A 144,179-nucleotide genomic window follows, 5' to 3' on the forward strand; every position below is an offset into this window, starting at 1 on the left:
TAAAACTAATAAATTAAAAAAAATAATTAAAGCCATCTTATTAACATAACAAAAGATACTTTAACACTCCCTTACTTAGGAAATTTCAAGGGTTTTAAGGAGCTGGGAGTCAGGAACTGTGACTAAGAATTAAATATATATTTCTTATAAGTCACAGATGCCAAATGATTTGAACTGTTTTGAGTAGAATTAAGGTCTAGACAACTAAATATAGTGGAGATAACATAGATTTAGGAATTGTGTTAGACAGACAGTACTTAGCAGTCCATATCCACCACTTATTGATTATATTCCTTTGGGACAGTTACTTAACTTCTAGTTTTCTCATTTGTAAAATGGAGATAATATTATATATCCATTTATCCTAAGATTAACAACATGGAAATTATTTAGCACAGTCCTTGGCACATAGTGCTAGTTATTATTCTAAAAAGCAATTGTGTTCCCGCACTATTCACGTTTATGGTTCCAGGTAAATAAGCACTCACACTTACTGTTCACTGCAATGCTTTGTTGCTTAAAGCCTTCAAAGTATTGTTTTTATATGCCAGGACATGGAAATCTGCATTTAAATGAGATTCAATGAGGCATAAGGTTTACCCTGAGAGATGAAGGTCATGAATTTTTCTTTTCACACAGGTTCAGGGGAAACATCTCTAAGCCAGATAGGACTGCCTTGCTTTCCCTTATGAGTTTGAGGAAGGCAGGCCTGTAACACAAAAGTATGTGCACCCCAGGGTTGATTTGGCAGGCAAGCCCTTTGTTATTTCTGAAGCATATATGTGGCTTTTTATTTCTAACATGCCAGAGGCTTTTCTCATTGCCAAAATTTCTCCTTTGTCATGCTCCATAGAAAACTGATGTAGTCCATGCACAAAAGACATCTGATACAAAGCTATGAAGCTGCCATTGACTTTATAGCTCCACTGGAGAAAAAAAAAACAGTTATAGGATGTCAGGCTAATCTTAAAAAGTTATGCTTATGTTATTACAAAGGGCTAAGAATTCAGCTTTTATATATTCCTCTAGGGATGGTAGCTATGAGAGAATGGAAGGTACTATTGAAGAAAGGCTACTAGCTTTTTCCTGTTTTTCTAAGCTCTTTATACTTTCCTTAAAATGTAATATCATGCTGTTTTGAGATCTGGCTGGGTGTGAATTTCATTCAGTGATTTCCCAACAACCATATAAGAAGAGATGGGCTTTCATTAAAAAGAAGAAAAACAAAACAATCCTGGCCGGGTTGCTCAGCTGGTTGAAACATGTCCCAATATGCCAGGGTTGCAGGTTCAATCACCCATCAGGGCACATGCAGGAATCAACCAATGAATGCATCAAGGAGTGGACCACAAATTGATGCTTCTCTTTCTTTCTTCCCTTCATTCTCTAAAATCAATTTAAAAAATAAAAACATTAATTTTGCCCCCCCACTATTAAAATTATTAAAAGAAACAGAAACTCTATGAAATTATTAGTGCTTTCCTATGAAAAACATTTAGTGCTCGTGAGACAAATCTTATGAAAGCAGTATGCAAAAGTTTATAATTTTTCTGTGATCTTTTCCCTCCAATGAACTGTACACTCTGCAACAGAGCTGCTACAGTAAAAAATATCCCCACAGTGTTGAATTTTATTTCTCTCTCGTAAAAGAGTCCGTGGGACAATAGGTATAGGAGGAAAGGGTTTGGAAAAGTAAGGTCATGCAGAAACCCACAGCTCCTCTATCTTCTTCCTCTACCTAGGTTATTATATGTGTCTGTGTAGTTAAAGCTGAAAGCTTCCAGGATTGTTAAATGAGATCTACCGAACTTCAGGTCAGCAAAGCACATTAAATGACTCTGAGCTCTTTTTAGAAACTGACCTACAGGTAAGAGATTAATACATCAACTAGATCATCTTAAAATTTGGAAGGACAAAATTGCTAGCTCATGGATGGTGATGACCATGCACAGGAACTACCTCTAAACTAATCTCCTGAACTCAAAAATGAAAGAAACAACAACAGGCCTATGAAAAGAAACTACAGAAAAGAGGACAACACCTTGATTACTTTGAAGCTATTCATGGCTTTATAAAAATTCTCTATAATGTGATTAGGGACCTATATAAAAAAAAAGACACCTTGAAATAAAAGCAGGGTTGGAAGGGTAGTCACTGGAAGAGAGGGAGGAAGGGAGGGAGGAAGGGACGGAGAAAAGGAGGGAAGAAAGGAGAGAAGGAGGGAGGAAGGAAAAGAAAGAGAAGGGAGAAATATAGATGAAATAGAAAAAGTTAAAATACAAAATAAACATTAAAACTTTTTGGAGGTAATAAAATTTGAGGTAAATCAAACTTTAATATTTTGGAAAATATACTACTAATTTTTTTTTAATAATTTTATTTTTTTAATGGGGTGACATCAATAAATCAGGATACATATATTCAAAGATAACAAGTCCAGGTTATCTTGTCGTTCAATTATGTTGCATACCCATCACCCAAAGTAAGATTGTCCTCTGTCACCTTCTATCTTGTTTTCTTTGTGCCCTTCCCCCTCCCCTTTTCCCTCTCCCATTCCCCCCTCCCCCCCCCCCCCGTAACCACCACACTCTTATCAATGTCTCTTAGTTTCACTTTTATGTCCCACCTACGTATGGAATAATGCAGTTCCTGTTTTTTTTCTGATTTACATATTTCACTTCGTATCATGTTATCAAGATCCCACCATTTTGCTGTAAATGTTCCGATGTCATCATTTCTTATGGCTGAGTAGTATTCCATAGTGTATATGTGCCACATCTTCTTTATCCAGTCATCTATTGATGGGATTTTTGGAGAACATACTCAAACAAATAATAGATGAGAACTTCCCAAGCCTGTGGAAAGAACTAAAGCCTCAAGTTCAAGAAGAAAACAGAACTCTGAGTTTTCTTAACCCCAACAAACCTACTCCAAGGCATATCATAATGAAATTGACACAAACCAACAGCAAAGAAAAAATTCTCAAGGCAGCCAGGGAAAAGAAGAATAATACAACATATAAAGGAAGGCTCATTAGATTATCATCAGATTTCTCAACAGAAACTCTACAAGCTAGAATAGAGTGGACCCCAATATTTAAAGTCCTGAAAGAGAGGAACTTTCAGCCATGAATACTATACCCATCAAAGCTATCCTTCAAATATGAAGGAGAAATAAAAACATTCACAGATACAGAAAAGATGAGGGAATTTATCATCAGAAAACCCCCACTCCAGGAATTACTAAAGGGGGTTCTCCAATCAGATACAAAGAACAAAAAAAAAAAACAGAGCCACAAGTAAAAGCTCCAAGAAGAACACAATAAAACCAAATTTAAACTGTGACAACAACAAAAAGAAAGAGGGGGAGAAGATGGAGATTAACAGTAGCAAAGGACGATGGAGTGCAAAAGTACTCACAAAATAGTTTGCTACAATGAACAGGGTAGGGACCCTTTTCATTACTCAAAGGTAACCACCATTGAAAAAACCACCACAGAAGCACATGAGAAAAGATAGCAACAGAGGAAAGATGTATCGAATACAACCAAATAAAAACAAAAGATAGAAAAACGAAAGAGAAGGATCAAACAAGATACAAAACTAACAGAAAGCAAGATACAAAATGGCAATAGGGAACTCACAAGTATCAATAATTACACTAAATGTAAATGGATTAAACTCACCAATAAAAAGGCACAGAGTAGCAGAATGGATTAAAAAAGAAAATCCAACTGTATGCTGCCTACAGGAAACTCATCTAAGTAACAAGGATAAAAACAAATTCAAAGTGAAAGGCTGGAAAACAATACTCCAAGCAAATAACATCCAAAAAAAAGCAGGTGTAGCAATACTCATATCGGATAATGCTGACTACAAGACAGCAAAAGTACTCAGAGACAAAAATGGCCATTTCATAATGGCTAAGGGGACACTGAATCAAGAAGACATAACAATTCTTAATATATATGCACCAAACCAAGGAGCACCAAAATATATAAGACAGCTACTTATTGATCTTAAAACAAAAACTGACAAAAATACAATCATACTTGGAGACCTCAATACACCGCTGACAGCTCTACATCGGTCATCCAAACAGAGAATCAACAAAGACATAGTGGCCTTAAACAAAACACTAGAGCACCTGGATATGATAGACATCTACAGGACATTTCATCCCAAAGTGACTGAGTATACATTTTTCTCCAGTGTACATGGATCATTCTCAAGAATTGACCATATGTTGGGCCACAAAAACAACATCAGCAAATTCAGAAAAATTGAAGTTGTACCAAGCATATTTTCTGATCATAAAGCCTTGAAACTAGAATTCAACTGCAAAAAAGAGGAAAAAAATCTCACAAAAATGTGGAAACTAAACAACATACTTTTAAAAAATGAATGGGTCAAAGAAGAAATAAGTGCAGAGATCAAAAGATATATACAGACTAATGAAAATGACAATACGACATATCAGAATCTATGGGATGCAGCAAAAGCAGTGATAAGAGGGAAGTTCATATCACTTCAGGCATATATGAACAAACAAGAGAGAGCCCAAGTAAACCACTTAACTTCCCACCTTAAGGAACTAGAAAAAGAAGAACAAAGACAACCCAAAACCAGCCGAAGAAAGGAGATAATAAAAATCAGAGCAGAAATAAATGAATTAGAGAACAGAAAAACTATAGAAAAAATTAATAGAACAAGGAGCTGGTTCTTTGAAAAGATTAACAAAATTGACAAACCCTTGGCAAGACTTACCAAGGAAAAAAGAGAAAGAACTCATATAAACAAAATCCAAAATGAAAGAGGAGAAATCACCATGGACACTGTAGATATACAAAGAATTATTGTAGAATACTATGAAAAACTTTATGCCACTAAATTCAACAACCTAGAAGAAATGGATAAATTCCTAGAACAATACAACCTTCCTAGACTGAGTCAAGAAGAAGCAGAAAGCCTAAACAGACCTATCAGTAGAGAAGAAATAGAAAAAACCATTAAAAACCTCCCCAAAAATAAAAGTCCAGGCCCTGATGGCTATACCAGCGAATTTTATCAAACATTCAAAGAAGACTTGGTTCCTATTCTACTCAAAGTCTTCCAAAAAATTGAAGAAGAAGCAATACTTCCAAACACATTTTATGAGGCCAACATAACCCTCATACCAAAACCAGGCAAGGATGGTACAAAAAAAGAAAACTACAGACCAATATCTCTAATGAATACAGATGCTAAAATACTAAACAAAATACTAGCAAATCAAATACAACAACATATTAAAAAAATAATACATCATGATCAAGTGGGATTCATCCCAGAATCTCAAGGATGGTTCAACATACGTAAAACAGTTAACGCAATACACCATATCAACAAAACAAAGAACAAAAACCACATGATCTTATCAATAGACGCAGAAAAAGCTTTTGATAAAATACAACACAATTTTATGTTTAAGACTCTCAACAAAATGGGTATAGAAGGAAAATATCTCAACATGATAAAGGCCATATATGATAAACCATCAGCTAACATCATATTAAATGGCACAAGACTGAAGGCTTTCCCCCTTAAATCAGGAACAAGACAGGGTTGTCCACTCTCTCCACTCTTATTTAATGTGGTACTAGTGGTTCTAGTCAGAGCAATCAGACAAGACAAAGAAATAAAAGGCATCCATATCGGAAAAGAAGAAGTAAAGGTACCACTTTTTGCAGATGATATGATCCTATACATCGAAAACCCCAAAAAATCCACAAAAAGACTACCAGAAACAATAAGCCAATACAGTAAGGTCGCAGGATACAAAATTAACATACAGAAGTCAATAGCCTTTCTATATGCCAACAATGAAACAATTGAGAACGAACTCAAAAGAATAATCCCCTTCACGATTGCAACAAAAAAAAAAATAAAATACTTAGGAATAAACATAACAGAGAATGTAAAGGACTTATATAATGAAAACTATAAACCATTGTTAAGGGAAATCAAAAAAAATATAATGAGATGGAAAAATATACCTTGTTCTTGGCTAGGAATAATAAATATAATCAAGATGGCTATATTACCCAAAGCAATATACAAATTTAATGCAATTCCCATCAAACTTCCAATGACGTTTTTTAAAGAAATAGAGCAAAAAATCATCAGATTTATATGGAACTATAAAAAACCCCGAATAGCCAAAGCAATCCTAAAGAAAAAGAATGAAGCTAGGGGCATTACAATACCTGACTTCAAACTATATTATAGGGCCACGACAATCAAAACAGCATGGTATTGGCAGAAAAATAGACACTCAGACCAATGGAACAGAATAGAAAGTCCAGAAATAAAACCACATATATATAGTCAAATAATTTTTGATAAAGGGGCCAACAACACATAATGGAGAAAAGAAAGCCTCTTCAATAAATGGTGCTGGGAAAACTGGAAAGCCACATGCAAAAGAATGAAACTGGACTACAGTCTCTCCCCCTGTACAAAAATTAACTCAAAATGGATCAAAGATCTAAACATAAGACCTGAAACAATTAAGTACATAGAAGAAGACATAGGTACTCAACTCATGGACCTGGGTTTTAAAGAGCATTTTTATGAATTTGACTCCACAGGCAAGAGAAGTGAAGGCAAAAATTAATGAATGGGACTACATCAGACTAAGAAGTTTTTGCTCAGCAAGAGAAACTGATAACAAAATAAACAGAAAGCCAACTAAATGGGAAATGATATTTTCAAACAACAGCTCAGATAAGGGCCTAATATCCAAAATATACAAAGAACTCATAAAACTCAACAACAAACAAACAAACAATCCAATAAAAAAATGGGAAGAGGATATGAACAGACACTTCTCCCAGAAAGAAATACAAATGGCCAACAGATATATGAAAAGATGCTCATCTTCTTTAGCTATTAGAGAAATGCAAATCAAAACGGCAATGAGATACCACCTCACACCTGTTCAATTAGCCATTATTAGCAAGACAGGTAATAGCAAATGTTGGAGAGGCTGTGGAGAAAAAGGAACCCTCATACACTGTTGGTGGGAATGTAAAGTAGTACAACCATTATGGAAGAAAGTATGGTGGTTCCTCAAAAAACTGAAAATGGAACTACCTTATGACCCAGCAATCCCTCTACTGGGTATATACCCCAAAAACTCAGAAACATTGATACGTAAAGACACATGCAGCCCCATGTTTATTGCAGCATTGTTCACAGTGGCCAGGACATGGAAATATACTACTAATTTCACTCATAAAGCACAGGAACATTCAAATAAGTAAATAATAAAGAAAGTAATAGACATTCTATCTAAGATGAAGATAGAAATTCTAAAACTTAAGACTCTTCAGTGGAAGAAACCATGAAAAGGAATAATGTTTATAATCACATGCATGAATAATTTATGATTTGCCTTTATCATTATGTCATTTAATCCCCACAAACATTCTATAAAATACATTCTTACATCTACTTAACAATTGATGCTTGTAGGAAAATTTAAATAAACTGCTACACAGTTAGTAAGGACCAGATTACTGCAAATCAAGGCCATCTACTTCTAGAGTTGACAAACTCTAAATCTCCTTTCAAGGAACTGGAGAAAAATCTGAGCATAAAACTGAAAGGATTTTGACTACAGAGTCAGAGTCTAAAACTGAAAGGGAAAAAAATTACAAAATAGTCCTGAAGAGGAAAACTATTTGAATTGTAACAAGTTAAAATATTCTGAAGGTATCTATAAAAAAAATAATATAGCAACAATAAAAAATTTTTTAAAAGGCTGGTTTCAGAATTCTATTTTTGACAAGGAACAAAGACAACTTTAGGGAAAAGTTTAGGCTCGAAGAGGTTCACGCTTGATAAATTGTCATTCACATGTAAAGATGTCACAGAAACCTGCTGTGTTTCACAAACACTCTAAAAATACTCTCGCCTTTGTAAGAAGATTATTTAGAGAATAATCTAACCAACAGAATGGCAGTGAAAAATATATCTGAGTAAAAAAGCTATTGTGATAAGTAGGCTTAAAACAATTGGTTGAATTCATAATTAATGTGAGTTGCCTCTCACAGTTTAAAGGGTAGTGACATGCAATTAACCTGCTTTGGCTATTAGGACATCTTTTATTCTCCCTGATTAGTATTTTTATGAATCTCTTCTGTTTTATTATGGTAGTTCAGCCATAAGCACAAAATAAGAGTTCAGTATGTATATATTTGATAGATTATTAAAAATGCAGTGTATTTCACTATCTGAGTATAAATAAGGCTTTCAAATACTATGAATACCTCTTTGCCTTTGAATACTTGTAAGGAAAACTCTAGCATTCCCGTATGGATGCATCATTTATTAACTATGTTTTCAAATCATCAGGATGCTTTCACTCAGATAGTGGTCTTTCAATGTTATTTGGTGATACATATCAGGGGCCCCTGAAATCAATGAATAAGACCTCTGAAACCTACTCTTCTTTTACATTTGACTTGAATTTGAAAGTTTTGGAAACTACAGGTATTTCCCACTGTCCTAATCATGTTCATCACACCTACTATGAGATTTATGTTGTTCAGTGAGGGTTTTATGTTGGTGGGAAAAGGTTAAATGGAGGAAGCCTGCCTGACCAGGCAGTGGCAGAGTGGATAGAGCATCAAACTGGGACACAGAGGACCCAGGTTCGAAATGCAGAGTTTGCCAGCTTGAGCACAGGGTTGCTGGCTTGTGCATGGGATTATACACATGACCCCAAGGTTGCTGGCTTGAGCACGGGGTCACTCGCTCTGCTGTAGCCCCCCAGTTAAGGCACAAATGAGAAAGCAATCAATTAACAACTAAGGAGACTAAGGAGCCGCAATGAAGAATTGATGTTTCTTATCTCTCTCCCTTCCTGTCTGTCTATCCCTATCTGTCCCTCTCTCTGTCTCTGTCACACACAAAAAATTGAAGATTTAGCAATGTGTATACAGTGTAAGGTAAAAATCAGTTTGAGTGTGTGTGTGGTTGTGCTCCTATGTATTAAGCATGAAAATATAATGGCCCCACTGATAGATACTATAAGAACTATAACAATTTCTAAGTTTATTTGGCCATATTGATCTCTACATGATTACTAGGATGCAGAAGAAATTATGTCATTAATGTAGTTCTGAATGGCTTGACACTGGGTGTGAGTGGAAAAAGGTCACAAAAGAGGAAGCAAATAGTTAAAAAAAAGACTGACAATGAGCACTGAAATTAAATATTAAAATAATTCTATAGTTATATGTTACATGGTATTATATATATTAATTATTAACTGAACAGAAAATCATTTCAAAAACTTCACATAGTAAATAAAATTTGAGTACAAATTGATAAATTTTTATAATTTAAGCCTATGATTGAATATTGCATTAACATAGAAATAAGAGAGATAACTAGCAGAAGAAAAATAAACTGAGTACATTATTTTGTTTTGTTTTAGATTTTATTTATTCATTTTAAAAAGGAGGGAGGCTGTGGAGGAGCAGGAAGCATCAACTCCCATATGTGCCTTGACCAGGCAAGCCCAGGGTTTCAAACTGGCAGCCTCGGCATTCCTGGTCAACACTTTATCCACTGTGCCATCACAGGTCAGGTCTAAGTATGTTATTTTGAAAGGAATAACCTCATATTGTCTCTAATTATTAGAGATAAATGCTTGTATTTAAAATATTGAAAGGATGCTACAGCTAGTTTTCAAAATAATGATTATAATTTCTACACCACCTACAAAAAAAAGATTACAAAACATAGTTTCTATAGTCAAGTCTGAAGAGAAGGAAGCATAAAAAAATAGGGTAAAATGATTAAGCACATTGCCAAACAATTGTTAAATATCAAACAATAAATAAATGTACTTAGGTTAGCAATGTTGAATTTAACCTCAGCCCTAAACTCCTGGAAAATAGCAACAGTTAAGAAATCCCTCACCATACTGTGCTCTGGAAAATAGTTTACAGAAAGTAAACAAAAAAACGCCACCTTTCTCATATGATAAAGGTGATATCTCTTTGATACTACTCATGTGTGACTCCTTGTTTATGTATGACAAGGTGAAGCCCAGACCCTTCAAATACCCTATTTGTTCTCTGCTCCCAACTAGCCAAAAACAAGAGATAAACATTTACTAGTTGATGAAGACTTTAATTACAAAACAATTGCAGCTGTAAATTCATCCCACCTTTAACTTTTCTCTGTCCCTAAAATGTGTAAAGTAAAACACCCTCTGAGACACTGTGATCTTCAGATCCGATGTTCTAATGTTATTGAAGAAGCTAGAATAGGATTAATTTCCCAAGCTGTTTGTTTTTGTCCTTGTTTGATGCCATAACATTTATGAGACTGGAAGCTCACCTGTGTACCCCTATCTTCTCCATGCAGGTACTGAGGCTTCTGGAGTCACTCGTGCTCCAAAATGTAGGCATCCCATAAGGAGTCCAGCTCCTAATCCCTGTGTTCCACACATCTGTCCATGGTAACACAATAAAGATTTAATTTTCTATCTTTTTTTTAGTGCACTTTTGACTTCGTTTTGCTTAACCTTGTTAGCCAGTTTTGGTTTAACCTTGTTGCTAAGAGAAATTCTACTTTTCAAAATCCCTGTGAATTATGTATTCCACTACTGTAGCAACAATTCAATCCATTACCTTCATTTGGCAGAATTTTACTCAGGATCACGTCTCTTACCACCATGGACTCCTCCTGTTGCTCCTTCACTTCCAGCAAACACGTATCCTCTCCTGACCCAAAACTCTCCATACATACCTCCCCCAGCTCTATTTCTTGCCAACTATTCATCCTTATTTTACAGTTTCCCTTGTTTACTTTCAGCTCTTGTTCCTCCTCATTACCCTTCCCTGGCTCCATTACATCCGCCTGCCTCCCAATTTGCCATCCTAGCACAAGTTATTGGCTTTTCCCCAACTGTGATGAAAGGTCAGTGACCTGAGCACCCTCCTGAACACTTTTTGTCTTGATTTTAATCAGGTTTGAGTGATATTGCTAAAGACTTTTTCCAGAACCATGTAAGAATAGGAGAGAATTTAGCAATCAATTCAGGCTGGTCCTCAGGATATTTTCCCTGAGGGCTCCCCAATTTATATCCATTTATGCAGCTGCTAATGGGCCGGGGAGATGGACCATCAAGAAATTAGAACACCCATGAAGTTTTACACACTGTCTAAAACCATGGTGGAAAGGAAAACTTTATTGGACAAAGATGAGGGATTTCAGACAATAAAGAAATGACTAACTTTAACAATAGACATAGATTAAAATATGTCTGAAAGAATTACTGTGGTTTTTGCTCTCAGTGACTGAAATCACTTCCACTATGGCATTAGTTTTACGGGCTTACAACAAAAATTAGAAATATTTAAAAAAATAAATAAATTGGTAGATATTTTTCTCTCTGAAATACACAGAGTAGCTTAACATCACAAGGACTCTATTGCAAAAACAAAACAAAACTAAAACTAAACCAACACAATGCAAATGTGTGGCTTTTCAGTATAAACAATTAGAAGGAAACAAGCCAGGAAAATCTGCTCTCTACAGAATATCTGTAGGTGGGGACATCTGCAGATGTTATGAAGAATAAGTCCTAGGACCTGATCTTGAAATGTGAAAGGGAGCAGGTTCAAACTCCATCTCCCCATTAATTTACCTTTGCACTATCACCCCCCTTGTTCTCATAACTAATTCTCATAGATCAAGGAGAAATAATCATTTCTATAAATTGATACCCACCTATCTTTTAGTGGATAAAAGATCAACATATTGCTTTTATTCTTACACCAACCTTTCTTGCGTAGGAAAACCATATTTGTGGTAGGACTTGACAATCTACTGCCCTTCATAGCTTTCTGCTTAAATCTAGTACTCCAGTAAACATTCTGGAAAAAAAAATCCAAAAAACATGTACTTTTCAAATGGAATATTGATATTCTTTATTTTCCTCAACTTCATATCTCTAACTTCACATCTATATACCTTTGCCTTTTAATGGCTCTCATTGACCATAGGAAAATTCTTGCTCTTTGGAAACCCCCTTCCCAATTTTTTTATGGAAATAAAGAAGGCTAATCATAGCTGCAGGAATAACCATCAAAAAGAAAAAAATAATGTCTATGCTCTTCTGAGTAGCATGAAGAAATCTCATGCCATCCTGCTCCTTCCCAACTGGGACCTGAATCATCCTTCTATTTAGTATTCCCATGCTGAATACACAGTACAGTAAGATATTCTGAATCATCCTTTTATTTAGTATACCCATGCTGAACACACAGTACAGTAAGATATTCTGAGGCACATCCATATAACTTTCATTATAGTATATTGCTATAATTATTCTATTTTATTGATTATTGTTGTTAATCTCTTATTGTACTGAACTTATACATTTTATCACAGGTATAGAAAAAAAAAATATATATATATAGGGTTCAGTCCACCTGGAGTCTTGGAACACTTCCCTCATCTATAAGGGGAAACTACTGTTCATTGCCCTTCTCTGTCATTCCAGATAGGTGTTTATTAATTTCATGAAGCTTTACAAGAGTTACTTTGGTTTCATTCATTTTTGCAAATAACTTTATTAGTTTTTACTTTTACATTGTTCTTTTAGAAACCTTTTTAAAGTGAAAGTACATAATTAATTTTAATTATTCTTTTCTAATATAAAACATTTAAAATTTCTAAGCACTGCTTTAGCTATATCCATAAATTACCTTTATTTTCATTATCAATGACTTTGAAATATTTTTAAATTTTCATTTTGATTTTGTCATCTTGTTATTTATGTGTATTGTTTAATTTCTAAATCTTTGAGGGTATTCCAGATAACTATTTAATTTCTAAATCTTTGAGGGTATTCCTGATAACTATTTGTTATTGATTTCTGATATAATTCCACTGTGGCCAGAGAAAATGGTCTTATGACTTTGTAATTTATTGAGACTTGGTTTGTGGTCTTGCACATGGTTTAAGCTGATCAAAATTTCAAACTGTTTGAAAAGACATAATTCTGTAGGATATTGTGTGATATTAATATTAGTGAGGTTGAGTGTTTAAATCTTCTGTTAGTAATAATTTCTGCCAAATAATAAAAAAAAGATTGTTAAAGCCTCTAACTCTAATAGTTGGTTTGTCTTCCTTCTCTCTTTAGATCTGGCAGTTTTTGCCTTATATATTTTAATATTGTTAATAGTTGTATGAACATTTAGGATTATTTTAAATTCTTCAACTAATTAATGCTTTCTCAGTAGAAAGTGACTGTAACTCTGATATTAATCTTTTTCTTGAAATCTACTTAATCTACTCTCTCTGGTGTTAGTATAGCTATTCTCACACTCTAATGCTGAATGCTTGTACATTTTTTCTCTTTTTTTACTATTATGTAGTAGTGTGTTTATATTGATAATACATTTCTTATGAACAGAGTATATTGGCATTTTGCTTCTTTAATCCGCCTAATAGAAAATGGTTTTTAATGGCATTATATTGTCATTTAATGTAACTATTGACATGCCTTTTTTTTTTTTTTTTTTTTTTTTTTTTGAGAGGAGGGGAGATAGACTCTGCTTACACCCTAACTTGGATCCACCTGGAAACCCCATCTGGGGCTGATGTTTGAATCAACTGAACTATCCTCAGTGCCTGGGGCCAATGCTGTAACCAAGCCAATGGCTGTGGGAGAGAAAGAGAGAGAGAGAAGAGCAGGGGCGGGGAAAGCTTTTCCTGTATTCCTTGACCAGAAATCAAACACCCGACATCCATATGTCAAGCCGATGCTCTATCACTGAGCCAATTGGCCAGGGCCTATGTTTTATTTCTTTCCAGAACTAGGGTCTCATGCTATTTATTATGAAAACAATTGATTTATGTCCATATTTCCAATTAAAAACCTCTTAAAGAATGTGGGTCCTTCTAAGATATATTATTTATTTTCTCATGATCAGGAAAAAGATCCCAAAGTGAGTTTTTCAACTAAGATAACAGTTTAGAACAAAAATGTTTATAAATATGGAGAAACCTTCTATATGATGTTCTGAGAATACTATATACAATTTAGCACAAACAAAAATAAAGAAAACACCAAGTTCTACAAATTAAAAACTCTACATATTATCTGATCATAATTAAGTAAAACCAAATAAACTGCCAAAACTTTTTAAATAAAAACATTCCTGATATTCAAAAATTCCTAGAAGTGAGCTTAGAAAGAAGGCAATCTAAATTAGTATAAAAACTGAGATGATTCCAAATGGAGTATTTCAAAAGAAGACTTAAATAGTCTGTTATTTTTGATATGATGAAGATGATCTTAGTAAGAAGTTAACAATTTAATATAATTTAAATTTTAACAAAGCTGTTTATAATTTTTTTCCTTTCCCATACTCCCTCTTCAAATTTTCATTATCTTTCTCTTTGGGAGGCAGAATTATAATGACATAGGTTTAGATAGTCATCTCTACGAGCCCAAATTTACTATTTCATTTCTGGAGTAAATAATATTTATAGTCCTAATGTTGGTTTTGGAAAATGGAGTCAGCCTATAAACATATCAAGGAAGATATAATTTTATTTACCAGAGTACAAATTTTATAAATTTTTCAGTATAGAAGAAAAAGTGAAATGGGTGGCAATAAAGACAGGGAGTTATCACTAGCACTTGTAAGTGGGTATCTGACTTCTTAATATTAAAAATAGAAAGCTGAAATACTGTTTAAACAGTTTGTAACAAGTATACAAAACTCAAGCTCTAAAAAGGATGACGAATGGAGACAAGGAAAGTGCCAGTGACATAAATTCTTCATAGTTCACAAAGGTAAATAAATTTTGTTTATAATCAACATATCAAGAACTAATATATAACTGCATTACTTAGAATTATGAAGAAAATCACCAACACTAATAGCAGATATTCCTTATTTTCACTACTACCCTAGGACCTACTTCCCAGAAGAAATAATAGATCGTATCTATAAAAATTTATACCTTTCTGAATACCAAAAAAAAAAAAAAAAAAAAAATTCAGGCCTGACCTGTGGTGGTGCAGTGGATAAAGCATCGACCTGGAAATGCTGAGGTCACCGGTTCAAAACCCTGGGCTTGCCTGGTCAAGGCACATATGGGAGTTGATGCTTCTAGCTCCTCCCCCCCTTCTCTCTCTCTGTCTCTCCTCTCTCTCTTTCCCTCTGTCTCTCCCTCTCCTCTCTAAAATGAATAAAAATAAAATAAAATAAAATAAAATTCATCCAGAGATACATCCTGATAAAATTTCAAAATCCTCAGAATAAAGAAAAAAATCTTATAAAAATCTATATGTAGAGAAAAGTAAGTATATTATTACTTTCCAAGAGTCAGGGTTATACCAGACTTCTAAGCACAAATTCTAAAGACTAAAAGACAATATAATGAGTAAAAATAATTTTCTTGTATTCTACAGTGTGAAATTTGAAAATTATGATATTTTATTGAGAATTATGTTGTTTTCTCTGTTAGTTTACTAAGAAAGGAAATGAAGTTTCATGTTGAAGAATATTTTTTCTAGTCAGTCAAAAGCAATTGTTGAATAATTACATTGTCAAAGAATAAAATTTAGGTTGAGTGAAAGGGAGCTGAAATATTTACAGTACAACCAAGAAATTGAGTAAGTCTTAAAAAAACAACCCAATAGCACTGTGCTATAACAAGCATGCCAAAAATGAACTGATATAGATTTATGCACATATAAGCATAAGAAACAGCATCCAGAAAACAGAAATTATAATATATTTAGATGTAGTTCTGAGCTCAGTGTTATTCACTAGTATTTCTCTAAATGCCAGGCTCCAGAAAAATCAAAAGAAAAATAACATTGATTCTATCAATATGTACTTGTATAAAAACTCCATTGAAATATAAACAACCATGGAGAATTGCCACAAAAGTGCACATTTAGCTATATATACTTTTAAATTTTAAATATATTTTCAAGAAATTTATGTTATACTCTATTGAACCCTAGGCATGGGTATCATATCCGTCTACCCATTACAATTTTTCTTTAGCAGTTAATGGCCTAGTTCAGAAGAATAAGTGAAAAGTAGTGAAATATACAATTTAATATGTTGGCAAATACCCATGTATTATTTCCAAATGTTTGTGACTATATTTAAGCTCTTTTCTTCTGAAATATGTTTAATACCAGAAGTAGGTACTTGTTATGTTATTTATAATTAAGTCTTCATAACTATAAATGCCAAGAAATGGTCTTAGACACCTAATCTAGTTTAACACATTTTTATTAGTGTTAACTAAAGCTAATTTCCATTAATATCAGTGAGGAAACTTAATGCAGAAGTAATGATCTTTCTTGGGAATATAGATGTATAATGGTGTTCACCATGGTCCTGAAGATTCAAGAGGAGAACCCTAGAAATGAAAATCTTTCATATACTTTTATAATAAATGTTAACAGATTACAGACTCGGTCAATCTCTTTGAAAAACTTTTAACGATATAGAAAACTGACATATTAGGATGAAAGTGCTCAATTTACAGAATATAGTGGAAATGTATTGCTGTGCCAAAAAATATGACATTTTACTGAATTCTAATTGCAAAACTGAAACTTCGGCTAACATTGTTAAAATAAGTAGAGTCTTGCTACCCATTTCTATTACTATAATTTGTTAAAGAATTAACAAAGAACTTACAACGGTACTGCTTTCTCTACATTTTAAAAGATGTTCCATGCATTGTTCTTTTATTTACTTTAACTGTGGTTACAGTACAATACATATAGCTCACACATTAAGAAATAGAAGAGCAAACCAAAAAGTCACTGAGCTTTAGCAATAGTTCCAGCAGTAAAAACATGTATTAGTACAATGAAGGAAAGGGAAAATATACATACAGAGGGCAATATTTTGTTGTTGTTGTTGACGTATGGGTACGTTTGCATTTCTATTGCAAAGTGACAACTGAGAAATTCTTTTCAACCAAGATAAAGATAACTATAACACCTCAGTTTGTCACTCTCTGATATTTTTACCTTTTACTCATCTTTTTCTCTGGGGCAGACAAGGAAACATAATTTGTTCACAGGAGACTACATAGAATGTTTATTTACAGACTCACGAGATAAAAGTGTCTATACCGTTGGGGCAGAGGTGGTCATATATTTTCTGAAGCCCTGTACTCTGTTCTTTCTGGGCATGCATCCAGATTGCATTTCCCATATCCCAGGTGAACAGAGAAGTCTGACTTATAATTAAAGTAGTGATACCATGTGAGTGGCCATGAAATTCATTTTTCTTTTCACTGCCTTGCCTGGACTATAAAATTTCCTTATAAAACATCCGACTTTCTCTATCCTCTCCTCTTTCTGAAAGCAATCTATGATAGCAAGGTGTAAGGGGATGGTGAAGCCTCAGAGGTCTCTAAATGGGCACTTAGAGAAACTGCCACCTAGAACTATTATCTGAGAAAATTATGAATTTAAATTGTATTAAGCCACTAAAATTTTGGGGTCTTTTGGTTAATGAAGTCTAGACTCTCTGCCAGACCTGTGGTGGCACAGTGGATAAAAGTATCGACCTGGAAGGCTGAAGTCGATGGTTCAAAATCACAGGCTTGCCCAGTCAGTACACCTATGAGAAGCAACTGCCACAAGCTGATGCTTCTCTCTCCTCCCTCCTCCTTCTCTCTCTCTAAAATAAATGTTCTAAAATTCTTTTAAACAATCTAGACTCCTAAGCAATACAACTGTAATATACAACCCAAAGTACTTAATCACACAGAATTGAACAAACCTATTTTCATAAATATCTAAGGCCTGACCTGTGGTGGCGCAGTGGATAAAGTGTCGACCTGGGAATGCTGAGGTCGCCGGTTCAAAACCCTGGGCTTGCCTGGTCAAGGCACATATGGGAGTTTATGCTTCTGGCTCCTCCCCCCCTCTCTGTCTCTCCTCTCTCTCTGTCTCTCCCTCTCCTCTCTAAAATGAATAAATAAATTAATTAAAAAAAATAAATATCTAAGAAAGATTGTAAGTCTGACCATTGAACAAATGTGAAAGACAAATTGTCTACATTAGCATTAGTCTATCTGACTACATACAGTTAAGTAAACATTGCAATGGTTGCTTACATGACCATATTATCAGCCTTCAGAAAACAAAATCCAGAAGATAAGTGACAATCCAGATGGTGAAGAAATGAGTACAATTAGGAAAAAGACATTTTTCATGAGCCATTTACCATTGAGAAGTCTGGATAAGAGTGTATATACTAAAGTACTAAATTGATAATTTTGTAAAGTGTGTAAGTTAAAATAGTGTTTACTTATTCCTTTAAGTAATACCTGCAGATACTTAAGAATCATAATTTAGAGTAACAGTGATCTAAATAATTTGGACCAACCTCCCTACTGAGAACGACTAAAAAGACAGGAAATGTTTTTAAACATCCAGTAGAGGGCAACAGGAAGCAAGCAAGGCAGTGAAGAATTATGGGGCCAAGATTCTAGATAATTAGGAATCAAAAGAAGGTAATGCAGATATTTTTAGCTGCTTTTCTCTTATAGCGTCTGTTAATTTCAACAGCAGCAGCGAGATATATTGATATAAAAGTTGAACAGAACTTTTGACAGCTTTATGAGGATGGGGGACAAAAAAAGAATGAAGTCTAGGAGTAGGCAATGTGAGGAAGCTTTTAAACCCTCTACGCTTTCTCTTGAGACAACAAAATGGCAATCTCTAGAGGTAAGAGTGAATCAGGAGTATACCGGCACTTAAGAACGTCAGCTCTGTTTCAAACATTCTAAATTCCTGTGAAGAGATGAAGGTTATCCGGCTATTGCCCTTAACACCCGACAAGAGTAAATAAAAATCCTCTTAAGAAGATATAAACAAATTCTAGTTCTTTAATTATTTCTAAAATTTTTTAGATTTTATTCATTTTTAGAAAAAAGAGTGGAGAGAGAGAGAGAGAGAGAGAGTGGGAAGGAGCAGAAAGCATCAACTTCCATATGTGCCTTGACCAGGCAAGCCCGGGGTTTGGAACCGGCGGCCTCAACATTCCAGATTGACGCTTTATCCACCGTGCCACCACAGGTCAGATGATTTCTACAATTTTTATATTTTATATTCAGTACTACTTTATCCACTAACTGATAAAAACAAAAACAAAAAACAGGATACAGTATTCATACAAAGCAAAAACACAATAAGGAATAAAAACAGACCCAGAAGAGATTCATATGATGTGACTATCCAGATAATATAACATGTTCCAGAGAATAAAATACAAATAGAAAATTTGGCTGAAAACTAGGTATAAAAATCAATAAAAAAATAAGTTTATCAAGAGAATAGACTGAATTGAAGAGAGAATAGGCATGTGCCTCTTAGTGATGGAGATAAATTCTGCAAAATGTATCATTAGATGATTTTATCATTGTGCCAAAATTTTAAAATGTACTTAAACAAATCTAGATGGTATAGCTTACTATAAACCTGGGCTGTCTGCTATAGCCTATTGCTCCTAGGCTACAAGTCTGCACAGCATGCACAAAATAAGATGAGATTAAAGCAAGCACAAGAGAAGGTGATGCAATCAAGAAATGTGATAAACATAAAATGTATAAGGCTGCTGCTGGTGTAGTATGGTAAATTGTTCCAGAGTAAACTTGTATTTGTAAATAGAGTCCACTCCAAAATACTGATAAAAAGTGTAGTAAATACATGAACCAGTAACACTGTCATTAATTACAATTATAAGTATTACGTACTATATACATAATTGTATATGCTATACACTATACACTTTTTGGTGACTGGCAGTGTAGTAGGACAATAAGTTTGTTTACACCAGCATCACCATAACACACATGAGTAATGTATTGTACATAATGCATCATGAATACTGCATATCTTTTTTGTGTGACAGAGAGAGGGACAGATAGAGACAGACAGACAGGAAGGGAGAGAGATAAGAAGCCTCAATTCTTCATTGTGGCACCATTGTTGTTCATTGATTGTTTTCTTATATGTGCCTTGACTGGGGGGGGGGGCTATAGCAGACTGAGTGACCCCTTGTTCAAGCCACTGACCTTGGGCTCAAGCTGGTGTGCCTTGCTCAAACCAAATGAGCCACGCCCAAGTTGGCGACATTGAGGTTGAGAACCTGGGTCCTCCACATCCCAGTCCAATGCTCTATTTACTGCACCACCGCCTGTTCAGGCCAATAATGCATATCTGACATTAGCGTGGCTGTGATTTCACTAGGAGGGAGGAATTTCCCATAATTTTATGGGACCACTGTTATATGTGTGGTCTGTTACTGACTGAAATATAGTTATGGCATCCTTGACTATAATGTGCTAGAAGACTCTTTAAAGGAGATATCCACAATGGAGGTGGGAAATAAAAACAATAGTAAATATGAGAGAGAAGATAACCTAGAGTTACAGTAAGGTAGTCTAATCTGGATTATAGGAGATAGGAGAGATATTTGAAGGAAAAAGTGTGTGAGAATTTTTCAAAATTGATGCAAGATATCTAGCTACAAATTGAAGAACTCAACTAAGAATGAGGAAGAAAAAACAAAGGAAGATTATTGCAATTAAGCTCCTAAATAAAGGCACAGAAGAACATAGAGGGCCATCAGGAAATAAAAGGCCAGGATATCAGAGAGAATAAAAAGTGATTGAAATATGCTCAGTCTTCTCTGAAGCATTCTTTTCCCAAGTTTGCATTAATTCTTAAGAGTGGACTGAGCAACCAAACACTAGTTAATGGTGAGACATGGGAAGAGGGAAAGAAAATTGAAGGTCAGGGCTACTAAGGTAGAAAAAGTTGAGGGGACAATATACACAGGGAAAAGAACAGTAGAAAAGTGATGCCAAATTTGTACCAGATTTTTTCCTCCTGAAAGGATTTTTCTGTTTTCTTAGATTGTACATGAGGCTTTTAGAACATAAGCAAAATGCACCAGCTAATAAGTAATGAAACCAAGAGTCTTTAATAATTCTGTCATGCTGGGAATGCAAACATTTGAGTTAAGAGACCACAAAGCTATTATTTAAGAGCTCATATGGAATTATAAGAAAAAGAAAAATGATACACCTTAAGAAAATCAAATGTAACCTTAAGTTATTGCTGGCCCTGATTGAAATAATGTGATAGAACTATATATATATACCCTCACTATAAAAAGATAATATCGCCTAACCAGGCAGTGGCACAGTGGATAGAGCATTGAACTGGGATGCTGAGGACCCAGGTTTGAGACCCCGAGGTAACCAACTTGAGCGCAGTCTCATCTGGTTTGAGCAAAGCTCATCAGCTTGGACCCAAGGTTGCTGGCTTACGCAAGGGGTTACTTGGTCTGCTGTAGCCCCATGGTCAAGGCACATATGAGATAGCAATCAATGAACAACTAAGGTGTCACAATAAAAAAATAATGATTGATGCTTCTCATTTCTCTCCATTCTTGTCTGTCTGTCCCTATCTCTCTCTCTCTCTCATTCTGTAAAAAAAAAAAAAAAAAAGATAATATCAACCAAATAATAGCACTTTCTGTTACTGTGGAAGCTGCCCAGTTCAGAAGTGTAGTCACAGGCCACAAGTGGCTACTGAACACAAGAAGGTGGATCCTGTGATGTAGAAACATAATTTTTTATTTTATTTCATTTAATTATTTTAAATTTAAGTAGCTATATGTAATTAGTAGATAATTTACTGAAGAGTTGTTTTTTTTTCAAATAATGTCCAGCATTCAATTATAAGCTAAGAGGTAAAAAAACCAGATAATAGAGTTTATCAGATGATGACACAACTTCTAGAGTTTTCAGGTATACATGCACTTGATTTATTCAGGAGGTCAGCCAAAGAGAAAGAGAAAAGAGTACAGAAGTAGGATAGAAAAGGGACAAGCGCTGAGCAAGGTTATCATTTTAAGTCGAATCCCCACCCCAGCCTGATGTCACAGGAAGCTCTGGCATGTAAGTTGCAGTGAGAGTTTGTCCTACCTCAAAGGAAGAGCTGTACTTTTATATACTTTTGCCAATAAGTCACTGGATACAGGATAATCTAGAGCAGTGGTAGTCAACCTGGTTCCTACCGCCCACTAGTGGGCATTTCAGCTTTCATGGTGGGAGGTAGCGGAGCAACCAAAGTATAAATAATAAATTTAACTATAGTAAGTTGTTTTATAAAGATTTATTATGCCAAACTTAGCAAAAATCCAACACAAAGTACTTGGTAAGTAATTATTATTATATGCTTTAACTTGCTGTAACTCTGCTTTATAAATTTTATAAAGTAAAGTTACTTCCCTACTTTATAAATCACCATTACTGTGGAACCAGAAGGCAGGTAAAAATTTTACTACTAACAGAGATACAAAAGTGGGCGGTAGGTATAAAAAGGTTGACTACCCCTGATCTAGAAGAACAAACATTATGGCTTTTTCTATGTCTGAGCAAAATCAAGCTTTCTGAAGATGTTGCAGTATGAATTATTAGGATTGATGTACAGAGGAGCTAGGGGTGGGCACATAGAGAACTAAATTAAATTTGTATCTAAGTGCTGACTGCATCATCTACAACAAATCCACATGCTGAGAACAATCACTAAAGTAGCAGTTCTCAAAATGCGATACCCAATTGTGTCAGCAACATCCAAGAACTTGCTAGAAATACAAACCCTCAGGTCAGCATCCTCAAGCTTATCTTTTATCTCATATACAATTAAATATTATTTAAAAATCTGTAATAGGAAATTCCATGATCTAAAACTCCCTCAAATCATTCTCTATGATCTTTTTTCCCTTGATTATTGTTTGCATCAATATGTTTCCTTATGGGCCAAGTTACTTTTAATTCAATGCTGGATTTATAAGCTCATATTACTTTGATCTTCCTTTTATTTCATTTATGCATGAGCCACTCGATATTTTTCAGCAAGAATTTGAAGCCTAAACTGCAGTAAGAAAAACTGAGAGAACAAAGGTTAGACAGGATGTACCTGTGTTTAAGAAAATTGGCAAGTTCAAGAATCTTAAGGGAGGCACCACAGGCGATGGCAGCTTCTGAAGCAACAAAGTGCATGATTCTTAGGGTGAGCCTTGAGCAGCCTGACAAAACCTTACATCTATCATATATACAAATGCCACATGCCTGCTTTAAGCTTCCACTGAGAATAATGGCTTTTTTTTATTATTATTCTACTTTTCATCTCATGCAAGTTCTTCTCATTATCTAACTCTAACTGAAACTCTGCTGGCAAAATAAGCTTGGAAATGTAATTTCCAGTCTCTCAAACCTTTTGACACAGAGGGAATTTTAGAGTGTTGGAATAAAACTGTGGATGAAATGAAGTATCTGAACACATATCATGATTATTTTTTTTTCTACTGGTTCCTTAAATACTTTCCTTTTCACCATCTATAGCTTAAGTGTTGGCTTAAAAATAAATGGTATATTTTGAAACTTCCCCTGACAAATATAAACCTTGGTTAAGGAGGATTATGAAGGAAGGGGGTGCTGCTAGTGTATAACATTGTGGTTAGAAATAAAGATTTTGGCCCTGGCCAGTTGACTCAGTGGATAGAGCATTGGCCCAACTAATGGACGTTCTGGGTTTGATTCCCAGTCAGGGTATACAAGAGAAGCAACCATCTGGTTCTCTCTTCCTCATTTTCCCCTTTCTTTTTTTCTCTCTTCCCCTCTCACAGCCAGTGTTTTGAGCATCAGCCTAGCCACTGAGGAAAGTTGAGCTGGTCCAAGCACATTAGCCTCAGGCACTGAGAATAGTTCTGCTGATTTGAGTATTGGCCCCAGACAGGGGTTGCTGGGTGGATCCCAGTTGGGGTGCATAAAGGAGTCTGTCTCTCTATATGCCCTCCTGTCACTTAAAAAGAAAGGAAGATGTTGACAAATAATACCAGCTCTGATTAGATTATTAGTTATTATTAGTCATATCACATAGGACAGATTTCTTTCTCTCCTTAGCATGCTGCCTTACACATAGATATACCTTTTTTAAAAACTGTTATTCTATGTCCATCATCATATTATCAAATACCCAGGTTTTCCTATTCTGAGAAACAGAATCTTAATTGTAACAGGCAGAGGGTGCCCATTGAGTTATAGCACATGAATTCTTTTTTAAGTCACAACTTTGTAAAGATAACATAGATTTGTTGAGAATAACTGAGCCAATACACTCTAAAAAGAGCAACCGATACTTTATTTTATGTGCCATTGGCCTTTAGATAATAGAAAGTACTGTTTATTTCTACACACATTTTTCCCCCTCACTCTTTCTCCAGCGACAAATCAGTAAAAATATTTTTCTCTTCTGTTCCAAGGAGTCCTGGTATGGTTCGTCAAACCAAGGACATTTCAGAAAGCAGGGATGTTCTGTATTTCCCTTACTATTCCAAATAATCTACTCCAGTGGACATAATTATGTTTCCATAAAGTTGGATTTATAGATGAAATTGTAACTCTCCCACATCCTCCCCTACTAAAATGTCTCTTTTCTACAAAGTATGTGAGGTGACCTGGAATTGTCTGGACCAAGTTTTATTTGCCATACCTTGTAAAATATGGCAATCGTTTATGAGCTCAGGGAAAGGATCTAGCTGTGAAAAACAACTGATGATTCCTAGTACAAAAAAAATAAATAAACTTGGGTAGAAATCAACATGCAATTGTCACAATAATAAAATTAAAAATCATTTGAGGGGATAAGTAATAGAATTAGCAAATACAAATAAAAGGAAATGTAACTCTATAAGAATGTAGTTAATACAATGTTCTGTAAAATCTGAAAAATAAGCAGTGAAAAATGCCTAAAAATATCAAAGAGAAAAATTAAACACATATTAAAATAATATACATTAAGAGATGACTCTAGAGAAAGATTGCCTGGGTTTAATTTACAATTCCACCATTCATTTGATATTAGACACTTTTCTTACCTGCTATGTTCTTCAATGTTCCCATCTAAAAAGTGGGGTTAATAATTATAGTATCTATCTCATTAGGTTGTTGTCAACAAACACCAAAGATCTCATAATGTGCATTCTATTTTTTCTGTCCATAAAGGAATAAGCTTAGAAATGAATAAAAAGAACAGAGCCAAAAATATTACATATGCTTTTTAAAATTACAAACTAGTCTATAATCTATAGGTAAAAAGCAATTACATTATATCCCCCACCTCCTATCTGCAGTTTCAATTTCTATGATTTGCTACTTACGTTCAACTGAGGTCTGAAAATAATAAATAAAAAAATTCAAAAATAGACAATTCCTAAGTTTTCATTGCACACCAGTTTGAGCAACATGATAAAATCTTATGCTTCCATGCTCTGTGCTCTGTCTTACCCAACATATAAATCATTCCTTTGTCCAGCTTATCCACAGTCTATATGCTACCTGACCATTAGTCACTTATATGCTACTGGCTCCTTAGTCAGTAGCTGTTTTGGTTATCAGATGCATTATCATGGGAATTGCCATGCTTGTGTTCAAGTAAACCTTATTTTAGTTAATAATGACCTCAACGTGCAAAAGTAGTGATGCTGTCAATTTAAATATGCCAAAGTTGTAAAGTGTATATTATATATAGAGAAAAACATAGTATGTATAGGGTTCAGTACTCTCTGAAGTTTTAGGCATTCACTAGAGGTCTAGAATATAGCTCCCATGGGTAAGGGGTGGGCTACCATATAACAGAAATCACAAAAAACTGTTTAGGCTTGAGAAAGAAGATAATTAAAGTATACCTAAATTTCAGGGATACAAATATATTGATAGCTACAATTAAAATTGTAGCTTTAGGTATTTCTACTGAAAAAAAATGAAAAATAATGAATTGGCTTCCAAATCTAGAAGCTGGAAAAATAAAAACAAATTAATCCCGAAGAAATTGGATGCAAGGAAGTAATAGAGTTAAAAGAAGACATTTGTAAACCAGAAAACAGAAGTGGTAGCAAACATCAAGAATAAAAGCTAGATCTTTGAAAGAAAAAGAGAAAGGGCATAAATTATCATTATTAAATATTAAAAAAGGGACAAAAATAAAGATGAATAAAGTAAAACAAACATTTTATAATCAAAAACTTTCCTAAGAAAATATAATTAAGCAAAATGAGTAAAAAAAAAAGTCTGATTTAAGTTATTACTGTTTAAGAAATTAAATTTATGGTGTAAAATCAAACTAAAAATATTAAAAACTAAGCTAGAATCAATCAGCTGAGTAAACGTCAAGATACAAAAACTAAATTAATTTAAAAAAAAATCCTTTTTTACATAAACTTCTAAAACCTTATAAAATTGGAAAGGACTTAAGTTAATTTAATAAAGATAATTTTATTTAGATAAAAACTGGCAAGAATAACACAAGACAAGAAAACAACATTTGTGGTTATATTTAAATAGAAATGTAAAAAATAATGTACAAAAACCAAAGGAGACAGCATCAAGCAATATGTTAAAAATACTTCCTAATCCATTATGGTGTTACTGAAGTAATTCAAGAATGGTTGCTATTTTTTTACAAGTTATTTCTTGAATATTAAAAAAGCTACTGTATGTAAAATTTTAATTAGACCCAAAATTATACATTTAACATAATTAAACATAAACTCATAATAAAAAAATAAACTCTCAACAACCTAGGGATACAGAGAAATTTCCAAAATCAAATAAAATAAATCTAAAAATACTCTAAAATAAACATAATACTTTAAAGTGAAGTATTAGAATATTCTCTTCTTTTTAGTTCCCTTCACCCAATTCTAATGTGCATGTGTTGGGGATGGGTGGGAGTAAGGAGCACAACTCAATTAGTTCTAGGACACCAGCAGGGTGTCTGAGAATTCAACTCAATTCTGACACTATCGACGTAGATATAGCATCAGATTTCACAGGCTGAGGACTCAATCTTACAAGACTGCCCTTACACCCCCACTTTTGACATCAGTCACAAGTGCCAGGTACCTGTACTTCTGACTGGCCAGCTACAACATCTCGGTTTCCAACAACACTCTCCAACTCAAGAAACCAACTGAAAGTCTAGATTGTTACTTGCATTTCTGAACAATTGCCTATAAATTAGAGATTCATAAGATCTCCTTCTTAGGTCCAATTAATTTGTTGAAACAGCTTACAGAACTCTGAGAAACATTTTACTTACTGGATTACTGGTTTATTACAAATAGATATAATTCTGGAACAGTAAAATGGAAGAAATGCACAGAACCTCCATACCCTCTTCAAGCATGCCACTCTTCCAATCTCCATGTGTTCACCAACCCAGAAACTCCAAATCTTGTCCTTTAAGATGGATACTCATGGGAGGGCTCATTACATAGGCATTATTGATTAAATTAATTCTTGCCCTTCTCGGTCCCCAAAGTTCAGGAGATGAAATTACAAGTTCCAACCCTCAAATCACATGGTTGGCTCCATTGACAACCAGCCCCATCCTTAGGTGCAGTCTAAAAGCTACCTTATTAACATAACAAAAGACATCTTAATCACTCTCAACACCTAGAAAATTACAAGGGTTTTGGGAGCTGTGAGCCAAGAACTGTGGAGAAAGACCAAATATATATGAGGCATATATTTTAATCATCTGAATGATGATCAAATGATATATATATATTTTATAAACCACAGTATTGTACCACTCTAAAACCATGATGCTATATGGCCATCTGACAATGAAATTTGTAATCAGTATATACTGGAGCACATATATACTAGAATAAAACAATAAAAAAATAAGTAGTACCTAAAAAAACATAAAGAGAAAAAAATTTGCAGGCAATATGACCATCAGTACAAAAATATATTGAAATATATGATGATGATATTAGAACTATTGAGAGATTTCAAAACAATTATTGGATACATCTATATACAAAGAGAGCATTTCTTTAGGTAATTTATGCTTTCATTAACATCAGGTTACATCAGTAGAAATAAAATACAAAGGTATTATTAGCCCTTGTGAGAATTAGAAATCAGAATATATATACAATCAGAAATCCCCAGAAACAGCATATAAATCTTTAATTATTTCAATTACTTCATAAATTATAGTCATTTTTTGCCTTTTTTGAGATACAGTTCTCCTATAACTCACCATAAAAGTACCTATTTTATTATTATTTTAAAAATTTTTATTCAGTGAGAGCAGGGGAGGCAGAGAGACAGACTCCGGCATGAACCCTGTCCAGGATCCACCCACAAGCCTACTAGGGGGCAATGCTGTGCCCATCTGGGGTTTTGCTCCTTTGATCAGCAACCAAGCTCTTCTTAGCCCCTGATGAGGAGGCCATGGAGCCATCCTTAGCTCCTGGGGGCAACTTGCTCCAATAGAGCCATGGCTGCAGGAGGAGCAGGAAAGAGAAAGAGGGAGAGGAGAGGAGAGGAGAGGAGAGGAGAGGAGAGGAGAGGAGAGGAGAGGAGAGGAGAGGAGAGGAGAGGAGAGGAGAGGAGAGGAGAGGAGAGGAGAGGAGAGGAGAGGAGAAGAGAAGAGAAGAGAAGAGAAGAGAAGAGAAGAGAAGAGAAGAGAAGAGAAGAGAAGAGAAGAGAAGAGAAGAGAAGAGAAGAGAAGAGAAGAGAAGAGAAAAGCAAGATAGGGAACAGTGGAGAAGTGAATGGGCACTTTTCCTATGTGCCCTGACCTGGAATCAAACCCAGGACATCCACATCAGGCCGACGTTCTACTGCTGAGCTAATAAGCCAGGGTCTAAAAATACCTCTTTTAAAGTATGCACTTCAGTGGTTTTTAGCAATATTTTCAAGATTGTACAACTATTATCCCTATATAATTCCAGAACATTTTTCTTATCCCAAAAAGAAATCGTATTTATTAACAATCATCCCAATCTCCTCTTCCCCGTTCCTGGTAGACATTAATTTACTTTCTGTCTCTATGAATTTCTTTTCAAGTTTCCATTTAAATGGAATCAAACAATATGTGATTTGATGTGTTGGACTTCTTTTCTCCTTTTCATTGAATTTTTGGGGGTGATACTTATTAACAGACTTACAGAATTTTCAGGTACACAGTTCCACAACTGACGTGTTAGTCTTCTTAATGTGTCAGAAAAATATAGAAGAATTTAAACCTTTTTACATTGCTTGTGAAAATGTAAAATGGTACAGCCATTTTGAAAACAGGTTAGTGGCCCCTCAAAAAGTTAAATGTAGAGTTACCATATGACTCTGTATTTTTGCCTTTGCATTATGTTTCCAAAAAGTTTACCTGACCATATCAACCAGGTACTCCCTCGCTCGCAGTTACTCTATAGAACTAAAGAAAACAGTGTGGTGTCTTCAAGTCTCAAATCACGAGTATATAGGTTTAAACTCTGTCTCATCAGTTTACTTGCCTTCTGTAAAATGTCAGTAATATTGCATCTTCACTAGGTTGTTGTGATAAATAAATGATTAATTTGTATAAATTGTCTGGAATCATGCTTGAAGGAGACAAGGACTTAATTTATTCTTTCAGCAAACACATCTGAGCTTCAATTGTGTATCTCACACTGTGTACCCTGAGTGCCAGCAATAAAACGATGAGAGAATAAGCAGAGAAAAACTCCCCACTCTCATGTAGCTTTTATTCTGTTGGATAAAGCATATGTTTTTATGTTACTATATTTTATTATAGCAAATATGAATATGTTAAATATATTACATTTACTTATATACACAATTATAATTAAACCAGATGCTGATGAAGTTCATAAAGAAGAATACTAGTGTAAAGCAACAGAGACAATGTGTGGTATATGCAAGTGTGTAGTCCTGAGCAGTACCTCTGTGAAGGTGACATTACTGCAGAGAAGTGACACAGGAGGTCAAAGAGATATCTACAGGCATAGCATTAAAGCATTGGAGACAAAGTAAAGAAAAAGTGCAAATATCCTGATAGTATTAGCTGCAGTGGTCCAGGAACAGCGTGAAGCCAGTGTGGTGTGAGCTGAGCTGAGCGATGGAGATGGAGGATGAAAGAAAATGAGGTCAGAGGGGTAGAGGCCAGAAAAGCAGTGGCCCACAATGCAGGGCAAGGAACAAGAGCGTGTGCCTCCTCAGATCAAGTAAAGAAACTCATCAGCAAGGAGTAAATAACCACTTGTTCTATTTTACTCAAAGCACTCCCGGTTTTACCACTAACACCGCATAGCCAGGTAAACAGTCCCACTGAAAATACATGTTAATCATATTTTTAAATAAATAAAAAATATTATGTACTATTAAAGTTAAAATTGCACATATGAAACTAAACTTGGTGTTATTAGAAAAAGGTGTAAAGTTGGGGTTTTGCCAGGCCCTTCAGAGGTTGGGGCCCAGGGCACGTGCTCAGTGTGCTCACCAATAAATCCGCCTCTGAAAATGCCACTAATATTTAATAATTTCATTCCAAAGTCCTTCTCTCTTCTAACAATTTGAATCCTACATTTCCCTCAAGTCCCACTTAAAATTTTATGTTTTCCATAATACAGATTTTAGCACACTTTTTAATTCATTTGTTTTTATGGTGCCTTTAATTGGCAATGGCATACATCACATTCCTGGACTCAGAGTAAACTGTAAACTTCTCAGTAATGACACATTTCTATTTCTTCTCTCTCATAGCTTGTGCTTAGTATATTTTATTTATATACACATTTGCTAAATGCTTGCCAGCTTGATTTAATTTGAGGATGCAATCTAGTAATCTGCAGTGGTTTACCATGAGTTTTCAGAAAACAAGGGCATCTCAGAGTTAAGAGTAATTTATGAAGATGTACTATGTTCCAGTGACTTCAAAATTTTACAACATAAAATCATCTAATGGACATGCCCCGGTTCTCCCTGCAGATTCCTCTGACTAGGTCCTGCCTACAGGCCCATGGCACTGCTTTAGCTGAAAGATGCCAACAGCCACATTGTTACTATTTATCTCAAAATAATAGAAATACATCCTTCTCTCCTTTCTGCAGTCACATCCAAATAGTCAAGTCATAATTGGTGCCCTCTTCTTCTTCTAGAGTGTAATTTAATTTATGAGATATTCAGAATGAGAAGTTAGAATGCCTTTGTTTCATTTATAAAACCTGACAACTTAATTCTAAATACTTTGTAGATTTAATTAATGAGGAGGAACTCAACCCTTCAACATTAAAAAGAAAATCTATAATTTGGCCTCTTCTATTGAGCAGAGTGAAATGTCAAATTATTTTAGGCCAACAGACAGAATTTTTTGTAACCTTTATGATGTAAATGTCTCATCATAATGTCAAAACTTCTGCTCCATTAAGCCTGCATGTAACTGATCCACTACAAATTGCCATGACACTAAATAGTATTGATGTCTCACCACAGAGATAAGCTTGACTATGTAAGGTGGGCCATGGTTCATCAGCAGCAATAGAAATATATTTGGAAAATCAAGAGAAAAAGCTACTTACCACTGCTGGTACTGCTTGCCTGCAGAGGTAGCTCTGAGGTGTCCCTGCTTAACCCTGAGTCACTGGAGTATAAGGATCTAAATCGGAATTGACAGTTGGGTTTTGTATGGTAATTCTGTTTGTTCCAGCTTCTCTTTTTACTCAGCTTTTAGGTATACAGAGTATTCACTAAACACATTCTAAGCCACAAAATCTGTAGGATCAAATGCCTGACCCAGACAGCAAATGAAAATGTTGACAAATGTGATTTCCACAGGATACTACATTCATTCTACTTTCCAGAGGATATGTATTTCCCCTCTCTTCAATTGACAGAACTGAGTAATATCTATAAATAATTTAATAATAGCTCATATTATAATACTTTTCATGTAGCTGCAATTATACACAATTTTGATAGATCTCAGGTAAGGCCAGTGGCCATGGCCATGCAGGTTCCCTTTGGATTCAGGCAGACAGTAAAGGAACTGTGGAGCCAGAGGATGGTGGGCCATTCCGTTTATTAAAGTCTCACAACAGTGGATGAGCAACCAGGCATGGAAAACTGCTTCCCTCTCTCTCTCCCTGCACTCTCTGGACTCTCCAGCAAAGCAGGCCAGGAGGAAAAAAACCTTCCCCAGCAAACTATAGCAAACAATTACCCCTCCCAAGCAGGCAGGTAATCTGCAATTTGCAATTTGCAGTCTGCTGCCCACAACCTTGCACAGACTATACACACATGGTGCTGCCCTGTGCTCAGGTACCAATTATGCAAAGTGCAAGAGAGCAAACCTAACACACTTGTCACACACTTGTTTGCCCAACATATTACAAGACTTTAACTTGTAACTTACAGTAACTTTTTCTATAATTATAAATTTATTGAATATAGAAAAGCAAGAAAAGTTAGGATTACAAGAGACTGAAATATTTTGTTCTTATAAATAGTCAGATGAAATACACAGAAACAGCCAAGGTAAGACAATGTTGAAAATAAGTTTTCAAATAAATTAAAATACTAAAATGGAGTAGAAAAATTAGGCGTATTGCGTCATGCTTAAAAAAAGCACCATAAGAAAAGAAATGATGGGAAACTATATCTCAGCTCAGCAAAAGGAGAATGCTCTTATGTTTATTTACAATTATTTCAACAATGAGTTGGTTGTTGGAAAGGTAATGAGCTTTTCATCTCTAGAAGTATCTAAGCAAAGAAATGTGATTCAAGTAGTGGTTTTCAATCCTGTCTCAACTATGCCTCCTGTTATGAAACACCTTTAACACTGTCATTAACAAAACTTGTGTGGCTTCATAAAACAATATTTATCATTAATACTTGTGATGTATTCTGATACTTATCTATACTAATCATATATAAAAAACTAGTGTGATGATCCTTAAATTGAGTTTTGCATGTTACTAATGTTTCATAACACACTCTTTGAAATATACTGAAATAAACATGCTCTTCAATCTCTGTCAATCTTATCATTCTGTCAAGATAAAATATTACTACATAATAATATGATACCAAAAAAAACCCCCTTCTTATCTCTATTGCTTTAATATGTTAAATTTGACTTATAACTGACTCAGAGCTGGCAAGAAATCCTTTCTCATATGGTAAGAGTCTTAATCCTTTCTACAATCATGTTGGGAATAGTGTCTTAGTTTGTTGAGGCTTATATTACAAAGTACCACAGACTAGGTAGCTTATAAACAACAGAAATTTATTGCTCACTGTTATAGAGGCTCGAAGTTCAAGATCAAGGCACCACCATCATGGTTGCGTTTCAGTAAGAGCCCTCTTCTTGTTTTATACCTAGCACCTTCTTGTGTATTCAGGCTATGGGTTCTTTTATAAGGCACTAATTTTTAGGGCTTATCCCTCATGACTTAAGCACGTCCTACAGGCCTCACCTCCTAGTACCATCATATTTGAAGGATAGGATTTCAATATATGAATTTTGGGAACACACAAACATTCAGACCATAGAATCCAGAAATTAAGGATAAGGTAAGGAAAGAATCAAAGTTACAAGTCTCTGGGTTACCATTAAAGTGCTCATTGCCCAAAACTGTGGATCCTCTTGAGAGAGGCTAAGCCCACTAATCCTAGGCTAAGAAGAGACAGGAAACCTTCAGTTTCAACATCATGGCCATAGTTCTGAGTGTCTAGTTTCCCTGACAAGATAGAAGATTTCAGTACTTTGTGGAATCATCAGCACTGACCCCCACAATATTTGATGCTAACTCTGATATGTATATTATGTTAAATATACAATCAAATTGTTTTAAAGTTATGAAAATGTAGTAACCCACTATTCTGTTTTTGCATACATCTTTACATTGTGACTTTTTGGAAGGTTAGGTGTAGTCCAATATTCCTTCATTGTACTAACTCTTAGTCAGTTTTGGTAAAATTATATAAATGAATATGACTGAAGTATAGTATAAAAAGAATTGATATTAAACTTGCATAGATCAGAGTTAAATTCCCATGGCTTCTTATTTAAAATGACTGAAAGTCATGATTTTCTCATCTGTAAAACAGTCCTCCAACCTGTAAGATTGTTGTGAATGTTATCCATAGAAGAGAGCCTAGAAACTACCAAAGCCAAGAGGAGCTTATGGGGACATGGCAATGAAATGTAATGTGATATACTACATGGAATACAGAAACAGGGCATTAGGTATAAAGTTAAAGAAATCTTAATAGAAGATGGACTTTAGTTAATAGTGATGTGTTAAGATTGGTTCAGAAACCATGGCTAATGTACCATATAATTTAAGATGATAAAAATAAAAGAAACAAGGTGTAGGGTATATGAAAACTTTCTAAACTATAAATATTTTTTGCAATGTTCTTGCAAATCTAAAAATATTCTAAAATTAAGTTTATTAAAAAGAATGCCTAGAATTCACATAATTATTTAATACATATAGTATATGTTTGTGTATGTATTTAATAGTATTTGTGTACATGTATACTCATGAGTATCTGACTAAATATATACATATATACATATATATACAATATGTACATATATTCAATATATACATACATATATTCAAATACTCATAAACTATACATAATAAATAATATATGCAATGAAAATATAAGTGACATGTATTTCTAAAAAGTTTCTCTCAACTTTTAAAAGTTCTCAAAATTTTTAAAAGTTACATGAAATAGAATAAAGACACAATAAATTTTTTCTTCAGTTTTAATTTTAAAATTTCATAAGATTTACTTAGGCTTTCTTTGACTGAATAACCCTTTACTAACAACACATATATGTATTACATAAATATATAAAAACAGTGACTAAATCATCTTCTAAAGATGATAAATAGTTTATCTTCAAATGAGAATACAGTGTTAATAATAGTAGAAAGCCTATATTCATAAGTCAGCTTATATAGGTATTTGTATTGAATAGGTTCACTGTGTTAATATTGTTTAGTTTAGAATTCTCCACTCTTATGTAACAGTTATTTACCATTTTACATTAAAGCTATTTTTATCTCACCTTTTTATTCTTAGGACTCAAAGTATTACTTTAAATTATTAGGTTTGCAATTACTGACAGTTAATATAGATAAATTCACAATATTGAAATAATTAAAAAATATCAGTTTAATAATATAGCCTGACATCTTTTTTTTAGATCAAAATACTAATATACAAAATAGTTTTCTCATTCACTCTGTCTCTCCCAACACATAGATCCAACAGATGCCACATTTTTAGGAAAATATATTTTGGAATTAGAATTGAGCTGAGATATTGGCCCTGCCATATTATTAGTAGTGTAGGCTTTGATTTCTTCACTTGAAATTAGCAATGATATGAAATCCAACATACCTTGAGAAGAGTAAATAACTATCTGCTATGACATGGTTATCAACTCAGGTGCCTCCCTAACCTTAATGAACACCTTCCTCTAACCATTCCATGCTGTTTTATACTATATGTTACTTTTTCTCCCAACTCTCAGCTTCATCTACAATTTCATCCAGAACTCAAAGACAACCTTATCTATTTTCTAGACTTTTGTAATCACCTCCACAGTCCTTCATTTTGTCTGACATTAAAGCTTATATTGGTTACATGAAAATTACCCTTCCTCACCACCAACTTTAATTGCTGATTAAATGTTTAGATTGCAAAATTTAGATTAATGTATTTGGCACATGTTTATATACTAATCATTAACTATGAGAACCTGTCTAATTTTTGAAAAAGGATAAATTTTTTAATTTCATCTTTTTTTCATCTTTTTGTGCTACCCTTCATTTTATCTTGTGGTGGGTTAAAGGGCTAAATTGCACTGATTGAGAGGCATTAGGATAGACAAGTGTATTTACACATTTATTATACACAAAAATTAACCTCATGACTATTTTATTTTAATACTTGTCTGTGTATTTTGAAGACAACTAGGTTTAACACTTGACTACCTAAAGTTAGGAGATTCACCACCTGAAGTAGTACTATGGCTTTCACTGAGTTTTTATGATGTCCAAAGTTATGTAATATTGTGTTGTCATTTAAAATTTTACCTACATAGCAAGAAGTATATTCTTTGTTACAGAAATAAGTATGTAAAGAACAACATATTTGAAAAGTTAATGTAGCAGAACTGTGTCATGAAATTAACTGTTTTCTCAGCTGTAGTCTAGTCATAGAAGAATATCAGATACCCCCTGAAGAGGGAAGACAGGATCATTTGTTCTGAATATAGACACTTAGTTTACATCTAGAAGAGAGTTAACAGAACTTTATTTCCCAAAACATAGGCCCTTGGAATGATTAAATGGACTTTGTGAGAAGGAGAGGAATAAAGGTACAAGCTCTGAGAAATAAAAGGACGGACTCTAACATTCTAGACAATTCTCTGAGAATGGGAATGGTAATAGAGTGGAAGTTTCTCAGTCGTAGAGAATGAAACTAAGCTTAAATATAATGCTCTGGAGACACTGAATGCCTTCAACAAAACAGATCCTTTCACAGCTTCCATGACCTTATTCTTGCTCTTTCTATGGTGGAATGAGACATGCCTGACTGAAGAGCAGTGACCATCACTCATTTTCTACCTTTGTGGTCCTTAATCACTCTTATTTTTGTTTTCATGTCTAACGCTTGATGTAGCTTTTACTGGTGTTGGGGCCAGGGCAAGTTGCCCAATTATACCGCAAAGACATACTGATTATTTGGAATTAAAAATAATTGAAAAGCAAGTAGGAGTGGGAGGAGCTCTCTCTGACTCTCTGTCTCTTTAAATGCACAAAGTAAATTTCCACATGATAGGTGCACTCCCTGCTCCTGAAAATGAGATACAACATTATCACAAGAGTTCTAAAAATCTAGTCAAAAATGCCTGTATAAACAAACCTGACAATGTCTTTTCTAATTTACTACCTAGGCCTAAACCTTGCATAGATGCTTTCCTAATGAGAACCTTCTGTGTCTTGTCAACTTCTCATGAATTGTTTTCTTAAGTGGAATAAAAAGGTGCCTAGTTGGACTACTTGTTGACTCTCATTATATGATATGAGCATCATATTGTGATTCTTCTGTGTATTAAATTGGCTTTACCTCAGTTTAACTAGTTTATTATTGGTCCAACTATAAGAACTAAAGCAGGGTAGAGGTAGAAAGTTCTCTCCTTCTCCTAAATTGGCCACATTAGCAATGGATTTTATACACTTATAGGCCATGAACAAAACAAAATTATATTAAATCAAGCACTGAAGAAAATAATGCCAACATACACGGTAAACAGGAGATAGGCTCTGGCCAGTTGGCTCAATGGTAGATCATCAGCCAGGCATGTGGATGTCTCGGGTTCAATTCCTGGTCAGGGCATACAGGAGAAGCAGATATTTGCTTCTCCACCCCTCCAACTCTCCTTTCTATCTGTCTCTTCTCCTGCAGCCAAAGCTCAGTTGGAGCAAGTTGGCCCCAGGTGCTAAGGATGGCTCCATGGCCTTACCTCAGGCGCTTAAATAACTCAGTTGCCGAGCAATGGCAATCAAGTTATTTTAGCGCCAGAGGTGAGGCCATGGAGCAGAGGCCAGCAGTCCAAATGAGCAGAGCATTGACCCATAGGGGGCTTGCCAGGTGGATCCAGGTCAGGGCACATGTGAGAGTCTGTTCCTCTGCCTTGCTGCTTCTCACTTAAGAAAAATAAATAAATAAGTATAAATAAAAAGAATAAAAAAGAAAACTGGAAATATATGACACTTCTGCTCACAAAACATGATATGCTGTTTTAGTAAAATTTTTCTTTTCAATAAAGAAAAAGAAGACACTCTAAAATAATGATAAAAATATAGCATAGAATATATAGTAAAAACATAAATCAGTAACATAGTCATTTAATTTAACTGAGAGGAGAGGAGATAGACTCCCACATGCACCTTGACCAGGATTCCCCTGGCAACTCGTGTCTGGGGCTGATGCACTGTCCATCTTGAGATGATGCTCACAACCAAGCTATTTTTAGCACCTGAGTCATAGGCTCCATAGAGCAATCCTCAGCCCCCTGGGGCCAATGTGCTTGAATCAGTTGAGCCATGATTGCCGAGGGAAAGAGAGAAGGAGAGAGAAAGGGGAGGGGGAGAGGTTGCTCCTCCTGAGCCCTTACTGGGAATTGAGTTCATGACTTCCACACACCAGTCAATGCTCTACCACTGAAACAACTGGCCAGGGCCTACCTAGTCATTTGTTATTGGCAAGTATTGTGTACTATACATTACCATATGTGTTATACTTTTATAGACTGGCAGCACAGGTTTATTTCTACCATCATCATCACCAAAATGTGAACAATGTACTGCACTGTGATTTTATGAAGTTACAATGTCACTAGTGACAGTAATTTTTTAACTCCATTATAGTCTTATGGGACCACCATTATATTCATTTTATTTCCATCTTTTTTTTTTACATTCTAAAGATCAGTTTAGAAAAACTTCAAAAAATTTAGATCAATATGCATTATATAAACATTAATTAAGCATCAAAAAAAGAAATCAAGGGGGTAGTGATAAATTAGAATACAAGAATTAAATAGTTAACACCAAATAGAAAACTAAAGAATATACTGTTGCAAAGGGTCAGGAAAGTGAGAGTACAATGAACAAAGAACATGTTAAAAAAAATAGAACATCAGTAGCAAGGCACTTACACCCAGCCATACTGATGATTACAGTAAATTTATATTGTTTCAAAAGGCAAAATAATAGACATAGATAATCAAAATTGATAAAAAACATGACTCAACAACCTTGCGTCTATATATATAATATCTAAAGATAGATATAGATTAAAGTAAAAAGATGAAAAAATATATGCATGCAAAAAATCAATAATGAGAAAGCTCATGTAACAGTATAACTAGATAAAATAAATTTTGGGATAAAGAACATAGTAACAAAAAGAAAAAAAGAAATGTATTACTAGTAAATGAGATTGAGATCCAATTACCAATGTGGAGAGAGGGATAGATTTCTACATACCACCAAGCAATTTTTTGGAACCACCTAGGTACCCTACAATTAAACTCAATTCTGACACTATCTACCTAGAAACAGCATCAGATCCCATAACTTAAGATAAAGAAATGTGGCACATATACACTATGGAATACTACTCAGCCATAAGAAATGATGACATCAGTTCATTTACAACAAAATGGTTGGATCTTGATAACATTATATGGAGTTAAATAAGTAAATCAGAAAAAAACTAAGAACTGCATGATTCCATACATAGGTGGGACATAAAAACGAGACTAAGAGACATTGGACAAGAGTGTGGTGGTTACGGGGGGGGGGGGGGAAGGGAAGGAGAGGAAAAGGGAGAGGGGAAGGGCACAAAGAAAACTAGATAGAAGGTGACGAAGGACAATCTGACTTTGGGTGATGGGTATGCAACATAAATGAATGACAAGATATCCTGGAGATGTTTTCCTTGAACACATGTACCATGATTTATTGATGTTGCCCCATTAAAATTAATAAAAATTAAAAAAAAAAGAGTTCAGTCCTCAAAATGGCCCCTGCCTACGTCAGATGCCAGTTGCACACCCAGGTTTATCACCTGTGCTCCTGGCCAGCCAGCTCTAGGTTGGAGGTTCCAACTGAAGAATAATAGAAGCCAGGAATATTCTCTTGGCAAGTGGAAAAGAAAAACTGAGACAGACAGCTAATTTAAACTGCTGCCATCCAGCACCCTGACTCATCTGACTCCTTTTTCCTTGTACCACCACTCCCTTAAGCATGAAGCCCTCAGGACAATGAGGTTCTATCCTGCATCAAATAATCTTAGAAACAAAGCCTTGGGTCTGTTGACAATAGAGACAAAATTTTTCTCAAATTAGAGATAACATTTAGGCCTCAGGTGTGTTTCAGCTCCAGACCCAGAAAAGCAGCAAAACTAGACTAAGTGATGCCATGGCTGACAACAGAATCAGCTGCTATGACTCATGACACCCTCCCCTGGTTCCGACCAATCAATAGAGACCACAACCCTGAAAGGACACACCTAGAAAGCTGATGAATATTCTATTGAGATCTCCCCATGACACCTGCCCTAAAATTCCCACCTTTAGAAAACAGATAAAAACCCTTAAGACAAAGAACCTAGTATGCACTCTCTCTCTCTGGAACATGCCTGACCTGCGCTCCCCCACCCTTTCTTCCCTCAGACACATACCTTTGCTTTCTTTCTCCTAAACTCCAAGACCCCTTCTTTTACCTCTGTTGTCCTTATCATCTAATAATGCCACTTTGAATCCCCCACAGCACTTTATCTCATCCTTAGCTCAAAATGCCATTATGTATTTCATCTTAACTTTTTGCCCCTACAATTTCATTCATGAAAGGTCTCTCTCTCTCATATATATGGGGCTTCCATACATATGTATTAAATTTGGTTATTTTCTCTTGCTAATTTGTCTCATATCTGATTATTAGACAAACCAAAAGACCCTTGAGGGTAGAGAAAACTTTCTTTCTCCTCATACTACTAAAATTTTGCTTAATTTCCCCCCAGCTTTATTGAGTTATAATTAACAAATAAGACTGCAAATATTTAAAGTGTATATGATGATTAGACGTACACATTATGAAATGATGACTGCAATTAAGTTAACATATCCATCATTTCACTATAGTTTATAATACTTTATGATGTACTTGAATTATGTAAGAGTATGTTATAAGAAATCTCATCACAAAACATTGCTAAATTTTTTTTTTAATTTTTTTTGTATTTTTCTGAAGCTGGAAATGGGGAGAGACAGTCAGACAGACTCCCGCATGCGCCCAACCGGGATCCACCCCGCACGCCCACCAGGGGTGATGCTCTGCCCACCAGGGGGCAATGCTCTGCCCCTCCGGGGCCACGCTCTGCCGCGACCAGAGCCACTCTAGCACCTGGGGCAGAGGCCAAGGAGCCATCCCCAGCGCCCGGGCTATTTTTGCTCCAATGGAGCCTTGGCTGCGGGAGGGGAAGAGAGAGACAGAGAGGAAGGAGGGGGGGTGGAGAAGCAAATGGGCGCTTCTCCTATGTGCCCTGGCTGGGAATCGAACCCGGGTCCCCCACACGCCAGGCCGACGCTCTACCACTGAGCCAACTGGCCAGGGCCAACATTGCTAAATTTTTAAAGAAAATTTAAATGTGCAAAAGTAGTTTCTTTCAAATTTCTTTTAAGAATAATGTGAGCTGACTTTTGAAAACCAATGTTGAAGCACTTGAGAAAAAAATCGTTAAAAATGCATATTTGCAATTCTACTACCAGAGATTCTAATTCCATGGACCTGTGCTTAGAGCTTAGAAATTTACCCCTTTAAGAAGCTCCAAAGAAATTCTAAAGTTAATGTGTGTGTTGTTGTTGTTTTTTAATAAAACTTTAAGAAATGCTGCTTCTCTAAGCCTCTGCATTGTCCTCTCAAACTATCTTTTGCAGCATGTAGGATATGAGCCTAGAAAACCACCCAACGTAGCAGGGTCCAGCCCAGATCTTTAAACCCAGGACCCATCACCAACCACTTAAAGGTCTATATGAGGATGCCAAAAATATAATTTTATTCCAGTTCTAACTTAATCCAATTATTCTACCTGTGCGTATAGTGAATGGATTAATAGTATAATATCTCTAAAAGATTTTTTTCCTAAATGGTTAATTCCTAGAGAAGTTTGACATGTGTTAATAGAAGTAATATAGAAGTATAGATTGTTTTCATTATTTTTATTACTATAAAATGAGCTTATCCCTATAAGTTTTTATAATGTACCAAAACATATATCATTAATCAAGTACTTATACATTAACACAGTATCTGGAAGCATAACATGTCTCTGACTTTGGTTTTGATTGAAAGTAAATAAGAAAAAATAAAAACATAATTGCATTCATAGCTCAAAAGATGTATTTTATATGGCATTTTTAGCTCAGTCAAAAAGTTCTATTTTATTTTATTTTTTTTAATTTAATTTAATTTAATTTAATTTTACTTATTTATTTTTAGAGAGGAGAGAGAGGGGGAGAGAGAGACAGAGAGAGAGAAGGGGGAGGAGCTGGAAGCATCAATTCTCATATGTGCCTTGACCAGGCAAGCCCAGGGTTTCGAACCGGCGATCTCAGCATTTTCAGGTTGACGCTTTATCCACTGCGCCACAACGGGTCAGGCTCTATTTTATTTTTTTAAACTCGTTTTATATGTGATCTAATTACTCATCCCATCTGTCTGAATGACAGTTTCAAACTTACAAAGGATGAAGACCATCATTTTTAATCTTTGCTAAGCCATCTACTTATTGATTAAAGAGTCAAAAGAACATGTCACTGTTTCATGCTCTATTGTCTCAGCTCTATAGCAGTGTTTTTCAACCACCAGTCTGACAGAAATTTTGTGCTGGTCCACAAAAGAGTCAACCACCTAATGTTGCTGAAGATCATAGACGTGGCCTGACCTGTGGCGGCGCAGTGGATAAAGCATTGACCTGGCATGGTTTGAAACCCCAGCTTTGCCAGGTCAAGACACATATGGGAGTTGATGCTTCCTGCTCTTCCCCCCATTTCTCTCTCTCCCTCCCTCTCTATCTCTATCTCTCTCTGTATCTTTCCCCACTCTAAGATAAATAAAAAAATATTTTAAAAAAATTATTACAGACCCAATGATCTTAGTTGAATTTGCTCAGGGTATTGCTACTTATCAGCCTGTATCCACCATGAAAATACTATTGAGGTTGTCTTAGATATTTTTGGAACTTGTAGTCTCATTGGAACAACCTTTTGCACCATGCAGAACATTTAGAAATCATACACAATTGACAAAAAGCATTAAAAAAACCTTATGTATTATTGAATTCATTGTACATGTTTAGTTTGGAAGTCAAGCACCAGCTTGTACTATATTGCACTGTTAAGCACAGTAAGATAAAACTTTATTTATTGTGTGTTTCTGCTTCTGGTCAGGTAGGTCACTGGTCCCCAAGTGCAAAATGTTAAAAAAACACTACTCTATAAAATTATAGGTCAGATCAGAAGGAGAGACTGATGTACTTATGAGAAGAAAGAGATCTAGAAAATAAACTGTAACTCATGGATTCTAATGGAGCAGCTTCTGTATTTGTAGAACTGGACACTAAATAGGGTAGGTAACATGAAGATGCATGCTTTTGCTTTCAAAAAAAAGATAAAAGGTTGATATTATAGATTGGATATAAATCACTTCAATTCCCAGTTGCTCATGTATTGCTTTTAATAACTTCTTCACTGTTCTTCCCATCTTTTTTTAAATTTTTTCACATTGATCGTATATATCAAGGACAAAGTAATCTTCTGAAAGTAATTTGTTAACGTTGCTATAATGAAAATTTCCAGCATGTTACCATTTAGCTGCTAATTGAAACCCAAATTGCTTTGATAACTAGAAAAACCCCTTATTATATGGGTCTTAACCAATTCATCAAAATTCCTCTGCATCACTTTTTAACTAAAGCTTTTGCTCTAGCCAAGTTGGGCTATATATTTCAAACCTCTATGGTTTACTTGGAATGTATGTCTTTTCATCTTCAGTCACTCAAAATCCAATTCAATGCAATGTTTTCTCTGATACTTTCTCAGGTCACGCCATCCTGGAAAGACAAGCATTTGATGATTTCTTAAGCTACTCATTGTACCACTGACACAGCACTTATCACATACTTTTTTTTTTTTTACTGGAGCTCTTTGTGTGTGAATGCACTGATACAATCCCATGGTATATCTGAGAAGAATTTATGACAATTAATCTTGTTCTCAAATGATAATCACTTAGCAGATGAATAAGATATGCAGGTTCAAGAAAGGATGTAGAGGCAGAAATGGCAAAGGCATGTATACACAGGAGTGTACAGGGCCCCTTGCTTTCACGAGGCAGCTGGAAGTAGAGAGAAAACGAAACCAAGTCAGAGATCATCTCTGAGTTTCAGTATTTTCAGCTGTCAAGCGAGGACAGCAATACTGTAATTATTAAACATGAGACTATATTATAAAAACAGATCATACTTACTAACACAGTAAATGCCCATTAGCTCCTAGTTTCCTGTTTTTCCTGCCTTAACTTCTTTTTTTTTTTTAAAGTATCTTCTCTTTTTTTTTTTAAGATTTTATTTATTCACTATAGGGGGGGGAGAGAGAGAGAGAGAGAGAGAGAAGGGGGGAGGAGCAGGAAGCATCAACTCCCATATGTGCCTTGACCAGGCAAGCCCAGGGTTTTGAACCGGCAACCTCAGCGTTTCCAGGTTGACGCTTTATCCACTGCGCCACCACAGGTCAGGCCTGCCTTACCTTCTTTACTACCTAAGTTTCCCTAACTGTATCAATAGTACTAAGAGTTTGGATAATTCTGAGTGTTATTTCTTTCAACACTAGAAAACCTATTACACTGAAATTAGGCAAAATCTACATTTTGGTCTTTTAGCTAGAATTATGATCTTAAACAGTTAGGTCACTTCTTTGTAACTAATTTTCTTCAACCCTAAAGTAAGAATATTAGATTAGATACCTTTAAAACCTAGCTGCTGCATTCCATAATATTCTCTCAGGTATTTCATAAGCGAGATAATTTCATTATAAAATACATATGACCTTTTGGAAGCCAAAGCTATTTTCAAAGTATTTATCATGCTTCTAGGCCCAGCCTATTTTATTCATGCCTGCAATTACATCACAGAAGATGATGAGTGGCCCTGGATGCAGGTTTGGGTTGATTTTCTGTAAATCAAGGAAGCTCACACTTTAACACCTATCTCTTGTGTGGATACCTACCAAGTTCCTAGGAGTTTTTGATGCGTAGCAATTAGCAGATTCTAAAATGTATAATTCATTGGGCATTTTTTCTGAACTCTTGTTAAATATTAGCATTTATACTTAATTTTTAATTTATAATTTCTTATTATTTTTCTAAAAAGAACCATCAAAATTTTTTAAGTTACAGGCCCACCATAACTTGGATCTGCCCCTCTGCTTAGGACCCTGTCAACTTGGCATTCTTTCTTGAAATGTACCATTAGAAATACAAATAAGTAGAGAAGATAAAAATCCCATGGCCTCCCAATACATATATAAATATTTAAATATATACCAAAATGTAAAGGAGTTAAAATAAAATAATAATTGACAACATAAAATAAAGCATTGTATATAGAATTGAGTAAAATATAGTTTTCTTGGGATAACCTTTATAAATAGTTGTTTATTTCTCTGATGAATTTGTAGTATAATCATTAAGTATTATTTTCAATTCCTAAATGAACAACAACAAAACCCTCTTAAATCTATTTACATGAATGAAATGTTTAGAATGTCTTATTACATTAATTCTAAGAGACATGTTTTTATACCCAATTTAATATTTCTTAATTGGCAGTCATGACATAGTTGTCTCTACATACACATGTGAAATTTACACTAGTCTCTCCCTGCCTCTCTATTTCATATAGTCTCTCAACTGCTGGCTATGTTTTGCATCTCTATGTTGCTTTACAGCTTTATTTCTTTCCCACAATTCTTTTTCACTCATTAACAATGTATTTTTTCTTCCTATGCTGGTAAAGGAAGGGCATTTAACCTCTTTGGGATCAGAGACATTTTTTCCTTTATATTCAGATGAAAACTAATTCCCCAATGTGCAATGTTATGAAAGTCCCACTGAAAATCCATTAAACATTTCCTTAGGTAGTAGGAAAGAGGTGAGTTTACTATTTAAATTATTGTATATTCATATTCCCTTGGGCTGTAATGTACTTGAATTTCTACTACTCTACTTTTTCTTTCAAATTTAAATAAAAATGAATACATTTTATAATTGAATTTTTTGGGGTTGACATTAGTTAATAAAATTCCATAGGTTTCAGGTGTACTAGTCCATAATATATCATCTGTATACTGCACTACATGTTGACTAGCTTAAGTCAAGTCTCCTTCCAACACCACTTATTTCTCTTTTACCATCTTCTCCCTCCCCCATCTCGCTTTCCCCTCTGTAATCAACACACCTTTGTTTGAGTTTATGAGCTTTTTTGTTGTTGTTGTATAAATATCTTCACTTTTTTCAACCTGTTCCCAACCCCCTTCACATCTGACAGCTGTCAGACTGTTCTTGGTATCTATGAGTCTCTTTCTTCTTCAGAGAGGACATACTGATGGCCAACAGACATAGTAAAAGATGATCAATGTAACTAATTATCAGATAGATTCAAATTAAAACTTCAATGAGATATCCTCTCATACCTGTAAGAATGGCTATCATTACTAAATCAACAAACCAGTGTTGGTGAAGATGTGGAGAAAAGGGAACCCTCGTGTATTACTGGTGGGTATGCAGGTTGGTGCAAACACTGTGAAAATCCATATGGAGTTAGCTCAAAAAATTAAAAGTGGAACTGCTTTATGACCCAGACATTCCTCTTATGAGAAACCTAAAACACTAATTTGAAAGAATATATCCACCCCTATGTTCATCACAGCATTATTTAAAATAGCCAAAATTTGGAAAAAGCCCAAGAGCCCATCAGCAAATGAGGGATGAAAAATACTGTGGCCTAACCAGGCAGTGGTGCAGTAGATAGAGCCTCAGACTGGTATGCAGAGGACGCAGATTTGAAACCCTGAGGTTGTCAGGTTCAGCGTGGGCTCATTCAGCTTAAGTACAGGCTCAGCAGTTTGAGAATAAAGCTGCTGGCTTGAGTGGGGGATTACAGATATGACCCCATGGTTGCTGGCTTGTACCCAATGGTCACTGGCTTGAAGCTCAAGGTTGTTGGTTTGAGCCAAAGGTTGTTGGCTTGAGCAAGGGGCCACTTACTCTGCTGTAGCCCCCTGGTCAAGGCACATATGAGAAAGCAACCAATGAACAAAAACTAAGGTGCCACAACAAAGAATTGATGCTTCTCATCTCTCTCCCTTCTTGTCTGTCTGCCCCTATCTGTCCCTCTCTCTGATTCTCTCTGTCTCTGAAAAACAAACAAACAAAGAAAAAAAAAACAAGCTATGGTACATTTACATGTGTGAGTGATAATAATGAAGCAATGCCACATGGGGAATGAGAAAAGAATTGAGGCATTGAGAACACTCTATTTTAAGGCATCTGCATTATTCATATATTGTTATTTGAAGATATACTTTTAATAGTTTAATATGTATACATTTTAACTCCAGGATAAGCATAACTGAAAACTGAAAAAACAAATTAAATCATAAAATTTCTATTAAAACCAAATATGGCAGAAAAAAGGGACAAAAACTATATCAGGAAAATAAATGCAAAAACTAGAGAACAGTTGCAGACATTATAAATAATAACCTAACTATATAAGTAATCACTTTAAATGTAAATAGTTTAAATACAACAAAAGCCATAGATTGTAAAATTAGATTTAAAAAAACACAACTTAGGTTAACTAAAATAAATCAATTTTATATATAAATACTCAAATAAATTAAAGAGATAAAAATAGATATATCATGCTAACTCTAATCAAAGAAAGCTTGAATGGCTATATTAAGTTCATAAAGTAGACTTTAGAACAAGAAAGATTATTGAGGATAAAAGAAGCATTAAGCAATAAAAGTGTGTCATTTGTCCAAGAAGATATAACAATTTTAAATGTGTATGTACCTAACTACAGAGCATCAAATTATGAGAGGTAGAATTGTTATAAATGCAAGGAGAAAAACTAAATTCACTATTATTCTTGAATATAGCAATACCTCTCTATAGGTAATTGAATATATATCAAACAGGGACAATATAAGTAAAGCTATAGATGACCTAAACAGCTCTATCAATAATATAATTGAACTGATATATACAGAATAATCTATCCAACAAAAGCAGAATACACAAACCTCCTATGTTCTATTGGAACACTTACTTAAGGTAAATCAGTTCTGGGCCACAGTTGGTATTAAGCTATATATCATGAACAGATATTTGGAAAATCCACCAATATTAAAAAAATAAATAAAAGAAAGAAGAAAAAACCCATGAGTCAGAGAAAACTCTCAAGAGTTTTTTTAAGTTTTGAATAAAAATGGAAATATAACTTATTAAAGTTTATGAAATGCAATAAAAACAATAATTAGAGGAAAATTCATAGCCTTTGAAGCATCTAAGCTAAATCTAATATAAATAGCCTAAACTTACGCCTTACAAAAACTAGAGGAAAATGAGCAATTTTAACCTAAAGTAAGGAAAAGAAACAAAATTAGAGAAGAAATCAATGAAATTGAAAACAATAGAAAAATATCTAAGAAGCCAAAAAGCTGTTTCATTATAAAAATCAATATGGTCTGATCTGTGGTGGCACAATGGATGAAACATTGACATAGAATGCTGCGTTTGCTGGTTTGGGACTCAGGCTTGCCTGGTCCAGGCACATACAAGAAGCAACTATATACGAATTGGTGCTTTCTGCTCCTCTCCCCCTGCCTTTTGCTTCTTTCCTTCCTTTCTCTACAATCAATTAAATAAAATAAAAATATAATAATTAAAAATATAATAGGCCCTGGCTGGTTGGCTCAGTGGTAGAGCATTGGCCTGGCGTGCAGGGGACCCAGGTTCGATTCCCGGCCAGGGCACATAGGAGAAGCACCCATTTGCTTCTCCACACCCCCCTCCTTCCTCTCTGTCTCTCTCTTCCCCTCCTGCAGCCAAGGCTCCATTGGAGCAAAGATGGCCCGGGCACTGGGGATGGCTCCTTGGCCTCTGCCCCAGGCGCTAGAGTGGCTCTGGCCGTGGCAGAGCGACGCCCTGGAGGGGCAGAGCATCGCCCCATGGTGGGCAGAGCGTCGCCCCTGGTGGGTGTGCCGGGTGGATCCCGGTCCGGCGCATGCGGGAGTCTGTCTGACTGTCTCTCCCCGTTTCCAGCTTCAGAAAAATACAAAATATATATATATATAAAATAGATAAACTTCTACCCAGGCTAAACAAAGAGAACAAAAAGATACAAGTGACTAATTATCAGAAAAGAAAGAGGGGTTATTACTAGTAATCCCATGAATACCAAAAGATATGAAAACTTAATGCTTACAAATTTAATAACTTATATGAAATGAACCAATTGCTAGAAATACTGAAAACTCTAACATATATAAATACTGTTTCCCCGAAAATAAGATCTAGTGCAATTTTTTTCAAGCTTAGAAATATAAGGCCTCCACTGCAAATAAGACCTAGCACATCTTTATGAGCAAAAATTAATATAAGACACTGTCTTAGTTTACACGAAGCTGATAAGATTATCAAGAATAAAAGGGCATTATAGGCCCTGGCCAGTTGGCTCAGCGGTAGAGTGTTAGCCCAGCATGTAGAAGTCCCGAGTTCAATTCCTGGCCAGGGCATACAGGAGAAGCGCCTGTCTGCTTCTTCACCCTTCCTCCTCTCCTTCCTCTCTATCTCTCTTTTCCCCTCCCGCAGCCAAGGTTCCATTGGAGCAAAGTTGGCCCAGGCACTGAGCATGGCTCCATGGCCTCTGCCTGAGGTGCTAGACTGGCTCCTATTGCAGTAGAGCAATGCCCCAGAAGGGCCAAGCCTCGCCCCCTGGTGGGCATGGCAAGTGAATCCCGGTTGAGCACATGTGGGAATCTGTCTGCCTCCTTCCCGCTTCTCACTTCAGAAAATTACAAAAAAAAAAAAAAAAAAAAAAAAAAAGAAAGAATAAAAAGGCATTACAAAATGATAAATATATTAATTCTGCAAGAAGATATTCCAGGAAGGCATTACCTTAAAATAAAAACCAGTTAAATATACATATCTTACACAAAAAAAATACTGCCTGACTGGGTGGTGGCGCAGTGGATAGGGCGTTGGACTGGGATGCAGAGAACCCAGGTTCGAGACCCTGAGGTTGCCAGCATGAGCACTAGCTCATCTGATTTGGGCAAAGCTCACTAGCTTGGACCCAAGGTCGCTGACTTGAGCAAGAGGTTACTCGGTCTGCTGAAGGCCCATGGTCAAGGCACATATGAGAAAGCAATCAATGAACAACTAAGGTGTCGCAATGAAAAACTGATGATTGATGCTTCTCATCTCTCCATTCCTGTCTGTCTGTCCCTCTCTCTAACTCTTTCTCTGTCTCTGTAAAAAACAAACAAACAAAAAAATAAAACCAATATCAACAGACTAATATTTCTTGTGGATTCTAGATGTAAAAATTCTTAACAGAATATTAGCAAATTTAATCCAATAATGTATGGGAAGAATCACACACCAAAGCAAATATGTTTTATTAGAGATACATAAAGCTGGTGGCTAGTTTCACATTTGAAAATCACACACTGTATACCACCTCACCATCAAGCTTTTAAGAAGAAAATTCATATGATCATATTAATGGATGCAGCAACTACTTGACAAAGCGTAATACCCTTCTGTGATACAAACCTTAAGCAAGTAGGACTATAAAAGAACTTTCTCAATTTGTTAAAACAAGGGTCAGGAACCAATGGCTTGTGATCCAGATGTGGCTCTTTTGATGGTTGCATCTGGCTCGCAGACAAATCTTTAATAAAAAAATAATAACGTTAAAAATATAAAATATTCTCATGTATTACAATCCATTCATTTCCTACCGTTCATGTTCATAGTTGTGGGTGGCTGGAGCCAATCACAGCTGTCCTCCGGGACAACACCAAATTTTTATTGGATAACGCAGAATGTACATGGGTCGTTGTATGGCTCTCACGGAATTACATTTTAAAATATGTGGCATTCATGGCTCTCAGCCAAAAAGGTTCCCGACCCTGTGTTAAAAAATATTTACAGAAAAACCCATAGATAACCTCACACTTAATGGTGAAAAACAGAAATGTTTTCTCACTGATATCAGGATCAAAAAAAAAAAAAGAAAGAAAAAGAAAAAGTATGGGTTCACCCCTTTTATTTCAACAATGTACTATAGTTCTCAATAGTGCAATAAATAAGAAAAAAATATATATATATACAGTTTGTAAATGGGCAAGTAAAACTCCTGTATGCAAATGACATGCTTGTATATGTAGAAAATCCCAAAGAATCTATAAAAATAAACTCCTGGAACTATAGAGTTTAGCAAGGTCTCAATCCCTCAGCATACAAGACCAAGATACAAAAATCACTTCTTTTCCTATACAAAAGTAGTCAGTTCAGGCTGCCATGACAAAATACAATAGATTAGGGGTGGCTTAAAGAACAGAAATTTACTTCTGACAGTCTGGAGTTGGGAAAGTTGAGATCCAGGATGATCAGATCCTGGTGACAGCTCTCTTTCTGACTTGCTAAAGTTTCTCTTCAGACTGTGTCTTCATAAAGCAGAGATGTAGGGAGGGAGCAGAAAGAGAGAGCGAGAAGAAAAGCAGAGAGAGAGAGAGAGAGAGAGAGAGAGAAGAAAAGAGAAAGGGGGAGAGGGACAGAGGGAGGGAGAGAGAGCAAGTGTACACGTGCAAGTGTCCATCTTACTGATTCTGTTTTCTTGGATCATGCTTTTGGAGTCTCTTCTTATAAGGGCACACTCATCTTACTAGATCAAGACTCCAAACTTAGGACCTTATGTAACCTTAATTGTCTCCACAAAGGTCATATCTCCAAATAAAGTTATGTTGGGATTTGGAACTTTAATATGTGAATTTTGGTGACACAAACAGGCTGTCCATAATACCAGCAATGAAAAGCTGAGATTTGAAATTATAAAATACCACTTAAAATATAACCAAAATAATGAAATACTCAAGTATAAACTAACAAAACATGTAGTAAGTATGCATACAGAAAACTAAACACTGCTGAAAAAATCAGATAATATATTAATGATAAATGGAGAGACAGTCTGTGTTTATGGATTGGAGTATTCATTTTTGTTAAAATAATAATTCTTCTCAATTTTATCTATAGATTCAATGCCATCCCAATCAAGCTGATTTATTCCTAGTTTGAAAGGTAAGTTTCACATCTTACAATTATTCAATATAAAGCACATCAACAGGGTAAAGAATAAAATTTTGTGAGTATTTCAATTGATGCTAGAAAAGCATTTGGTGAAACTTAACACTCATTTGTGTTTAAAAATATTTCAGCACAATCTTTTATAGATATTAAAATACTGCTTCTAAAGTTTATATGGAAAAGCAAAAGACTTAGAAAAAAGCAATATAAAGAACTTACACTAAGCAATTTTAAGACATACTACAGTAAAACTATAACAACAAAGACAGTGTGGTATTGTTAAAAAAAATTAGATATACATTTAAATGGAAGAGAATTGTTTTGAAATAATGGCACTCAAACCTGCCATTTAGTCTTTGACAAGAGCAGAAAGGTAATTCAAGAGAGTATTTTTGAACTAATGGTGGTAGAACAACTAGACATTTACATGCAAGCACATGAGTACAGAGGCAAATCTCAAACTTTCAATAAAAATAAACTAAAAATGGACCAAAGAATAAATATAAAATCAAAACTACACAATTTTTAAAAGAAAAAAAGAGAATATCTATGTATCCCTGTGTTTGGTGATGAGTTTTTAGATATAACACCAAAAGTATGATCCAAGAAAACTAGATAAGTAAGATGGACATCAATAAAATCAAAAACTTCTACTCTGTGAAACACACTGTTAAGAGATGAAAGATGAGAGCCAGCACTGGGAGTAAATATTTGCAAAACACATATTTCAGAAAAGACATGTATTAAAAAAAAAACTCTTAAACTTTAATAAGAAAACAATTCAATTAAAAAAAATGGGCAATCTGATTAAATACCTCCTCAAAAAGACATACAAATTTCAAATAAGCATTGGAACAGATGCTATCATTTGTCATTAGGGAAATGCAAATTAATACAACAATGAGCTACCACTGCTTAGTTGCTACATGGTTAAAACAACAACAACAACAATACCATTTGTTTTTAAGAATACTGAGCAACAAGAACTCTCATTCATTGTTGATGGTGTATTTTCTGAAGTTTACATATAGTAGGGTGATAGTATTCGTTCAACAACAAAAATATGTTGCTAGTATTTTTAACATGCCTCTTCCCAGTCCAAACCCTCCTTCTCAACCTTCCCATGGCAACAGTCCTTAGCATTTTGGAGTAACATGCAATAAGGCAGATATTGTTAACTGACACTATTAGGAGAACTATCCTATCTATCAAAAAAAATCCTTTTTTTTTTTTTTTGGAACATAGGGAAACAAGTGAGAGAGGAACTCAGATTTTGAGGTTAAACATAATTTTTTTTTTAGATTTTTTAAAATTTATTTTAGAAGGGGGCATAGGGAGAGGAGGGAAGAACAGGAAGCATCAATTCCCATATGTACCTTGACCAGACAAGCCTGGGGTTTCAAACGGGCAACTTCAGTATTCCAGGTCAATGCTTTATATCCACTGCACCACCACAGGTTAGGCTAAACATGAAATTATTAGTTAATAATTAATTTGAGCAAGTTATTCTTGAATTAGCTAAATTAAGGTACGAGCTTTTTCTCAGAAATAGTCACTTGAGGTAAAAATTTGTTTCGGGACAATATATGTGCATTATTTTTTTCTGTCAAATTTGAAGATTCAGCTATATAAAAATGATAAACCATAGTTTTATATTTTATGTAAGTAACATAATAGAAATCAAAATTTAATTCCTGGAGATTTTGAGATTATTTTTTATCTTTAATATAAATAAGTACATATGTTAGCAAATTTTGACAAGTACTGTATCAATTCGTTTTTCAAAACTATGACTTTGAGACTTTTTTTTCTTTTCTTCATTCTGGTTGTTCTTTTTAGATGTTTTCTACTGCTCTCTGAACAAGTAGTGTTTTTCTTCAGAAATGCAGGCACAGGAGTGTGGTTATGATCCCTAATATGTATACACTGCTATTTAATTTTGCCTTGTTTTGTTCTGTTTTGTTCTCATAGACCTTTGAAATTTTATTAGCTCACAAAAATGCCTTTTTGTTTAATATTTTCTACCCTCTAATTGTGTTATTTAAAAAAAAACATGTTTGAAATGAATTGTATAATGTTTTTTATAGCTGAACAAGTGAAAATTAAGATTTTTTTCAAGTTTAAGGCTATGATAGATAAAATTATAATAAGAAAACTTTGCATAGTTTTATTCTATGAAGAGAGATAAAGATAGACATTTGATTTCTTCTTCCAAAGTCCCTCAGAGGAGGAACACTAACTTAACAGTCTGTAACCGACACTCAATACACTTTTAAGTACCATAAACGTTTATACTTGCTGTTGAAATTTTTTCTGTTAGAAGTTGCTTAGAGTGTCTTTCTCCCCTTTAGATATAAAGTGTTCATTCATTATATGTGTTTCCATTTCTGAACAAAAATCAACAGTTGGTAAAAGCACTTCTGGGACTCATGCTACTAAATTACTTGAATTAGAAGTTAAAAAAAAAGTACACAGTTCTTCATGTTTCCTTTTAAACACAGAATGCTATTTGTAAAAATGTGCTTTTTTTCTATTAAGGGAAAAATAAATGAAACAGGCAGGGAAGGACATATTTAGAAATACAAAATTTCAACTTACATTTTAAATATGAAATTTACATTGCTTTTTTGATTTTTTATAGAAATACTTCATTTCACTTTGTGGCATCCTTTTTAATGATATGTGTCCAGAAAAATCTGACAAGTATACACGAAATAGGTTATATAGCAAGACAAGTTACAGACACTCCCAAGAAAACAGTAAAGAAAAAAAAATACAGGGGAAGGCATCAATGTTAACTCTAAACTCATCTCCAGAAAGCCTGACAAAACTTCATGTATCAGGTGGTTGTTTTAAAAGTTTTATTATAAAGCTAGAATTTTAGTCAAACTATACTTGTGTACACAAATATTTTAAAACAAACAAACAGAAAAAACCTTTCACACTCTCTGAACAAGGTGGAAAGAAAACAATTTCATAAGGAAATAAAAATGAATTCAGTGTTTTGATGTGAAAAGCTAGGTATTTGATACAGAAAAAATATATGTGATAATTGTACTATTGCTACAGGATTACATTTGTCTCTAAAATCATCACATTGTTTTATAAGTTTATAAATCATAACTTTGATTTAATTAAGAAACGACATATTGACATTTACAACAACATGGATGGACCTTGAGAACATTATACTGAGAGAAATAAGTAAATGAGAACAGCCAAGAACTGTATGATTTTACACAGAGGTGGGATATAAAACTGAGACTCATGGACATAGATAAAAGTGAAATGGTTACCAGGTGAAGGGGGACGTAGGGGAGGCAGATATTGGGGAGAGAGTTGGGTGAAGGGAGTAAAAAGGGACAAATATACAGTGACAGAAAAATAATTTGACTTGGGTGATGGGTATACAATACAATCAATAGTTCAAATGCCATAGAAATATTTAACTGAAACCTATGTACTCATATTGATCAATGTCACCCTGTTAAATGTAACTTTCTAAATAAAATTAAAAAGAAAAGAGAAAGGATTTTAATGTCTTTTATATTATCTGCATGATAGAAAAATAAGGGGAAATATCCGAGTTTCTGGCTGAAGCAAATTTTAAAAGTTGCCACAATATCCAACTCAAAATGAGTACGTGAATACTGTGGTTTAAATAAGCAATAAATGTACTACAGCTTTTTTATCCACTCCCTTATTGCTGGGCACTTGGGTTGCTTCCATATCTTTGTTATTATACATAACACTGCAATGAACATAGGGCTGCATAAGTGCCATTAAGAAAGAATGAAATATTACCATTTGCAACAACATAGATGGACCTAGAGGTCTATTATGTTAAGTGAAATATGTCAGTCAGAAAAAGACAAATACCACGTGATTCCACTTATATGTGGAATCTAAAGAACTGTGTACATAAACAAATTAAACAGAAACAGGCTCACAGATACAGAGAACAAACTGATGGTTGCCAAAGGGGAGAGGGCTTTGCAGGATTGGATGAAAAAGGCAAAGACATTAAGAAGTATAAATTGGTAGTTACAAAATAGTCATGAGGATGTAAAGTACATCATAGGGAATTGTGGGAGACTGCAAGTGGCAAAAAGCCTTTGTAAATTTGAGGCTTAGCAAAAGGCTAAATTCTCCCCCCACACACCTCCATATTGGCTATGGAGCTGAGTATTTGCACTCATCCCATAGACCCACTTCACTTGTTTGCTTAAGTTGCTAGAAGCAATTTACATGCCTTTCCTCTCACCCTTTGTTTGTTCAGATGTCAGTTGATTTCACTTATTCATAGTGGGAGGATTCCTGTTTACACCTTAAATGGATTCCTGTTTATGCCTTAAGAGAATTCCCGTTTTTTGCCTCAGATGTGTAACTTTGTATCAAAGACTTCCTTATTTGCATATGGCTATATAATAAAGCAAACCAGGGGCCATTTTGCTCTGTCTTGCCATTAGCTTGCAGAGGCCTTCCAACTCCATCTTATTTCACTTTAAGCCTAATTTCTTCATTCCACATCATTCTCCTTCAGGACCTGGAATTACTAGCTGTGCTGGTTCACAGCAGGGAATATAGTCAATAGCATGGTTATAAATATGTATGGTGCCAGGTGGGTACTGGAAATGGCAGGGGGAACACTTTGTAAAGTATATAATTATCTAACCTCTATGCTGTATACTTGAAACTAATACAAAATAATATTGATGTATATTGTAATTAAAAAATAAAAAATAAATAAGCAATAAACTAAGAAAAACAAAATTTCTAGATTAGACACCTAGACTTTTAGTTATTTCAGTTATTCAACAAAATAGGCAATAGGGTAACTGAGGGCTGGTCTTTGGCAGAGGTGAAAAGATAATGAGTGAACTTGATAACATTTAAATGGTTTGGAAACAACTAAATGAAAACATTTAGTAGGCAGCTCAAGAAAGTGGTTTGCATTAGAGCAGAAGCTATTGTGTTTATGAATAAGAATGAGTAGGCCAAACTGAGTAAAGACTCAGAAACAAGACACTAGAAATGCAACATTTGAGGGTTATATAGGAAATGTTGCTATATGACAAACTAATGAAGTATAAATATTAATATGAAGAGAATATGATTTGAGAGGCCAAGGGAAGAGGATAGTTTTAAGAAAAATTTGCTATGTGATAGCATCTTAATACTTTCATTCATGTTATTTTGCTTACGAAATGGATTCAACTGTTAAAATATTGGATAAACCTAATTTTTCCTAAGGTTTTTTCTTTCTCACTTGAATCCACTTAATGTACTAATGTAACTAATGTAATGATAAAGCAGCAAGCAAAAGTGTACAGAGGACTGAGAGTAATGCTACTAATAATTATTCTTATTGGGTAATATATTTCTATGAGCCAACTTTACCCCACCATTAAAACATACAATTCTAGAAACTCAAAGGGAAACAAATCATGAGGTTAATGTTTCTCAATATGTGGTCAACAGACCACCAGCATCAAAGTCATCTGGACATTTGTTACAGATATATACCCCCAGGTCTCCACAAAAGTCATATACCAAAATCTTAAAAGGGACAAAAAAGTAATAATTATGGCCAGATAAATAAAGAAAATAAGACACAATGCAATAGAAGTTTTGGTCTATGGGGCTAAAGAATATTAATTTGAATTACCAAGATAGAAGTTTGGAACCACCTGTTACTTAATATCAATTTTCTTCTCGCAATAGTGATTGGTACAGGGGATGTGGTCAAGTAATTCTTTTAGGTTCCTTCTAGCTCTGAGATCCTATCATGATGCAAAATGGAGACAAAATAGACATTGCTTAAATTATTATAAATAATTATTATAGAAGTCATGATTTTAGATGAGGTATGAAAATGCCCTGTTTCTGCTTCTATTTCTGTTTCTTGTTTCATCTATTATTAGTATGATTGTTTTTATTGTAGAAACAGCAACTTTGAAGAAAAACTTTGATTTTCAAGTCTTATATGTCAAAATATCATAGATTTCCTAGACAAAAATATTAATTATTTTTCCTAGTCCCTCTCTGGAAATTTCAGAAGTCTTTAAGTGACTAAATGTTTCTCAGGTTTTTATGACATTCTTACTGCACATAAAATAATAGCATGTTAAGATAAAAAGCACTTTGGTGATTTCCTATTCCAAATGCCCATTTTAGACTTCTGTTTTAAACCAAAATGAAATGATAGATTTATCATACCACCTGAAAAAATAAAAACAATAAAACAATAACCAGACAAATGTAGAAAACAATTTTATTATAAGATGTTGAACACCAGCCAACAATGAAAAGTGATCTCAAAATAGAGAAAATACACAAAGCAACCTCTAATCTTTGCCCCAGCTTACTGTCTAGAGAGAATTTCCAGGCAACAAGATGGGAGTGGGTGATCTAGTTTGAGTCCAGTTGTTCACTCTGTCAAAGAGATGGGGTTAGATTTCCAAGGGAGGCCAAGAGGGCTAGAATTTACAGTACAGAGTACCAGAGAGGAGAAAGCCATGCAAAAAAAAAAGAAAAGAAAAGAAAAAGAAAGTTTCAACAATTTGAAGAGGATAGCCCTCATGTCTTTAGTTGAACATTGATCAAATCATGGAGAGGAGAAAACTACCAAGAGTCAGGAAAAAACTGCCTGAAGGAGATAGCTCCCCAAAGAAAAATCTTCAGAATTCATGCAGTCCCAATAATAATCTCTTTTCCCACCAGTTATAATGGAAAGATTCATAACTCTCACGGCGTTGTGTAGAATATGAAGAAGGCTTTTGCCTCAGCAGTTGGGCGATTAAATGGTATTCTAGTACCATCTAACAAAATTATAAACAAAACCAAAATAAAGATCAAAACAATTACAAGAATACATAAATATCTTCCACACAATGTCAGGCATTTTAAAAAAAGAAAAAACAACAACAAGAAAATACAACCTATACTAAAGAGAAAAATCAACAAACAAAACTGACCCAGAACTGACTCACATTTTATAGTTAGTAGAAAAATATTTTATACATTAAAACAATTATTACACCTGAATTTAACATGTATTCCAGATGTTCAAAAAGCTAGAAGGTTGAATATATTAAACAAGAACAGACATAGAATATAACAAAAGAATTGAATTTTTGGAGCTAAAAACTACAATTTTAGAGCTTATAAAATAGCTCAAAGTAAACATCAAGGAAAGGAAGACTGAAAAAAATTAACAGCATCAGAGTATAATTGGATTGTGAATAGAATCTGGAAAAGGTGAAAGGGGTCTGAAATTTTTTGAAAAAATAATGGCCAACATTTTTTCAAACCGGAAAAGAAACATAAACTTACATATTCATCCTTTTACTTTAGAGGTTTAGAGATATTGAGATACTCATCTATTAATATCCCTTAGATCACCAATGGTAGATTAAAGATAATATCCAGAAATACATCTAGGCAATTTTTATCACATCAAAGAATCTGTTCTTTAATATTGATAGTGTGTCACATGAAATTATATTTCAAATAATCCAGATTTAATTTGTTTTATTTTTTACTCAATCATCTTAACTTAATAATAAAAAATATTCTAGGTGGGAGAAAGATGGCTTTCATTTGAAAGAAAATCAACAGGTTTTTTTTCCCCATAAAAGAGTTTAAGTGAGAAATATTATAAGAGCAATATATATTTTTATATCGATAGTTGCCACTATTCAAAAAACAAACAAACAACAAAAATCCTTGCAAGCCACCTAGAATAGTTTAAGTTCACAGACTTTGAAACCAGACTGGTCTGAATTCAGTTCTTTTCCTTTCTATTCGAGTTGTGTCAACTAAGTAATTTCCTTTTTCTGTTCAATCAATTTCCTCATTTTTAATTAGATAATAATGTTTTCTACCTTATTGTATTGATATAAGAATTAAAGGCATATTTATAAAACAATTAGAACATTGTTTGGCTCATGTTAACCACAACCAAGATTTGCTAAATGACAAGTGGATGACTTGGCATCTTATTGAATGTCCCCAACATTTTCCTTCTTAAATGTTAAAACTTTATACATTTTTATCTCATTTCCCTTTTTGGCCTTTGAAATATTTTTTTGCTTTGAAAAATTATTTTAGTATAGAAATTATATTCTTATTTTTATAAGACCTTGTCCATTTCATTTAATCTTTTATTCTGAGTATTATATATATTAATAATTATTTTAAGTCTATTTTGTTATAATTATTAATATTACCTAGCTTGTCTTGAGAGATTTCTATTATAAATAATGCTCTAATAAATACCCTTATGATAGATGCTTCTACTCTCCATTTTGCTCAAAGACCATTCTCTACTTTGGCTCCAACTTCACCAATGCCTCCACCTCCAAACATATTTCAGGGCCTTCTTCCGTAGGTCTTCTCTCAACCTCACTAGTGCTCTTACTACTCTTTCTCCTCCCAATATTCACCAAATATCACAAACTCTGATATAGACTCTTTCTTTAATTGAACTTATTGGGGTGTCATTGGTTAATAAAATTATATAGACTCCAGGTGCACAATTCTGTATACATCTGCATGGTATTATGTATTCACCACCCCAAGTCAAGTCTCCTTTCATCACCATTTATCCTCCCTTTATCCTCTCCTGTCTTCTCCACCTTCATTTCCCTCTGGTAATCACCATATTATCTGTGTCTATGCGGTGTTTTTTTTTTCTTTTTTTTTTTTTTTTAATAAATTTTTATTAATGATAATGGGATGACATTAATAAATCAGGGTACATATATTCAAAGAAAACATGTCTAGGTTATTTTGTCATTAAATTATGTTGCATACCCCTCGCCCAAAGTCAGATTGTCCTCCGCCTCCCTCTATCTAGTTCTCTGTGCCCCTCCCCCTCCCCCTAACTCTCTCCCTCCCGCCCTCCCATGTCCTCCCTCCTCCCACCCCTGGTAACCACCACACTCTTGTCCATGTCTCTTAGTCTCGTTTTTATGTTCCACCAATGTATGGAATCATGTAGTTCTTGTTTTTTTCTGATTTACTTATTTCACTCCGTATAATGTTATCAAGATCCCACCATTTTGCTGTAAATGATCTGATGTCATCATTTCTTACGGCTGAGTAGTATTCCATAGTGTATATGTGCCACATCTTCTTTATCCAGTCTTCTATTGAAGGGCTTTTTGGTTGTTTCCATGTCTTGGCCACTGTGAACAGTGCTGCAATGAACATGGGGCTACATGTGTCTTTACGTATCAATGTTTCTGAGGTTTTGGGGTATATACCCAGTAGAGGGATTGCTGGATCATAAGGTAGTTCTATTTGCAGTTTTTTGAGGAACCACCATACTTTCCTCCATAATGGTTGTACTACTTTACAGTCCCACCAACAGTGGATGAGAGTTCCCTTTTCTCCGCAGCCTCTCCAACATTTGTTATTACCCATCTTGTTGATAATAGCTAATCTAACAGGGGTGAGGTGGTATCTCATTGTAGTTTTGATTTGCATTTCTCTAATAATTAATGAAGCTGAGCATCTTTTCATATATCTGTTGGCCATTTGTATTTCTTCCTGGGAGAAGTGTCTGTTCATGTCCTCTTCCCATTTTTTTATTGGATTGTTTGTTTGTTTGTTGTTGAGTTTTATGAGTTCTTTGTAAATTTTGGATATTAGGCCCTTATCTGAGCTGTTGTTTGAAAATATCATTTCCCATTTAGTTGGCTGTCTGCTTATTTTGATATCAGTTTCTCTTGCTGAGCAAAAACTTTTTATTCTGATGTAGTCCCATTCATTTATCTTTGCCTTCACTTCTCTTGCCATTGGAGTCAAGTTCATAAAATGTTCTTTAAAACCCAGGTCCATGAGTTTAGTACCTATGTCTTCTTCTATGTACTTTATTGTTTCAGGTCTTATATTTAGGTCTTTGATCCATTTTGAATTAATTTTAGTACACGGGGACAGGCTGTAGTCGAGTTTCATTCTTTTGCATGTGGCTTTCCAGTTTTCCCAACACCATTTGTTAAAGAGGCTTTCTTTTCTCCATTGTGTGTTGTTGGCCCCTTTATCAAAGATTATTTGACCATATATATGTGGTTTTATTTCTGGGCTTTCTATTCTGTTCCATTGGTCTGAGTGTCTATTTTTCTGCCAATACCATGCTGTTTTGATTATCGTGGCCCTATAATAGAGTTTGAAGTCAGGTATTTTAATGCCCCTAGCTTCATTCTTTTTCCTTAGGATTGTTTTGGCTATTTTGGGTTTTTTATAGTTCCATATAAATCTGATGATTTTTTGTTCCATTTCTCTAAAAATTCTCATAGGAATTTTGATAGGAATTGCATTAAATTTATATATTGCTTTGGGTAATATGGCCATTTTAATTATATTGATTCTTCCTATCCAAGAACAAGGAATATTTTTCCATCTCATTGTGTCTTTTTCTATTTCTCTTAATAATGCCTTGTAGTTTTCGTTATATAGGTCCTTTACATTCTTTCTTATGTTTATTCCTAGGTATTTTATTTTTTTTGTTGCAATCATGAAGGGGATTATTTTTTTGAGTTCGTTTTCTAATATTTCATTGTTGGCATATAGAAAGGCTATGGACTTTTGTATGTTAATTTTGTATCCTGCGACCTTACTGTATTGGTTTATTGTTTCTAATAATCTTTTTGTGGAGTCCTTCGGGTTTTCGATGTATAGGATCATATCATCAGCAAAAAGTGATACCTTTACTTCTTCTTTTCCGATATGGATGCCTTTTATTTCTTTGTCTTGTCTGATTGCTCTGGCCAGAACTTCTAGCACCACGTTAAATAAGAGTGGAGAGAGTGGACAACCCTGTCTTGTTCCTGATTTAAGGTAGAAAGTCCTCAGTTTTATGCCCTTTAATAGGATGTTGGCTGATGGTTTATCATATATGGCCTTTATCATGTTGAGATATTTTCCTTCTATACCCATTTTGTTGAGAGTCTTAAACATAAAATTGTGTTGTATTTTATCAAAAGCCTTTTCTGCGTCTATTGATAAGATCATGTGGTTTTTGTTCTTTGTTTTGTTGATATGGTGTATTACGTTAACCGTTTTGCGTATGTTGAACCATCCTTGAGATTCTGGGATGAATCCCACTTGATCATGATGTATTATTTTTTTAATATGTTGTTGTATTCGGTTTGCCAGTATTTTGTTTAGTATTTTAGCATCTGTATTCATTAGAGATATTGGTCTGAAGTTTTCTTTCTTTGTGCCATCCTTGCCAGGTTTTGGTATGAGGGTTATGTTGGCCTCATAAAATGTGTTTGGAAGTATTGCTTCTTCTTCAATTTTTTGGAAGACTTTGAGTAGAATAGGAACCAAGTCTTCTTTGAATGTTTGATAGAATTTACTAGTATAACCGTCTGGGCCTGGACTTTTATTTTTGGGGAGGTTTTTAATAGTTTTTCTATTTCCTCCCTGCTGATTGGTCTGTTTAGGCTTTCCGCTTCTTCATGACTCAGTCTAGGAAGGTTGTATTGTTCTAGGAATTTATCCATTCTTCTAGATTGTTGTATTTCGTGGCATATAATTTTTCATAGTATTCTACAATAATTCTTTGTATATCTATGATGTCTGTGGTGATCTCTCCTCTTTCATTTTGGATTTTATTTATTTGAGTCCTGTGTCTTTTTTCCTTGGTGAGTCTTGCCAAGGGTTTGTCAATTTTGTTGATCTTTTCAAAGAACCAGCTCCTTGTTTTATAGATTTTTTCTATAGTTTTTCTGTTCTCTATTTCATTTATTTCTGCTCTGATTTTTATTATCTCCTTTCTTCGGCTGGTTTTGGGTTGTCTTTGTTCTTCTTTTTCTAGTTCCTTAAGGTGTGAAGTTAAGTGGTTTACTTCGGCTCTCTCTTGTTTGTTCATATAGGCCTGAAGTGATATGAACTTTCTTCTTATTACTGCTTTTGCTGCATCCCAGAGATTCTGATATGTTGTATTTTCATTATCATTTGTCTGTATATATCTTTTGATCTCTGCGCTTATTTCTTCTTTGACCCATTCATTTTTTAGAAATATGTTGTTTAGTTTCCACATTTTATGGGTTTTTCCCCCTCTTTTTTGCAATTGAATTCTAGTTTCAAGGCTTTATGATCAGAAAATATGCTTGGTACAATTTCAATTTTTCTAAATTTGCTGATATTGTCTTTGTGGCCCAACATATGGTCAATTCTTGAGAATGTTCCATGTACACTAGAGAAAAATGTATACTCTGTCACTTTGGGATGAAGTGTCCTGTAGATGTCTATCATATCCAGGTGCTCTAGTATATCATTTAAGGCCACTATATCTTTATTGATTCTCTGTTTGGATGACCGATCTAGAGCCGTCAGCGGTGTATTGAGGTCTCCATGTATGATTGTATTTTTGTTAATTTTTGTTTTAAGGTCAATAAGTAGCTGTCTTATATATTTTGGTGCTCCTTGGTTTGGTGCATATATATTAAGGATTGTTATGTCTTCTTGATTCAACTTCCCCTTAATCATTATGAAATGACCATTTTTGTCTCTGAGTACTTTTTTTGTCTTGTAGTCAGCATTATTAGATATGAGTATTGCTACACCTGCTTTTTTTGGGGTGTTGTTTACTTGGAGTATTCTTTTCCAGCCTTTCACTTTGAATTTGTTTTTATCCTTGTTGTTTAGATGTGTTTCTTGTAGGCAGCATATAGTTGGATTTTCTTTTTTAATCCATTCTGCTACTCTGTGTCTTTTTATTGGTAAGTTTAATCCATTTACATTTAGTGTAATTATTGACACTTGTGGGTTCCCTACTGCCATTTTATAAATTGCTTTCTGTTAGTTTTGTATCTTGTTTGATTCTTCTCTTTTGTTTTTCTATCATTTGTTTTTGTTTGTTTGTGTTCCATACTTCTTTCCTCAGTTGCTACCTTTTTTAAGTCAAGTGTTTTTGTGGTGGTTTTTTCAAGGGTGGTTACCATTAAGTAATGAAAAGGGTACCTACCATATTCATTGTAGTACCCTATCTTATGACTATTTCTGCACTTCATCGTCCTTTGCTACTGTTAATCTCCATCCTCTCCCCCCTTTTTTTCCTTTGTTGTCACAGTTTAAGTTTGGTTTTATTGTGTTCTTGGTGGAGCTGTTACTTGTGGTGTTGTTTTCTTTTGTTCTTTGAATCTGGTTGGAAAACCCCCTTTAGTATTTCCTGGAGTGGGGGCTTTCTGCTGATAAATTCTCTCATCTTTTCTGTATTTGTGAATGTTTTTATATCTCCTTCGTACTTGAAGGATAGCTTTGATGGGTATAGTATTCGTGGCTGAAAGTTCCTCTCTTTCAGGGCTTTAAATATTGGGGTCCACTCTCTTCTAGCTTGTAGAGTTTCTGCTGAGAAATCTGATGATAATCTAATAGGCCTTCCTTTATGTGTTGTACTCTTCTTTTCCCTGGCTGCCTTGAGAATTTTTTCTTTGTCATTGGTTTGTGTCATCTTTATTATGATGTGCCTTGGAGTGGGTTTGTTGGGGTTAAGAAAACTTGGTGTTCTGTTTGCTTCTTGAATTTGAGGCTTTAGTTCTTTCCACAGGCTTGGGAAGTTCTCGTCTATTATTTGTTTGAGTATATTCTCCATTCCATTTTCTTTCTCTTCTCCCTCTGATATACCTATTATTCTTATGTTATTCTTTCTGATGGAGTCAGACAATTCCTGTAGCGCTTTCTCGTTTTTTATTATTTTTGAGTCTCTTTCTTCTTCTCTCTGTTGTGCCTCAAGTTGTTTGTCTTCTATTTCACTAATCCTATCTTCTATCTGGGCTGTTCTGTTAGCTAAGCTTGTTACCTCGTTTTTCAGCTCGTGAATTGAGTTTTTCATTTCTGTTTGATTTGTTTTTATAGTTTCAATTTCCTTGGTAATATATTCTTTGTGTTCATTGAGTTGTTTTCTGATCTCCCTAAATTGCCTTTCTGTGTTTTCTTGTATATCTCTGAGTATTTTTAAGATTTCTATTTTAAATTCTCTGTCATTTAGCTCCAAGGCTTCCAATATGTTAAGTCTTTTCTCCCTAGATTTTTCCACATCTATTTGTGTTACCTCTCTTTCTTTTGTATCCATAATATTCGATTTCCTCTTTCTTATTGGCATCTGAGGGTGGTCTTGTTGATAGCACTAATTAGAATTAATAAAGAGTAAAAAGAAAAAAAAAGGTAAAACACCCCACAAAAAAAAAACAGTAATAATTTATTATTTTCCCCTTTTTTCTTTCTTCTCTTTCCCTCCTCTTCCCTCCTCAGGGAAATATCATGATGACCTGTGAATTATATTATGCTAAATGGAACAAAAACTGCCTATAATGGAGGGCCTGATTTGGGGTGAAGAGTTCAAGGGGCAAAAAAAGGGAGTAGGGACCTACTAAATGCAAAAAAAAAAGGAAGAAAATCTTAGACAAGCATAAGATGATTTGCTTGCAAGTGATGGTCGACTAAGAGATATAATGAGAGGGATAAGAGGGAACCAGAAAAAAGGGGGAAAAAAAGAATAATAAAGAAAAAAATAAAAAGTAAAAATCTGTTGTATTAAGTGGAGCGAAGACTAAATACAATAGAGACCTTGGGTTGGGAGGAATGCTAGTGAGTTAAAAAGCAACGTAAAAAGTACCCAAAATGCCACAAAAATAAACAAACAAACAAGCAAAAAAAAAAAAAACAAAAGCGAAAAAGGAAAATAAAACCAAAAAAAAACCTTGAGTCCCAAATTAACTAATTTGTTTGTGATTGAAGATTAAATGGGAGGAAAGTAAAATGAGAAAAGAAAAAAACGAATAGAAAGGAAAAAATAAGAAAAAGAGAAAAACAAAGGAAGAAAAAAAAAGGAAGAGAAAAAAACAAAATAAAGCAAAACAAAAGAGGAGAGAGTGAGAGTTAAGTGTTTTGGAGTATAACCTTAAAGGAGGGTGAGGATGATGATAAGAAATAAAATGTAACACTCATGGGTAGTGTAGTTCAAGAAAAGGGAAGCATAAGATAGGCAGAGAATAGAAGGACCGAGGTGGAGGAAATAGAAATAATAATAATAAAGGCAATAAGATAGAAGAAACAAACAACAGCAAAAAAAAAATTAGTGGAACAAGTTGTAAAGTCTGTGGATTTTTCTTGATTTTGAGAAGTTAACTTCTTCCTTTTTCTTTTCTCTCCCTCTTCCTGGTCGGTGACTCTGTACCCCAGGCTCTGCCCCTGTGTCACACTTAGGTAGGGATTTGCAGTTGATGGGATTCTATGGCAATGTCATATAATTGGCTTTAGTCTTGCTGGTAGTCAAGGCTTGTTGGCGTTTGCAGGGTCCAACGATGAGAGAGTTTGCTTTCCTGGAGTCTCTCTCCTAGTCCCCCCTTCCTGAATTAGCAGTCTGGTGATCCAGCTATAAGGCTGCTACTGCTTCTTCCTGGGGAGTAAGAGGCTCAAAGAGCTAGGAAATCCCCACTCTATCCCCACTCAGCGCAAGGCTTTGGGAAAGGCTCTGGCAGTCAGAGCCTCCAGTGTAATCAGGTGGGGGTGGGAGTCAATTGTTGTCAAGGTGACTGTTCAGCACCTACCATTCAGTTGGACCACTCAACCCAGGCTTTCCACACTTTGTAGCCTGTTTTGGCTGGGAAGAAGAGGCACTAGAGTCTGTTTGCGACTAGTGTAGTAAAGATCTTATTATCTGCCAAGTCCCTCTTGTTAGCATTTATCCCTGAATATGGAGGCTCTATCAATCAGAAGTTGCCCCCGCCCCTTTAGCGAGAGGTACTAAGAAATATCACACCTCTTGTCTTGGATCGCTGAACTGAGAGAGATCTTATCAATTAGAGCCCGTGGGTGTGCAGATTTCATGGGTTAAGCTAATTTCAGTGATTGGGTCCGCAGCTGTGCTCCCGAAGGTATTTCAGGCTGCCTGCGCGCGCCCCTCCCCCAACGCTTGATTGTTAGCTTGAATGGCTGGGTGAGGTGCCCCGCCCGCAGAGAGAATCTCCCAAGTAGGGAAGACCACCCTGGCGCCTCTCCTGCTCGCCCCGCCGCTGGCGGCTGGGGCGCACAGTGCGCAGGATAATGGGGCACCCTGGGTATGCGGGCCAGTAGGGCGCACCAGGCACAGGATAATGGGGCACCCTGGGTGTGCAGGCAAGTAGGCCACGCGCGCGAATGGGTTGCTCCAGGCACCGGTGGCTGGGGACTCTCACTCGCAGTGCGCGGGCCGCTGGGAACGTTAGCAGTGCTCGCTCTGAAACCGGACCGGGCGCACGCCGGCGGCTGCTCGCCGCTCCCGAGTGTGGGCCGACTCACCACAGGCGCGCTCCCTCCACGGCTTGAATGAACCTTCCTGCGGTAGTTAGCTTCCTCCACACCCTCGTCTCTCAGATTCAAGTGATAATAGTCCTTTCGCTTTCAGTTTGTGTGGAACTCCAGAATGCTCCGAGGATAAATTTTTCTGTGTCTAGTTGATAAATTTGTTGTGATTTTGGGGAGATCTGTCGGACGCGCTGCTCACGGCACCATTTCTGTGACGTCACTCTGTTTTTTTTTTCTTAATCCCTTAAATAGACTGGTAAGACTTTACTGTGACCACCACTATTGTATTGAAATGGCCTTTTTAACTCTGTAGCACATAAAATTGCTGGTTATAACCTAATCAACTCTCTGTCAATATTCTGTTCTTTTGGAGTTTATGACTTTCTTAGAAACTATTTTTTTCACTTGTCAGTGACTGAAAATATACTCAAGATGCTTTTGTTAGATAGGAAAAAAGTCTCAAGGTTTGGATAGTTCTTACTAAATGCTATTCTTGCCAAATATTAAAATGTAGCACAGTATTTTGCAAACCCAGCTATAACCTGATGAACTTGATAGGAATCCAACTAGATAAGTTTAGCCAACTGCAAAGAATAAATCAACACATTATTAACAAATAGTGTATATTAGCAATTGCTCAGCTTCCCTTTGAGGAGACAGAGCTTTGAATGGGAATCCTGTTTCCTCACTTGCAGCAAGTAAATACAACTATCTAAGGACAATATCTTGTTCTTACATAGAACACCACAAGTGGCAAACCCCTTGAGTTAGGTAACAGTGTGGCTTAAAAAATGACATGTATGTGTTTACATAACCTAAATGTCTAGACTGCAGGTGCTGCTGAACATAGGGCTAGTAAAGTGCTCACAGGAACCTTCCTCTCAATTTTTATGTTGGCTTCTTGAGGTAGGACCTTCCCCTGTAAGTGGTATTATCCAGCAGCAGCCACACACTTGGCGCTTTATCCTCACAGCAATTCCAGTGAAAAAGAACCTTTCTTTATTCCACCGAATTTCCTTAACAGAGTATCACTGGCCTGTTTTTATTCACAAGCATATCTCTAAAGTAATCATGATGCCTCATTGCTATTGATTCACAAGGTTTGATGAATACACATATTTATCAAGATATATACATATAAAGTATATATGTATATAAATATTATATGAAATACATATATATTTATATGTTTATATATTTAGCAATATATTGCTTTTATTCCATTCCCATTACCCTACTCCAGGTTCCATAACCCCCATTTGGAATATTACACAATTCTTTTCATTGGTCTTTCTTGGTGCCTTGTCCTACTGTGCATTTCTGCTGTTATATTCATCCTAAAGCACCATTTTAAACATGTCAATTGCACTGCTAACAAATTTTTTAAGTTTTCTTATTAAGTATTAAATTCTATGCAACTTCAATTGCCATTTAGACCCTTTCATAATGTGGGCTTATGTAACTGATATTTGATCACCACCTCCAGCTTCCTACTCACTACTTTCCTACGAAGTTTCTATTCTGATAATCCAAATTAAAACAAAAATCTCCCAGTGACCTTTAACAAGCCGCTTGACCTTTCAGTGCTTTTGTAGGGCAGACAAATAAAAATGTAGCTCTGCATATTTTTTGATAGGTTGCATTATTCAATTTCTCAGTGCAAAGAACTTTGGGCTCTTTGGATTAAATGCATTTTATGAGTGTAGAATATTGTGTCCACTGAGCCAAAAATAACTGTAGATTAATAACTACCCTAGATTCCTAATTGAAAAATTTGTCTTCCAGCAGGCAACATTGATAGTTGTATTTTAGTTTCTTACTTGGAATTAAACTTCTATTCTTCACCTTTAAATATCTATACAAATTTAATGCCACCATATTGTGCTATCCTTTTCAATAGGTAGATTTTCATTAAAAAAACATGCACAGTTTAATCAGTCCTCTTCAGCAAGCTCTGAATTGTCTTATGGGGTTGATTACAGTATAACTAAACAAACCCCTGGGGAAGAGATAGAAAAGCAACTGGAACTTCCATGTTATTCTAATTCTAAAGAAGCACTATTATTCCAGCTTTGCTTTTTAAGTGAGTTTGGCAGTGTGTTTCTAGCTCACAGCCTGAAATAAATTACAACATGAACCCCTAAACAACACCTTTTGATTTTTACACATAAAACCTTCTTTCTTTCATTATGTTTAGTTTTAAAGAATCTCTTTCTTGCACCTTAGAGAATGGATTGTGCTTTCCCAAGGGACATCCTTGTTCTCTACAGATAATGATGTCTAACTGTCTACAAGGCCAAAACTATTGCCAGTCAACTCTGTTAGCTACCTAGTGCCACAGAAACTCACATTAGTCCAAACCTTCCTTCCAGAGCTTAGTCTGATCTTCTTGGTTACTATATACAAGAAAAAAAAAAAAAAAAAAAAACAAAAACCTTTTGTGGACTTTTGACACTTTCTCAGATACCTGTGATTCATGTTCCAGGAACCTTTCTTTGTATCTGGATTTCTTATTCTTCTAGAATACTTTATTTGTCCAAGCCAGATTGAACTCACTTTTCTTAATATTCATCCTGCTTTATTTTCATTTGGATAATTTAAAATATTTAAAAATAGTTACCATAATAAGTAAAAATTATTATTATTATTTTTACTATAATTATTGTTGTCATATCACACAGCATAGCATGATGGTTAGAACCCAGGTTATGTACAAACTGCGTAGAATAAAGGCAAGCTCCACCAAGTATTTATCATATAATATTGACAAGGTTACTTAAACTCTCTAAACCTTAGTTTTTTCATCTTTAAAGTAAGTCAGTTTACAAAATACAATTAAAATAATCAAATAAAGACATGTATGTTAAGGAGTTTCCCGAGTATCTTGTTCATTTGAAGAATATGGTAAGCCTAATTTACTAATCTCAATTTACTCATTGCATTTAAGGTAAAGCCTGCTAGGACCTTCACCTTAACAAAAAAGAAACTGTAGCTTTCTGATTTTAGTAGCTAGCTCAGGAGTAGCATGGCATAGTCAGTCCAGATTTAATCCTAGGCATTATGACTTCAAGCCTATGTTCTTCCTATGTTGATTATATTTCTTCACAATTTATGATTACTTGCCAAAAGAAAGATCGAGATAGATAGAGATTATAAGCTTTAACACAACTTCCTTACTTCTGTTTTCTAAGTGAAAAGCTAAGGTAAGAGAATATTAGAAAATAGTAAAAGGTTCTATATATCTGATAATTTATGTCTTCTGGTTTACTTTAAACTTGTACATACATAAAGTAAACTAGAAAATGCTATAAACCATATATATGTGCATTTGCATGTTCTATACTTAGCTTAAATTGAGATTTATCTCTAAAGCACTAGTTCTTAAAATTCTAGCTATATTATCTGAGAAGTAATATTATGTTATCTACATTGTATTATAGAATAATACATTGTATTATTCTACTTGGATTGCTATAACAGAATTCCAAAAACTGGGTCATTTAAACAACAGTTTATTTTCTTGCAGTTCTAGAGGCTAGAAGTCCAAAATCAAAGTGCTAGCTGGGTTGATTTATCCTGTGGACTTTCTGCTTGGCTGGCAGATGGCCACTTTCTCACTATTTCCTCAAATGGCCTCTTTTCTATGTACATGTACTCCTGATGTCTCTTCAAATAAGGATACTGATCCTTTGAAATTAGGACCCGACCATTATGATTTCATTTAACATTAATTATCTCCATTGAGAGGTAATTAATACTAATACTCTTACATTGTGAGTTAGAGCCTTAATGTAGGAATTTGAGGGGCACACAACTTCATCAATAACACTGTTATGTCCAATTAATCCAAATTAATGATCTTTTTTAAAAAGTAAATTTAGCCTGACCAGGCAGTGGCGCAGTGGATAGAACATCGGACTGGGATGTGGAGGACCCAGCTTTGAAACCCCAAGGTCACCATCTTGAGTGCGAGCTCATTTGGTTTGAGCAAGGCTCACCAGCTTGAGCCCAAGGTCACTGGCTTGAGCAAGGGGTCACTCAGTCTGCTGTAGCCCCCCTAGTCAAGGCACATATGAGAAAGCAATCAATGAATAACTCAGGTGCCACAATGAAGAATTGATGCCTCTCATCTCTTTCCCTTCCTGTCTGTCAGTCCCTATGTGTCCCTCTCTGTCTCTTTCTCTGTCTCTGTCACAATAAAAATAAAAATAAAAAAGTAGAAATTTATTGAAGGAAAAATTACAAAAAATAAAAGCAGGCATTCTTAGATTTTCAAAAAAAAGCAATATTTTAATAATATTTTGCCAATTTTTTTCCAAAAATATGTTTCCCATATATATTTATTAAGTAATAAACTATGATAATTAAGATGAATATTTACTATCATCTATATTAGCATTCATATAAAGTACTTCATATATAATTGCATGACTATAAACTTATATGTACTGTTTTAAAACTGTGTGATGAATTCTAAAGTTTCATGTGTTTCCAAAAGTTGAAATTACATATTTTCTTATATTTTAGTTTTTTTAAAATGAATAGAGCCTGACCTGTGGTGGCGCAGTGGATAAAGTGTCGACCTGGAAATGCTGAGGTCGCCGGTTCGAAACCCTAGGCTTGCCTGGTCAAGGCACATATGGGAGTTGATGCTTCCAGCTCCTCCCCCTTCTCTCTCTGTCTCTCTCTCCTCTCTCTCCCTCTCTCTCTCCTCTCTAAAAATGAATAAAATAAAAAAAAAATTAAAATGAATAGAAGTATCTATATAGCTAATAAATTTAAATGTACTGGCTTTTGTAATACATCATCTCAATTCCTCTTCATGACTGAAATATATTTTCTGCAAACTGCTGACACTACTTCCCACTGACAGCTTTTAGTTGTCACCACTCTTCAAAAATGGCCCTTGACTTGATTGTCTAGCCTTATGTCCTACCCTTGTGCCCCATGGAAAGCTTGTATCTAATGATTGATCTACCTGAATGTGTAAATATACATTCCCTCAACACAACACAGGGCAATGCAGAAGTACTAGTTCAGGTCCATAGGTCCTGCCTCTCATCCCAAATTCTCACTTGCCCAATCCAATTCCTTGTCTTTGCTTTCCCAAGAGCACACTAGAAGAACCCAGCCTATAAGAATAACAAATACTTTTTTAGTATTGTTCAAGGTATTAAGTAAACAGACAAAATAAGTAAAAGTGTATTTCCTTCCTCGAAACAGTACAGAGATATGTTTTCAAAATTACGGGTAATAAAATTATTTTAAATGGGCATGATTGCTTTTCTTTTAAATAGTAACAAAATTAAGAATGTCAATGGTTTTCCCAAGTATAAGAATGAGAATTCATTTGTATAATTTGACTACAGGTTTATAGATTTATTTTTCTAAAAAAAATCTAAAAAAATCTAAGAAAAATATAAAACTGTCTAACTTTGTCCATGAAAAAATGAATTAAGCAACTATAGGAAAATAATTCTATCAATGACCCTTATACTTTATGACATTTTTATAAATTGTTAAGCTATTTGACTCACACTGCCAAAAGGTATGCCACAATTGCTTTAAGTTTACAGGGGTTGTGTCATCTGTCCTACTGTTGTAGAGGTTTATTAAAGGTCTTTCATGTTCTGGACAGCATGCTTGACACTGTTTTTGTTCACTGTTATAATCCCAGGTAACATCCCAGTGCCTGGAAGATCATGGGTCACTGAAAACTGCTTCATACATAAATAAGCAATGACCGCATGTGGCTTCATGACACCTAAACTTAACTGCCATTTCTGTCACGAGGATGAGTTGAGGAAATTTCCCTTAAATTTTCTGCTTTGAAGGATCAATTGTAAGTTAAAGCTGAAGATAATAATGGATATATCACAACATATATAATGAGACTTCAGTAAGATAATGTGCAAAAATTAATATAAACAATGAATAACAATAACATTTTGGATTCATCTTATCTCATTTATATATATATATATATATATATATATATATATATATATATATATATATATATATATATATATATATATATAATGTAGAATACAGTACTATATTGAATATTATGAAATGCTGATCAAGACAGCCTTCACATTCTCCTCTGCTAGACTACATTTCAGACAGGTTTCTTCCTGAATTTAGCACCCTCACTTCCCCTGTTTTAGAATATTAACTTTAGAAAAACTTATAAATTCTTTCTCTGCCCCTTTGAGATGTAAATCTTTCAAAAATTCTCTTGCCAAATTTACAAGCCAGGGTTATCTTTCTCAAGGACTTCGGAGTCATTTCTCTGAAATGTGATCAGTAAGGTCTCTGTGGAAGGGTAGGAGCTTATCTGAGAATGGGGCTTATTCCAAGTTGTAAAACTACCTCCTCTATTGAAGATATGAGAAAGTTTACTTTTCCTTATATAAAGCTAATTAGCAAACACAGATAGCTCTTGATGTCTCTTCCATCCAAGTGTTTAAAAATCCTCCCATATTTGTTTCAGTAGAATTGAATGCGGACCTAGTCCTGGTTCCTCTCTCCTATTGCAATAGCCTTGAATAAAATTTTCCTTCTCTGTTTAACTTTAGCAGGTGCAATATTTGCTTTGACAATGCCAACTACAATTTATTACCAAAAGCTATCATTTCTGAAGTGTTTTAATATACGTAAGGGAAAGAAGCAGAAGCATAAAGTATGCAGTAGAGAAATCAGATGAGAGCTTGAAAAGCTGGTAGAAGCTATTTGAAAAATATTTTCATTAAACACTGGCTATTACCCATGAAGTTAGAGATAGAAGGTGAAAGCTCTCTCAGAAATTATAGTACCTCGGGATATGACCATTTTTAGCTAAGAGGCTCAGACAGAGGATACATATGCTCTATGTTCCAATGGTCATATTTTTCCCTAGACATATTAGAGAAATAAATAATGAAAAGGAGGTAGTATTCCCCCCAAATTGTACAAATGTCAAAATATATAACTACCCACCTGAGTGTTAGTGTGCCTTGCTGTCTAACCCAAGCAAAATCATTATTCCTTCTGTCAAAACACACTGAAAATACTGTGTGAAGAATAGAAGAGAATCTTTCATGTTTCCAATGATGAATTAACACCACAATGGTCCCTGTACTCAGCTACTTATTTTCAGTAAAGTCATGCAAATTAAAAGGTTACTTTTAAGTTATACTACAAAGTTGCTGCTGTTTATAAGAAGACTGACTAAAAAGAATGTTCTCACTATAAATATTCATGTATATAATTATTTCTTGCTTTCTAAACCTTGGCACTCAGTGTTTTAAAAAACTGACATTAAGATGTTTATTCAAAATAAGTTTTGCTGTATTTATTGCTCTAAAGCCAGTATCCATGGCCACCATCACAGCAGCCTGGCCTATGCAGGTTTGCATTAGATTCAGACAGACAGTAAAGAAACAATGGAGCTAAAAATTGGTGGGCCATCATCTTTACTCCTAGCTTGCACCCCGTGGGCAGGTAAAAACACACACTGGGCTCCAAAATCCACTCATTCAGTGCTCACAAAGCTACTGATATATCCGAGTTTCCTAGAATCAAAGGTTTCTAGCTCACCAGACTTATTCAACTCTGTTCCCCATCTCCTTCCTTCTCCCTGCACAAACTCTGCACAAACTGGATTCTCACTCAGCATTCCACCATCTTGACTGCTTCTCCTGGCCTCCTCCATGAGGCCTTTTCTCTGCTCTCTCCTCTAATGCTAATCTCAGGAACCGAGAGAGCAAGCTCCCACTCTTCCCCCATTTTATAGTGTAGATTCAAAACCTTTCGTCTAATACAAACAAGGAAGTCTCTGATACAAAGTCACTTATCTGAGGCATAATGAGATTCCTCATGAGAATGAACCACCCCACATCAAAAAGGGTGGGAAAGGCTTAGTCCTAAAACCAAACCCCAGGCTACAAGGATCCTGCCTGCCCACAGCCTGCCCCAACACACATTAATATAATCACGCCCATCCCAAGCAAGAAGGACAACCAGTACCATTACCTGGGCAATGGGCTTCCACGTGGGCAGCGCCATCTTTAACAAAGTGAGCATAATATATTTTATCTGCCAAACAATCCACCCCTATGCTCACTTTACTACCCACAATCTACACCACCAGCATCCCTGTTCAAAGAAATTAGGCACGTTACACAAATTACAAATATAAGGTCTACCGGAAAATTCTGTCCATTTCTATCACAACAAGTGTCAACACGTAAGCACATGTTTAATTGGCACATGTGTGCCTCTCTATTTTTATCGCTTAATGTATACATACTGACGTAGCAAATTAACTAAAACAAAGTTGATTCATGTTAGTCTTATGTGTGAAGCCATAGTGTACCCATGGCTACTGATAAAGTTCATTTACACCACTGTAATTTTTACAAATTTTAACAAGGAAGAAATGCTACAGAAGCACATCTGTCACATCCACCATATTCCCCAGACTTTGCACCCTCCGACTGTCACTTTTTTTTTTCCTTACAAAATTTTTTGAAGGGCAAAAAATTCAAAAATGAAGAAGATATCAAACAAGCACTGGTTCAATTTTTTGCATCAAAAGATAAAAAAATTTTCAAAAATGGAATATACAAATTGCTCTCATGCTGGCAAAAAATCATTAATAATAATGGCAATTATATTATTTAATAAATTTTATTGACAGTAAGAAAAATTTGTATTTTGTTTTATTCCAAAAACGGACAGAACTTTCCAGTAGACCTTATACATGACAAATTATACAATTTCAACAATTACAAAGATATACTTCACCAGTCTCTGAGCACTTTGCCAAAAGTGCAAAATGTCCTCAGTCTTCTTTCTAGACATGGGAAAAGCTTCCCGGGGCAGGGGAGTGCTTTTAGCAAAGCTTCCCCCATCCCCATCAGGGTATTTCACATTGTCCAAATCTGGAAGTCCATCCAACAAAGGAGCCAGTGCTCACTCTGGTCATAGTCCAGGAATCAGTCTAAGCACATGGGGCCTCAGCCACCCCACCCCCCATCCCTGCCATCCTGGCAGGTCTTACACTGTCCCAAAGAGGAGCACATGGCAGTGGCAGTCAGCATTTCCATTTCTGCTCCAGAGAGCATGATGGCATTCACTCCTATGTCTCAAAATTTCAGACCTCCCAGGGGCGTAGAAGGTATTCCTTGCTGCTGGCCTCTCATCTTCTGGAGACTGTGGATCACAACTCCAGCCCGATTCTCCTCATCCTCCAAAGAGAAACTGAAAACATCAGCTCCCACTGCTGGACATGAGTCCCAGGCCTCCTCCACCTTCTGTTTCACAGGCCTTGCAGCTCCAGCTCCGGCCTCAGCCCCAGCCTCCTGCCGCTGCTGGTTCTCCACAACATCCAGGGCAATCTACAACTCATGAACCTGTGATTCCTTCTCCAGCGGCTGCTCCATTTCCAGGCAAATCTCGCAAACCTGGCCGGCCTTCTCCTACCACTCCAGGGTCAGCATCTGTTTCTCCCACGTTTGCTCTGCCTCCTTCCACTGCTTGGTTTGCAGGGCAGCCTCTTCCACAGAGCTCTCAGTTTCCTCATCATGGCTGTAAAAGTCAGCCAGCCTACAGCCCCCCAAAAGACAGCCATGGGGAACCATAACAGCAGCCTGTCCTCTACTCCACCGCTCAAAGGTGGTGATGGCTCCTTGCCTATCTGTATCAAATCCTGCCACAGACTACACCAAATGTAAAGCCAATACTCATGGCCACCATCACAACAGCCTGGCCCATGCAGGTTCGCATTAAATTTGGACAAACGGTAAAGAAACAACGAAGCCAAAAACTGGTAGGTCATCATCTTTAATCCTAGCTTGCACCCGGCGGGCAAGTAAAAACACACACTGGGCTCCAAAACCCACTCATTCAGTGCTCACAAAGCTACTGACTTATCCGAGTTTCCTAGAATCAAAGGTTTCTAGCTCACTAGCCTTATTCACCTCTGTTCCCCATCTCCTTCTCTCTGCACAAACTCTTCACAAACTGGTTTCTCTTTCAGGACTCCACCATCTTGGCTGTTTTCTCCTGGCCTCCTCCACGTGGCCTTTCTCTGCCCTCCTCTCTAATGCCAATCTCATGAACCAAGAGAGAGCAAGCTCCCAGTCTGCCCCACTTTATGGTATAGAAATCAAAACCTTTAATCCAATATACAAACAAGGAAGTCTCTGATACAAAGTCACTTATCTGAGGTATAATGGGATTTCTCATGAGAGTGCACCATCCCACATCATGCAATTAGTCAAGGGTGTGGGGAAAAGCTTAGTCTTAAAACTAAGCCTTAGGCTATAACCACCCTGCCTGCTTACAGCCTGCCCCCCACACCCAATGCAAACTATAAGCTAGCAAACATAATCATATTTAAAAACTTATTTGACCAACAATGGGTTTCTACTCTACTCCCCCACTGTACCTGAAAATTTAGACTCAGACAACACATATTGGAAATATGAATTATACTATAGCTGTTCCTTATTTACTAGTCAAAAGATACTATAAACACTCGCATGGACTTTATTTTCTAGTTATTTTTCATAAAACTTTGAAAATAACCCTTAAAGTTAGTGTAATTCTTTAGTTTTATTCAGGGCATAGGTGCTGGCTGTGGTCTAGGTACAGTCACTAAAACAAAGATAAACCCTGCCGTTTCTTTCCTTAGTTAGCTTGCTATGTAAGTGGGAAGTTACCTACGTAAACAACTAATGTATATGGCAAAATAAAGGCAATGTAATTTTCTTTTTTTGTGAGAGAGAGAGAGACAGACAGAAAGACAGAAAGGGAGAGAGATGAGTAACATCAACTCATAGTTGAAGCACTCTTAGTTGTTTATTGATTGCTCTCTCATATGTGCCTTAATCACAGGGCTCCAGCCAAGCCAGTAAAACCTTGCTCAAACCAGCGATGCTGGAGTTGAAGTCAGTAACCTTTGGGCTCAAGCCAACTACCATGGGATCATGTCTATGATCTCATGCTCAAGCCAGCAACCCCACACTCAAGCCAAATGAGCCTGTGCCCAACCAGTGACCGCGGGCTTTTGAACCTGGGTCCTCAGCATCCCAGGCTGACATTCTGTACACTGCACCATCACCTGGTCAGAAAAGGCCATGTTAATTTTAACTCAAGCAGAGTATCATTATATTACAGAGGGGTGACTAGAAACATACTATTAATTCTGATTGAAGAGGTCCAAATGTACAGTTAATATTTTTTAAATTAAATTTATTAGGGTTATATTGGTTAATAAGATCATATAGGTTTTAAGTGCACATTTCTGTGCTTCACATTCTGCATATTGCATTGTGTGCTGACCACTCAAAGTCAAATAATCTGCCTTCACCATATATTTGACCCCCATTATATTTTACTAATTCTGCAACCCCCCCTTCTTTCTAGTAAGCACCATATTGTTGTCTGTGTCTATGAGATTCAGTTTTATCTCTCATACATGAGTAAAATCATATGGTTCTTAGCTTTTTCTAACTGAGTTACTTTGTTTAGCATGATATTCTCAAGGTTCATTCATGTTGCAAGTGGTAGCATTCCATCTTTTCTTATGGCTATGTAGTATTCCATTGTGTATATGTACTGCTTTATTTGTCCAATCATCTATCAAAGACAACTTCAGCTGTTTCTATGTCTTGGCCACTGTGAATAATGCTTCATTGAACATAGGGGTGCATACATATTTTCAAATAAATGTTTACAAATTTTTCAGGTAGATACCCAGTAGAAGGTTTGCTGGTCATATGGTAATTCTATTGTTAATTTTTTGAGGAACCTCCATACTGTTTTCTATAGTGGCTGTACCAGTTTCCATTCCCACCATTTGAGTTGAGACATAAATGAGAAAGAACATTTGGTAGATGCAAGTAAGATGGAAGGACATACCTGAGTCAAGAAACATGACAAAGCAAGTCACAAACACATAAAAGCACATTATGTTTGTTGGAATTTTTTTTATTATGATTTGAGGCATTTAGTGGAAAATAGATTTTATTTTTTCAGCTATAAATGCGAATTTTCTCACCCATTTACATAAACAACTTGCTCTATCAGCTTTCTAATCAACACTGCCCCCAAGAGGACCATGTATTTCCATTGATAAAATTTACTCCACACGCACACAAAAATCATAAGCTAGTCAGTAAAAAAAAAAAAAAAGTGTACTAATCACTTCCTTTGTACCTACCACTGTTCTAGATACTACTAAGAAAGAAATCTGCTCAGACTCTTCTCAGGAAGGAAGATAAAAAATAAACACATATGTAAAAATGGAAAGATTAGTAGTAAGACCAGATTTTGTGATAGACAAGATGCATCTAGCCAGGTAAAAATCTGGGGAGCATATGGCAAGCAGAATGGAAAGAACCTATAGACAGGAGGCAGCTGTCATAAAAGAAAGCCAAATGATTGTTACAATGATGATTGATACCATCAATATATATCTAAATTAGCATCACATTTAACCTCATTTGAAAGATAATTTGATACCCTTTATTCATTTTTAGTTTCTGTCTTCTCAGGGAGGGTGTTCTAAAATTTTAAAAAGTATCATTTCCTTTTTATTCACATGTGCTGAGAAGTTACTGAAATTTTCCCCGGTCATTAAATACCCTCTTTTTTAACTCTGGATGCAGCATAACCAATACCAATTTTCCTGAGTCCTGCCTTTCCCAACCAGCCTTGCATTCTATCTCCTACCTTATTCATTCACATCATATAAGGGATTAAGAACACTTTAAATATTACACTGAAAGCAATTTTGATGCAGCAATACCAGATGCTGTTTCTTTCAAGATTGTTTTCCCTTGAGAAATAATTATAAAATGTTATTTCTCATCAAAATCAACCTTTTATTCTGTGTCCAAAACTGGGCTTCTCTCATCCACATTAACTTTATCTCATTTGGATAACTATTGATATTTATCGGTAGCTTAATGCATTCTTTTATTTCTTTTCTTTTTTTTTCTTATAGTATTATGTATGTTTTAATAATATACATTGTAGAATAATACTATTAGTATAAAACTCTGTTATATTTTTATTTTCTTCAGTGCATTATATTTATCTAACTATAATAATAATGCTGTATAAAGTTTGCATATATTGTTATAACTATTAACTATTTGACAAAAAAAACCTTTGTATTTTTTCTCACCCTAATTGACCCTGACCTATATACAATGTAATCATTACCATATATGATCATGGTATAAATTATAGTAAGAAAAATTTTAGGAATCGTGGTAGGGACTTATACCCAATTTATACAACTATAACCCCTAAGGAAAAGGAGAAAAGCTAGCTAGCTATTTTTCAAATAGGTCATTATACATCTACCCTGGCCATTTGAACCTGTTTTCTAAAATTTTTAAACACTGTTGCCAACACTATAAAATGAATACTAAATATTTGTACTTGCCTAGCTTAGAGAAGAAAGTTCTTTGGGTTTTCCAAGTTGTTTGGAGATTGTCACTTGATGTATTGCTTTAATCATTTTGTTGTTTTAATCAATGTGCACATTTGCTCAGAGAGATCTGATGAGCATAATTTAATGAATGCCAAAAATAACAAGCAGAAAAACCTCTGAGTCCCCTCCAATTCCAAAATATAATGTAATCTCTGAACCAAATGAAGGTGTCCCTGGTCCAATTTGTTCAAGGCAACACAATCAATTTATATCTCCTCCCAAAGAGAAATAAAGGGAAAAGTATATAAAGGCAATTGGATACTTAAATATATTCACAGATGCTCTGAACACATCAAATAAATATCACTTTTACCTGAGGAAAAGTATGTTAGAAATAAATGTTTCAGAGATTCACTGCAATGTCCTTTTAGTCCACATTCTAAAGGAAAATATGTTTAAACATCTGGAGGTGAATAAACCATAGTGGAATGTATTTTTAAAATTCTTATTCCAATAACATATATAATTACTCTAACAGTTACGATGCCAGTTACCATTTATTACATGTGTACCAAATGGCAGGCAGAATATTAAAAATGCTATGCCATGGGGATATAATGTACAGCATATTGACTGTAGTTAATAATAACTGTGTTGCATATTTGAAAGTTGCTAACAGAGTTGATCTTAAAATTTCTTATGGAAAGAAAAAAAGTTAAAAAAATATTTTGCAGCTATGCATAATGGATATTAACTAAACTTACTGTGATCACTTTATAATGTATATAATATTTAATTATGTTGTACACCGAAAACTAACAAAATAGTATATCTCACTTATACCTCAATTAAAGAGAAAAGGTAAGGAGTATTTTTTGTTTTTCTTTTAAAGATATTGCGTCTGGAAGGAGAGGTAGTTCTTATCTCCATTTTTTTTTTAAAATGAGCAAACTGAGGCTTAGAAATTATCAGTAACAGAGACAAAATTAAAAAAACTGTTTAGCTAAGCTTTCCATTTTCAGAAAGCTTTTCATAATTCTAGTGTGTATGTAATTATGTTTCAATGAGATGCATATACTGCATCTCCAAGCCTCCCATTGTTCTCACCTTCTTCTCCCTCTCCTCCTTACCTGCACAGCTCACTCCTGCCATACTACAATTCAGCAAGGCTTTAAACCTCCCTGAATGTTTGTACTTACATTTTATTTGTTTGCTTTTAGCAAAATAATATTTTTTTTGTTCCTCTTCTCTACCTTAATGCATATTCCTGTCTTTAGTAATTGGCTCAAGGATCTTCTTTTCATTAAATCTTTCTGTGACCCTCCCAGTGTCTCATGAGATTCACTGGGTATTTCTGACATGTATTAACTGGGATTCTCTTTTCTGTACATCTCTGGGATCTTTAGTGGTAGCAATTGTTTTATTTCATCTCCATAACCACATCATTTAGTTAATGTAAACTGCATAAATAAAAGCAAATGAATTATTTTCTTATTGCTTTACTGCATCTTTCAACAGAAAATCTATTAGGACAAAGCAAAAGCCATAAAAGGAAATAAAATTTTAGCTATTACTAATAAGAATGCATTAGGCTTGTTTTTCTCTTTTAAAACAACAAATACATATTCTGAGGCTTTCAGCACATCTAAATCCATTCAAATATCATTTTATACTTACTTCAAAATTGCATGAATATGTTGAATTACTTATGATTATTTGAAGACCCTCTATTTTTCATATGATCTTCAATATACATGCCCCCAATTTCAGTACATCCATAAGGTTAGTTTTCTGAAATTACTGTAAAGTAAAAAATTACTTTCCATTTTTAAGGAAGTTGAGAATAGCTTCAGGAGAACATAATTATAAAAAGAGGTGGATTCAGAAATAAGAAAATGACCTACCCAATTAAAAAATGGCAAAAGTACTGAACAGACACTTCACCAGAAAAAGATATAAAAATGTCAAATAAGCATATAAAAAGAATGTTCAACATCATCTACCATTAAGGAATTTCAAATTACAATAATGAGATACAATTACACAACAATTGGAATGGCCAAAATCTAAAGCACTGACAACACCAAATGCTGTTGAGCATGTAGAGCCTCAGGAACTCTATCTATTGCTGATGGGACTGAAAAATGATGCAGCCACTTTGAAAGATAGTTTGGTGGTTTCTTACAAAAGTAGACATACTCTTAATCATAAAATCTAACAGTCATTCCCTTTGGTATTCATTCAAGTGAGTTTAAAATATAATCATATAGAAAAACTATGTACAGATGTGCGTAACAGTTTAATTTATCCTGAACGTCACATGATGGAACAAATCCAAGTCAGCATAGCAAAGGCCTTGACAACTGAACTGCCACATGGAGCAATGCTCAAACTCTAGACTAACCTGTGATCCATCCATGCTCAGAAAGAAAGGTTTGGTACATTTAAACCAATATAGCAAATATTTTAAGAAATGGAGTGTGATTTGAGATGCTGCCTGCAGAGGTGAGATAAAACTTATGGTGTGAATGGAATAGAGTGATACCCTTCTAAAACCAAAACAAAATTCTACAGCCCAGTTTACAGTACTTGAATACAACTGCTGAAATTAAGACAGATGTCTTTTCTAAGAGAACACAAATATTAAAATTATCAATTAAATATATTAAATCAGTTATAATAGTTCATCTACATGCAGCCAAAAAAAAAAAAAAACCCTTGAAATTATTCACATACTAAGCAGAGAAATAGAAACTACAAAAAAAAAATTTAGAACTAAAATTTATAATTTTTGAAATTAAAAATAATATATAATATGTCAATAGCAGAATGTAAGTATAGGACAAATATATAGTAAACTTGAAGATATTTAATATAAACTATACACTGACAAAAAGGGGGTAAAAATAAAATTACAGTTAAATGAACACAACTGCAGGTGTTGGGAGTTATATATTACCAAAATATCTAACATGTATTTTATTGAAGTACTAGAATATAAGGTGAAAAAAATTGGGAGAGAAAAGAATGACCAGTGAACATGTCCATCAAGAATGAAATCATATTCAGATGAAAGAAAACTAAGAGAATTCTGCAACAGCATAACTTGCTTTACAGCAGTGGTCCCCAACTCCTGGGCAGCAGACCGGTACCAGTCTCGGTCCCGGTCTGTGGGCCATTTGGTACCGGTCTGCAGAGAAAGAATAAATAACTTACATTATTTCCATTTTACTTATATTTAAGTCTGAATGATGTTTTATTTTTAAAAAATGACCAGATCCCCTCTGTTACATCCATCTAAGACTCACTCTTGACGCTTGTCTCGGTCATGTGATACATTGATCTGTCCCACCCTAAAGGCCTGTTCATGAAAATATTTTCTGACATTAAACCGGTCTGTGGCCCAAAAAAGGTTGGGGATCACTGCTTTACAGGAAATCTGAAGCCCTTCAAATGGAAGAGCAATGATATCAAATGGCAAAGCAATGATATTAAATGGCAAAATATGGATCTTTGAAATGTAATAAGAGAAATAGTAAATACCTGAGTATTATGTTTAATTTTTTTAAACATATGCATATGTTTAAAAAATTAAAAATATGCATATGTTTAAAAAAACATTTTTTTCTTCTATGTTTTCTAAAATAATAATGGCCTGACCAGGCAATGCCACAGTGGATGGAGCATCGAACTAGGAAGTGGAGAACACAGATTCAAAACCCTGAGGCGTCCAACTTGAGTGCAGGATCATCTGGTTTGAGCAAGGCTCACCGGCTTGAGCCCAAGATCACTGTTTTCAGCAAAGGGTCACTCACTCTGCTGTAGCTCCCCGGTCAAGGCGCATACAAGAAAGCAATCAATAAACAACTAAGGAGCAGCAATGAAAAATTAATACTTCTCATCTCTCTCCCTTCCTGTCTGTCTATTCCTAACTGTCCCTCTCTCTGTCTCTCTCCCTAAATAAATAAATAAATAAATAAATAAATAAATAAATAAAATAGATGTGACCCATAGCAGATATGACATTGTCTGGTATGATTCTGAATATATGAGGATACACACACACACACACACACACACACACACACACACACACACTACTTTTCTAACACAAAGGTCATTGGAGAAGATGTTAAAGGTAACTTTAAGGTAGCATAATTTCTCCCTTCTATGTCAAGTGGTATAATATTAGTTCTAAGTTAACTATGAATGTTTAGGTGTTACAGTATAATTCCCAGAGCAAACACACACAAATAATATAGTCAAAAAGTCCAGATAAATTAAAATGAAATAACAACAACAACAACTAATCGAGAAGAGGGCATGAAAAAGAGGAGCAGAAAAACAAAAAGGAAAGGAAACAAAATAATAATAATAATAGTAAATTGATAGATCTATTGAAATTATATGAATCATAACATTAAATGTTAATAGTCTAAGCATTTCAATTAAAAATAAATATTGATAGTATGGATAAAAAGTCACAACCTACTATATACAGCCTTTAAAAAAAATTTTTACAAGGCACAGGCTGAAAATAAGTGGATGTATCTCATGAAAACAGTAAGCATAAAAAGGCTGAGCTAACAATTTTAATATCACTCAACTTCATGACAGAGCTTATTGCCAGGAACAAAAAGGGATATTACATAATGATTATAGGGACAATTCATCAGAAAGATATGACAATTATAAGTGTATGCAAATCTAATAACAATACTTCAAAATACATAAAGAAATCGACAGTGTTAAGGGGAGAAACAGACAATTTGCACAAATTTAGTATAAGACCTGTCTGTCTAGTAGTTGATATAACAACTATATAACATTTCAGTAAAGACAGAGAAGCCCTGAAACAACCAGCTGAATCTAATTGACATTTATAGAACACTACAACCTAGAAGTTCAGAATGCCCTTTCTTTTCAACTGTACATGCTACTCAGTAAGACAGATCACATGCAGGAGAGTAAAAGAAATTATAATAAAATGTCAATAGATTTAAATTTGTAAGTTATATAATATCTCAGTAATAAATTAGAAAACTGGGGGTGGTGTGAACAAAATAGGGAGATATTGGTCAAACAGTACAAAATTCCCGTCTAACAAATTGTGGGGATTTGAAGTATATATATATATAGCATGGTAATTAGAGTTAATGATACTTTATTTATTATATACCTGAAAGGTGCTAAGAGAGAATATCTTTAATGCTCTCACCACGAAAAAGAGAAGGTAATTATTTGATGAGCTGAAATTGTTAGCTATAGTAGCAATTATTTTGCAATATCTTAATGTATTAAATCAACATTTTGTACACCTTAAACTTACACAATGTTATATGTCAATTAAATCTCAATAAAGTTGAAGAAAAAACAAAATAAGTGCCAATTAGATAATTCTTTTTAAAAAGCAATATTATAAAAAAATCTCAAAAAACTAAAAATTAAATTTTGTTGAATAGTATATGCATCAAATACGAACAGAAATTTACATTACATGACAGTTATTTTATTCCAATTATGTCATCTCTAGCTTGCTGATTTGCATAATTTTTTGTACAAATTATGTTCTAACATAACCTAGGCTGTCTGCTCAGCTATATCCAGGAGTTATAAGCAAAGGGAACTAGTATTGAAATACCACATCAAACCTAGTAGAGAATAATGTAATTTCGCAGCAGTAAAAAATATGGACTCAGTTTTTGGGGACCAAGTTAGAGAGTGAGGACAAACTTCCTTCACAGACTCATCAGACTCTAGTCTTTGGTCCCTCTAGTCTTTGTTTTGATCTAAAAACAAAATTATAATCCTTTTATAATTACCCCTTTTAAAAACCAAATGTTGTGCCTTGCTTAAAGTCTGATCTTACTTTCCATAATATGTTAATAGCTAATATATAATGAGTGCTCAAAACTGGATAGTAAATGGTTTCTAGATTTTGTTTATTATATAAAAATCTTATGAACACATGCAAAATGTGTGTTTTGTAGATATTTTCTTTCCCATTAGCTTCCTGTTGTTGTATGATCTACTCTCAATCTTTCTTGAAAACCTCCTGCTATTATTTGCCATCTTTTTGGTCCTGTTCTTCATTAAAATACTCCAACACAAATAAAATGATCTATGCAAAATTTATCTAGTAGTCTTCACTAGAATTGTATTACATTCACAAGTTTTATAATTCTCCAGTTAATACTAAATGTGTTGAATGTTTTTAAAGCAAAATTACACTGGCCAATGATGAACAGGAAGGAAGGGTCAACAAGGGGAGTGAGACCAGAATGAAGTCCAAAGTCTCAGCAGCAAAAAAAAAGATACAAGAGTCTATAAGAGCTGGAGTGAGGCATTTCTTAGGCTGTCTGTATTTGCCAGTTGGCTTCACCCAAAGGAAAAATAAACCTTTTCATATCTTCATGACAGAAAGTAGTGTTACAACTTGGATTAAGGCACCTATCTCAGGCACCTACCCTCCCCACAGAGACCAGAAGACAGGGGTTCCATCCACCTTGATGAATATATTTAAAAAAAAAATTACTGAAAGTTCCCTGAGTTGTAAAACTTACACGAGCCTTTAAAAAATATTTACACCCCAAAGACACACAAAAAAATTACAACTACAAGTTTTATAAAGTAAATTTTCTAGGGAGAGGGGTCTCTGTGGTTAGGCTACTTGATTCCTTAAGGATTAGGGTGAGACTGAAATCAGGAGCCTCAAAGCAGATAGAAGCCTGTATAAGTTTCTCTCAAGCTGAGGAAAAGGTTAAGGACTTTTTGTTCAATATCAATTTTTAAATAATTTAAGATTCAATCTTTAATTATGGATAAATTTAGCACTTCAGAAATATTGCATTGTAGACTAGGGAAGTGCAGTAGATTAAACTGGTGAGAAACAGGTGGGATTTTCATTGATATAAAGCAATCCACTCATGAAAATTACCTTTATAAATTTGGGAGTAGCCTGACCTGTGGTGGCGCAGTGGATAAAGCGTCAACCTGGAAATGCTGAGGTCGCCGGTTCGAAACCCTGGGCTTGCCTGGTTAAGGCGCATATGGGAGTTGATGCTTCCAGCTCCTCCCCTCTTCTCTCTCTCTGTCTCTCCTCTCTCTGTCTCTCCCTCTCCTCTCTAAAATAAAAAAAAAATAAAAAAAAATTGGGAGTAAACCAATTTAATGTAATTAGTCATTCTTATATATAAAGTGCACAGAAGATGCCTTCAACACACATATTTTGCACACACACAAAAAAAAATTGGTAACTGGGCCCTGGCTGGTTGGGTCGGTGGATAGAGCATCAACTCGGTGTGTGGAAGTCCTGGGTTCAATCCCTGGTTAGGAACACACAAGCAGAAATCATCTGCTTCTCTTCTCCTCCTGCTCTCTTTTCTTTCTCTCTTCTCATCCTACAGCCAGTGACTTAACTGGTTCAAGTGTTTGCCCCAGGCACTGAGGGTAGCTCTATTGGTCCAAGCATTGGTCCTAGATGGGGGTTGCCAAGTCGATCCCTGTCTCTCTATTTCCCCTCCTCTCACTTAAAAAAAATAAAATTTAAAAATAAAATAAAATGGTAATTAAAGTAACCTAAGTTAACACAATGCCTGTGAGAATTCCACATAGTGTTTTGTATAACAAATTTGATTTGGTTAGCAATATAAAAATATAAAAATTATATTATACATAATGTTGCTGGAACCCATATTTCCTAAAAGGGTGTTGACATTTTGGGGACCCTTTTTAATTTTTTTTCCAGTAGGCTATATCAACACAAGGTACATAGTGTAATGAATCATATTTAACTAAGCACCACCAATACAAATGAATATTAAAAGAGGAAAAAGGCAATGCATTTGTAGGTCCAAATTCAAGGTAATAACTTCCATTTACCTGCTATGTTTAAAACATTCTAATGTAAGAATTAACATGATCTCATTATTACTACCTTAATTTTTCAGATGAAAACCCTATGGGTCACAAAATGAAACAATTTACCCAAAGTTATATAATTAATGTTTATATATTAGTTATTTATATTTTGTCTATAGTCCATAACAGTGACCATTATACTTTAGAAAATATAAGAACAAGCTTAAGTTCTTGACTAATTAGATATTTTTAGGTAACAGAAATGGGTACTGCAATGAATACCACAAGGATACTGCAGTCCTCAATATTAAGATATTTTTAGGTAATCTACAGTCATTTTAATAGCTTTCTAAAGCTAAAAAGAAATATTGTATTGTAATACAATGTTTTAGGAAGACAACATGTAAAAACAGTAGTTTTTTTCTTTATTATAAAAGAAACTAAAAACAAAACTAAATGCTTTATAGTCTACTCATTCCACACCACCATCAGCAAAATCAAACCACAATACTTCACACACACACACACACACACACACACACACACACACACACACACACCTTCCCCCACCTCACACAGATCAGCACTATTGCAGCCAAGATCAAACCTAGTTAGTCCCTGAAGGTTTCTAATCGAGAGTGCCCAAGTCAGCAAAATGTCTAAATAAGCCTCTTGGGCTTTGTATTAAAGAATTCCGAGAATAAAATTTGTGGAAAGTTTCCAAACATGAATCTCCAGCTTCAATAAGCCCGGAATGGGTCATTTCTGAAGAAAGTGGACATTTTTAGGTTTGCATAAATAAACTATTTCTTTACTCAATTCAGTAAGTGCTCTTCTAGCTAGACTCAATTAAGAGGATAAAAATTAAGACTGTGTCTTTAATATATTAATAATAAATCAGTGTAGACAATAAAGAAGCAAAGTTATGATGTCAAGTTCTCAGTGGTACCTATATATCATCTGAGCATGCGCAGTATTAGCTGATGGCATATCGGTGAGGGAAACATTATAGGATACCGTGAAAATTTCATCCCCATCCATTGGCTCTTTGCCGATATACTTCTGCTTTTAGTGATACTTAAGCATCCCATTTAGAGTTATAATATCTCATATAAAATGTTTGTAAAATACCACTTTTTAGAAAATATTTTATTATATTTATATATACAGATAATGTTTTAGTCTTCTTAGGAAATTAAGTTTAAAATATTCAGAGCTTATACTGTCCCATTCTGTATCCGCTAAGCTTATGCCATAAGATAGAATTTAAGTGCAAAGGATTGGGGGTTTTAATGTGCACCTTTGAATAAAACGAGTGATTCTTTGTCTTCCTGCTGCAAAAGGTAAGGTACAAGGAAGCCGGGGTGTAATTTTCCCAAGAAGGCTGCTTCTTCAGAGCAGGCTGATCTTTGAACTATTTCTGTATTGACAAATTGTTTTTTCCAAGGGTTCTGACTATTTATGTTCAAATTTATGGCAGTTTATTACATTATTTTTGTCTCGGGAGCTCAGGGGCAAACAGAACTTTAATAAGATTTAACAACAATAGCAGCAGCAGCAAGAACAAAACCAGTCTTTACTAGGCATTGATTATTAGACAACAAATGTTATTTGGTGAAATAGATAAAAGTCTATTAAAATAATATAAAGTGAATAGCTGAATCTCAAAAGAGAAAGTAAGCTTTTCATTTTGACAATTAGGTTTATCTGCCACTTGTATAAACAGATGACCTGGTCTGTGACTTCAGATATTCTCAGTGAGAGAATTTAATCTATCCAAAATATTAGTCATTCATAGTCAGAAGCAAGAGTCAGATTCCAACATACCTTGTCAAATAAATATTAACCACATGACTATTCTATAATCCTATTGATTAAACTTCTAATATAAATAGTATACTACATAACTTATCTGTTATATTCTATATAAACTTCTTAGAGGTTTTTTGTTTATTACTGGGTTTTCATTACATATTTTTAATGTTAGTAGCATATACACATTCTCTCCCAACTGCTCAATTTCTCTGTAAAGTGATAATAATAACAATAATGCTGGTGAATATTTTCATTTGCTTTACTATAAAGGAAGTGTTTCTTTTAAAAATTGACCTGAAAAATATTAGTTATTTCACGTAGCATGAAAAATGACAAAATGTAAGAACAGCTTTCATGACTAGAGGTCCCTGCAGAAGGGTGAGAAATACCTGGAATACCCTGTAGTGGGTTTGCCCACGTGCAAGCACACAGGGACCAATTATACAGAGAGAGGATGGCTGACAGAATCGAGAATGAGTTCAAGAAGCCCCTCAGAGGGAATCGAAGATTAGATCAATACACTTCTGGCGTAAATTAAAAAAGAGGTAATTAATACAGGAGACTAACCAATAAATTAGGCAATTGAGTTAAGGAAATGATGTGAGCTTTAGTTGCCCTAAAACTTGTTCTGCAATCTCATGGAAAGTTTTAGGTTAATCTGGATTTTTTTTCCATTAATAAAGTCCCCTAACTTAATTTACAAGACCCACTAGCTATGTAGGAAAGAATAAAAATTAAAATTAAGACTTTCACTGGATTGTTATGAATTTAACCCTCATATGTATTTTGTGATAGAAATAGATTCAGATATATAAAATATGTTTTTCTTGTCCAGAATCTAGACTTGTATATCTATTTTTTCCACATTGAGTTGCAGATTGCCAGCCAATAACCTTGACTCTGATTCCAGACCGAAAATAAATAAAAAAATGACTTTCAATATATTAACAACAATTAAACACAGAGAAAAAAGGAAACGTTACAATGCCAAACCATACCTGATACCTGCATCAGTGTTGTAGATTCTTATTTCATTTATAGATTATATTCCTAATGTCTGAAAATGTATATCTGTAGTTCCATTATCACAATTCTTTATAAAATCACACACTTAAAATTTATAATAACTAAATTAAATTTTATAATGAAAAATTAGCAAGGATTCAGAAAGACTTTCAAAACTGAGATGAAGGCATCATAACACATGTAGACTAGGCCCTAGCTGGTTGGCTCAGTGGTAGAGCAACGGCCTGGTGTGTGGAAGTCCTGGGTTCGATTCCCAGCCAGGGCACACAGGAGAAGCACCCATCTGCTTCTCCACCCTTCTCCCTCTCCTTTTTCTCTATCTTTCTCTTTCCCTCCCACAGCCTAGGCTCCACTGGAGCAAAGTTGGCCCGGGCGCCGAGAATGGTGCTGTGGCCTCCACCTCAGGCATTAGAATGGCTCTGGCTACAACAGAGCAACACCCCAGATGGGCAGAGCATCACCCCCAGTGGGCATGCTGGATGGATCCTGGCTGGACGCATGCAGGAGTCTGACTGCTTCCCCGCTTCTAACTTTGGAAAAATACAAAAAAATTAATAATAATAATAATAATAATAACAACAACAACAACACATGGAGAATGTTTTTAAACTCTATAGTTAATCACAAACAATTGTTATATCTGTATTAATAGAAATGTGAAAATCATATATAAAATTTTGACAGTATCTGAATAATATTCCAGAAGGCTTTGGAAAGATTTTATAAAATCTTGTGTCTGTACTCTGACGTGAGTCTCGTTACATGGCAATGCTATGGCCAAGTAAAAAGTGCCATATTTTTCGCTCCATAAGACACACCTGACCATAAGACACACCTAGGGTTTTAAGGAGAATAATAAGAAAAAAATATTCTGAATTAAATGGTGTGTTAAAATATTTAATAAAATACCATATTTTTCACTCCATAAGATGCATGGGCATTTTCCCCTCCACTTTTTTTTGAGGGGAAGTGTGTCTTATGGAGAGAAAAATATGGTACATACCTCTCTAGGTACAAATTGCTGAAATATCCAGAGTTGACTGTTAAATGGAATTTTACTCTCCTTTCCCCACACCATTACTACTTGATTGCATCAGTTTAAATATTAACAAAATTATGTATTCTATACAGAGTTAAAATAAGTAAAATACCAATACAAACTAATAGTTTTTCATATATAAATCATCTAAAAGTTTGGAAATAAATTTTGAATTTAGCTGACAAAGTTTCTCCATATAATACAACTAATTTACGTTAGTAATAGGTTGCTTGTTGTATTTGTTTCCCATGTTGTATAAGAGATTACCACAGTCTTAGTTGCTGGACACAACACTAATTTATCATCCTACAGTTTTTATAGGCCAGAGATCTGGGCACGGCTTAGTTCGGTTCTCTGTAGAGGGTCTCACAGGATGAAACCAAAGCGTGTTGGCCAGATTGCAATGTAATCTGGATGCTTGACTAGACAAGCATCTGAATCCAAGCTCCCTTAGGTTCTTGGCAGGTTGTTTCCTACTGGCTTTCATACATGACAACTTTTTTCTTGAAAAACAACAAAGAGAGAATCTTTGCTTCTTTATATGTCTAACTTCAGGGAGAGCCTGGACCCTCTTTTAGAGAGACTATGTTATTAATCAGGCCCACCAAGATAATCTCGCCCTTTTGATTAATTTAGATATAACTGATAGGAACCTCCATTACATTTGTTAATGTCTTTTACTTCTTGTTTTTTCTTTTTCTTTTTATTTAGTGAGAGGAGAGGAGACAGGACAGACTCCTGCATGCACCCCGACCAGGATCCACTAGGCAAACCCAATAGGGATGATGCTCTGCCCATCTGGAGCATTGCTCCGTTGCTCAGCAACCAAGCTTTTCTTAGTGCCTGAGGTAAAGGCCATGAAGTTATCCTCAGTGCCTGGGGACAGCTCACTCCAATGAAGCCATGGCTGCAGGAGAGGAAGAGAGAGAGAGAGAAGCAGAGAAAAGCAAGAGGAAGAGGGGTGGAAAAGCAGATGGGCACTTCCTCTGTGTGTCCTGACCAGGGACATCAAATCTGGGACATCCACACTCCAGGCCAGTGCTCTACTACTAAGCCAACTGGCCAGGGCCTTCTTGGAGTTGTTACTGTTTTTCTATTTCTTTATCTTTTTGTTATCAAAAAGATTTTTTCCTTACATTTGCAAATTTCCTTCACTTTTGTCTAATAAACATGTTTTGTCTAATAAAACATGTTTACACTCTGACCCATACTTTAGAAGGCAATTAATTATACAGGGTACAAATGATGGGAGACAGGAATTTTGAGGGGCATCTTAGAATTCTGCCTGCTGCACATATCTAAAGTACCCTTACACATAATATCTTCTATTTCTGAGCAGCTCACCTACCTGGAGGAGGACTTGTGATCATTATTAATTGTTTTTATTCTCACTGATTTGATATTTAAAATAACAAGATTAAAAACAAAAATAGGTTTATTATTGTTAAAAAGCCTTAAGCAGATCATTGCTTTATCATCTCTTTCAATTGTTTTGATTTTCTCTTTTGAATGAGGTATAATTTACATACAGCAAAATGTACAGATCTTAATTGTAGAGTTTGATGATTTTCACCAAATGCTAAGACTCAGGTAGCTCACCCAAATCAAGACATAAAACATCTTCATCAACTCAGAAAGATCCCTGGGGCTAGTTCCTTCCCAGTAAATGACTGACTACCTTACTCACAGAGGCAGTCACTGCTCTGACTTCTTTCTTCCAAGATCTGGTTTACTTATACTAAAATATGTTTGAAATAATTGAATAAACCTTTGTCAAATATATCTTGCAGGTCCTTATTTTTATGATTTCAATTATCATTGCTTGTTGGCAGAATATCAAACTTGTTTACTGCTAGTTTTCAAATGATATAACTAGTTACTGTGTAACCAGTTGTAAATGACAAGAACTTGAACAAAATGACCTGAGAGGCATAAAAATAACCACTGAGACCCTCTGCCTTGTCTTTTTCTGAAGCCAATGCTTCTCAAACAGCTAGCTCTTGATGGTTCAATCTGGACACAAAACTTGTCTGTGTGTGAATAAGGACCTTGGGAAGCTTGCCCCTGAATGTCATGTCTCTTGCTGCTTGCTTATGCACTTATTCTGGCTGCTCTGAACCATTTGCATTTTAGTAGAAGTGGAACATGAATATGCTTTGTGGAGTTTTATGAGTATTTTCAAATATCTGAACTTTTGAACTCTTAGAAGTTCCAATATTGCTGAGTATTTTGTTTGCTTTTGTTTTAGTTGCTTCCTTCAGATTTTAGACAGATGTGTTGTTAAGTGAAGTGAGTTTTACTTTTTCCTATCCAATTTGGGTACATTTAATTTCTTTTTTTTTTTTCTTTTCTTTTTTTTTTTTACAGAGACAGAGACAGAGTCAGAGAGAGGGATAGATAGGGACAGACAGACAAGAATGGAGAGAGATGAGAAGCATCAATCATCAGTTTTTCGTTGCAACACCTTAGTTGTTTATTGATTGCTTTCTTATATGTGCCTTGACCGTGAGCCTTAGCACACCAAGTAACCCCTTGCTCAAGCCAGCGACCTTGGGTCCAAGCTGGTGAGCTTTTGCTCAAACCAGATGAGCCTGCGCTCAAGCTGGTGACCTTGGGGTCTCGAACCTGGGTCTTCTGCATCCCAGTCCAATGCTCTATCCACTGCGCCACCACCTGGTCAGGCTAATTTTTTTTTTTTATTTAATGTTGCTTTTTTTTTACTTTTTACTTTTTTCTCTCAATTTTACTTTTCACTGGTTTCAGATGTAGAGCTTAGTGATTTGACAATCATGTACTTTACAAAGTGTTGCCCGCAATATTTCAGGTACCCATTTGGCACCTTACATAGTTACTACAATATTATTGACTATATTTCTTATGCTTTCCTTACATCCCCGTGATTATTTTGTAACTACCAATTTGGCTTCTTATTCTCTTCACTTCTTTAACTCAGTAGTTCCCCTAATCCTTTACCCTCTTTTTCTACTTTTTTTTGTACTAATTAAATATATTTGAATAATTTAATATACTATTTTATTGCTATGATTTGCTTATTATTTATACATTCCTATTGTATCTATGTTTCACTGTTTGCTCTAGAGTTTTTAATATGTATCTGTAACTTACTACTACCATCTTACAAATATTTTTATACAATGTACTTCTTCCCCTTTCCCATTCTTTGTGTTATTGTTATATATTTCTACATATGTTATGAACTTCATATATTTTGTATTATACAATTATTTTCAATAAATTAAAAAAAAAACAACTTACACACATATTTACCATTCCTCATGTTTTTAGTTCTTTGGGTAGACCTGAGCTTGTTATCAAATCTTTAACTTGAAGTTCCTTTAACATGTCTTATTGTCTGGATCTGCTGGCAATATAGTATTTTAGCTTTAATTTGTCTGAAAAAGTCTATATCATGTATTTACTTGTTAAGAAGACTTTGCTGGATATAGAATTCTGATTGATTTTTCCTGCAGAAATTTGATTCATTTTGTTGTCTCCTGGTTTGGATTGTTCCTGGTCAGTGACCAGAATTTCTCAGTGTGGTTACCTAGGTATAATGTATATTTTCCCCACACTTTGGCAACTTTTCAAATTTTCTCATTGTCATTATTTTCCATAATATGGTTATGACATGTCTTGTGTATGTATGTGTCTGTGTATCCTACTTCTGCTTGGTTAGTTTCAGTTAACTCCTTCCATAGGTGGATGTGTTTTTCAGGAAATCTGAATTTTTGTCACTATTACTTTTTAAACATTTCCCTCAACTCTCTTCTACACTTCTGATTGCAAATGTAAGATTGTGTCTCAGGTCATTAAGCAGCTTTCATTTCATTTTCTATTTATGTTGTCTCTGATGCACTTTAAATACTTTCTATTGACCTGTCATTGAGTTTAATTATCTTTTATAATGTTTAATTTGCAGTTAGAACATTCAAAGAATTTCTATTTGATACTGATTATTTTTAAATGAGTGAGGAGGAGAGATAGTGAGACAAACTCCAACATGCAGACTGACTGAGATGCACCTGGCAACACCCATGTGGGGCCAATGCTTGAGTATTGAGCTATTTTTAGCACCTGAGGCAGACCCTTGAAACAACTGAGCTATCCTCAGCACCCGGGGCCACACTCAAGCCAATTAAGCCACTGGCTGCAGGAGGGAAAAGGGGAAAGAAGGGGGGGGGGGAAGAGAAGCAGATGGTCACTTCTCCTGTGAGCCCTAACAGGGAATCAAACCCAGGACATCCATATGCCGGGCTGACACTCAATATTGATTATCATTACAATTTTTACTTGGGTCTTTTTACATAGTTTTTATATCCTATGAGCTGTATAAAATGAATAGCTGTATAAAATTCCATAGATTCCACTGTCTTTGTCATTTCTCAGTCCATTTATGTTGACTAATTTGATTCCTAGTTATTGGTGATGAACACTGACTTCAAATATTTAGTATTTCTTAACTGTATTCTTGTCATTATGAAAGTTAAGTTCTTGAGTGTCTAATTTTTTTTCTGAATTTTTAGTAGATTTTTTTTTCTGCAACAGTTAGCTAACTTGCAGTTAAGCTTGATCTTTAGATGCTTGTTTTTAGGTCTTCCAAGGTTTTATCAGAGGTTTTACTCTAAAGCTAAATTAATCATCTTTTTATGGCATCACCTTTCTCTAAGAAAACCTGGAAAGTCAGAAAAATCAGTGAGGTCTCTCTTTACCTTGGAATGTCACAACTCAAACCTTTCTTGTTTCTGTATGATTTTTTATATTTTCTAATTCACAAATAAGTGATAATTATTCTTTTCCAGTAGATGTTCCTTGCCTGACTTTTAGCATATTTTGCTGTGCATGTTCAGCTCAGTAATCAACTAAGAAAACCAAACAGTTAAGGGTATTACTATGCATATTTTTTAAAGCCCTTCTCTTCACATCTCTCTTCTTACTGTTCTGCTTCACCTCCAATTCTAGCTATCACAGAAGCCCCAATCTTGGATCTGTTTCTCAGCTCTTTCAGATACCTTTTTGGGCTCCCCTGTACAGAGGTCCAGAAATATTCTAGATTTAGAAAGCTGATATGATTATGGAGCTCAGCAATTTCTTCTCAGCTCCATCATGTTTTATACTATGTTTTGTATCTGAAAACAGAAATTTCACGTATTTTGTTTCTATGTAAAGTTTGTTTTAATGTAGGAGGGGTCTCAGTTACCAGTTCTGTCTGTGAGCTAAATTTCAAATTATGTGTTTTTAAGGTTAGCTATTTGCAGGAGTTTTCCTTCACTTGATTGCCATTAAATTCAACCAATAAAAATATTTCAAATTAATTGATTTTAACATAAATTATCAAGTATTTATGTTAAAATATATAAGCACACAGAAGATAAAAAATTATATTCAAGATGATGTAACATATTTAAACTTGGAAAGTATAGATTAAATCTTTATATATGAACTAGTTATTTTAACATATAGCTTGAAGAATAACTAGGAGGAAAGATTTGTAGGGCATTCCATGCAAAGCTTATAGCATGAATAAAGATTTGTAAGTATTTTAAAGAAGTATCTATAAATTTTATGTGATTAGACCTTGGGAATCATGGCTTTGCACTGCACTGTGGTTTTTGTGTGGTAGGAGATCTTAATTTAAGGGGCTAAAATAAGGAAACTACTGTTGGGCTGAATATGAGCCCTTAAAAGATATTTTTACTACTGGGACTAAAATTTCTGTGACTTCATTTTTACTTTTGACTAATGTCATAGATTTGTGAGAGTCTGAAGAATAATCTGTAGTTTTGAAAGGAAAACCTGCAAATGTCCATTTATGAGCCTGAACAACTTTCTTGGTGTTACTATTTCAATACTCATATATAGTAATATTCAAAGTGCATGCATAGTCCCTAGAAAGCAGATGAGACTCACTCTCTGTGCATTCAACAAAAATATTTCCTACATTGCCTCAAGACTATTTTATTCCATTGCTGCAAGACTATTTTTCCATAGAAAAAAAAATGATTTGGGGTACACTGGTCATTTAGAAATGCAACACTGGTAATCATCCAATATTTATAATTTTAATTACTTCAGACAATTTTTCTATTTTGTATTTCACTAGGAAAACTCTTTGATGTCAAGATGGGCTGAACTGAAGCCAAGGCCAGGCTTTGTGTGCTTCATATTAGACCATTAGTTTTCCCTTCTCCTTGATGACTAACTTTATATCTCATTTTAATATTCTAAAGTTTCAGATTCCCTTTTTTCCTTAGTAGCATGACTTGTATCTAACTCCTGCCATAATACTCTTATCAAGGCACTTTCAAATGCATGAAACTATAATGCAAATAAGGTATTAATTCAGAAAATTAAATTAAAATGAATATTAAATAGATAAAAATTAAATTAAAACTTTGCTTGACAAGATAAACCTTATAAGAAAGAAAGTGATATTACACAAGGCCAAAAATAAAAAAAGGAATTGCAAATAATGGCAGTATTCATGTGCATGGGTTTGACTAGGTTGATATCACTGGTACTCAGCCCCAAATAGGGTTGAACACTTCCTTTGAATGATGCAGTAAATCTTGCTTTTGTAGTAGAGCCTATAAATAATGCATTATTCAGTATTATCTGCAAAACCTAAAGAAATGTCAGAGCAAGGAGTTTGAATACATCCTTTGGTAAAAGCAAAACATGACTAAGTGCCCTCATTAAGATATCACAATTCAAGCTTTCTTTTCTAAGAAGATAAAAGAAATAATTTAAAAATACAATAAAAAATTGCTAATATATTTTTAGAGTCTTAGGTTATTATCAAAGTGCAAAAATAAAACTTTTGAAAACACAAGTATTAAGGAGAATAAAAATTTCCATAGACATTTCAAAAGGCAAAATAACTTGGGGAAAAAATTCATTAAGAAGCACAAAAGACAGCATTGACTATGATCTCTATTACACCAGTACCAAAAACAATTTTCAAAAAGCATTCTTCAGTTGTATGTTAGCAAATATATGATAACATTAAGTACGAGAACCGATAAACACAAAACAAATGTCTACCTTTCAATAGCAACAAAAGTTATCCGATTTGTTGCTGAATCTAAAGGGAATTAATTAGCAAACTTGCTCTATCACTACCAGCTTGAAATCATTGGAAAAGAAGACAGGACTACAGATGTGGAAAAAAGAAAGTGTGGGAGACATAACATGAAAGAAAAAAAGAATAATCTTGACTGAAACAAACCTTTCCTGTATTTTAAAAGGGTTACTAGCAACTTAAAAACAGGGTCATTCATTTTAGATGTTCTTTAGTGTGGATCAAAGTGTGTAAAAGAAATATTCACTTTTGAAGTTAAGTTTTCTGCTTGAATTCATGTACCCATAGTGCTTTTACTTTTGATTTGCCTTAATGAACTTACCATTGATATATTAAATAATATTATATTCAAGCACTCTGCTAATTGCTGCAAGCATGCAACTGATCAGTGTAAGTTCCTAAGTTCCTTATTTCTAAGAACTCGAAATACAGTGAGAAGGGGCAGATGAGAGCTTCACATAATCACTACAAATAGTTTTTTAGGTTGTAGTACATTGATGTTACATCTCAGCAGGTACTGCTCTTGTAGGGATCATAAATTGTATATTTATTAAACCAAGTTTTGGCCAATAACAAATTCTCTTATACTCTTGACTATAGTGGTGGGTTTTTGTTTTCATTTTTAATAAAGGTATTTGATAGGTTACAAACAGCAAGGCTGTGGGACCACCAGAGGATTTTTCTAAGACATTCAAAGAGGATTTACTCTGATAAATTAAGTTTGCCCAAATACCAGACTCATCTTTTCATGTCTATAAAGTTGACTGGGTAAACACAGTATCAATTATTCCTTTGAGTGTCAATTAAGAAGTTTCCAACAGTGTTAACTAAAAGTAGTATGAAAATGCATAGATTTATATAGTCAATGGAACTATCATGTGAATCAGAATATTTGTATTTGTAGAACCAGCAATTCTCTTCCTGTATGCACACTGACAAGGAAAACCAAGTGTGTAATTAGCAGGTGATTTGATGAGAATCAGAATAAGAGTAGTAACTTAGATAAAAACAAATTTACTAGCAACAGGACTAAAATACCTAATGTGTGCATGTGTATATTAATTCATAATTGGATTGCTCTTAACATTGAGTTATTAATATTTAAATGTTATTGATAAATGCCTAAACTCACCTTTTAAAATTAGGATGTCATTGTTAAAGAAGTAGAAATACCTGAAAACTATAGATGTAGCCTTCTTGATATATATATATATATATATATATATATATATATATATATATATATCTTATGTTATATATTATATATTTATATTATATTTGATAATATTTGATATATAATATATATACTTACACATACATATAAATGGACATCAACACTGTTAGTCTCTATAGTTCTCTTTTTCTTGATTTTCACTAAACTAACCTTATTGATACATATTTCATCTATATGTGTTAACACTTTTCCATTGATCTGTACTATAGCTCCTGGTTTTCTGACTCATAAAATGTCATTTAAATCATTACATGTTGACTTTTAAATTTCTGTCAGAGTACACAGTTGTTGAGTTGGGGGTGAGATGAAACTTATCTAAAACTGCAGAATTCCTTGAGAATCAGTCTTAATAATGATTAATAATGTGAAATATTAGTATGACTCCTAGCAACCTTCTCCCTTATTGTAGAAGTTACAAAACTTTGAATTTATAGCTTATTTTTATGGAGATTATTAAGCTAAAAATAATGAGATCTTAGGAAATGCACAGTTTCACCACATATGTAAGTCAAATAGCATTTACTGACTCAGAATACAGAGAAAGAAAGAACAACCAAGAACTTATAAAGATTTTGTAAGCCAAAAATGGTATATTATCTTCCTAGTAGCCTACCTGATCCATCAATCTACACAACAAAAAGTGCACAAAGAAAGGTTGCTACTGCTATTTTGTCTGAAGATATGCCTCCTATATGGTTCCATGATTTCTTATTGAAAATACTGAAATACTGATCTTTAAAAAACCCCACATTAATAAAATATCATATGTCAAAATGGACTAATGCCTACAACATGGATGAGGAAAATGTAAGAGTGGTATCTCAAAGTAATTAGAAAAAAATTATTTTTAAAAAAGTCATAACAAAAATAAAAATATAAAAACATTCAAAATCACATATTTGCCAGATGATAATTTAATCAATGAGAAAATTGGCACATTTAAATCTTTTTTTTTTTTTTTTTTACAGAGACAGAGCAAGAGTCAGAGAGAGGGATAGATAGGGACAGACAGACAGGAATGGAGAGAGATGAAAAGCATCAATCATCAGTTTTTCATTGTGACACCTTAGTTGTTCAATGATTGCTTTCTCATATATGCCTTGACTGGGGGTCTTCAGCAGATCAAGTAACCCCTTACTCAAGCCAGTGACCTTGGGTCCAAGCTGGTGAGCTTTGCTCAAACCATATGAGCCCACGCTCAAGCTGGTGACCTCAGGGTCTCAAACCTGGGTCCTCCGCATCCTAGTCTGATGCTTTATCCACTGCGCCACCACCTGGTCAGGCTAAACCTTTTTTTTATTATAATGCTATTTCAATTTCTACTTGATTAAGCCCCTGTAAGATAATTCATATTATCAAAGGAATAAATATACCAAACAGCCATATTATTGAATGAAATGCACAATGTGCATGCTATATTAAAGTAAGCCATAAATCTTTAAAGAAATCTGCACCTATACTTATTTGCTTTGACAAACACTTCCAAGACCCTAGCCTGACTGGGCAGTAGCGCAGTGGATACAGTGTCAGTCTGGGATGCGAAGGACCCAGGTCCAAGACCCTGAGGTTGCCAGCTTGAGCGCGGGCTCATCTGGTTTGAGCAAAGCTCACAAGCTGGGACCCAAGGTCAGTGGCTCAAGCAAGGGGTTGCTCGGTCTGCTGCAGCCCCACAGTCAAGGCACATATGAGAAAGCAATCAATGAACAACTAAGGTGTCACAACGAAAAACTAATAATTGATGATTCTCATCTCTCTCCGTTCCTGTCTGTCTGTCCTTATCTATCCCTCTCTCTGACTCTCTCTCTGTCACTGTAAAAAAAAAAACAACAAAAAAATACTGCCAAGACTCTAGGGTATATATGTACAAGGATAGGTGTTGGGCAGATAAAATTATTATGCTCACTCTGTTAAAGATGGTGCTGCCCACATGGAAGCCTGTTGCCCAGGTGATATTAATGTGTGTTGGGGGCAGGCTGTGGGCAGGCAGGATCCTTGTAGCCTGGGGCTTGGTTTAGTACTAAGCCTTTCCCACCCTTTTTGATGTGGGGTGGTGCAATCCTATCATGCCCCAGATAAGTGACTTTGTATTAGAGACTTCCCTATTTTGTATATTGGATTAAAGGTTTTGATTTCTGCACTATAAAGTGGGGCAGAACAAGACCTTGCTCTCTTGGTTCCTGAGATAATCATTAGAGGAGAGAGCAGAGAGAGGCCACATGGAGGATGCTAGGAGAAGTAGCCAAGATGGCATTGTGTTGAGTGAGAAGCCAGTTTGTGCAGAGAGAAGGAAGGAGATGGAGAACAGAGGTGAATAAGTCTGGTGAGCTAGAAACCTTTGATTCTAGGAAACTCGGATAAGTCAGTAGCTTTGTGAGCACAGAATGAGTGAGTTTTGGAGCCCAGTGTGTGTTTTTACTTGCTTGCTGGGTGCAAGCTAGGATTAAAGATGATGGCCCATCAGATTTTGGCTCCATTGTTTCTTTGCCGACTGTCTGAATCCAATGCGAACCTACATGGGCTGGGCAGCTGTGATGGTGGCCTTGGCCACTGGCTTTACAATAGGCAAAAGTAAGTTTAAAGTTGCATTGTGACATTCATTTGAGTTAATAAAGCTATTGTAATAATCATAACCTGGATATCTTTTTCCATACAAACAACTACAAACTTACTTTTTCCCACTCCTGTATTTACAATGGGTGTTTCTTAATAAAGAAGAAAGAAAGAAAGAAAGAAAGAAAGAAAGAAAGAAAGAAAGAAAGAAAGAAAGAAAGAAAGAAGAGAAGAGAGGTGGGAGAGAGAGAGAGAAAGAGAGAGAGGAAGGAAGGAAGGAAGGAAGGAAGGAAGGAAGGAAGGAAGGAAGGAAGGAAGGAAGGAAGGAAGGAAGAAGAGTGTAAGGCCAGTAGCAAAGGCCACTATCACAGCCGCCTGGCCCATGCATGTTCACATTGAATTCAGACAGACGGTAATGAAACAGCAGAGCCAAGAACTGGTGGGCCATCATCTTTATCCTAACTTGCACCGGGCAGGCAAGAAATACACACAGTAGGAAAACACTTCCCTTTCCATTCAGGGCTCCTGTAAGGCCAGAAGCCGCCATCGTGGCCATTCACATGCAGGTTTGCATTGGATTCGGACAGACAGTAATGAAACAATGAAGCCACAAACTGGTGGGCCATTATCTTTAATCCTAGCTTGCACCTGGCAGACAAGTAAAAACACACACTGGGCTCCAAAACCCACTCATTCAGTGCTCACAAAGCTACTGACTTATCTGAGTTTTCTAGAATCAAAGGTTTCTAGCTCACTAGCCTCATTCTCCTTTGTTCCCCATCTCCTTCTCTCTGCTCAAGCTATGCACTAACTGGTATCTCTTTCAGCACTGCACCATCTTGACTGCTTCTCCTGGCCTCCTCTATGCGGCCTTTCTCTGTTCTCCTCTCTAATGCTAATCTCAGGAACTGAGAGAGAGCAAGCTCCCAGTATGCCCATTTTATAGTGTAGGAATCAAAACCTTTAATCCAATATATAAACAAGAAAGTCTCTGATACAAAGTCACTTAACTGAGGCATAATGGGATTCCTCATGAGAGTACACCAACCCACATCATGCAATCAGTCAAGGGTGTGGGGAAAAGCTTAAGTCTTAAAACTAATCCTTAGGCTATAACCACCCTGCCTGCTTACAGCCTGTCCCCCACACCCAATGCAAACTATAAATGAGCAAACATGTATTATATTTAAAAACTTATTTGACCAACAGCTCCCAAAGCCATTGACTTATCCGAGTTTCCTAGAATCAAGCTTTTCTACCTCACCAGCCTTATTCACCTCTGTTCCCCATTTCCTTCTCCCTGTACAAACTCTGCAAAATCTGGCTTCTCTTTCAGCACCCCGCCATCTTGGCTGCTTCTCCTCACCTCCACGTGGCCTTTCTCTGCTCTCTGTTCTTTGCTTTCTCCTCTAATGCTAATCTCAGGAATCGAGAGAGAGCAAGCACCCAGTCTGCCCGATTTTATAGTGTAGAAATCAAAACCTTTAATCCAATATATAAAGAAGAAAGTCTCTGATACAAAGTCACTTAGGGTGGGAAAACCTTAGTCTTAAAACTAAGCCTTAGGGTATAACAATCCTACCTGGTTACAGTCTGTCCCCCACACCCAATGCAAACTATAAGTGAGCAAACCTATATATCATATTTACAAACTTATTTGACCAACATTTTACTCCTTTTGCTTGCTTCACAATCTAAAGCACAGGTATACCTGCACAAGAAAATTAAGCACATTACACAAATTACAACAACATGACAAGTCATATAATTTCAACAATTACAAAGATACACTTCACCAGTATCTGAGCACTTTGCCAAAAGCACAAAATGTCCTTGGACTTCTTTCTTTCTAGCCATGGGAAAAGCTTCCTGGGGCAGGGATGACCTCCAGCTAAGCCGCCCCCCTCCCCCATCAGGGTATTTCACATTGCCCAAAATCCGTAAGTCCATCCAACAAAGGAGCCAGTGCCCACTCTGGTTATAGTCCAGGAATCAGTCCATGCACTTGGGGCCTCAGTCACCCCCCCTCATCCCTGCCATCCTGGCAGACATTACATTGTCCCAAGGAAGAGCACATGGCAATGGCAATCAGCATTTCCATCTCTACTCCACTATGTCCCAAAACCGCAGACTTACCAGGGGCAGAGTAGGTACTCCTTGCAGCTGGGTTCTCACCTTCTGCAGACTGCAGATCACAACTCCAGCCCAATTCTCTTCATCCTCAAAGAGGAACTGAAAACATCAGCTCCCGCTACCGGGCTCAAACCCCAGGCCACTGCCACCTTCTGCTCCACCGGCCTTGCAGCCCCGGCCCTGGCCTCAGCCGCAGCCTCCTGCCGCTGCTGGCTCTCCACACCATCCAGGGCAATGTCCAACTCATGAACCTGTGATTCCTTCTCCAGTGGCTGCTCCATTTCCAGGCAAATCTCGCGAACCTGGTCGACCTCTTCCGGTGCTTGCTCCAGCTCCAGGGTCGGCATCTTTCTCCCACATTTCCTTCAGCTCCTTCCACTGCTCCATTTGCAAGACCTGGGAAGCCTCTTCCACAGAGCTCTCAGTTTCCTCACACATGGCTATAAAAGTGAGCTAGCCTATGGTCCCCAAAAGAACAGCCATAGGGAACCATACAGTAGTCAGCCCTGGCTTTGTTAAGGTCAATGGCTTTGTTAAGGGTCACTCAGTCTGCTGTAGCCCCTGGTCAAGGCACATATGAGAAAGCAATCAATGAACAATGAAGGTGCTGCAACAAAGAGCTGATTCTTCTCACCTCTCTCCCTTTCTGTCTGTCTGTCCCTGTCTGTCCCTCTCTCTGTTTCTCTGTCACTGCCACTACCCCCCACCCCCCAAAAAAGATACTTTGGTTTCAGGAGACAGAAATGCAACTAATACTCATTTAAAAAAATACTTTGTGAAAATGTAGAGTGATACTGGTTTAGGGGGGCTATAGAAGACTTACTGCCATTCTTTTCCTTTTTCTTAGGCTACATCTCTCTGCCTTGGCCTCTGGCAACTCTAATTCTGCATCATCCTCACCCTTACTAACTTTTTATTTTCCAGTAATTCAAATGACATTCCTAGAATTAAATTTCATTTTCTCCATGCCCATTCCTGAATGTATGACTGTAGCAAATGAAAAAAACTGTATGATTTGGCCAGGTCTGGGTTATATGATAAAATCTTGGGAGGGACTAGCAACAGTTATCTCCACAAAGGAGAACTGAGGTGCTAATCCATCTTTATAATACTGCCTCTCAGAACCCAGCTCATACTTGGCCCTATGTGGATTTATAAATGGATGATCAATCTGCATTCCTGTTTTTTAGCATTCTCATTTCCAGCATATGTTGGATTAATGTTTATTTTCCTTCCAAATTGATGGCTACACAAAGAAGAATATTGCTATGTTTGCTTATCCAATGTACCATAATCTAGTGGACAAAAATTATTGTTTTCAATCATATCAAATCTGCGGATAAAGCATTATATGGACCTGGGAGGTTTCCATCCCTACCAGTGGGCCCCTAGAGTAATTCATATTAGCACAAACATTCTCTTCAAAGCTATATAATATGAAAATGGTGCCTCAAACCTGATGCCATGATGAGACCTGATCTTAGAGTGTTGATTCAGGGAAATCAGAGACAAAATCTCTAGAGCAGCCTTGTCCAGTAGAATTTTCTGTGATAATGGAAACCTTCTCTAATCTATGCTAATATAGTAGCCACTGGTCACATGTGACTGTTAAGTGCTTAAAATATAAGTATGATTAAAAAATTAAATTGTGCCTGACCAGGTGGTGGCGCAGTGGATAGAGCGTCAGACTGGGATGTGAAGGACCCAGGTTCGAGACCCCAAGGTCGCCAGCTTGAGTGTGGGCTCATCTGGCTTGAGCAAAAAGCTCACCAGCTTGGACCCAAGGTTGCTGGCTCGAGCAAGGGGTCACTTGGTCTGCTGAAGGCCCATGGTCAAGGCACATATGAGAAAGCAATCAATGAACAACTAAGGTGTCGCAACAAAAAATTAAATTGTTAATTTTATTTAATATTAATGAATATACATTTAAATAGCCCCGAGCTAATGGTCACATATTAGATAACAGAGCTCTAAATAAACTACAAGGGATCACTCTCAGTTACTGTTATATCCCCATGCAGTACAGTTTCTGAAGAGTAACAAGCACCTAATATTTGTTGTTGCTGATAATAACAGTAATAAAGGATGTTTTTAAGGAACTTTCTATAAGCCAGGCAATGCCAAATTCATATAAATGTCTTTTCAAAGAAGCTCCACATCTAAGATGTTAATACAGAGCATTTCTTAGAAGCCCAGACTGTTGTGGTAGATGGTGAAAGACTTCAGCTCATTATAATCTATGAACTGAATGGTATAAATTATGATGAGTTTGGACTTATACATATACCATTATACCATCACCTCTCTCAAGGTACTAAACATATCCACCACCTCCAAAAATTTTTCTACATTCTTTTGTGTTTTTGAGTGTGCATGTATGTGTGTATTCAGAATACCTAAAGTGAAACCTATCCTCTTATTGTATTTTAACCCTTTGAGTGGTACAAACATCCATGTACATCCTCATGCCTCCTGACTATCCAGAGTATGATCGTACAAAAATTTTTATTTTAAAAATGTGTAAAGCAACATTAAAAAAAGGCAAAGGTGTATTCTTCTTATTTTCATAAATTGGTAATCAAACAAACATAATTTTAAGTCAATAAAACTGGAACTAGAACTAATTTCATTTTTTGAAAAAAAACTTACTTCTGGGGATCAGTGAGCATGAAAAAAACTCACTACTCAAAGGGTTAAGGTATTACTGCATTGTTAAATGAGCACTATGTTGTACATTATATCTCTAGAATGTGTTCATCTTACATAACTAAAACTTTATCACCTTTGAGCAACAACTCTCCATTCCTCCTTCCCCCTGGCCTCTGCCAATCATCATTCTATTCTCTGCTTTTATGAGTTTGGTTATTTTAGAAACTTCATCTAAGTGGAATAATGTAGCACGTGTCTTTCTGTGACTCACTTATTGCACTTAGCATAATGTCCTCTGAGTTTATGTATGTTGTAGTAAATGGTAGGATTTCTATATTAAGGCTGAATAATATCTGGTTTAAGTACATACTGCTTTTTTTTCTAATATTTTTTAAATTATTTATTTATTTATTAGAGAGGAGAGGGAGAGACAGAGAGGAGAGACAGAGAGAGAAGGGGGGAGGAGCTGGAAGCATCAACTCCCATATGTGCCTTGACCAGGCAAGCCCAGGGTTTCGAACCGGCGACCTCAGCATTTCCAGGTCGAGGCTTTATCCACTGCGCCACCACAGGTCAGGCACATACCGCATTTTTTAAGTCTATCAGTCAAGGACAATTTGATTACACTGGGGAACAATTTTTTTTTTTTTCATTTTCTGTTGCATGACATTTTAGAACTGTTTCTATATATATCTGCATCGCTGGTTAAAAATCTGAAATCCATATTTTGGTGCATGCTCTAGTTTTTATGCAATTTTAATTTCTTTTTGTTAAAGTTAGTGGCATGCATTGGTTTTTAAATTGGAGTTAAAGGGCAACGACTCTTGGTTGAACATAATCAAAAAGAAATTAATGTGCCCTGGCCGGTTAGCTCAGTGGTAGAGCGTCGGCCGGGCGTACAGAAGTCCCGGGTTCGATTCCTGGCCAGGGCACACAGGAGAAGCGCCCATCTGCTTCTCCACCCCTCCCCCTCTCCTTCCTCTCTGTCTCTCTCTTCCCCTCCTGTAGCCGAGGCTCCATTGGAGCAAAGATGGCCCAGGCACTGGGGATGGCTCCTTGGCCTCTGCCCCAGGTGCTAGAGTGGCTCTGGTCACAACAGAGCAACGCCCTGGAGGGGCAGAGCATCGCCCCCTGGTGGGCAGAGCATCACCCCCTGGTGGGCATGCTGGGTGGATCCCAGTCGAGTGCATGAGGGAGTCTGTCTGACTGTCTTGCCCCGTTTCTAGCTTCAGAAAAATACAAAAAAAAAAAAAGAAATAAGAAATTAATGTTTTACAAACATCACTTTTACATAATTGTAGTTGTTTGTAAATGTAAAAAATTATTAATTGATAAAAAACACCCTCTTATTTTGTTTCAAGATTGAATCATGTCTCTTCAAGTAGGTGTAAATGTAAGAATAGTCCTGACACCTTCTGTTATATGTGGCTGTTGCTTCGACATCAAAGGCGTAATATTACATCATTTGTGACACGTGCATATATTGCTTATTTTCAAGTTGCCCTTGGCGATCAAGACAAGAATTGGGCTCCTCATATTGTGTGTCATAATTGTGAGGAAATGTTTCATGACTGGACAAAAGGAAAATGCAAAGGAATGCCTTTTGGTATTCCCATGGTTTGGCGTGAACCTAAGGATCACAGCAGTGACTGGTATTTCTCTCTGATCCATACAAAGGGCATTGGCAAGAAAAAATGGCACATGATCACATATCCTAATATTCCTTCAGCAATACGACCTATCCCATACTCTAAGACACTCCCAGTTCTAGTTTTCAATGGTTTTATTTCTTCTAAGAATGAAGAAAGTGAACATGGTGGTCAAGTGTATTTTGATAAGATGCATGAGGAAATGGTTGTAGAATTTGAAGGGTCTTCTTCTGATGCCAAGCTGTCATTAACCCCTCAGCAGTTTAGCCAACTCGAATTGAATGACTTAGTAAGAATGACATAAAAATTGTCCTCGACTTTCTGAAGTATGAGAAGCATAACTGGATCATTTGTGTGAATCTTAAAATGATAAATTTTCTGCTAGGACAACAGAGAGGTTTCACAAAATATCCTTGCTTTCTTTGTGTTTGTGGGACAGCTGAGCTCAGGAGAAACACTGGACACAGAAACAGTGGCCAATACATGAAGCTCTGGAAGTAGGGATTCAAAATATTGTGAATGAACCTGTAGTTAATTGAGACAGGATCATTTTCCCCCCACTTCACATCAAACTTGGCTTAATGAAGCAGTTTGTTCAGGCTTTGAATAGAGAAAGTGAATGCTTTCAACATATTATTTCTACTTTTCCTGCCTTGTCTTTCGAGAAGATAAAAGCAGATGTATTCGATGGAACTCAAATTCGAACCCTCATACATGACAAAGAATTTTCCAGGAAGATGAATAAGGAGGAGAAAGCAGCATGGCAGTCTTTTGTGGCAGTTACAAAGAACTTCCTTGGCAACAAAAAAGCAGAAAACTGTGAACTTCTGGCTCAAAGGATGCTGTTGGATTTCCATGACATTGGATGTAACATGAGCATTAAGATTCACTTCCTGAACAGTCACCTTGATAAGTTTCCCGAAAATCTTGGAGCTGTTAGTGATGAACAGACTACTACTGGAGCATCAAACGAGATTTTCCTCAACAAGTACACAAACGCAAGAGCTACAAATGCAAATTTTTGCTTGAATAGAATTTAATTAAGTTTTGCACAAATATTATGATTAAAATAAGTGTTTTAATATGTTCTATTTCAAAATTGTAGACAAATTCTGATGCAATCATATCTTTCAGTGTACTAGTGCATTTAGTGCATTATATAAATTTTAATATTTTCACAAAGATTATGCCCAAGAAGACATTCTACTTCATTATGTTAAACTAAATGTTGAAAATTTTATAATAAGATAAAAACCTAAAATCTTGAATTGCAAAAGAATTGTAGCTTACAGAGAAAAACAATGTCAGATTTGAGATCAGCACACTCAAATTAGGTAAGAACAAGTATTTTTGTGGATGCAACAAAAATTTTGTTCCCCAGTGTTATTTACTTATCTTGAATATAGGTGACTATTGCTACAATATACATGGGAATAAAGATATTAATTTATTTGGGTATACTCCAGAAGTCAAATGTTGGATTTTATGGTAATTCTATTTTTAAACTTTTAAGGAAATATCATGCTGTTTTCCATAATGGCTGTACCATCTACTATCTCACCAACAGTGTATAGAAATTTCAATTTCCCCACTGTAAAGCTAGTAGCAAGGGCAACCATCACAGCCGCCCGACCCATGCAGGTTCACATTAGATTCAAACAGTCGGTAATGAAACAACAGAGCCAAGAACTGATGGGCCATCATCTTTAATCCTAGCTTGCACCCGGTGGGCAAGTAAAAACACATACTAGGCTCCAAAACCCACTCATTCAGTGCTCAGAAAGCTACTGACTTATTCAAGTTTTCCTAGAATCAAAGGTTTCACCTGACCTGTGGTGGTGCAGTGGGATAAAGCGTCGACCTGGAATGCTGAGGTCGCCTGTTCGATACCCTGGGTTTGCCTGGTCAAGGCACATATGGGAGTTGATGCTTCCTGCTCCTCCCCTTTCTCTCTCTCTCTCTCTCTCTCTCTCTCTTTCTCTCTCTCCTCTCTGAAAATTGAATAAAATCTTTAAAAAAAAAAAAAGGTTTCTAGCTCACCAGACTTATTCACCTCTGTTCCCCATCTCCTTCCTTCTTCCTGCACATACTCTGCACAAACTGGCTTCTCCTTCAGCACTCTGCCATCTTGGCTGCCTCTCCTGGCCTCCTCCACATTGTAGGCAAGGCCTGCTGGGGTGAGGACGATGGAGACGCAAAGACCCGACTCCGGGGACCAGGTTCAGTGATGCAGATTCACTTTATTAAGGAAGTAAGCTAGCTTATATACATGGGTTCAGCCCATAATAAAATGTTACAACATGTCCTTCACAGCCAATGGCTGAAAAGGTCAGGGAGCTGCCTGGCTGGCACTGAGTCATTTCTGTATAGTGGGCGAGCTTTCTTCCTGGGTATGCCCAGGAGGGTTCCAGGAGCTGGAGTATTCTCACAGCATTGCGTCAGCCACAGCTGCTAGGTAAATGCTCTGCACTGTACCTACATCTCCCCCTTCTCTTTTAATTAAGGCCGGTTGATGACTGCTTGTTGCTATTATAGCTTCTGAATGCTACGCCTTATGCAATGGAACCATGGTAGAACTAAAACAACTATAATACTCATTATACTATATGCTAATAGATTAGCTGGATTGAACAATGAGGCAAGCTTCTGTAATGTTTGACTAGTTAGGAAATAGAATGGGGGTCTTAAACAGGGGATTCCTCCTGGGGGTCGGAATATCATTTCCCTCCCATTGTGTTACAGAGACCTTCCAGGTGCTGTTAAACACAGTTCCATTTTGATTGTATAAAATGAACATAGGTCCATGCATGCCCCCTTCCCACAAAGGTCCCAGCATCCAAACAAAGAACTGATGGGTTGCCGCAGGCTGCATCCTGCATATGGTTACATTCTGTCTCTCAGCTTCCGATGCCAAACTCTGAGGTTGATGGTCTGCGCATCCTGGCCAGATGCAATGCAGCAGTCTCCCCAGGGAATTCCTTCTCACGAGAGTGTTCTTAGATGTTCATCATACAGGAACAGGCAAAGAGGCGACCTTGGGAAGGCAAGGTTAGTGGGGTGAGCCTAGTTGTTGGTAGCTAGGGGGAGGAAGCCAAGTACTGAGCCTTGGTTGGTAGTACTGTTTTCAGCAAAATTCCCCATAGTATGATTTCAAAGGAGGACCCACCTTTCCGAGGGGACGGTGTTATTATTCAGAGTAAACTTAAGTAGCATTGGGTCACTGAGGTTACCCCATATAGTGCCGTTCCACTATTGGGATTCCTGGCCACTACTGTCACAAGGGAGTCTAAGGGAGAAGTTACTGGAATATATGCTAGAAACTTTGGGCTATTAACTTCAACAGGCATAATTATGCCAGGTTGGGGAACAGCCGCCCAGACGTGAGGATCTCCTCACACCTGGGAGTTTGCTGTGATAATGGCACCCATGAGGAAGAACAGAGTGCCTGGACCTGGGAGTCCATCAGGGGCCATTCTCTGGGCCTGGCCCACCCTGCCAAAGCCTCCATATCCCCCCAGGTGATGGGGCATGCGTGCTGGCCATGAGGTCTTCTTCTGGAGTACTGAGGACCTCCTCCCCTCAGGCATAGTCTGTGTGGAGGAGGACAGGGCTGTGGCTTTGGATGGGTGAAGACTAAACCACTTAGTGGGTGCCCAAGAAACCCTGTCAAGCAGGTTGGGGGGTTCCTGGGATCCAAATTGAAAAAACAAGCATAACCTCTCCCTTGTGTTAGAAGAAGGTGTGATCCCTGCCACTGTGCCATGGCGAGGTCCTTCCAGCATCATTTCAGAGAGAGGGGAGAGGGAAAGAGAGAGTGCAAGATACAGAAAAATAGACAAGACAGACAGACAAACAAGGGGGGAAAAGAAAAAAGACACATGGGGACATATAGGCTGGCCATTGGGTTTACAGCGGGAACATGAGTTGGAGTTAAAGCTGGGGTAGAAAATGGTTTCTGAGAGGCTGGAGTGGGGCATTGAGCCCCGGCAGGGAATGCAGAAGTAGTGACTTCCACTTCTTCGAGTGGTGGAGCTGATGACGCGGTTTCTAATGTATCTAGTTTTGTTTCTGCACGCTCGGCTGTAAGTCCATCAAACTCAGTGGCCCAAACCTTTTCTTCCTCTACAGGGGGAGGCGAATATGGAGGTAGGGGTTCTTCTGAAAAAGGAGTGGCCTGTAGGAATTTAGGGACTGGTGGAGGGTCTTCAGCAGGAGCACCAATCAAACAGGTGTGTATCGCTAGCAGGCCAGAAATGAGATCAAGAGGGAAGGTTTGTCTTTCACGTACTTTGGCCGAACAGATGCACCGAAAACCTCAGGCCCAAGTATTGGAGTCCCAAAGAGGCACGTCCTGGAGCCAAGGGTTAAAACCTGAGAGGATTTCCCAGTAGGTACAAAGATTCTTTTCACTAACTTTAACTTGCCTACTCTGCAATAGGGCATAAAGGGCTTGAGCTTGCAGGGCTTGGGAGTAAAGGAGAAGGTTTCCCATTGCAGAGGGTCACTCACCTATCCTTTGAGTGTCAGCTGGGTCCCTGTTCAAGGTGCCAGTTGTGGACAAGGCCTGCCGAGGGTGAGGATGATGGAGACACAAAGACCTGACTCCGGAGACCAGGTTCAGTGATAAAGATTTGCTTTATTAAGGAAATAAGCTAGCTTAAATACATGGGTTCAACCAATAGAATGTTACAGCATGTCCTTCACAGCCGATGGCTGAAAAGGTCAGGGAGCTGCCTGGCTGGTGCTGAGTCATTTCCATATAGCAGGCGAGCTCCCTTCCTGGGTGTGCCCAGGAGGATTCCAGGAGCTGGAGTATTCTCACAGCATTGCGTCAGCCACAGCTGCTAGGTAAATGCTCTGCACTCTACCTACACCACGTGGCCTTTCTCTGCTCTCTTCTCTAATGCTAATCTCCGGAACCGAGAGAACAAACTCCTGATCTTCCCCCATTTTATAGTGTAGAAATCAAAACCTTTAATTCAATATACAAATAAGGAAGTTTCTGATACAAAGTCACTTATCTGAGGCATAATGGGATTCCTCATAAGAGTTCACCACCCTACATCAAAAAGGGTGGGAAAGGCTTAGTCCTAAAACCAAGCCCCAGGCTACAAGAATCCTGACTTCCCACAGCCTGCCCCAACACACATTAATATAATCACACCCATTCCAAGCAAGAAGGGTAACTAATATCACCTGGGCAACAGGCTTCCACGTGGGCAGCGCCATCTTTAACAAAGTGAGCATAATATATTTTATCTGCCCAACACCCACATCATCATCAACACTTATTTTCTGACTTTTTGAAGTAGTAGTCATCCTAACAAGTGTGAAGTGATACTTCATTGTGTATCTGACCTGCATTTTTCTGATGATTATTGATTTTGAGCATCTTTTCATATATCTACTAGGCATTTGTATGTCTTCTTCAGAGAACTGTCTATTCAATTCTTTTGCCCATTGTAAAATTAGGTTATTTGGGGGGCATGCTATTTTTAAATTATTTATTTTTTAAGACTTTGTTTTAGAGAGCAGAGAGAGAGATAAGGAGGGAGGAACAGGAAGCATCAACTTCCATATGTGCCTTGACCAAGCAAACCTGGAGTTTTGAACTGGCGGTCTCAGAGTTTTAGGTTGAAGTTTCATCCACTGCACCAACACAGGTCAGACGGTTTTTTACTACTGAGTTGTAGGAATCCCTTGTATATTTGGATAATAATCTTTTATTTAATAGATGGTTTGCAAATATTTTCTGCTATTTCATAGGATGCTTTTTCACTCTTAATTGTTTCCTTTGCTCTGCAGAAGCTTTTTAATTTGATGCAGTCCTACTTGTAAACTTTTGGTTTTGTTGCCATGCTTTTGGGGTCAAATCCAAGAAATTACTGTCAAAACTAATATTAAAGGGTTTCCTTATTTTTTTTTTTTAAGAAGCTTTACAGTTTCGTGCCTTTTGTTTAAGTCTTAACCCGTCTTGAGTTGATTTTTGTATATGGTGCAAGATGGAGCTCCAATTTTATCTTTTGTATATGAATATCCAGTTTTCCTAACATAATAATCAAATTATGATCCTTCAGATTCAGCAATGAAGAAATATTTATAAGGGTGCATGTATAGACTTGGAGCTCTTTTTTTCTATAGACTATCTTTGACTCACAATTACCACATACTTATCTACTAATGCATTAGCAATGTGTTTACATAGCTATATGAAAAATCCATGATTTTTCAGTTTAATGGCTTTTTATGATTTAAGTTTGTCTAATACCAGAGCAGTTCTAGCAGATGCTTTATTCCTTATTACACTTTGCCAAAATTGAACACAGGATTGTCCTTTGAGAAAAACTAAGACATTTAAATAAAACTTTACAAATCCTGGAATACCAAAAACAAAACAAAGCAAACAAGCAAACAAAAGAAAAAACAGATCTGCTACAAAGAGGAACATATAATTAGATAATCTGGTTTACAAAATAAGGCAGTTAGAATAATGACAAGAAAAAAACCTAGATTAAAAATACCTGGGTTTTTATCTCAGCCTTATAATTTATGCATGAAACATTTAATAATTTCCTTAACATTTCTATGCCTCAGTTTCCTCACATGTAAACTGGGATAGCAACTGTGTAATTCTCACATAGTGTTGTGAGAATTAAACTTAACACATGCATATACTTAGAACAGCATCCAGTGAGTGGTTTTTAATAAAAAATTAACTATTTTAAACATTATTAATGTTATCAACATCATCAGAATATGTCTCTATAGAATGTGTTTCTTTGAACAGTTTCTGGACATTTTACCAAGTTGAAGAAACTATCCACTCTAACTCTTGATTTCACTCAAGTACAAGTGGATATGTCAAAGTCCAGAGCATAAATAATAAGTCTACTCTGAGTTTATGCTGTTTTCCAAATTTCAGAATTCCTCTGTTAATCTACACAATGAACATTGATAATAATAACAGTCTTATAATGGTGAATCTTTTCCCATTTTCTTTGCTTTTTGGGATCTACCCGGCAACCCCATCTGGTGCCAATGCTCAAGTATCAAGCTATTTTCAGTACCTGAGACTGAGGCACTTCAACTGAGCTATCCTCAGCACCCAGGGCCATACTTGAACCAATTGAGCCACTGGCTGTGGAAAGAGAAGAGGAAGAGAAAGGGGAGAGGGAGATGGAGAAGCAGATGGTCATTTCACCTGAGTGTCCTGACTGGGAATGAAAATGTTCATATGCCAGGTTGATGCTCTATCCAGTGAGCCACCAGCCAGGGCCATCCTTTTTTCTAAGGAGAAGTCTTACTCAATGACTTCTATTAAACAATCTTATCAGAGTATTCATAGCCTATGAAAATTATAAACATAAAATCAGTCTCGATATTTATTGAAAAGGCTGCAGATTTTATAAATAACCTACATATTCACTACTCATTTGACCTGATTTTATAATGGTCTGTAATATAAGTATTAGCATATAAATTCCATAAATTTAAAGAAATCAAAGAGGCCAAAGATATGTATGAAGTTGGTGTCACAATTAGGAAACAGGGAGTTACATTCTTGAACCAGATCTTAAAAGTCCAAATCCAGATATAAATATAGATATATAGATAGACATAGAGAGATAGATATATAGATATAGATGATATAGATATAAATATAGATATAGATATGGATATGGAGATAGAGATAGATAGAGATAGATTAGGTATACATATATATATATATTTTTTTTCTTTCTCACCTCTAGATTTCTGATAATGACTTTTATGTTCTCAGGGTTACTTTGTGGGTAAAGCAAGTAATGAAAGGGTGAGATGCTACACTTTACCTACTTTTTTCTAGGCTACAAGTTCATTCACAGTACAGTATATGAAAGTATATTTTGTTACCTGGGTTATCTTGCTACTCCTCAGAAATCCAAATAAACTTTATAAACTTTATAGAAAAAAAATATTAAGGAGTTCACTGTTCTATTAGGACCATGCAAGTATTTAACTTAAGCCTAATTTAAATAAAAATGGTTTTAAAAATGACCTTTAATTAGTTTTATTTTTACTCTAATATCTAGCTTATGTTATATATCTGTTGCTGAAAAACTTATGTTATTACTATTGAAACTCAAATGTTTATGTGCTTACTTCCATATCAACTATTATTTTCTCTTTGGGAATAATTAATTTTTATCACTACACTTTCACATATATATATTGTTTTTTCCAAGTTTCTTCTTCAATCTCAAATTCTTTAATTAGGGACTTTACTTAAAAGGGGATGATAAAAGGCACAAAGAGATTTGATGTCAAAGCAAAATACTTAATTGAAAAATATTCAAGTGAATTCTGTATTTGTTATCATAAAATAAAACTTCAAAGGAAATGGTAGAAGAGTTTCAGGTTCTGAACTGAATAAAACTTCTTTTTAAATGATGAAAGTCCTGTAGATAAATAGGTCTTTGTAATTGCACGTATGGTTGCTGACAGGACTCCTTCTAGCTTTTCATTTATTTTATGTCTAGCGTTTTTTTGGAGGTAAGGGAGAAAATATCGTTCTTTAAAAGATGGATATTCTGTACAATTTTAGCACATTTCAATATACTACATAAAAAGGATTATTTAATCAAGGCCTATGAATCTGTGATACTATTCTGACCCACAATACAGGACCTAGCTCTTAATGCATAAAGATATCTGGTTACCATGACTTAATTACCATAACTTTTCACCTATTAATTTTGTCTGTAGAATTAATTTCCATAACTTATGACTTGAAACAAAAACATCAGCTTTTTATAGTTTCCAAGAACAGAATTATTATAAACCACACAAGTGCCAAATGTTTTTATTATTTTTTTCTTCTTTGCTTTCTCTGAATCATCCAAACTGGTTCCTTCTTATTAAAATTCAAACAGCTGTGAAATGGCCAGCCAATTGGAAGATGAAAGTAAATGTGAAGTGACCTTCATCCATGCTGAACAAATAGAAGATTATAAACACACTTTCCAGTTGAAGTTACACAAAGCAAATTAAGAAGAACCTACGGCTATAATTTCCTACAAAAATGTTTCTTAAATTTCTGACAGTTTCATTTAACTGACTAATTAAATTTGCTTGTAGGCATTTTAGAGATGGAGTCTAATAACTGTACTGTCATTTGGAAAGAAAATGGAAATTACAATTTTTTTCATGAGAATTGTTTGTAATGGTCCAGGTCTCCTACTAAACATTTGACAAGTCTCTGTAAGTATTTATGACTAAGTTATATTATGTGATCAATCCATTTTAAAAGGTGATTAAAAGAAACTCACATGTAATAGCTTGGAACTGTAAATGTTCATTTTCTGAAAGACTTGCCAAAAGGAAAAGTTAAAATGGAGCATTTGAACCATATGCATTTACTGTATATTTTGTTTAATCGTTTCACATTGACATGTGAGAATGATCCATTTTACAATTCTTCATTTTCGGTTGTTTGCTGTTCTTTCCATGAATAACTGAGACAAATTCCATCTCTGGGAGTTTGCATTTCCTAGACAGCAACAAGTGTTTGTTATAGGGGACTTAAAAGTCAAAGTCCCTAGTACACAAGCTTCTGTGTTGAGAGGGCTAAATGATTTTCTGATTTTACTCTAAAGAAACCAAAATACAACTCTTTTTCTAGGTATGTCTTAAGGCTGCAAAAACATTTAAAACACTTAAACAGAATTGTGCAAACAATGTATTCAGGTGAATCTTAGAGTAAAATACCCTACAATCTTCTATAATTATACCCCTGAATAATGGTCAAAACACTGATTTTTCTCTTTTTATTCCCTTTAGAAACAATGTAGAATCTTGGCATGTAAAACATAAATCACCTGACAACATTTCATAATTATCCCTTTTCATTATGTGTAATTGTGTTATTCATTTCATGAAAATGGCATGTAAGAGAAAAATGTGAAAGCTACAATTATATAATTATTTTTCCAAGTACCAATGCCTCTATGCTCTGTGAAAACCAGACTAGCTGAAAGGTTTAAAATTTCACTGAATCTATGTGCAAAATTGTCTACATTTATTTTAGTTCCTCTCTTACCTCCCATTAACCCATGAACTCTCTAAAGCCATAAAGTCATATTTTCAACCTGCAATACTCTTCTACTCTTAGGGTAGTGCCTGAAACATAGTAATTATTTGATATGCATTTGCTGGCTTAAGTTGACTGAAATAATTAAAACAAAACTAAATTAAGAGGGAGTGGCATTCAGGGAAAGGGGATGTTAAGAAGATCAATCCCCTCTGGCCTTTATTATTCTTGCTGCTCTAATGAATACATGTTTTCTCTTTGATATTAAAAAAATAATAAGTTGTCAAAGTTGTGGTGGCTTAATTGATAAAGCATCCACCTGAGAATACTGAGGTCACTGGTTCAAAACCCTGGGCTTGCATGATCAAGGCATATATGGGAATTGATGGTTCTTGTTCCTCCCCATTCTCTCTCTCTACAAATGAATAAATAAAATCTAAAAAAAATAATAATAAGTCAACATTCAAATTTGTAGCAAAATTGAGAAAATATTTTCTTTATAGCAAAAATTTACAGTATTATGGGTGTTAATTAGAAAAAAATTGGGAGGATTTCTATAATTTAACAATAGATTTCTCTTGCTTGCATAAAAAAATTTAAATCACCAACAAAGAAGCTCCTCCTACTACCCCAACTGCATTTTCAACAAGCAACTTGGAAGCAAATCATAACCTTGATTTGATCTGGTTAATTCAAATATATTTTCAATCTATACGATTAGCCATACTTTATGTAGACACTTTAGATGGTCCATATTTGTACACAGGGGTGGACAAAAGTAGGTTTATATGGAAAATAATACAATAATTAACAAACAATAATACAAGACTAAACTGTGTTGTACATACTTACAACTTTAAGTATGTTGTACATACTTCCTTTTTTTCTACCACTGTATCTCCAGTGTTGAAGTCACCCAGGCAAAGACTACTAGAAACATATCTATAGTCACTCAGAGTTAGGTTTATTTAGTTTTATTCAGGAAGTAAGAGCATATACCAGAGGAACCATTGGAGTCTCAGGGTGAGGAAGTTTGAGAAAGTATCTCACAGTATGTGTGCTTGTTTTAGGTGATGTTAAGGCAAGTTTAGGGAAATGGGTATCAATTTTAGATTGGGTTGCATTAGAAAGTTAAGACAGTTTGGTCATTGGATATCTTGGTAATTGTTTATCTAGGAGACCTGAACAGTTGCAAGGGGAAGGAAACAATAATAACCACTGAAGTGTACTTGTCTCTGTCTTGTTCCACCATTGTTATAGAGAGACATTTTGTGAGTTATGTTTATAGTCTGCAAACATTTATTATGTTCAGTTGAAAATACAACAGTAATGCAATAATGTCTAAGGTTATTGTTCTCTTTCTTATCAGATATAATTATTTGCAACTATTAAATTTTTATCTTAAAATTGTGCATTAATGCTGAATATGAGACAAGAATTTTATTCTTTTGATTGCTCTAACACAAACCCACTCATTATTAAAAGTAAGCCAGATGACCCTGTTAGTCCAGTTGATCAGGAAAATCCCTACTGATGAAAACAGTAATCTCGTGTCCCATTCTTAAGTCATAAGCAAAAGCATAATGTTTAGTAACAGAGATATATGGAGTCTCTCTTCTACATAAGATTTCATTGTTATCAGACTACAGTTCAATCTAGTCTTGAGAGTTACTTGTTTGATATTGTATCATGTAAATCCTTACCTATATAAAATCAGGCTAGAGTAGTTTTTATTTTTCAGAACTCAAAGTACAGGAAATTCACCAGTACAAAACAGAAAAAAAGAGGCCGCACTCATACCAAATCAGACTCACTGAGAAGAGAAGCTTGGCTTCAGCAGCCAATACTAAATAATGGTGAACTAATGCCTGATTTAAATAACTGGGGATGTGAAAGTGCACTGTGTGCTTTTCATCAAAGGATCTCCTGAATCATACTTGTTGGCTCTTAAGCAATGTGCCTACAACAAAGTAGAGATAAAAAATGTGAAGAATAATTGTGTGGATCCAATGACAGAAGCTACTAACCATAAATTACATTTTCATATTGAGATCTGTTACTCTACTTCAAAACATACACATACAGTGGCTTAACACCAAGGAATAATATAATTTTTCAAGAGAAATAGAGGACTTCTACAAGACCTAATAGCAAACTGACCATTTAGGACAGCTTTCTGTTTTAGGAAGTGATGCTCACTTGACATTTTGCTTTATATTTATCATTATTGAACTATAAAACTGTAATAAAAATCATGGGCTAACAGCATTTGATCCTTATAATAAAAATTTTTATTTTATTGCTCAAGATTGCTGTGACTATTTGGGGTCTTTTGTGGATCCATATAATTTTTGGACTGCTTATTCTAGTTCTATGAAATATGCCATTGGTATCTTGATAGGAATTACATAAAATCTATAGATTGCTTTGGGTAATGTGTACATTTTAATGATGTTAATTCTTCCTATCCATGAACACAGTATAGACTTCCATTTATTTGTATCTTCTTCAGTTTCTCTTTTCAGTGTCTTATCATTTTCTGCAGAAATATCTTTGTTAAACTTATGCCTAGGTATTTTATTATTTTTGTAGCAATTGTGAATGCAATTGTTTTCTTAGTTTCCCTTTTGGATAAATAATTATTGGTGTATAAACATGCAACTGATTTCTGGATATTTATTTTATAGTCAATATTTGATACAGGAGGTAAAACATACAGTAAGGTAAAAATAGTCTGTTCAATAAATGATGTTGGGAAAATTAGACAGATTTGTGCAAAAAAAATGAAACTAGACCACCTTTTTACACCATACACAAGAAAAAATTCAAATGGATTAAGGACATAAATGTTAGTTTTGAAATCCTAAAATTTTAGAAGAATACATAGGCAATAAAATCTCAGACATTTCTTATTGCAATATTTTCTCTGATATATTGCCTCAGACAAGGGAAACAAAAGAAAAAAATAAACAGTTGGGATTACATCAAACTAAAAAGTTTATGTATAGCAAAAGAAACCATCACCAAAATGAAAAAATGATCCACTGCATGGTCGAATGTATTTGCCAATGATACATCTGATAAATGTTTAATATTCAAAATTTATAAAAAACTTATAAAACTTAGCCTTGGCCAGTTGGCTCAGTGGATAGAGCACAGGCCCAGAGTATAAATGTTCCATGTTCAATTCCAAGTCAGGGCACACAAGAGAAGTGACCATCTGCTGCTCCCCCTCCTCTTCTCCTTCCTCTCCTTTCTCCTCTCCTGCAACCTGTGGCTGGATTGGTTCAAGCATTAACCCCTAGCACTGAAGATAACTCATTTGGTCTAAGTGCACCAGCCTCAGGAGCTAAAAATAGGTTGGTTGATTTGAGCATTGGCCCCAGACAAGGGCTGCCAGGTGATTCCCAGTCAGGGTAAATGCAGTAGTCTTTCTCACAATCTCCCCTCCTCTCACTTAAAAAAAATGTATAAAAATCAACACCAAAAACCAAAGGACCTGAATAGACACTTCTCCAAAGAGGATACACTGATGGCCAAGAGACAATAAAAGATGTTCAATGTCACTAATCATCAGATAAATGCAAATTAAAACTACAATTAGAAATAATCTCACATCTGTCAGAATGGCTATCATCAATAAATCAACAAACAACAAGTATTAGCAAGAATGTGGAGAAAAGGGAACCCTCATATGGAGTAACCTCAAAAGATTAAAATTTTGATTCAGTGATTTCAATTCTGGGAATAGATCCAAAGAAACTCAAACACTAATTCAGATAATATATGCATCCCTATATTCACTGCAATATAATTAACAATAGCTAAGATTTGGAAATAGCACAAGTGTCCATCAGTAGGTGAGTGGTTCAATTATAAAATGAAATACTACTGAGACATGAAAAAAGGAATAAAATCTTATCCTTTTCAACAGCATGAATGGGCCTGGAAAATATTGTGCTAAGTGAAATAAGCCAGACAGAGAAAGACAGGTACCGTATGATTTCACTCATTTGTGGAATCTAATAAACACAATGAACTAACAGCAAAACAGAGACAGATGCATAGATAGAAAACAGACTAGTAGCTGTCAAAGGGGTAGAGTGAGTGTTGAGTGGAGTGAAAGGATTGAGCAAAAATAATTTTAAAAAATAGGGAAAAGCACTTGACCAGGCAGTGACGCAGCTGATAGAGTGTTGGACTGGGATGTGGAAGACCCAGGTTCAAAACTCCGAGGTCGCCAGCTTGAGGGCGGGGTCACTGCCTTGATTGTGGGATCATAGAAATAACCCCATGTTCCCTGGCTTGAGCCCAAAGATCGCTGGCTTGAAGCTCAAAGATGCTGGCTTGAGCCTAAAGTTGCTGGCTTGAGCAAGGGGCCACTCTCTCTGCTGTAGCCCCCCTCCCCATCAAGGCACATATGAGAAAGCAACCAATGAACAACTAAAGTGCCACAACGAAGAATTGATGCTTCTTATTTCTTTCCCTTCCTGTCTGTCTGTCCCATTCTGTCCTTTTCTCTGACTCTCTCTATAAAAAAATATAGTAAAAATAAGGAAAAGCTTATGAACATGAATAACAGTGTGGTGGCTCCCACGGGGGTGGGGCGTGGAGGTTGGAGGGAAGGTAGAGGAGGGGATAAGGGGATAAGCAGTGATGGAAGAGAACTTGACTTGGGTAGGTAAGCACACAACACAGTGTACAGATGATGTGTTGTTGAATTATGTACCTGAAATCTGCATAATTTTGTTAACCACTGTCATCTCAATAAACACAATAAAAAGTAAAAAAAAAAAAAAATTCTAATTTGCTAGAAGATAAGTTAAAGAATGGGTTACAGAAACAGATAAAAGTGGAAACTTGATCTGTCATATTACCAGGCGATCAGTACTACAGAACTGTTAAAGACCCAGATAAAGCAGACTTATTTAATTGTGAAGACATCTTACAAGGAGTAGTTTCCTAGTTTCCTTCATAAAAAAAAAAAATAAAAATCTTTGTATGACTCAGTTTTTCCTCTGGAGAGGATTATGGGTCTACTAATTTAAAGAATATAGAGTAAAGACAAGTCTAGCATAAATACTACTGCAATTGTAAAAATTTTAATCTCAATATGTCTTTTATTCTAAAAACTTTATTTTATACTCATTATTTTCAAAGGCTTCTGGCTGTGCATTCCCACATTATAGACAGTTGACAATTGCAATAATTTTCTTAAATTTTCTGCCTGTCTCAGATGGCCTGTCATGGTGTCCTTCAAACTGTCATTCACCAATGCAGCAAATAAAAGGGTAAATGTTGGCCACATTCATATAGTTAAAAACTTGAGACAGAAATAAGATTCATATAGTAAAATAAAAACACAGAGTCAGAAGGGTTTGCTTAGCAGCAAGCAGCTCTTCCTGCAACATCTGGTTCTATGAACATTCTGTTAAGGTTTTAGGAGACTTGGGACTAAAAATCCTAAAAGTATATATATAAATCTAAACTTTTTTTGGTTGCAAGTTACAGAAACTTATACTAAGAAGATAAAAAAAAAGTAAAGAATATACTGGCTCCTTTGATTAGGATGTCTGGAGAATGACCTCTTGGTACAGCTGGATCTAAGAACCCAAATAATATTCAACTTCAGCTTCTCATATATTTTTTTCTTATTTTTTCTGGTTCTGCTTTTCTCTGCCTTGGCTTTGACCTCAGGTCAGTTCACTACTCACAGAAATCCCAGGAGTCTTCCTTCGATTTAAGCAAAGCAGAGATACTCTTGATGTCCTGCCTATAACCCCTTGGCACTCATAGTTCCCACCCATCAGTGTCTTCTTATCCCAAAGATAATCTCTCTGTCTCGGATCTTTCTGTCATGACTGGAGCAAGAGCAAGCTGGAAGTGTGGGAGAGTTCATGTTCCCTAAAAAAAGCCTCAGTTTTCTATACCATCACCCAGAATTTCCCAGTAAGATGGAGCTCCACTTACCCAGTGAAGTAATCTGCTCATTAGTACATGCTCAACTCATTCCTCTTCTTTCCCTGATCACTTTTTTCTTCTTGTATCAGTGTTTTTTTGACTCACCTCTCAACTAACTGCTTTTCCTCAAATCCTTTCCCCAGGATCTACCCCTATGGAATCCAACCTAACAGAAACAGCCTCAAAATAAAGAAAGTCTCTTCCACTTTAGATTCTAGAGAAAGCTGATGAGTCTGAGCTACACTGAGGAACAGGTCCAACTCACATCCCTTCCCTTTTGCAAAGAAAAAAAAAAAGACTAATGTTGATTTCTTATATAAATGAATTGTCTATTATCCAAGGAGTAACACATGTGGGGCAGGCAAAATGTGGTATTTCTATAAGAGTTTAAGATATCTTACAAAAGAAAAACAACTGTATGACACAGCGACTAAGAGACATCTACTTGTGCCTTTCAAGTGATAGCAGCTAAATTATTATTTAACTACTACAACCTCCACAAATATTTAGTAACATTCTGAGTAAAATTAATCCAGTATTAATTGTAACTTATTTTTTAAGATATTAATTTGATGCATGTATCCTGATATTTAATTAAGTCCCTTTTGGAAAACATGAACTTAAAAAACAATATATATAATATGATTTTATAGGCTGTGAGGCTATGGGAAATAAAGCTTCCTATTATTGGTTTTAAAAAAAGAAATATGTGAGCCTGACCAGGCAGTGGCGCAGTGGGTAAAGTGTTGGAATGGGATGCGGAAGACCCAGGTTCGAGACCCTGAGGTCACCAGCTTGTGCACAGGCTCATCTGGTTTGAGCAAAAGCTCACCAGCTTGAGCCCAAGGTCTCTGGCTCAAGCAAGGGGTTACTCAGTCTGCTGAAGGCCTGTGGTCAAGGCAAATATGAGAAAGCAATCAATGAACAACTAAGGTGTTGCAACACGCAACGAAAAACTAATGATTGATGCTTCTCATCTCTCCATTCCTGTCTGTCTGTCCCTGTCTATCCCTCTCTCAGACTCTCTCTCTCTCTGTCAAAAAAAAAAAATTAAAAAAAGAAATATGTGAGACAAAAATCAGAAACAATGAAGAATATACTAGTAACCTAGAAGTATGATTGAAGATTTGTGGATAAGCTACACTTAACCATTTTTTATATCAATTCTAGTAGAAATCACTATAAGTATTCTATATGCATAATGGCTTTCAATAGAAAAATGGAAACTTACTAAATTATTTTTTGCTTTTGAAGTCTAAGTCAAATCTATATACTCTGAGGTATCTCTAGTAAAAAGTCATGAAGTTCTAGTATGAGACCCACTCATGGGGTTCATTCTGTAGTCAGAACCAGATTACAAAGTACAACTATATTGGTTTTACTAGCTGATTGGATGCAGAGTAAGATAACTTTTCAAAGACATGTACGTATCAGCAAGAATCTACTCAGTATAGAAATCAAACCTGGAGGCAGAAAACGGCCACAAGTGAATAATAAGTAAGCACAGTGATCCAAAGCAGAAAGTTCTTCCTTAATAATATCAATACATTTGCTAGCTAATAAAGCAACGATATGCTGCCAGTCATTGCCTATCACTGGGAGAAGCTAAGGAAATTCAAGTTTACCTCTGAAAGCTTAAAAGCACTTTTGTTAAAGAATTCATGGGAAGATATAGGCAATGCAACTCATACTCAACATTAAAATAAAGAATTGACTCTCCTGGCATGAATTGTACTAACTGGAAAGAATTCTTCCAGCTTACCAAGGGTAAACATATGACAAAGAAGTTCTGTGTTAAAAAAAAAAAGAAAAAGTATGTCAAGTACTTCGCATCTACAAATCTACAATGTCATGGCTTCTTACGCATAGTCTACTGAACAGAGAACAGATTCCGCAGAGCGAAAGAGATATCATTACTCTACTTATAATACAAAGCAAACAGCATAAATAAAAACCTCTCAGTTTTAAGTATAATCCATTTGAATACCACAGGGTGCCTAGCAGCCCTTTGACTGAATATGATTACAAGGGAAGTGCACAATAATCTTATAATTAAAAAAGAAAATGGAAATTATGTAAAACTTAGAACATCAGATTTTCTTCTCCTACTTTAATTTCTCTTGGTTCATAGGTAACATCTCATGGTCATAATTATACCCTTGCTATTTCAATTTCCAAGATATTTTATGGTTTAACGTCATTAAAGGGGTGAGAGCCTGTTTATGTTCAGCTTGACAGCTTCTGGCAGTAAAGACATCAAAAGATGGGAATATTTTATATTTGAAGAAGGATTAGCAACACTGTATTTACTGAATTAAAGCAAAACAAAAAAATTCAAAACCTGAGAGATAAACAATTATTCTCACACAGACTTGCAGGAAGAGGATCAGACAGAATCCCAGGACAGAGTAATCAAAAAGTAGTTTCAAGGAATTTCAAATTCTTTGGGGACTTTCCAAATGTTCTCTAGGTTATGCTTGAGTGCACAGAAAGACTAATAAAAGGAATGGGGGAAACACCCAAAAGATGAGAAAATAGAAGAGTGGTAGAGAATGTTAGCTGTACAGAGAGTAGCACACTCATCCTCACTCCCCTGAAAAGGCTTAGAGAAGCACAGCCAGAATGCTCTGTGAGTCTGACAGAGAGTGCCCTGGGGAAAAAATGCCCATGGTGTAACCCTCGGGAAAATAATATTATCTAGCTGATCCTCATCCATAAAACCAGAGCTGGATAAGTTCCTTTTAATTTTAATGTTCTCTGAGTGATCTTCCCTGAATGAAATTCTTCTTCTTTTATAGGCTATGGGGAATTAAAAATAAATAAATATACCCTGGCCAGTTGGCTCAGTGGTAGAGCATCGGCCTGGCGTGCAGGAGTCCCGGGTTCAATTCCCAGCCAGGGCACACAGGAGAAGCATCCATCTGCTTCTCCACCCCTCCCCCTCACCTTTCTCTCTGTCTCTCTCTTTCCCTCCCACAGCCAAGGCTCCATTGGAGCAAAGTTGGCCCGGGCTCTGAGGATGGCTCTGTGGCCTCTGCCTCAAGCGCTGGAGTGGCTCTGGTTGCAACAGAGCAATGCCCCAGATGGGCAGAGCATCGCCCCTTGGTGGGCATGCCGGGTGGATCCATGCGGGAGTCTGTCTGACTGCTTCCCCATTTCCAACTTCAGAAAAATACAAAAATAAATAAATAAATAAATAAATAAATAAATAAATAAAACAAATATACTTCATGAAGCTACTCAGTCAAATGAATAATTTGTAGTAAGCCATTTTGGGAAAATACTCCTGAAGAAATTAATAGTGTTTTTGCTTTGCCTCGGGGTGATTTTAAAGGAACATGGAAGTGATAAAACATGACACCACTACATTGAACAATGCCACCTAGTCTCCCCTCTAACAATGCTGAACTTCAGAAATAGCTGGAAAAGGTAAAGAGTTTTCCTGGTATTTGAGGCATTTCAGAAAACTGAGACTCAGAATGCCAGAGTTTTGGCATTGATTTGAAACATAGACTAAAATAACTTTATAATCTCATTATGTCAGTGATTTCTATGTGCAAAACTTGAGATTTTTTAGTCCAAATTAGCATGTTTCACTGACATATTAAGGTGACTGGAAAGACAAAATGTGAAAGGCTTGAGCTGCAGCTACACAGAGGCATCAAACATATGCTGTCTGTAACCATCATCACACTGCTATTGATGTTTGCTGAGTGATTTTATGTGACTCAAAAACTCAACATTCCACCAGTAAAAACAAATGAACTTTCTCTTTGGAAATGCATTTCTTGTATTCTTAGGGAAGACAAGATTGCCTGTCAGAGAACATTTCAGAAGGTATGATTTCATGTAATTTTTTTAAGTTGAAGAAGCTATTGATATTTAAACTTCTCTTTTTAAATTTTCTTTATTTCTGACATTCAAACCTCATTTCAATTAAATCTTAGTAAACAGGACCAGGCATACTTTTTCTGCAGGTTTCAGACAAGAGCAATAAAGGAAAAAAGAATAATGATGATCAGTGAAAGGCTGTGCATCATGTTTAAATATCAGCTCAATGAATTGTCAGCTACTAAATACAAAAAAGTGCTAAGATTATTTTTCCTTCAGACTTATATTATGCAGCTAAAATTTTTGTTTCACAGAGAGTTTTGAAAAACAAAACACCTTATTTTATATCCAGAACATTTGCCTGAAGCTTATATTTTGCAGCTGTGTATGTGAAACCAGTTGGAAATACCAACAGCAACCTCTTATTGGCCAGATGCCATTTTAATAGAGGCCTTTTTATTTGAATTGGCCAGGCACTTTTATTACCTAACTTAATTTCCACAAAAAAAACTCTTGAGTCAGTATTATTATTTTATTTTAAATTTTGGGAAACTAAGTCACACAAAGTTTGAGGAGTAATTTATTCAAATCTTATACCAACTGAAGGCACAATGGGGGATTGAAATTCAGCCATCTGGCTCCAGAGTCCACAGGTTTATCTCAATTGTCTGAACAGTCTCTACACCAAGGGAGTTTACTGATGTTGTAGGGCTCTGTTATTGTATAAAAACAGTGATTTAATCACCATCATCTACTATGATACATTCACAAAGAGTCAAATAGCTCTGAATTGGGGTAAGAAATTAGAACACAACATGTGGATGAAAGCTGAAAGCCACAATTTTAGTTCTAGCACTTCTCTTGACTTACTGCTTGATCTAGAACAAGTCAACATCTTTGAGGTACAATTCTGCATGGGCTAAATAAATAGTTGAGATATGGGGCTGATAAACCTTTTTTCAAATGATTAAATACACATTTCATAATTATAAAGCACTTATTTTGTCTAAAAATAACTGATATGGCATCATCCAATTTAATGAGGAAAAAAATTCTATTGATATAAAAATATAGAAAAAATTGTATATTGTATATTTCATTGACTTAATTTAAATTTTAGGATCAAGTTGATTTTTTATTATTATTATTCAGTGAGAGGAGGGGAGGAAGAGAGACAGACTACTGCATGTTCCCTGACCAGGATCCACCTGGCAAGCCCACTAGGAGATGATGATGTTCTACCCTTCTGGGGTGTTGATCCATTGCTCAGCAATAGAGCTCTTCTTAGCACCTGAGGTAGAGGCCATGGAGCCAACCTCAGCACCCAGGGCCAACTGCCTTTAATCAAGCTATGGCTGAAGGAAGGGGGGAGAGAGAGAGAAGAAGAAGAGAAGGGGTAGAGAAGAAGATTGGTGCTTCTTCTGTGTGCCCTGACCAGGAATCAATTTGGAACACCCACATGTGGCAGATGGGGTGGGAGGACTTTACCATTGAGCCAAGGTGTCAGGGCCAGGTTGGTTCTTAAGAAACATACAAAACAGCAGAGCGGCAAGATGGCAATGGAGTAGGTGGACATACCAACTTACACCTCCCAGAACCAAAGTGGATTACAACTTAATTTTAAGAACAATTATCTGGAAAAAACAAATTTGGACTAAACTAAGAGGACTCTTTAGCCAAGGATCACTGAAGAAGCCACACTAAGACTGGTAGGAAAAGTGGAAATGGAGAGAGCTGCCCAGCTCCCTGGAGTGAGTGGCAGCCCGGAGGGACTCACGTGGCAGGAGGTGGGTTTAGCAGAGAGGGGAAGGTCCTGGGCCCAGGACCATAGCCCCAGCCTATAGCCCCAGAGCTTAGGAGAGGCATATGGACAGTATTTAGTTGTGAAACAAGCCAGGATACTGTTTTCAAGAAAGAGACAGATTTTTCAGATCCAGGATTCATCTTAAAGGGTCCGTACAGAAAACCTCTTTTACAACCACTCACCCAGGGCTCCAGGGGATGGGGAGAGATGAGAGGACCGGAGTAGCAGGAAGAGTGTAATCTAGGAGGAACAGGGAGAAACACTTTGAGGGATAGCCACCCTAAACCCCGGGCTGAGTCACTCCTCAAATCTGAAGTGAATATTTTTCCTGGAACCAGCAATACCAGCAAAGGGAAGTAGGTTACCAGCCAAAGAGAAGCTCTTCTGCTGCAGTCAGAGCAAGAAATCACTTAGAAGCAGGGAGTCATCAGGGATACAGTATTGAGTGCTAAGGTTTGAGCTGCATCTCCACCCCCACAATGCTGAGTGATTGCCAAAGGGCGGACGGCGGTGGGACACAGAAGTGTGGTCCAGTGGTAGGGGCAGAGGCCGGGGGCTGGACCTGGCTGTGGCCTGGGCGTGAGGCCAGTCATGCCAGGTGGAGGCGGAGGCCTGGTGCGGGAACAGTCCTGCCTGGCAAGGGCAGAGGCCAGTGGCGGCCACAGCAGAAGAAGGGACACATGAAAGTGGTCTGACCCATGGCTGTGGCTGGGCACGTGAGAGCAATCCCACCTTCAGTCCTGCCTGCAGGGGCAAGGAGAAAGCTGGGAACCAGCTGAAACTTGCAGATGGGTAGATGAGCACAGCCCTGCCTGCAGGGCTAAAGCTTGTGGCCTCAGCACACAAAAGCAGTCCCAACCTTGGGGTCAGGGTGAAGGCCAGGGCTGGCCACGACTTACAGCCCAAATGTAGGAGTGCAGTCCCTCCCATGGGGGTGGGGCAAAGGCCGGGGGCAGCCAGGGCTTGCAGCACAGGCACACGAGTGTACTCCCACCCTTGGGGGCAGTGCGGAGGACAGTTCGGCCAAGACTTGCAGCCCAGGCATGCAAACATAGAGGGGGAAGCTGCAAAAACTGCCGCAGTGGGCCAGCGCCAGCAACACCCGTGCCCAAACATTGGAGGCAGCAGCAGAGAGGGTGGTGGGCCTGCAGACAGACCACACCTAGGGAACACAGAGGCTATACCCATTGGACTCCTGTGGCCACACCCTTCTTATACACAGACAAAATGGGAATGCAAAGAAATGCAACCCAAATGAGTCAACAAGAGAAATCCCCAGAAAAAGATTTGGATGAGACAGAAATAACCAAATTACCAGATGCAGAGTTTAAAATAATGATTTTTAGGATGCCCAAAGATCTTAGAGCAACAATGGATGGACATTAATGAGCATCTAAATAAAGAGATAACAAGTATAAAAAAGGACATTGAAATAATAAAAAAGAATCAGTCAGAAATGACAAATACAATATCAGAAATGAAGATCACACTGGAAGGAATTAAAAACAAGATAGATGAAGCTGAGAATCGAATCAGTGAGTTAGAGGACAAGAAAAATGAAGGCACAGAAGCAGAGCAGCAAAAAGAAAAGAGGCTCAAAAAGTCTGAGGAAACTCTAAGAGAGAGCTCTGACAATATAAAGAGAAATAACATCCACATCATAGGGGTTCTTGAAGGAGAAGAGAAAGAACAAGGGATAGAGAATCTGATTGAAGAAATCATAGCTGATGAAGGATAAAAGTAACACAAGTTCAAGAAGCACAGAGAGTTCCATTAAAGATGAACCAAAAAATACCCATCACCAAGACATATCATAATTAAAATACCAAAGCTAAAAGATAAAGAAAGAATACTAAGGCCCTGGCCGTTTGGCTCAGTGGTAGACCATCGGCCTGGCATGCAGGAGTCTCAGGTTCGATTCCCGGCCAGGGCACACAGGAGAGGCGCCCATCTGCTTCTCCACCCCTTTCCCTCTCCTTCCTCTCTGTTTCTCTCTTCCCCTCCTGCAGCCAAGGCTCCATTGGAGCTAGGTTGGCCCGGGCATTGAGGATGGCTCCATGGCCTCTGCCTCAGGCCTAGAATGGCTCTTGTTGCAACAGAGCAATGCCCCAGATGGGCAGAGCATCGCCCCCTGGTGGGCATGCCGGGTGGATCCCGGTTGGGCGCATGCAGGAGTCTGTCTGACTGCCTACCCGTTACCAACTTTGGAAAAATACAAAAAAACAAAAAAAAAAAAAAGAAAAGAAAAGAAAGAAAGAATACTAAAAGCTGTAAGAGAAAAGCAGTCTATTACCTACAGAGGAGTCTTCATAAGGATGACATCTGACTTCTCAACAGAGACAGTAGAGGCCAGAAGGGAATGGCAAGAAATATTCAGAGTAATGCAAAACAAGAGCCTACAACCAAGACTTTTTTATCCAGCAAAGCTATCATTTAAAATTGAAGGAGAAATAAAAAGCTTCCCAGACCAAAAAAAAAATCTCAAGGAATTCATTACAATCAAACCAATGCTACAAGAAATGTTAAGCGGCCTGCTGTAAACAAAACAAAGAGGGGGAAATTAGTAAAAGAGGAATGTAGCTTTAAAGAATAAAATGGCAATAAACGACTATATATCAATAATAAAAAATGTAAATGGATTAAATGTTCCAATCAAAAGACATAGGGTAGCTGCGTGGATAAGAAAACAGGACCCATACATATACTGTCTACAAGAGACATACCTCAAAACAAAAGATATGCATAGACTGAAAGTAAAGGGATGGAAAAAAATATTTCATGCAAATGGAAATGAATAAAAAACTGGGGTAGCAATACTTATATCAGACAAAATAGACTTTAAAACAAAGGCTATAGTAAGGGATAAAGAAGGGCACTACACAATGATACAGGGAGCAATCCAACCTAATTTAAAAAAAGGAAACGTACAAAACAAAACATTAGGATATCTATTACAAAGGGACATATGTTAGCAATAACAAAAAAGCAATAGATCACATGTTTACACTTTGAATTTAATTATTTCTTAATTTAAAAATAAAAAATACATGTAGCCTGACCAGGCAGTGGCACAGTGGATAGAGCATTGGCCTGGGATGTGGAGGACCCAAGTTCAAAACCCCAGGGTTGAGCAAGGGGTCACTTGCTCTGCTGTAGCCCCTGACCCTATTCAAAATACATATGAGAAAGCAATCAATGAACAACTAAGGTGACTAAGAAGCCGCAATGAAGAATTGATACTTCTCATCTCTTTCCCTTCCTGCCTGTCTGTTCCTCTCTCTGTCTCTGTCACAAAAATAAAAAAAATGTATAAGAAAATAAAATAAGATATAATAAATAAGCTAACAATAAAGTTATAACTTGATCAAGATAAGGAAAGGGGCTTTCTTCACTGATTTGCCAATACTAGAATCACTTGGAATAACTAAATTATGTTAATTTAATCAGTAGGCTTAAATATTGATATATAGCATGCCTCAACAGCAAAATGATAGGCAGCCACAGAAGAGGGTGAAAACTGCTGGCGGTTTCACCACTTGGGCCCATCACTATTGAGAGAATAGCACCACCTCACAGTAGCAATACCGCGTAGGAACTACTGGACATTCGTTACCTCACAAATATCCAGGTTTTATATTACTACAGTACTATTTTTTGTATTTGGAAATAAGAAAGAGCGGGAGTGTATCAGTGAATGAGAGGACTATAGAAAACATGCTTGCTGTAGTAAAATCTGGGGACACATCGGGTCAAACTCTGCAGTTCTGGAACGGTATCCCTGTGATAGTCCTCAACAGGAATAAGGGAGCAGCAGCCTGAGATGCATCATGCTTTGCCATGTCTTCTGTTATCGATTGAACCATTACCTCATGTCAGTCAGTAAAGAAAGAGGCTAGTGGAGCCTTCAGGTGAAAATGGGACATAAATCTTTGTTTAGATAAATTACATAACTAAAGTTTATTAAAGCATCCGTGTTTACCAGTGACGTCAGAATAGCTAAAGTCCTGGGATACGTACTCTGTAAAAAAGGGGCCTGAGACATAGTTATGTTCCTTGAGACATAGTTGGCAAATAACATTTAGAAACAAATTTTGCCCCCCTATAAATCCTACATGTCTCAAAGCACTTTTATAGAGTTTATGGACTAGGAGACAACCAAGTGAAACAGTTCACAGTATCCCAATTTTTCAGAAAGAGAAACTAAGGCTCAAATAAACTGCAAGTTCTACATCAGGAGTCCCCAAACTACAGCCCGCGGGCCACATGCGGCCCCCTGAAGCCATTTATCCGGCCCCCGCTGCACTTCTGGAAGGGGCACTTCTTTCATTGGTGGATGCATCCTGTGCTCCTGGAGTACTGTATGCGGTGGCAGCGCAAAGCACGGCGTCGCTCATGTACAGTACTACTTCCTGTGTTGCGGAAGGCATGCGTCACTGTTCTGGAAGCACGTCATATCACTTGTTATGGCTAGCAGTGACAAATATGGAACCGGACATTGACCATCTCATTAGCCAAAAGCAGGTCCATAGTTCCCATTGAAATACTGGTCAGTGTGTTCATTTAAATTTACTTGTTCTTTATTTTAAATATTATATTTGTTCCCATTTTGTTTTTTTTACTTTAAAATAAGATATGTGCAGTGTGCATAGGGATTTGTTCATAGTTTTTTGTTTTTGTTTTTTGTTGTTGTTTTTTTTACAGAGACAGAGAGAGAGTCAGAGAGAGGGATAGACAGGGACAGACAGACAGGAACAGAGAGATGAGAAGCATCAATCATTAGTTTTTCGTTGTGCATTGCAACACCTTAGTTATTCATTGATTGCTTTCTCATATGTGCCTTGACCGTGGGCCTTCAGCAGACCAAGTAACCCCTTGCTTGAGTCAGTGACCTTGGGTCCAAGCTGGTGAGCTTTTGCTCAAACCAGATGAACCCGTGCTCAAGCTGGCAACCTCGGGGTCTCGAACCTGGGTCCTCGGCATCCTAGTCCATCGCTCTATCCACTGCGCCACCGCCTGGTCAGGCCATAGTTTTTTTTTATAGTCCGGCCCTCCAACGGTCTGAGGGACAGTGAACTGGCCCTCTGTGTAAAAAGTTTGGGGACCCCTGTTCTACATCATATAACTCTATAAGAGAGTTATGATTTTTTTCTTTTAATTCAGTGAAAGGAGCAGAGGCTGAGACAGACTCCCGCATGTGCCCCAACCAGGATCCACCCAGCAAGCCCACTAGGGGGAGATGTTTTTCCCATCTGGGGTGTTGCTCAGTTGCTCAGCAACCAAGCTCTTCTTAGCGCCTGAGGCAGAGAGGCCATGGAGCCATCCTCAGTGCCTGAGGCCAATTCACTCCAATTGAGCCCTGGCTGCAGGAGGGGAAGAGGGGAAGAAAGGTAGAGAGAGAGAAACAAGAAGAGGAATGGGTAGAGAAGCAGATCAGTGCTTCTCCTGTGTGCCCTAACCAGGAATCGAACCAGGGACAGCCACCTGCTGGGGCCGATGCTTTACCACTGAGCAAACCTGCTAGGGACAAAATTTTTTCAAATTTACTATTTTTATTGATTTAGAGAGGGGTGAGAGAGAGAAAAAGAAACATCAGTATGTTCCTGTATGCATGCTAACCAGAGATCAAATTCGCAACCTTTGCATAACTGGATGACATTCTAAACTAAGAGAGCTAACCAACATATTTTGTTGAAATGTATATCCTTTCTTATTCTACTATAATAAAAATTAATAGCTCCTATAAAACTCCCTGATATATATATATATATATATATATATATATATATATATATATATATATATATATCTTGAAGAGTAAATTTTTTTTCCCCAAATAGACTTCTTGAAAAAAAAAAATAGTGACATCAGCAGGTATTAAACTGAATCAGTTGAAGTTTGTTTGAAGTTTGTGCTTGTATGTCAAAGTTGTTTTTTCCTAGTTTTATTGAAAAATAAATGACATACATCACTGTATAATTTTAAGTATAGCATGATGGTGTGACTTATATGTATATTGTAAAATGATTACCACAGTAAGTTAAGCTAACATCCAGCAAATTCACTTTAACCTGTAACTCATTAAGTGGGATAAAGTAGCCACTGATGTGGTAATAAAACATTTTTCTAAAATGTACAAATTTTTCCTTTAATTTATATTAAAATACCTGGCTCACAAATTTAATCTGAGATAGACATTTTAGAGACCAAATGTCAGAGTCTATCACCAAAGTATGTAACTTTTCAACCAGACGTGTTATGATCTACTGCAGCCATTTTGTTAGCTCTACCAGGGCACACTACAACTATATGTTGTTTCTAGGAAAAACTTCCAAACTTGTTAAAGAATGGTTTATTTTAATTGATGATATTTTTATTTATTCTTTGCTATAGGCCATATGTTACAAAAGAAAGAATTTTTATTTGAGACAAAAAGACCTGGAATTGAATTTCTATTCATCCATCTACCATCTGTACGATAATTATCAAGCTACCATAATGAACCTCTCGGATGGTCAATCAACAATTTTGTAGTCTTTTTTGATACCTGCCTATTGCTGGTTTTCTCTGAGCACTAACTGCCTGCTAAGATCTCATTTTCTCTGCTTGATCCATCACCAGTTCTTTCCTCTGGAATGCTCATGTATATAATCCTGAGTTGTGGTCATTCCCAGCTAGACTGATGCCAATTCAGCCTCAAGTGACAATGCTGCAAGCTTAGAAAATTCTGGACCCTGTTTATCAATCTGGGTTTCTTGACCATTATTCTGCCAATACTTTCTGCCAAATTTGTACACCATACCTCTTTTAGGGCCTTATACTCATACTTCTTCTTCCCTCTTCCTCTCAGTGAACATAGAATAAAGACAGACTCATGTTTCATCAGAGTTCTTGGCTGTCAGTCTTGGCATTTCTTATGCTGCCCTATTTTATCATGATTTTGCACGGTTCACGATAACACACGTCAAAAACTCTTATTTATTATTTATTTTTCATAAGGAGATTTTATGCATATTCAATTCTTTGTCTTTGAAATTTTCAAATTTGTGTTTACAGAAAACAAATATTCACACCCTTTATAATAAAGAAAATATAGATGAAACAAATATATACATGCATAGGCTTTATTATATACACCATTACTATCTCTCTCCCAAATATAACTCCATCTGTTCTAAATATTCTCTGTTTGTCCTATTAGGCATATTTTCCACAATTCACCACATTGCACCTAGCTTCATGAGGCTGAACTCTGGTTTTCATCATCAGGCTACAGGGATATCTGGCTTTTAATTTGTTTGGCCAATGGAGGGCTTCACTGCAGAACACCAGTGTGGAAGAATAAAGAGAGGCTGAGGTATCCTGCCTCAATCCTTATACGGCAGAAGGTAGACAGGTGCATTCTTCTATTATAGTTGGGAAGTCTCTTTCTTACACAACAGCTCTAAATCATGAAAACTACGCTGTCTCCTTTCTCCTCCTGGCCTTTCCTAGGCCCTTCTTGATTTCCTTTGTCCTACATCCACGTGTCAATAGTACCATCATTAGGTCCTCCTTACTCCCTTTGTATGCATGTGACACCTGTTTTTCACAGGACTCTAACACAGATTCCATGAACCAAGTTTAACTAAGCAGTGTCTATGGCAAATACTGAGTCTACGTTTGAAAAATAATTGTCCCTGAACAGAAAGGGAAGAAGTAGCTGGAAAAATAGTTTACAACCCTATAATCAAATTTTTAAATTCAATTATATAAAATATTTGAGGTAAAAAAAGGAATAAGTGAAATTTCTCCTTTCTTATTCAGTTTCTTTCATATTCAGATTTTTAAAAAATCTTTTTCAAGTCAGAGAAATTTCCTGTTCAAAAATCAGGTCTATAATTATGATCTTGAGAGTCTAATAATTTTAGGTTTTTCCTTTCCTGTAACCTCCTTGGTAGCTGCATCATTAATCATCATTTGCACACTGTTTTTTTTTTACTGTAACTGATGAACAGCACATGGAACTTCAGAACAATCAGCCAAACAATTATGTTAGGCTTTCAGAGAAGATATTCTGGCCTTTGCTTGAATAATCAGCCAGAGAGAATTTTTTTCCCTGTATACTGCAATAATCATCCAGAAATATTTTTTAACAACCAACCCAAAATTTTAGCTTTAGAGATATTTCTATTTTTGCATTATCATACAACTTATAAGATCAATCAATAACATCTGCTTTAGTAATTATGCATTATGAAACTTTTCCAGCTTTCTTGAAATGTATTCTGTTAGACCTTCTAATCTAAGCCATAATACATCCTGATGTCATTGGTTAATCCAGTATTTTCCAAATGCCTGTCAGCAAAGGAGTTAACCACGCTGATGTTGTATGTTAGATACTTATTGATCTTCATAAAGTTCACTGATGTTCAGCATAATTGCCACTTATAACCCTGTATATTGAATAAAAATACTATGGAGGTTGTCTTAGATATCTTTGGAACTTGTAGACTCATTTGAACAACGTTTTTCACTGTGAAGAGCATTTACAAGTGATGCACAATAGACAAAAATCATTTGGACAAATTTATGCGGTATTCAATGCATTGTTATACATAGAGTTTGGAAATTAAGCACTGACATGTACCATGTTGCACTGCTTTACATGGTAAGATAAAACTTTATTCATTGCATGTTTCTGTTTTTGGCCAGCTGGGACACCAATTCCCAAATGTAAAAATATTTAAAACCACTGGGTTAAACAACATAACAAAGTCTACTACTGGCTCTTTTTCAAGGTTTTCCCTTCTTTCTGAGCATACTACTAGCTCACATTTCCCATGCTCTTGTGATCAGTTAGGGTTATTTGACAGAATTTGAGCTCACTCGAGTGATGGGTGTCATTTTTAAACACAGCCTAGGAAAACCTCAAACCATGCAATCTCCATTGTCTTTCATTTTTCTGGCTGAATCAGGTAGAGGTAATCAGCAGAGTGACCATGGAAATCATGTGTGAAAGACAGTACAAGATCATTCACATAGGCTACTGCATAACTTCCCAGACCCTGCCTGCCTGCCTGCCTGCCTGAAATTGCCTTTCATAGTAACTGAGCAGGAAATATACTTCTGTTTTGTTTGCATCAATATACACTTGGGGCCTATCTGTCACAAAGGTTAGCCTACACTAACGCAAACAATATGACCAAATTTGTTCTTTCTCACTGATGGTTTAAAGTGATTTTATCATTTATATATTCAATTTTCTTAAACCTATATTTTTCTCTAAATACTACAGGCTGCATTCTCTTTGCATGGAGGTTTTCCAAAATTAAGTCTCTTTTATAAACACATTTAATAGCTACTTAAAGAGAGTCTGATAAGATCCATGCATTCTGCTAGGTTCTTAAGATGAGCAAAAACAGATATACAGTGTGTCCGTAAAGTCATGGTGCACTTTTGACCAGTCACAGGAAAGCAACAAAAGATGATAGAAATGTGAAATCTGCACCAAATAAAAGGAAAACTCTCCCAGTTTCATACCTATTCAGTGCAGTTCAATGTGGGCTCACGCACAGATTTTTTAGGGCTCCTTAGGTAGCTATCTCGTATAGCCTCTACAGACTCGTCACTGACTGATGGCCTACCAGAACAGGGTTTCTCCACCAAACTGCCGGTTTCCTTCAACTACTTATCCCACTGAGTAATGTTATTCCTATGTGATGGCACTTTGTTATAAATGCGTCGATATTCACGTTGCACTTTGGTCATGGATTCGAATTTAGCAAGCCACAGAACACACTGAACTTTCCTCTGTACCACCCACATCTCGACTGGCATGGCCATGGCTGCTCCGCTGTATACATGGTGTTACGTCATCATCTGCGCATGTACACATGCTGCCACATCATCCTACAGAAACTGGGAGGGTTTTCCATTTATTTGGTGCAGATTTCACATTTCTATCGTTTTTGTTGCTTTCCTGTGACAGGTCAAAAGTGCACCATGACTTTTTGGACACACTGTATTTCTTGTCTCACAGACCTCACTGACTGGTGAAGAAAACAGACATTAATAACACAATGACAAAATAAACGAATATTCACAAATGGAGATAACTATTTTAAGAGAAAGAATAATATGAAACACCTGCACTGATATGGTGGTGGGACAATTCTTTGATAAAGTAAATTAATGAAGTCAGTAGAAGAAATAGGATTAAATCAGATTTTGCTTTTTTTGTAAGTGCTTATTGCATTCCAAACAATAGAAATACCATGTGTAAAGATCCTATAGATAGACAGAGGACTTGGTAGAAAAACACTGTGCCTGGAGCATAACCAACATTGGGATTTGAGATGAGGCCAAAGAAATTGATGAGAGCCAGAGTATGCATGACTGCACTAGCCAGTCTCCTTTCCCACTAACTTTGTAAGTCACTGCAACCTGGCTTTTACATATTCCGAAAAGTGGCTTTGTCAGAATCAACTATCAGTTATCGCAATTGATTTTTATTACTACTGAACACTCCCTCTTTAGAGTTATTCCCACTTCTGTTGGAAAGTTTAGTGCCTCACATTCTTCATTCCTCTATAACACTATGGAAAATTGTGTTTTCCATTGCTGCAATGACTCCAGTCTGTGCTATTCCAGAACCTTGCCACTACCCCATCAAGAAACAGTCTATTTCTTCTTTTCTATTTGGCTACCTCAACAAGCAGAATGCAGCAAAAGTAATGTTACTTCACTTCCAAGGCTAGTTAATAAAAAGTAATATAACTTCTACCTGACTCTCTCTTGAGACCATCACTCTGAACCAGATATTATGTTGTGATAAAGTCAAGGCCACATGGAGAGGTCACATATAGGTGCTCCAGCCAAAAGTCCAAGCTAAAGTCTCAGCCAGCTGGCATTATCAACTCCAGATATAGAGGGAATAGCCTACGGATGATTCCAGACTCCAAATTTCAAGGTGCTTTAGTTGATGAGAGAAGTAAACACAAGGAATTCCTGCCAAGCCCTGTCCAAAGTGTACATTTATGAGCAAAATAAATGCTGTCAGTTTTATTCCTCTAAATTTTGGAGCAGTAGTTTGTTATTTGGCAAGAGGTGATCTGAATAAATATTCTGATCACTTCTCAGTTTACTTAAGTAATCTTCTCTAGGGTGATAGTGTAGTCAACTGCCTTTTTCCAAATTAACCTTCCTGGGTTTGAAACATCACTTCTCATTTAATAGTTATGTAAAGAGTACAAGTTATTGTACCTCATTTTATTCATCTGTAGATGAAGAAAACAATAGTAAATATCTCAGAGTATTATTATCTAGATTAAATGACACAATTCATGTTAAGCATTTATTATGGCATCTGGGACATGATAAATGCTAAATAAATGTTGCAATTGTATTTTAACTCTGAAACTATCCACAATTCTATCCACTATCCCAGCATTCTATCCACAATTCCATTGTCTTCTGATCTGACATATTCTTTCCAGCATTCTACTTCCATTGCCTCCAACTACCACCTTTTTCAAGTGACATTTTATTTCCTTTGACTTGAGTAAGTTTTAGACTATAATCAAAACCAATTGCATATTGTAATTTTTCAGAATTGTCTTATATGCAGCAATATTGACTTTTCTTCTTTGGCATAAAAGATGAATACAGAATTTTTAAAAATTAGGATGTACTGGTACTTTAAATAAAAAGTATGAACATCATTTTATATTTAAATAACTTTCTGGTAAAATAAGAACCAAAGAAAACCTGAAGCTGAGGAA

This window comes from Saccopteryx leptura, chromosome 2, assembly GCF_036850995.1.
Source record: "Saccopteryx leptura isolate mSacLep1 chromosome 2, mSacLep1_pri_phased_curated, whole genome shotgun sequence".
Taxonomy (NCBI): Eukaryota; Metazoa; Chordata; class Mammalia; order Chiroptera; family Emballonuridae; genus Saccopteryx; species Saccopteryx leptura.